This window comes from Netta rufina, assembly GCF_964035555.1.
Source record: "Netta rufina genome assembly, chromosome: 12".
NCBI classification, from domain to species: domain Eukaryota; kingdom Metazoa; phylum Chordata; class Aves; order Anseriformes; family Anatidae; genus Netta; species Netta rufina.
Window position 1 is genome coordinate 3,969,494 of NC_140135.1, and position 144,179 is coordinate 4,113,672.

Sequence of the window (144,179 nt, forward strand, 5' to 3'; positions counted from 1 at the left end):
TGCTTAAAGTATAGCTATATTGCTGAAGCTGGGAGACTCAAAAAGTCAGTTTATTTGCATACCTTTATTTTATACAGTACCTCATTGTAGATCTACCCCTCGGTCTCTGTCCACAATCAGGGTTTTGATATTTCTGTATATTTGATAATATTTTGTAAAGCCTAATGGTATTTTCCTTTCAGAAATGGCTACTTGCAACTGTTCAAGTACTGTATTTTACTCTTAGATCCTAATTCTTGCATCTAAACTACAGGCATGTGTTTCCTATGCATCTATACCTAATGGCAACCATAGATGATGTTGTTTTTCTTGCTGTTGCAAGTCATAGAATGATTTGGGCTGCAAAAGACCTCGAAGATTGTCAAGTCCAACCATCAGCTTGACTTACGGAGTCCTACCACTAAACCATGTCCCTTATTGCCATGTCTACGCGTCTCTTGAATATCTCCAGGGATTGGGACTCCACTACATTCCTGGGCAGCCCAGTCCAATGCTCGATCACCCTCTTCATGAAGAAATTCTTTCTCATGTCCAATCTAAACCTCCTCTGGTGCAACATGAGACCATTTCCTTTTTGCATCCTATCACTTGTCGTGTGATCCACGTGGTGGATTCTTAGGAATTAAAAGCTCTAAAAAGGAAAAAAAAATAAAAATAAAAAAGGTGGGCATATGTCAGCCCTTCTGTTAGTAGCTGGAAGGCTTCTACAGGCAGACAGGTCAATGTTAATGTTTTCATTTCTACAGTGACAAGATACATAACAAATCTGTTCATTCTTGTGACCTCATGCTCAAGATGCTATTGTTGTATATCTGTATTGCAGCTTTTAGTAATTTAGTAAAGCCAAGCTGTTTTTAAAATGATGTTATTTTTCTGCAGGGTCAATTTTGTACTTTTTTTTTTTTTTTTAAATTATTCCTGCATTTACTGAGTCATTATCTCAATGCTGCAGAGGATGCAGCAAGCAGAACGGTAAGCATACCCACACCACTCTTGCCAGCCAAACTGTGCCAGGGAGCTGGAATTGCTCAGGTACTGGACTGATGTACAAAGCAGTCTCTGGAAACTTGCAGTTCCTCTTACCCAACCCTCTAGTTCAAGTGTGCTGTTACCCAGGCACCGAATGGAATGGCAAGGGCAAGGATGGATGTGGAGAGGCTCAACTTCCACGTATGCTGTTAGTTCTGAATAATTTGTAAGAGTGTTATAAATTTTGTAACTTTTTAATGTGCTAAAACTTGGTAATGAGGTAACATTTACAAATAAGGGGTAATTTGTGAACTTGTTTTTGTATTTTGGTCTGATGATTTTTTTTGTTGTTGTACCCTAAGTCCAGCTCACTGGGCAAATAGTTGTTAAACCTTTGAATTAAAACAAATAAATGCATTTTAACAGTACTGTACAGTTTTGTCATCATTGTAATCATGCTAGGCACTGAGTCTGTCTTGCTCATTATTTTCTGAAACGAAGTAAGAAAACTGAAGTTGATGTTCCACTTCTGCTCGTAATATTAGCAGTTAGTCATAGAGAGATGCATCAAATCAGATAAGAATACAGACTCTCCTGTTTTAAGCAATCTGTACTGCTAGAGGTAGCTTACCTTGCAGGTAGCAGTTCCTTTAAGTGAGAACAATGATTACCAGAGTTTATTTTAAACACTGGAGTATGACCTGTGCCTGTTATTCTAGCAATCAACACAAGCCAAGCCTGAGTTTACTGGTAGACCTCACTGCAGGACATAAATCCTTTAGTTGCTATTCATATGTTCTTTGTCCATGTCCCATGGGTTTAAGAAAAAAAAAAAAAAAAAAAAAAAGTAAAAAAGCTCTGGAAACAGTATTATGATGTCTTCTACTCTTCTTTCAAATTTCTTTACCACAGTTGTGGAGAGTTTTTTAATTTCCTGTTCAATTCTAAGTCACTTCAGGAGAGGAATACAGAAAAAGTACAGAAATGTTCAGCTCAAGTTTTTAAGTACATTAATTACAGTAGCATTCTGGCCAGTCTTGCACCATAAGCGATGGCAAAGAAGTTCCATCATTAATGCACTCCTGAACTGTTTCTGGCTGTAATAAAAGGGACTTTTAAGTACACTGCAATAAACACTGTGACCCAGTACAGTCTCAGACAACCAGTTAGATCATTATGTAAATTTCCTGATGAAAGAATACTGGATATGCCCACTTGAGTTTACTATATATGCATTTTAGATGTTTTAAGTTTTCACCTAGTTGGAGAACAGAACCAATTCCCCAGCTTAAATTCTCTTGAAAGACTGGTAAGTCCTTACGCATAAGTCTTTAAAGCAGCTTAAGTAGAAATTTAGTGTAAAGTACATTCTGAAAACCTGAAATGAACTAACTAAGCCATTTCCTTTTCAGGCACTGCTAATTATCCTCTACAGCACTCAACAACTCTAATTGTAAGTCAGCTTTTCATTGTTTAATATCAACATATATGTAAGAACAAGCAAATAACCACTTCTGAAACATCCCCAATACTCAGCATTATTTTGCTAGTTTGTTTTTTGTACTGTGTTAGCTCCATCGCTGGCTGAAGGAAACTTTTGGTAGGGAAGTTAACTAGCTGGACATCTCAATGAACTGTGAGTTTCAGGTTGATTTAATGATACAAAACCTGTAAAATACTAAAACCACAATGGAAGCTATTTACTCAAGCAGGTTTATCCCTTTAATTTTTATCTTCTAAAAATAAAATCTTTAAGCATCAGTCATCAACAGCTAGAGATTACTTTTTTGGGGGTAACCTATTACAACTGAATAAGCCAAAGGCTAATTAAAAGATTTCCAAATTCAGATCTGAATTCCAGGGCAACACTAGAAATTTCTTGCTCTGTTTCAGTTGTTGTCCTGCAGAGGAAAACATACTCCCTTTAAGTCAAACTCAGTAAAACGTGTCTCAGTACACTAGGCACTTGGCTCAGGAAACAGTTTTCCATGTCATTTTTACATGCCTGTCATCTGGTCATCCTGCGTTTTGCCATCAGCTGGATTGTTGGTCTGTTGCTTCACAGGAACACACTCCTTGCCCTTATTAAATAAAACATCCCCTTGATATCATGGGTATCTACACCAATGTTGACGCTTGCCAAGCTTCCCTCAACCACTGAGGCACACCCCAGAAAGCTCTGCTGCCATGTCAGAGGTACTCCAGGGGCACTGAAAACTGGTGCTGACAGTTAAGCTGATCCAGTGAAAGCAGCATGCCTGAACCCTTGGTTCACCAATAGTCTTACGCTAAAAACAACCAACCAAAATAACTAATATTTAAAAAACAGAAAAAAAAAGAAAAGAAAGAAAACCCAACCAAACCAAAACAATCAACCAAACCAAAATTTTAAAAGTAGCCCTACTTTGTGGGGAATGGCACGGGACTTCTTACTTGATCTTTCGTATTTCACAGGACTCCTGCAAAAATCACTGCAAACCCTGCACTCTTTTTTTTTCCGTAAAACATATCAGTTTATACATTAGCTATCTATGTCATGCAAGATAAAGAAACCCCTTATGACAAAGCTAGCCTAGATATTCTTTCAAATCACACCTGTGAGAGTAATGTGAAGAAAATACTGAAATTATTTCAGGTGATAGCAAGATACTCTTTAATACACATTTTGCTGCATTAATCCATTGACTCATGTTCCTTTACTAGTGCAGGCAATGTATTGGTTACACCAGTGTAACTGGTTTTGCAACCAAGTTTTGTTTAAAGAATTTGAAACCAATTCCACCTCTCAGAGAATAAGGGGCCCGATCTTAAACATAATTCTGTATTTACTGGACAAAATTCCATATTTAAAATTTGATGTAACAAGTGCCAAAGTGGACATGAAACAGTTATAATTTGGAGTACTCAGTAACTCACGTCTGAATTACAACTGCAAGCTGCACCTGTCCAACTGGTTCCTACAGCAGGCAAAATGAAAAGACAGAATTAATCACAGGAAAATATTCCTAACACAGCATTAGCCTTTAAAATTAACAGTAACTGCAAATGCGTAAATAAAAAAAGAAAAACAAAGTGACAAAGCCGCACAATTAAGCAGAGAAACATAAAAAGAAATGGTGATTCTTTTTCCTTATTTTATTGGGTAAATGATTTAAAAGGTAATAACAATAGTGTTAAAACTACTACAATATCTTTCCACAGCCATATCTCACAGACCCACAGATAACCTTCTATATATATAATTTTTTTTGCTTTTTCCTCATTTTATCTTTTTAAGCCATACTTATATTAAAATGCCCATTTCAACAGTTTCTTCACACTAATAGCAATTAAATGTGGAAGGAAGGAGGATCTAGTAATAAAGGAAGGGGGTTCAGGTAATCTGATATAATTGTAATCAATCAAGTTACTAAGAAAGGAAGGAAAAGAGAGAGGCTTTGTAAGCTACTCCAGGTAGCCCTAAGCCCATTGTGTGTCACCACTGCATTACAGATAACTCAAGATGCTGGTGAACAATTAAATTTTTTTTTTGTAACATATAAAACACTAAAATAACTTAGAAACTAGATCCAAATATTCTGAAAAGAATCAACTTCGATATACAAAAACAGTCAAAAGTTGTTACAAAAGTTTCAAACAAAAGTTTGTTTTCTCAGTGCGTTTATGTACCAGCGCAATTACTGGGTCCAGAGCAAAGAAAGAGGTTTTTATTTTTTATTTTTTATTTATTTAACAGTAATAAAAAACGAGGAAAACATATCTTTGTATATAAAGAATCATTGCTGGTCTTAAGAATAAATGTAACCAGAAACCCTTTAAATCTGAGAGGCACACTTTGGGTTTCCTTTTTTTCTTTTTTTCTTTTTTTTTTTTTTCTTTTTTTCTTTTTTTTTAAACATAAAAGGAAAGTCACCAGTTTATTTAAATGGAGGAGATACTCAGACTCCCCACATAAACTTAATTCAATTAACATCACTAGCAAAAATCAGTTAGAAACTGTACAAAAATAAAAAAGTTAACACATTTAATCCTGCAGGGATTTTGTAAGGACTGGAAGGCAGGCTTTAGGAGCAGCATTTGGGCATGGCTGGAGGCTTCTTTGGTTCGATCTAACACACACAAGAGATGTAACCTACTCCAGACAACAATTTTAAAAACCCGCACATTTGAAGACAAGTAAAGAGGTCCATATACAAACGCCAGGGTGTGCAAAAATGGATTTGACTGTCTTGATTTCATAGTGTATCTGAGGTCAGGACTCTCATGTGCCCTCCCCCTGCTGTGACCAGCATTTGGGGTTGAGATGGTGAAAAATCAGTGCTACGGCAGTCTAGACAGAAGGAAGGCCACTTGAGGCACGACTAAGCAATAGTTTCATGTCAAGTCCATTATTTTTTTTTTTTAACTTTAGTTTATAGAAGAGGGATTTTAGGAACATTAAGCAAAAGAATTAAAAAATAAAATATTTTTAATGGAATAAGGCAAATGGATTAGTGCTTACCAAAAATTAGCATTCCAACTTAAAAACGGTGAAATTAACTGCTTGGTTGTACCTTAACTTTTTATAAAGTACCCCAAATAAAATAACAATAAAAAAAGATCTGTATCTAAACCCAGTAATATATCTAAAAGGGTAATAAACATAACTATGAGGGAATGACATTTGTGAAAGCAATTGTTGATTAGCTTTAAGCAAACAGACCTATTCTGTCCCAGTGCATGTCACAGTGAACTGCACATTTTGTACAAATAAGCCCACATTTACACAGAAACAATCCATAGCATTTTCAGCACTTGCATGCTGAGGAGGTAGGTGCCCTAGAAACACTGTAGATAAACTGATTATTCCAATCTCTTCTACAAAATACCATACAATCTGATTGACCACAGACTTTGTAACAGTTTTTTTAATTAGTGATACAAAACTCTGGTCCAGAAGGGTCTGGCATTAACTCATTTCAAAAGCACACCTTTACAGTTTGTATAACACCCTTTTAACTATATTTTTAAGCAACAGCTACTAAGAGATAGACAAAAATGCATTGTGCATTATGCTGTATACAAAAAGGAGACAAAACTATCCTTTTCCCCCCCAAGCCATGGTGGGAAGTATTGCTGACCTTGTCCTTAAAAACCTGCAGGATTGTTTATTCATCAGTATATCATTATTACACTGGTAAGAAATTCTGTATAACATCTGCATATATCGAAGATTTTTTAAAAAATCTGATATGATTTTAGATCCGCATGACCAGTCACGTGACCTGCTTGAGGTTGATTAGCACCTTTCAATACATATATATTTTTATATATAATAGATCTTTTTAAAAAACTTCTAACAATGAGCTCATGCAGAAGCATGAGCATGCTGTAACGAGATGACAGATAAAGATGGGGTCGGATGACTTTTTTTTTTTTTTTTTTTGCAGCAGAATGATTCAGTTTGTGCTCAGTTTCCCTATAAGGGCAAGGAAAAAAAAAACAAAACAAAACAAAAAACTTTATCAGGTAGCCACTTGTTCAGTTTCCACTTGAAGACAAATCCATTTAAAACTGCTCCCCAAGTAGAAACAAGACAACAGTATCATCCAAAATAGCTTCTGTATAAACGTCTATTAATTTCTGCAGCGTCTGCCTGGCACCTCTTGGCTCCTGAAATTTCAGGCCTTCTGCTTATAAATTAAGGCATCACAACTGAAAATGTAAATATTTGGACATCAGATGCTGTGGATGAAGGAATACAAAAGACTTTCTATGAGAACCTCCATATAAATTAAGTGGCAGAGTTAACCTCACATAAGGGATGAGCAAAATTTATCCATAACTGTTTTTTGAAACATTTGTACAATTGGTCAGACTTTTTTTTTTAAATTACCTCAATCTTAATTCATCCATTTGAATTATATATATATTTTACAAACATTCATTATTCAAAAGAATTGGAATTTCTGCTTACCATAGTTTACTCACCCATATTAGGAAGGTCTTTTCTATAATAGATGGGATGTGTTGTCCCCTAAAACATGCGCTGACCTACAACAGGTATTAGTGGGAGTTCTGCAGGCACATAAGCAAGGAGGTAGGTCCTAGCATATACTGGGCTTGCAACTATACCACATGTACCTCTTAATAATCCTGTTTTTACAGTTGTTAAAAGTTCTAATCAGTTTTCTTTCTTTACCTCTTGGAGAAGTATCAGAATTATTACACAGTACTTAGAGCTCTCAAGTACTATTCCTGTAATAGATGAAAACATGTAAAAATTATGGCATACTTGTCCTGTGCTCTTTCACAACACTTTTTTTTTTTTTTTTTTTAAACAAGTTAATTTTACCTAACTATTCATGACTTGATAAAACTCAGCAAGTTCAAAAGCACAAGAAAGAACAAAATAGGGATTTTTCTTTTCTAGAATAAGCTAACAAAAAGAGAAAGAAAAATACCTCACTTTAAAAAAAAAATAATCCCAGAAACCCCAACGCCAGAGCAGCAGAGAACTCAATATAGTTTGCTACAATGTCTGGCGCATTTGCTATATTTTTTTCTATGAATTGTATATGCAAGTATATAGTAATGTCATAGTCAAAGGCACTAAAATCTAAATCAATTTTCTTCCTAATATGACATCTGCTACTCACCAATCTGCTTTTAAAAACAAATGTGACTCCTAATTTGAGATCATCAGAAAGGCATCATCTCATTACAAATGCATTACTATGACCAGGCTTGGCAAGGCTGCCTTCCCTCAGCTTCCAGCACAGAACAGGAGATAAACCTATCTGGTATCCTACTGGATTATGTCATGTCCTATCAATTAGACCACTTGATTCTGAAAATGCTGTAATATGAACTTCACTTATTGTACATTTCATTGCTTCTCTACATCCAAAAAAAGCATTTTGGATATCAGCCTTCAAATTCTGGCTGTATGTGCTGGATCTGAAGATCATGTATATAGCTACATGAAATCTTTACTGCAGGGGTGAGATACTGTTCACAGAATATTATTGAGAAGGTTATAAAAATGCAATTCATTGTCTAGTATAACACCTGAATCTGATATGTTTCATTCCCTGTCAGAACTATTAATGAAAAAGCCATGAATGCCTTTTTTCTGAGCAAAGAATCCCTAACTGTAATCCTTAAACTCTTCCTTCCATCCACAGTCACAGAAAGCCTTGATTGATATAATTCAATGTTAATGAAGTAGAAATTTAAAATTTCATAAAAAACACAAGGGCTATATATGCTGCAAAAAAATCTGCAGTGACTCAATAATAAAAAAGTATGGGATCTTTGTAATAACGCAGTTTTTCCTCCCGTTGCCATGATGAGCTTAACGCGCTAAGGAGAAGCCTCAAAATGGCAACGGAAACTATCATCATAAAATGGTACAGTAATAGAGATAGCTAGACCAAGAAGGGGCAGGGTCTCCTGGGAAGAGGTCTGCAGAGAGGTCCAGTGACTGGTCATGCGGCTCAGTGTCAGGAATAATGGTTGTATGGTGGAAGGGGGTGCCCAATGCCATTTTGGAAGTGATGATGCTGACGATGGGCAAGGTACTCTGTGTAGCTCATGGTCATCTTCTCACTACGGTACCTAGAAAAGAGCAAAGAGGCAAATGCAAGAACTTTTACCAGGAAGCTAGGAGTAGCACTAAAAATTTGGCACTAATTGTACGTTTAATGATGAGAACAGCTCTGCAGGCTGATCTTAGGAATAATACTAACTTCAGTTGCACAAGGGCATGGAGAGAACCACTGTGGTTTTCAGGTTTATTCTTGAATTTTATGACAAGTAAGTGCTTATGAAAAATATTTCAAACACACAGAACTATTAAAAAATGTTGCCTACTACTTTATTCATGATAGAGGGAATTTAAACTCGTGAGGATTTACTGGGAGTGTCCCATATTGTCAGCCAACTCTCTACATAAAACCTAGGAGATAAACACTGTAAACAAGCGTTACAGATTTAGGGTCTGTTTCTAAAAAATCGGTATCAATTGTCTACTAAATTCTGCTCTTAAAATAATCCCAGCTACATTAAATGCAGTTATATCCTTTTTAGACTATATATAGCAGAAAGCAGAATCCAGACCCTGGCAAAAAATACTTCAGATACATTTGCATCAGTATTGTTTGACAAGGAACATCTTGCCACATTTATACTTATCTGTAAAACTGTGAAATCTACATAAAAATAACACTATTGCACATTGCCACAAATTTCACTTAGAAAGACCTTGCATAAGAGATCTTACAGATGAGAGTTGGTGAATCCAGCTACAGTGGTCTAAAATATTGCCACCTCCCCTGTTTATGACATTTCTCTTCTGGAGTTGCTCTGGTTGTTCTTTCCCCTTTTAGGTCTGAAAAAGCACAACACATGCCTCAACCACTTGCACTCACAACCCAACACAAAAATTTAAACTACTGTTGAGTTATCAACTGCAGCAACCGAGGCAGCAAACACATTCGTTTCTTTTGCCCCTTTGCCAGAGCAGAACACCTTACGCTTGCAGCTTTTTGCTTCAGTGCACATTTCAGAGCACTAAATAGCCCATATTTACTTGATAAAACAGTGTTGGTTAATGATGTACTGATTTAACAAGTGGTCATTGGTCCTGGCTATGAGATTAGCTGCAGCTCCTCTTGAATTGATGTGAATGGCACACAGCACTCACTGCCCCCAATGAGTAAGCTCATTTGTGAATGAAATCCTCTGCCACTATTAAACTAAACCATAAACTTGGTAATTAATGAAGTTGTTTCTAAGTGGGTTAAAATAAGCCAAAGGCAGCCTATGTAGAATCAGAGTTAAAACAAATTACAAAAAAAAAGAATTTTATTCTGAACGTTAAAATTTGTTTATTCCACTCATTAGGCCAGTGTTTTTGCTACCGTTTTGGATGCTGTGAACCTAAATACACTAAACAGCATACTTTGTTTTGTTCTCATATACCATTGCTTCCAACAAAATCATAGAGCTGGAAGAAAATACAGGCTATATAGAAGTCTGGTGTCTTGGAAGAATATATTCCTCATTTATTGAGGTGTACAGAAAGTCTCATTTCAGAATTCTAGCAATTACTCTTGCCCTCAGTTATCACCACATACTCTTTTTGAAAAGAAGATAACGAGGTATACTGGTAAAATAAATGAAAAGGAAACTGGGGTGCTGCATTTGGAAATTTAGCTGTATTCTGTAAATCCTTCCTCCCTAATTTAACTCTCAGAATAACTTGTTTGCCTTAGTAACAGCAATTCCACAGTAATCAGGTTCCTCCAATAAAGCAGACTTCTGAATAATCAATGGGACACAAAGGCTTTCTTCTTCATACAAAAGACCACTGAATGAAGGAGGGATTCCTCTAATAAAAATAATATATATATATTTTTTTTTTTTTCTAAGAAATGCTTTGCCTTCTATCTGGGCTAAACATCCACTGCAGCTAAGTAATAGCGAGCTTTGTAGATAGAGATGACAAATGTCAGAGCTGAAAAAACCACGAATCTCAGCTCTTTGTCCTCTACAAGCTCATAAATGATCATGAGATTCCAAGTATTTTCAAATGTCTGAAATGAAAGGATTGTGTTTTAATCCTTGTGTTTCCTTGCCCAGGAAGGCAAGTCTAGCTCACGTCTAGTTGCACTAAGAAGGAAAGAAATTTCCAGAGAAATACGTACACAGAAACAAAGATAATATATACAACATTTAAAAAACTAATCCTGTAACCCTATGAATCCCTATGATAAAAGGTAGAAAGGATAACAATTTTGGACAAAGGACTCCAACTAGCAAATTTATTATCTTTATTAATAGTATGTTCATTATCCCCAAAGAAAAAAAAGGAACACAAAGGGTTAACAGTCAATACCTCCTTATAACAAGAAATTTATAAAGATATTTTTTCCCCAAGCATGGAATAAATAGCTAGAGCTCAGCAGTCATTTTATACTGCACAGTTATAAAAATATGATGTTTTAGAGACCTTCTATCAACATTTACTCTTCCACCACGTAACTTCAATTTTACGGGCAGAATATCCACTACTAGTTCTAAAGGATTTTGGTTTGGACCTGCTACCAAGCCCTTCTGAACACATTTTATTAAATGAGCATTACAAACAGTATTCTAATGTGTACGAGTGACAGACTATGAAATAAAGTATCAGATTCATAGCTTTACTCCTGACGATACCCTGACGCAGTCAAAGTAGTACACTGACCGTCATCATCAGCTAGCTAGCTTGGACACCTATAGCCTGTTGAGATCAGGAAGAAGCCTATACTCCATGGGAGCCAGTGCTTGCTTTAGGCATTGAACAGGGCCTCCACACCTTCACAGCAACAGACTCAGTGTTCCAAGTGCTCCAATACAAATTGACAATGGCAAGTAATCCTCGTTAATAAAAGCCCCTTGAGATCCATTACACCTAACGAACAAACTGTAAAAACATAGAGCTAATACACTGCAAAGATTTTTCAGAGTTATGAGCCCTGATAAATATATAATAAACTATTTAATAACTGTCTTTTCTTTCTTGCTTAATGCCAGTAATCCCTGTTACATTTATTGCAAGGCACAAATATCTCTAAATTCCGTACTGCTATTGTGAAAAGAAATTGTTAATAAATAAGGGAAAGCTTACTATTAACATCTGAAACAACCACATCTCAGGAATGAGCATATCACAGCAGTATCAAAACAGGACTTATCTGTAGTATTGGTAGTATTGCATGGTGCATACCTGGTTAGCTTTATGGTTTTCCTGAATTCATTAGTAATTGGAGCTTTGTAGCCTCCTTTCCTCAATAAGGAATCTATGGTTTGAATGTGGTCCCATCCTGTTGAATTTTACAGCAGTAAAAATTAGTGAGAATTACAGCAGTAACAATAGATGATGCAGAAAATACAGTACAGTATGTAGCGTTATTGATAATACAAGTGCTCTTCTGAAGTTGTGTACAAAACATAGAAATTTCTTCCCTGCCTAAGAAAACGGTTGAAGGAAATATGCTGCATAGGATTTCTTTAGGCATAAAGCTTACTTTACAAACACACATTTTTATCTCATAGTTGAAATATTTTAAAAGCAGACCCACTGTGTCCTAGACTTGGGTTAACAGACAAAATTATACTTTTCTGAAACATTCAGGAATGATCATTAATCACAATCAGTTTATACATCATAAATGGCTACGATGGTATGGAAAAACTAAATTTCTCTAAAATTCAAAAGATTTATTAGCTGAACAAGTGGAAAGACATTATTCTTCTCCACAAATGTCACTGTAAAGCTTAGTGATATTGCTAATTTCAGAACTACTATATAGGTGGCTGGTTAATTAAAAACAATGATGGAAAAAAATCCAGATTCATTATTGTTCTCAAAAAGCCTTCATGTTATTCAAAACTCCTACATATTGATTTTAAAAAGCTTAATATTTCCAAGATAGCTGTTAAGACGTGTTATTTCCAAAAGATTAGTCACACTGAATATTTAAAACAACAACAAAAAAGGGTAAAAAACGCGGTCTACTATAAGTATTTAGAAATGTAAACATCCTCTCCTAATTCCTGAATTTAAAATAAAACAAACTTGTGTAGGTGATCACCAAAGGTCTTAAAAAAACCAACAACAACAAAACAAACAACAACAACAACAAAAAAAACACACTTCTTGAACTGGCCAATCTCAGATTACAAAAGGAAAACAATTGCCTTGGAAAGCATCTGAACTTTTAAGTGACCATTTGGAAACAGAATTACCTATTAACAATGATCGTTAATTAAGAATTCATCCTATTCCTTTGCTCACCAAATCAAATATAAAAAGGAAAACCAAAAAAGTGGCAATGCAAAATTTAAACACTGAGACACACTGCCAAGCCTGAAAGAGAATAATGTTAGTGGTAGTCAGAGTTAGTTGCTTAGACCAACAGACTGCTATTCAACGAAATCTGCGGTATATATACATATATATTAATTCACACACTTTAGTCTATCCCTCTATTAAAAGGGACACATTATTTTGGACTTTCAGTATGAAAGTAATTCCCTTCCATCCATCCATCCAAAATACCAGAAGCCGCTGTTTATGCAAACAAATGAAATACTACAAGAAAGTACCTAACTGAAAAAACCTTCGCCACTGGGAATCTGAGAATAAATCAGCTGTTAAGATTATTGACCAGACATCCTGCAACTTAACAGAGTTTGTGCATGTCTAATATTGCAGCATAACAATTATATGAAAATTTATAACTTTTGACAACTGTAAAGTTCATTGACAGCACTGTGGCTCCTCTCCATATTTTGTTTTCCTACAGCTTCACCGTGGTTATGACTTGCTTAAAAAACAGCTACAGTTTACTGAATCCCTATAAGGGGATTGATACAGACATGTAATTGGCATTTTATATAAGAGTCTTCTCTTACAATTAAATATTGCTCCATCATCTGACATCAGTGCAAGGTCAAATATTGCATTTTAGATTTATATGTATGTTTAAATTCTTCACCAGATCATATGAAATAAAGTGCAACAATGACCTTGCTCCTTTGCAACCTCCGGTAAGTAGGTGGCGGTGCGTTTTGATCCTTTTTCATTGATGAATTCTATTCTAATGCCATGTACACCCACCTGCAAGAAATCGGCAGTTTTATTAGTACATTAAAAAAAAAAAAAAAAGATACAAGAGATTTCTAACATGATAAAGGCCAAAATGTGAACCTTTAAATGGTTAATAGCATTTTGCAGAGAATTTCAAAAGGTGGTACTGAAGCAAAATCTAATCTCTGAAAGGTGTGTTCACCTGACAGCCTTGTAAGTCAGTAGCAGCACAGATATGCTCCTCAGCTCCACCATGGAGCTTCATTTCTGGTCTGAAGGTGAGGCAGCTGAGATGCTAAGTAAGGCAGTTCTGTAACTGGATTTACTGTCTCCCTCTGACACTGTTGGCAATGTTGTTGCTCATAAAAACACCTGGCTTAGACACTTGAGACCGCAAGATATAATCTGCAGGCAATCATACAGCTGGTAAGTCTAGCGGTGCTTCAATTAAGAGCCTTAATTTTGTTTGAAGTAACAACTGAACAGTGAAATATTTGTCACTACCAACTTGAACCTGAAGCTCTCAAAGTTTCTGCTTAACTTTGGAGAGGAAAAGGAGGTATTCCAGAGCGTTCAGCTTCAAACTCCCACTTCCGTGCTACTAAGTACTCTAATATGACAAAATACCAGTGTAGGAACCAAAATACCTAATCTCAAGGTGTTAGAAGTATTTTACATATGAGCTGTCAGAAAAAAAAAGGCTAGGTACTTTTTCCAGTGCATGAAGAACCCCAGTTTTCAAGGTACAATAACAAATAAGTTGCTTTGGAGTTCTGCATGTAAACTCAAAACATGAAAATTAAAATACCAGTTTACTCATGCCCACATAACTAAGATGTTTTTTCTAATTAAATCCAAAGTTCCCAACTTTGCATGAGGAAATGGAGAGTTTATGTTTAAAAGAGTATCACATGCTATTTGGAATGGTGTTTGTTTTTCAACACAAAATTAGTAAAAAAAAAAAAAAAAAAAAAAAAAAGTAATAGTTTTTCCAGTGACAACCTACTTTACCGTAAATGCATGACAATGAAAAAAAATAAGGAATATTTACAAAGGTCTTAATAACCACTTGTTCAATTAACATATTTGCTTTTATTGAGACTTAATTTTTTAAACTTCGTAATCTTTATACATTGTATAAACATGGGAAAATGATGGGAAAAGTCTCTCTCCTGGCCAGGCTTCAGTAAGTTTTCTGTGTGAACCCAGTATTCCTCATGTAAGAAAAATTAATTAGAGACTAACACATTTAATTCACTGCAAATTTCAACGTATTTCATTACCTAACATTCATAACGTGCATATATAACCACTAGAAAGATATATACTCTATATGGTCAGATGATGTGATTATAAACCCAAAGAATTTGAAAGTAAAAAGCAACAGTGTTAAAGCTGAAATCTACTTAGTTTATCCCTAGGATAAGAACAGAGTAAGTTTTTGCAGCTCCAAGAATGTTCGAAATTAAGATCAGAACTGAAGACCTAAATATCTAATTCTAACAATATTCCTTTGTACGTTTGCTCATATCAATTTTAAAAGGCTTTTTATTAGAACAGAAAAAAAGTAGATATGAAATTAAAAGAACATTATTTGAGATTGCCCTAAAACATAGCCTGCCTCCAGCTTCCCGGAAAGTATCAGGTCAGTCCTCTAAGGTTCAAGACCTTCTGAAATTTCATCTCTGTTGGTAAACTAGAAAGTGTGATTAGATAAAGATTGGGTTGTTCTATAGTGTAAGGCTGTTACTGTGTGGATTAGTGTAGGTAACTTTCAAAAGCAGGCAACAAGCAGCAGATGGGAAGGATCCAACAGCAGTTACAAAGGTATGACATGTAGTTAAAAGGTTAGCTAATATATGCTTGCTTACTTTTAAACCTTAAGCAAAAGTACTCCCTCCCCACCCCCCTAACAAAAAACAAAACCAGAACACAAGAACAGTGTCTACTTACAACTTCTAGAAGTTACTTCATGTGGCCTTTACATGGCATCATTTTCAGGCTATTAAGCTTATACAAATTTCCCATCTGCTTCTACTAGGCATTTCTTACAAATGTCACTCAGTATTTTTTTAAGGCAACATCCTAGGAGAATGCTAACATTTTGATTCGTGAACTATCAGAACAATACATTAGTGATTTTACTCCCTCCCCTGAGTAAAAGATGTAGAAGAAAGATTCATCAGTAAGTCTATCAAAGTGATAGTGACTCATCAAAACCCCTTCCATCAACACAAACTAATTGTTTTTATTACTATACATGGGGAAAAAGGAGGATCTGATCGTTCTTAAATGGGAACTATCAATTGAAGCACAAATCACCAAGTTTTCTGTATAAACTTAAGTCGATTATGTGGCAGTGAAACAACTACTACTATAGGTAACTGGTGTAAAACTGGATTTACTTGGAAAAATGAATGCTAATCTTATAACAACAACATCACATTAACTACCTATGCATTTGGCTGATTACATAACTGTATACGTTCAATTGAGTAAGCCCTAAACCCAAATGGCCTGTTTTTGCACACCTTCAAACCCTGCGGAGTATTAGATTCCAAATTCCATACATTTTTTGCGTAACAGTGACCCTGTAGTATTCATGAGATATTAACCAGAAACACTGATGATGTATTAAATATGATGCCACATTCAAGCAGTAGGTAATTGCATTATACTAGATGTTTCCCATTAACCATTTTAATAGATTTTTAGGCCCATATCCATGGAGGAAAAAAGATGTAAAGCAAAATGAATAAGGCAACACAACTGTGCCCACAATTTCTCTGGTTGGGAAAATTTCACAGCATTCTGTGAAGCATGAATTCCAACTGCCCAGCTAATTACGCAGTACTTTTAGTCCAGTATAAATGGCTTTCCATTGTTTAGCTCCAGTTAAACAAAAACAGGCATAAGTTAAAAAAACAGAAGCCACACACGAGTATATTAAGAATGATCCAGACTAAGATAGGCATGGGCTCAACTACAGCAATTTATTTTGACTTCCTCAAGAGACCAGCACTGATGAAAACTTCTGTGAAATTTCCCCAAATATTCCCTCCTAAGATGGGAGGTAACGGGTAGTTACACGTTTGGAAGACATTAACTGGACTGTAATTTGCCTACCAGGCTCAGAACAGAACTTAAACAAAACCTGTGGCTTTCTTTGCAAACTAAGATTTCTGCTTTACTAGAGGCAAATTTTCCTGAAATAACATCTGTGCCATCCAGCAAAACAAGTCAAACAGTCCTCTTCAGCAGATGGAGTTTAAGTTCTATCTTAAGTTATATCCCTATGTATGACATATGCAGGTATCCTTCTGAGCTGCAAAAAGACCATACAATTGTAAAAGAATATACATTTTCAGTGAAAAATTAATAGGAATCTATTTAGATTACTTTGCTATTGGGAAACCAAAGTCAGATGAGGAGAGACTTAAAAATCCAGCAACCAGTCTCCTCCAACAGAAATATTTCTATAGAGTTTTATAGCATGAAATACTGTACCATATGTATCCAATACTTTTGGATATAAGCTTTTTGGCCTCGTGTACAAGCAGACAGAGACTACTTAACACTAAGTCCAGAGACTACATTCAAAAACACAGACCTTTCCCTAAATCTAAGGGATTATATGAAACTAGAAGTGACCGCAACAGAACTTCAGACTTAGTTGTGTATTTTATACATATTCATATTCATTTATCCACACTTATATGGTTTCTTTTTTAATGAATCATTTATTTACATACATCTCAGGATGGGGCAAAAGAAATGCACACAATATTTATTGTTTTGCTGAAGGCTTCTGTCACATGCTAGGTTATTGCCCATCATACCTATCTATACCTATATCTGTGTACCTGTCCGTATCTATTTCAATTGGGTTAACAAAAAATTGTTCTAGAATCTACTCCAAAACTGACATTCAGGCAACTCTTATGTTCAACTGCCTGGTTCTGACCGAGTTCCAAACACAGTTTACAAACCCGCTCCTCTCGTTCTGATTCCCCATCCATACTGAGAGGAAGAAGTAACTTTATTCTTATTAGACAGTCAGTGAGGAACTTGGATAAGCATCTAAAACATCAAGCCTTGCAGAAATTTAACTGTCTAGTCCACTGTGAATTATCGAATTACTGCTCTGTTCAGTTTTATCTACTGCACTGAAATCTATAATTTGCATATATTAACACTAGTTTAAGATGAGTTGTAAACATTTTTTTCAGAAATGCATTAAAAGCAGGTAACAAAGAATCTATTATGAAGTATTCACATTGAATACCCCAGCTGGAGTACTGCAACACACCCTTGGTGGTGGAAGTAAGTGTCTTTCTGTTTAAGTTCACTCAATATTCTTCACCTGAGACTAGAAACGTGGCTTGATGTGCAGTCCTTTCTGTCTGCATGCCAGGTAACATGCAACAAACACTGCTTGCCTTGCCTCTTGGTTCTACCAGTACGAGCATTCATGTAACCACATGATGAACCAAACCAGGCTGTTTTGGTGTGTGGCTTTTTACTGACTTGCAGTTTATCAGCTTAATCCTTCAACAGTGGCAAACTAGAAACATTTTCAAACAAATAAATTAGCCTATAGCTTATATATTATAGAGGCTATATGATACTTTATACATTATTATACCATATAATGTAGTATCTTTCCCATTTACTTACTGGAACTTGCTCTAAATGAATGTGCCTGGAAACAGAACATTTCAGATTAAGCAACTATTGCTACTTACTAGAAGTTGACCCTACTTTTTATTAGTGGAATTCTTCAGCTTTTTAGCCTTCTATACATACCAAATATGCTGGTTTATTTCTGACCATCTTTATTAGGGCTTAAATATTACATTCTGATTTAATGGAGGCAAAAGGCTATTAAGGAGATATGCTCTCCAATTCATGACATGTATTCTTTTTTATGTTTATATCATTTACATACATGGAATCACTGAATATTGTCTAAAGAAAATAAAACAGTGAGATCAAGACTCTTCTCTGTTCGAACAAATACAAGCTCCAGAAGTTGCGGTGCTGCTGCACTTCAAGGAAGAGGGAGCACTTACAGGAAGAAGTCCCACAACTCTTAAATATACTAACTTTGTCAACAATGAAAAGCCACCTAAAACTATTTAAACTAATATTTAAACCAGCATATACAGACTAAAGGCCTTTTGTATCAACACAGAAAGCACACATAATTCTGTAGATTTTATGTTACTGAAGAACAGCAACTTCAGGACAAAGATCTCTTTCAAGGTATTTTAAGGAACAACAGCTGATAAATTCTAGTTATTTATTACCCTGCTGGAATTAAAATAACATTTTCCAAAAAGATTCTTATTGTAATGACATACGTCTTAATGTTTTATGACATTTTAGTAGGAAAACTGGAGGAGGGTCTGAATTAGCAAGACAGAGTTTACCTTGTAGCAAGAAAACCCCACAGATTCTTAATGAAATGAACAGAAAATATTCTTAGAAAGGGTTCACTTGCTATAAGATGAAAGAGAGAGAATGAATAGAGGCACTGTGTTTTTCTATATTTCTAGGAAACAAGCATGCATAGAATATATACAATATATACAATAATATTGCAATTTATGTTCTAGCCATGCCCTCAAGTAGGGCTGAGAAAGGCTGTGAAACCACCCCAGCAGCTACCAGACCACAGCAATATTTCACGAGTTCTGTCCAGCAGAAATAAGGAAACACTTCATCCACTCCCAGCATTCATTTCAAAGCCCCACATTTCTTCAACTGCTAACGCACAGCACAGTCCATATACAGTCACATGCAAGTAAGAATCCTGAATTATATTTTAGGAAGTGTCTTCATGAACCACTGCATTGACGCGGTCCTTTAAAAATAACTAGGAGAAGGTACAAACCTTTATAAAAGGTGAAAATGGCAGCAATTTGAAAAGTCATATGGAGCTAATAGCGGTCAACTTACATCTCCTGTTTATTTGGCTGAAGCTTCTGCTGCAAAAGGATCTCTCGTTGCTTCTTACAACTGTAATACTCATTTGTTCAGTTTGGGAATATAATTCATTGATCGGAGAAAAGATCTATTACTCTGCTTCAGGATACAGGAGACACTCCTGGGTCAAACGATCCTGTCTCTAAGCTGCCAAACCAGTGAGTTGTCTGAATCTGCAATTTTGAAATATTGTGACCTCCATCAGCAAATTGCTGAAGTAGCTCCTACAAGATCATCAATCGGTAGCATACCTACAGATTTAAGATCTTCTAACCACGTTGATTCTTAGGATGATCTGGAAATTAGCATTATACTAAACAGAAGATGCAGAAGCCCTCTATAGATCATATTTTAGACATCCTGAAATATCTTTTTGCTATTTAACATTGCATAACTGAAGCTCCCTTAAAAGAAACACAGATGACATAAGCTATCTCACTGACAGGGGCATGTGCAGGGATGAATCATTCTTTTAAGGATTAACAATTAAAAATGTTATCTTTCTCATATTTACACCCCCATCTGTTTTGCATGTAAAGTTTGGGGATCACCCATAACTATGTATGAAACAATCACTTTTTGTACTCAGACATTAGTTTCTGTTTCTCTTTAAAAATGAAAAATTTGGTCATCTTAAAAGATTATTATTGAGGCAATAAAATATCATCTAATATTAATGGTAGACTACCCCACAGAAATAGCTAAATACTATCTTGCACTTCACACTTTTAATGAGATATTTTCTGAGTATATTCACAGTCTTTTTTAATAAGTTATTGGAAATGAAATAAAATCAAAAAAATCACTATGGTTACTACTAGAAGTAAACCTAGTAAAGCAGGAAAGATTTAGTATTAAAAGTCACTACAGTTTTAAATGCTTGAAAACAGTATTTAAAGACTAAAGGTACTTAAAGGGCTCAGAAGCAGGACAAATGAGTTCCCTGAAAAACGTCTCTTATTGTTTACAATGCACAGTTTCAGCTAAGACTTATTTGTCTGACATTTCATAAAAAAATAATAATTCTGCTTATAGGAAAAATGCTGATAAACACCAAAGCAGACTTACACTCAGTTCATGAAGAATTACATATAAGAAGGTAAGAAGCCTTTGTCATTACAAGTTGAACAGATAATGCATTTTTATTATATTTTTAACTACTGTAAAATTAATTCATACTGCTGAGGTTACAGCCAGACACCACCATTCTGATACAGTAGAGCCTCTTACCATTTTAACAAGGAATGAAATTTCCCTTCAATATATATTTGTTATGTGTGTGTGCAATAGAAAGCCTCTTTTTCTATTAAGAATTCCTAAATGTTTAGTAGGGTTAAGTCATTATTACAGTGAAGTACTTGTGAGGTATGTCTGGCATTATGACACATCCACCAGCATATATGACAACTTCAAAAAATTTTCTATCCATTCAAGTATAGACTAGAAATGCAAAGCAACAGTCATCCTTGCCGAGATAAGAAGTTCATCTTAAATTGAGTAACTTACTTTCTCGCATGCATCCAATACCAAATAATTTGGGAAAGAACGTAAGAGTAACAGAATAACACCTCTTCCAGTACACCTTCCCAGAAATAACTCTGAAAGCAGTATTTGCTTCTTAATCTGTGACTTCTATGCTGCTGTTCCAAGAGAACGCATGCAGGTTTCCTAGAATCAAGCAAGTAAAACAGATTCTGCTCCATGCAGAAGTAACAAAGGAAAATATGAGCAATCATTTACTTGGCCTCACTGTTTAAGGGCTCTGTGGGGTCTGTGCAGGCCACTTGCTCTGAAAGTGAAGAATGTTTTGGAAAAGATAAATGGCTTGCTCCTACAATCTACGTAAGGCTGCTTGGTTTGGGATTGCAATTTTTGCAGTGTCCATTTCCAGAGGCATACATCAGAATACCAACTTTCACACTGGAGCATCCTGTTTCCAGAATCAATAGAACAATCTGCCATGTTTTGTTTCTGTAGTTAGCAATGCTGCAAAAGAGGTCTCAGGACCCCATCACTCCAGACAATACCTTGCATGATGGAATCTTAAGAGATAACTACAACCGCACAGGGCACTCTTATTTTTAGTGCTTAAATGGGCAAGAAATCAAATCTCCACTCCACTTTCACAACTCAGACCTTTAAGGTGATGGTAGTTCTAGCAAAATAGTCTCTTAAATTTCTACAGAAAACAATCCATATAGCATGCAAAACAGTGACTAATTAAATATATGCAAATAATTTAAATGGCGTGACTTCTGCTATAGATGCTCATAATATCAAAGTAATTTTCTTAAAGACATCTGAAATCCTTACCTCCCAGTCCATGTAGTCACATACATCCTCAAAGTTAGTGAGTAGAGACACTGAGCAGAAAAGCCGTGGCAGCTCATCCCTCGTCATTGGGGGGAAACGACTATCTTTAAGGGCACTGTTGAAGACAAAACAGAATTTCAAACTTTTTTTTTTTTTAAAGATCAAGGATCTAATGAATCAACTGAAAAGCATAAAGGACAAAAAAGAAACAAAACAAAAAACAACAACAACCAAAACAAAACAAAACAAAAACAAAAAAAGACAACTGATGAAGTGATGACCAGTTTGATAACCCAGTTACCGGTGTAACACACTGACCAATATTCCCAACTTGTTCCTTAGACATTTCTTTTAGATTTCTTGGCTGGTCAGTTAGGTGGTATTCTGGGTGTTATCGCTATATTAGGGGTGATTGCTTCCTGAGCTGATTTTGCTTCTGTGACAATGACTTACTAATGAAGCACCAGAAAGTTTTGGAAAAAGTTAAAAACAAAAACAAAACAAAAACACACAAACAAAGCAACAGCTCTTCTACCTGCAATTTAGTAAATCCCTTTCAAAAAAAGATTAAACCATATAGAATAGAGAGGGAAATTCTGTAGCCTGCAAAAATCAAATGTAGTAAATACAGTAATCAAACTGTAGAATTTAATTCAGTGAAAGAAATCCAAGCAAGCAGAATATTCTCCAAAAAGAATATTGATTATAAATAGGTAAAAACATCCAGGAGTTCTACAGACTTGTAAACCTACAGAACTTGAAGGTGTTCTGCAAAGCAGAGATAATGATTAGTAACATGGAAGCTTGCAAACAGCTAAGCTAATCCTCAGGCTAAGGCACGGTTCTCTAGACGAACATACATCTAGCAGACAGAATTCCATACCAAGAACTATCTGTGTAGATTCCAGTGCCCCTTGAAAAACAAAGCAGTTAACAGACAGAAAGCAGCACCACCAGTAAGAACATTTGTAAGAACCTACTCGTATAAGTTTGGTTAAGAACCAGTTCAATTGGAAAAGGGAAGGTTAAGGTATCCCATCATTTTTTCTTCTCTTACAATTTTAAATGTGACATACGTGAACATCTCCATGATCATCTCCAACAGAAACAGACCTGCTAACTGAGCTTTTTACTAAGTAAGGAGAGCTTAACATTTAGAGAGTTGTTAAAGTACTACCAAGTTCTTCATGTCATACTGTGTCATATAACAATTAGATCATTCTTACTCATTTCGCTTGGCATACAACCTGTAGTTGCCATTAGCTGATACCATTACAGCCATGACGATGGCATTTAGAATATGGCTGAAGTCTCTGCATCAGATACCACCATCTCACGTAAGGAATAGTATAGCTTTATTAAGGCATATGAAATAATAGTGCATAAGCAAAACAAAAACAAAACAACAACAACAAAAAAAGTAAACTTAACCTAGGAGAAATCATCATATGTATAACCAGAAATAGAAATCCCATCACAAGTTAATCCCATACACTGATGAATTAAAACAGAACCTTTCCTTTTCCAGGGGGAAAAAAAAAGTCTTTTTTTTCAGACATGCTACAAGTAAAGAACATACTATTGGAATTACTAGAGGCTCTTCTCCAAGCTTTAGTATTTTTATGTTATAAAATAGATAAGAAATTTAGATTTTCATTATGAAGGTAAATTTGTTACGTAATTAGGAAACAGATGGTGAGTCTATTCTACCAGTACTTAGAGGTACTTCTAGGCAACGCTAGTCAAAGTTGCCATACACAAGGAAAAAAAGATGTTGAGACAATAATTAACTAGCCAAGATAATTTTTTAAACTTATTTATATAGGACAGGGCTACATAGACGTGTGAACAACTGAGAACACTAATGAGATTTAAAGCATAATGCCTGTGATATTTAAGTAATGACTTTCACTGAAGATGTATCAAGATATTCTCCATGATTCTGTTGATGGGATTTGCAAAGCCAGGTTTCTAACTGCTGGAAACCAGACAGTTACCTTTCTCCATTACCTGGTATTTCAGAGCATCATCACAGACCAACTTAAATAGCTACAGCAGGAGAGAAAGGAAAATTTGAGCAGCTAATTCAGCCTTCATATCCCTCCAAATAGGCAAAACATATATAAGAGTAAAGGGAGGATACTCTGAAACACAGGGTCAGCTCAAACCAGAAGTCCATTTTGCCTTGTATTAAGTAGTAACCAGCAGCAGATGGCAAAAGAATAAATACAAGAACACAATAAATATCCAGGTGGTCCTTCCCTAGAAGACTCTCTAGGAATCCAGCTGTTTAAAGCTTAGGGATTTTGAGCCAGAGATGGGATATCTGCACTTCTCCATGGGTTTATTTAATAAGTGCATGCAAGCATGCTCTTGAAATTTTACACCTTTTAATGAAACTAAAAACTATGCTCAGAAACCCAAATCCTCTTTTCATTTGATATTTTGATTAAGAAATATCCTATCCAGAGAATCTGTTGCTACTGGAAGTTTACTTACATGCAAATTTCAAATTTCCCCAGTGTATATTCTACCTCTATCATATAACCAGTCTATTTGAATAACTACTGAAAAGCACACGAAAAGACAAATATTATTGTATTAACAAACTGCAGATTCAGTTATCTTATAAAACAACAGTATGCATGGATATTGCCAATGCTTGTTTAATCCTGTTTTCAAGATTTATGTAACAATCTTACCATACTGTAAGTATTTATAACCTTCAGATTTTTTTTTTTTTCTGTGGGGGGCACAGCCGGATACTAGTTTATCTAACTTTCACTTCCCCTTCCTAAAGCTGCCAGAATGCACTTATGAATTTAAACTTTTGAAGCAAAGGTTGTCTACTGTGGGTGTAAGCCTGATACCCCATATCATCATCAGTAGAAGCCCAGGCAAATTCCCACTTACTGAAGATCTCCTGCACCGTCATTACCAGATGAGAAACCATTCTCAATTTAACATACTTTAAGTCGTACAGAAACAAACATCATACATCACACGTGTCAGTCACATCTCAAATGCGGTGGTAATACTTTAAAACAAGATGAGTGAATCATGACAAACTTGAATATTGATAAAAAGCTGTGATATGAAGCCTTCATGTGAACACAGTGGAAGCAGAAAGGCACACAAAGGCAAAAAAAGCCTCAGGCATACACAGCGAACAAAGTAGTTCAATTTTAGTGAAAGCAGAGCAACAGAGTGCATATCGCATACACTATTAGTAAAATTAACTGGCTAATTCTGTTATTCAGTAATACGAAACTAGCTCAAATACTTGTTTTCATGTAACCACCTGATGGTAACTACAGTACTGTTTATCAAACGATAATGCCATTTCAACCACACCTGAAATTGTTTCTTCAGAACTGCTAGGTGCATTTTTTTTTATCTTTATCTGTACAGCTTGCTGAAAAATTGTTCCGTCATACCTACAGACATCTTTGCACATATCCTATATTAGCACTGCTGCTGCTGAAGATAAGGGAGCAATCTGGCAGAAAAAAATGATCAGAGATTTGAATAAAAGTCTCTGATGCGACTGTAACTAGTCAATACTGAATACTGTGTTCCTTCTTTCCCCATCTCCAGGTCCCACATTTCAATTTGTTTTCATCTTCTTAAACAGCTTTGTCTCCATTGTTAATGTCAGCAAAACAAAAAATTACCTGAAGAAATTAGCGTTGACAAACAACCAATAGAACATCCTAAAAGCCCTTATTTGTACCGTTTAGCTACACAGAAAGGATTCTGTATGCTTATGCAAAACGTATGAAACTAGAACAGTCCAGTAACTCTCCCAGGTGTCAAATCTAGGAAAATTAGCCTAAAACTTAGCAATCCTGACCTAATGAGTTTCATCTAGATGCATCACATACTTCTTTAAAACCAGGAAATATCTATCTATTGAGTGCTGTATGTTACAGACTGTCAGCCTTCCAATCACTCATCTCTCTATTGCCCCCTTGGTTGAAACTCTAAGTTTCAGATACCTTTTGAAAAACCAAGAGCTGGCCAGCTTACTATCATCTATTCAGAGATAAACCTTCATTTCTGCATTTTTTAATTGCTTGATTAACAGGAAACACGTGAAATGCATCCCTTTGGAATTCATCCATAATCCCTGGGCTGCAATTATTCAGTAAGCCTAAACTTTACCTCTGTGGTATTTAATAAGTCACCATCTACTGACTACTCGGATGATTTCAGCAAAACAAGTGGAGGGTGTCCAGTAGACTTCCTCACGAGCAGCTGTCTACATTGAGAGCTTAGCTTTTGTACAATGGTTAACAGACGGTCAGAAACGTCAGCAGGTCTCAACACTTACCGAGCACAAGAAAGCTTGCACGAGCTTTTACTTTTGCTGTTCCTGTTCTGTGGAGAAAGAATTTCAGTTTCTAGAGACAACAGTTTGGCATATATCGTAAACTCTACAAAGATGTACATATGTAAATTCAGACTTTTACCTCACTTTTACTGTTTGCGTGCTTCTTGGTGAGCAATTTAAAAGCAAGCATAAAACACAGACGAGATAACATATGCTCACTTTCCTTAAAAAACTCATTTCTGATCTGACATGTTCAGAAAGAAAAGCCACGATATACTTGCGTGTAGGTATTCTCAATTGAAGAAACTGTGTCGTGTCTCTTTGATGGAAGCATTACTTTTGCACTAGTAGAACATGATTTTACCATCTTATTCAGTGCCATGTTCTGTTAATTCTTCTGTTAGAAAGACAAAAGTATTGTATCGGAGCAAAGACTGGTAAGACTATTAGATAACAGGTTTTGAAAACAAATTCCAATTTTTTTTTCTGTTAAACTTAAAATAAAGGAAGAGTGGGTGGAAATAACCAGTAAAATAATTTGGGAAAATTAAGCAGAGTTCAAAACATCTTTAAAGAAAAAAAAAACTATTTTGAAAAACATTTTCTACGTCATCTGTTCTGTATTTCTTAATGCCCAGAGCAAATTTACATATATTGCTTCTGACTAAATGGCAGTACTTGGTAGTGAAAAGTTGAAAAGAAGCAGTGCCAAGCAAGAGGAATTCTAGCTGGCCAATAAAAGGACATTAGTTTTTCCACATGGGGTTCTGCTTCATGTTAAAAGCAAAGCAGGCAAAGTCAAAATTGAATCCTGTTCAAAGAAAACTATTTTTAGACACAAAATGCATGCACACACATGCACCGCATTTCTAGTCAAATATACTTATTTATGAAGTTTTGTGCATCTTACTAAGACAGATCAAGTAATTGCCAGTCGAGAAAAAACAAAGTATTAATCAACAATGAGGTTTTGTTTTTGTTTTTTTGGGCTGAGCTATGCTATACAAATCCCAGCTCCTGCTCAAATGAACTTCATCTGTCCATAAGCTCTCCAGAAATATGTTCTTCAGTAAGTTCATGTTCCACTCCCCTTTGCATTTGGGTGTACAGGAAAGTAGGTAAGCTTGCAAACTTTGAAGTATTTCAGTGTTTAAAGACAATGAAAAGATTTAAAGAAAAGGAAATTGTTTCAACTATTTTGAGTTATGACTAACAGCATGAAATTCAGTGAAAATTATAATTAAGGCTTATATTCCTTAGGACTACACCTTGTTTTAATAAAATACCGTTTCATGGTTCTGAAATAATAGCATGAGCAGGTGAACCAAAATTCAATACATCACTGTGCTGTCCCCATTTGTATTTTCTGTAGGCCACAGAAATGCTAGAAGAAATAAAAATAGTCACCTTCAGTCTTTAAGAACCTATGGCTCTTAAACGTGACGTGGCAGCTTGGTAATAAACAGAAGGGCAGAAATGGGGGAAATGAGAAATACAAATGATTTTAAAGGATCTTTAAAAAGTTTACTAGCGTGTATGCATCACAAAAATTAGAGAAGGATTTGTGTGGACAAAGGAAGGTAGTGGAAGAATTCTTACTATTTTATTATTATTTAATGAAAGCAATAATTAAATTCCTCACTAAACCTTTTAGTGGACAATCACATCTGCAGACCCAAACTGGATGGAAGTTAGGCAAAACTGGGTCCGGTTGTGTATGTTACTGGGAATTACTTTCAGGGCTTTAACATCACATAGTGGGAGAAGATGCAAACGAAACACTCAAGCACGGGGCATAATATAAGTAATACTCTACTTTTAAGGGAAGTGTAAATGAGGCAGAGACATTAAGTGACTCACGCAATTTAGGAGGCTTACACAGTGAGTCAGTGACAGAATCAAGAATAGCATCCAAGATCCCTGACTCCTACAAATCTTTCTGTGACAGCTTCTTTCACAATCTGCTCAGTCTACAGCAAAGAAATATAGATCCCTGAACATCAATCAAAAGAGAATGGATAAAATTAAGTAAACTAATCTAATTAAAAATAATTTTTCCTTTTTTTTTTTTCAGTTCACTCTACTACAGACCATTTTTTTTCTTAATTAACCAGTTTCCTATACAGAGCACAGGTAAACCAAACCATATCTTTTTGTCATCCAAAGTAAACAACAGTTCTCTAAATACCATCAGGACAGTGACGAAAAATAGGTTAAAGATCTGACTTTACAAACTATTGTCCTCTCCTGATAAATACTAGCACTACTGGTAGTGCTAATGGTAGGCAAAGGAGTGAAACTTGAAAACCCTTTTCATTCAGCTCAGTAAGTATAACCCTGATATTCTCAATGCTTTTATCAAGAGAAATGCGAGGTACCTTAGAAAATACATTTTACAAAGAAATGGGCTCATGTCAATAAACTGAGCCCAAAGGGCCTACATATCATTCTTCAGTTAATTCAAAACATCCTGAAATTAATGAGTGGCAAACTCACTGAATTTTAGGTAACAGCAGTGAGATAACAGCGATAAGAGACAATTAATGACAGGATTTCAAAAAAAAAAAAAAAGTTTGTTCCATTGCAGGCTCATTTAAGTTAGTTGAGATTTTTTACTTTTTCAGCTTTCGTATAACTTAAATAGGAAGAAATTACAGAGCACTTAGGGAGGTCACCGACATTTTCCTGGTGAAAATCAGCTATCATAACTCAGTTTGGCAGAAAGCTAGCAGCTTCCAAGTCACAATCTGCAATTAATTTTTAGGTTAGAAAAACATGGCAGAGTATGCTCCTCTTCAGAAAGAGGAATTGTGGTGAATAAATTCTCTTAGCTCTCCGTGTAAGCGATCAGACAGCCTAACAGACCTTACGTGACAGCCCTCTAGCTTTTCTACATCACCAGCAGAGATTTGCCAACTTAAATGGAGATTTCAAGCCGTGATTTACATGCATTGTCAAATCACTTGAATGCAGGGGAAAATAATTTATTTATATTGTCATTTTTTGTTTTTATTTTTTTTTGTTAAGACTGCAAAATTTCCAGGAAATAAAACAACTGTGAATGACGTGTTTTTTTCCTGAACCCTCCCTTACATTTAAGAGACAGAAAAGGAAAGAACAACATTTATATTTCCTGCACATTATGTTGCTAAGTGGCAGTCATGGGGTAAAAAAGAATAAAAATAAGGAAATACACTTGTTGACATTTTGGACAGAAATAATTCTCTGAAGTTCTAATTTTTTGGCCTAACTAATTAGCACAGTGCAGCAGTGTTTCAGATAGGAGAAATAAAATATAGATCTGGCATTTTGGCTCTTCAGTCAATTTTTCTAAGTCCTGCAAACTAAGGTGTGCCAGGAAATCTCTCCCCCAGTCTCGGTCTCACCTCCCCCCACTGGCTTCATGCTTCCAGCATTTGGATCCAGTCATCTGGTTTCAGGGGATGATAGAATATTCTGATACTCTATTTTAGATGGTTATTTTAATTTTGAAAAGAATAACATTCCTCTAAGAGACAACTCAGAGTATGTACCTAAATTAAGTGTTTAGAAGAGTTCATTAGAAAAGGCAACCTCCATTAATTGACTGGATAACACAATTAAGCCTCTAGATTAGGCAGCCAGACATGCCTCAAATAAGCTGTCTTATTTTATTAATTTTTGTCCCTAGAATTTCTCAACTCTCTGGTATGTGTGGAAATTGTTACCAGTGTTGTTAATAGGCAATTTGTTAGCAAGGCTGCAGCAGTCACCAGACAACACTAAGAGAACACACACATCTGGGTAGGTCGAATTTACCAAGAGGCACTCAGCTTTCCTTGGTTTCTTTTTGTTGTTGTATAGGTTTGGTTTTTTCCTTTAAACTATACAGGATTGAATATTGTCAGATTTCTTGCAGATGGTGTATCAGTGGTATTAGAGACATAAATACAATACACTGAAAAATTTCATAACAACTGTGAAGAGCAGACCCAGATCCAGAAAGAGAAAAACTTCCCGGTGTTCTATTTCAAGCATTTTCCTTCGAGAAAACTTTGGTTTGTTCAGAATATCCTGAAGGACAAACCAATATACAGAGTTTTTATTAGTAGTTTCAAATTGCTGAGTGACAAGGAAGAGAAGAACCCCTGGGCAAAAGAAGAACCATCTACCAAAACGAGAGAAACCATTATTTGCTCACTTCAGTAATTTTGGAAGCTGCTCTCCCAGTCGCGTAACAGTGACAAGGACAAGCACAACTAGGTTTCCAATGTTGTTTTTTTTTTTTTTCTTCATTCAGATGCCAAAGTATTTAAAAACTTGATCTAAAATTTCAAGGCACCTGAACTTCTTGGTTGGCAAGTCATTCATCTACATCTAACCCTGACACATGCTAAAAGAAACAAAGGACAAGGTTCTGCATCAGTACTGCAGCTGCCTGCAGAACAAAGCAGCGGTAATTTATGGCTTCCCACACGGGACGCTGTCATCCCTGGGTTTTATGACAGAGGTGCCCAGCTGTGCTATGTGTTAAAATTAGAGCTGTGCATGTCATGTCAAAATGGCTCATGGTACGGAACAAAAGAGAAGCGACTATTGGTGGCGATGACGGAACCCAGCAAAACCTTAACAATCCCCACCTAATGGGCCTCCTCCAAGAGAACACTGAAAAAAAAGTAAATGTAATAAAGGAAAAGTTAAAAGCTGTGTTAAAAACTATATATATTTTGGCTGCAGATCAGATTTTTGTAAACATTGTAGCATTGCACTTGGAATTCCTAAAAGATCTATTTATACAAATACTAATTCAAAGGTATTTCAAATACACAAGGAATAAAAATAATAATTCAGGGATTTTGTTTGGAGTATTCCTGAAACCTGAACAGAGGCAATTAGGATATACCACAATTAACTGTTTCTGTATCATCATCTATGAAGATAAGTATTTTAGCACCTGCTCCTCATGCTATACAAACTCATCAATAACTTAAATTGCGCCAAATCAGTTCCATCAGTTCACTATGGGGAAATGATTTCACAATCAGTACCAGCACAGTACGGAAATCCTCCCTGATGTTCAGACAGAACTTGCAGTGTTCCAGCTTGTGCCCATCACCTCTTGCCCTGGCACCAAGTGGAGCCTGGCTTCATGCCCTTTGCACCCTCCCTTCAGGTGTTCATAGACATCAGTGAGGTCCTCCCTGAGCCTCCTCCTCTCCAGGCTGGGCAGTGCCACCTCTCTCAGCCTCTCCTCGCAGCAGAGGTGCTCCAGGCCCTTGCGCTGGGCTCTATCCAGTGTGTCCATGTCTCTTTGTACTGGAGGGCCCAGAACTGGACTCAGTTCTGCAAATGTGGCCTCACCAGCACTGAGCAGGGGGAAGAATCCCCTCCCTTAGCCTCCCGGTGATATTTTGCCTAATGCAGCCATGAACACCAAGAGCCTTCTTTGCAGCAAGGACACATTGCTGGCTTTTGTTCAACTTGCTGTCCATCAAGACACCCAGGTCCTTTCCTGCCAGGCTGTTTTCCAGCTGGGAGGCCCCAGCATGTCCTTGTGCTGGGGTTGCTTCTCCCCTGGGGCAGGACTCCATACTTCTTAACCTTCATGAGGCTGCAGTCAGCCCATTTCTCCAGCCTGTTGCGGTCCCTCTGGACGGCAGCACGGCCCTCTGGCGCATTGTGCCAACCACATACAACTGAAAAGCAAACCATACTGAAGCTGCTGAAAATGTTCTGCTACCTTGTTGGTCTTCCCCCAAACAAGTGCTGTAGTTCACTTCCTACCGACATTTAAATCAACAAAAGAGGTACTTCTAAAATATTTCACAGTATTTCTAAAGATTCTAAAGAAGACCCATGATTTGCAGGCAAATCCTTATTTTAGTTATTTTAATCTCATTTCCTGCACTGGCTATCTTGACTCACAGTACATGCACAGGTCAACTCCATAGCACAGACGGAACTAACGTGGTCTGGGATAATTCAAAGTTGCTTCTCAAGAAGTCTGCATTCAATGGGATTATCTGTTAAGACATGTAGCTAGTGTGCATCTGCGTAATGCCCAGTGTCTGAAAATCCTGGAGGTTTAATTACTGCTGGTTCTTCAGCTGAGTCTGACAATCTTACACAAATGCCAGGTGCAAATGATTGAACTCCTTGCTTTTTACCATTACAAAATTTCCCATACGAAAAGAAAGCTCATAACCATAGAAGCTGTAAAAGCTAAGGCTCACATAAATTTAAAAAGAGCTTTTTAGAAGAAAAAATAATAAACATGTTTCTTCTACTGCTGAGAACTACTCAGAGAAATATTCCTTCATGATCTGGATTCTTCCCTGTAAACCCTGTTCATCATTATGTCAAAATAACGTCATACTAATTCAAGTCATTATGTCCATATAATCTTTTACTGCTGTAAGTTTCCAATGAAACAATGAACACTTGTATGAAGAGATCCGTAAAGTTCAGGAGAATTCTGTGTATGCACTGTTATGGCAGTAAAGTGGAAAAATATGATCACAGAATTCGTAACTCCTACGATCTGCTCTCATCAGCAAACATAACGCAGTTGGAAATAGAAAACTGACAAAGCAGTATTGCAGTGTCCTGATTACATTAGTAAGAGTCAAGTTTCTATGGCTCCAACAGCCTTACTGTTTCCTGAAGCCAAAAATCTTACCCTATACTGTTTTCGTGGTTATAAAGGAATTATTTTTCTCCTTGGATGTGAAAAAAGAACAAACAAGTTAAAAGACTCTGCATTTTTCTCATTCTGTTTTAATCCCACTGGAAATGGGGGAATCATTTTGAATTACTGTAAAAATGTCCTATTACACAGAAAAACATTTTTTTTTCTTACTTAAAATTAACCTAACTTAAAGATGTAGGCAGAGCTTCAGTAATAGGGTAACAGATATGCTAAACTCAAGCTCTTCACCTAGCAGGTCAGTAAGACACAGAAGTACGGTTTGTAGCAAATTACAGCACAAAGCATGCAATTACTGTGCATTCACCCAGGCCTAGCAAAAAAAGGCAGAACTGCTATGCTCCGTGCACTCCATGCTTCTGCATCCGGACAGCGTGAGCTAAGAAGTCCACGCTAACACTTGCCTGTCCTCCCAGTGGCTCAGCAAGGACTTTGAACAGCATTTTCTGACTGTAGCTGGACATGAGGTAAAGCAGCTGTATGTGCAGTTTCCTTTTAAGTGGCAGCTTCTTTTCTGCCTCTTCCTACATTTTCCCTCGCCCCTCCCAGCATCTCTCATCATGCTGGGATAAATGAGGACAATAGAATTCAAAGCCATGACAGTTTGTGTGTCAGCTTCATGCAAACATTCACAAAACTGAAAGATGTCAATTGCCATGGAAAAGTCCTGTTTTGATATAGGAAAAGCAAATCCACAGCGCTTAAAATAATCACACAACGTAACACAGAAAGCCTACCACCCTCATTTCAGATGCTTAGTAAGTTGCATAACTACACTGACCAGGGTTTGGTGTGTAGGTTTTTGTTTGGTGAACACATCATAAAAGACCAGTCAAAACTCTGAGCTCCAATTGGACTAAATTTTAATGTCACTAAAGGGCTCTCCAGCAGATGGCAAAGTTTAGGTAATTGACAAAAACGAACTGCTCGATTAGATTTAGGACTGTTAAGCTCGAGTAACATTAACCACTCAAATCCCTAAGTACGTGACAAGTTCCTGGAATTCTTTACAGCTCCATTAGTTCTCTCACTACTGACGTAACCACTTTACCCCAAAACAGATACTGGATTCAAGACAACATATTTAAGGCCACTTTGTTGCTGAGTTCAACCCCCACTTAATCAATCGCAAAATACTACTCACCTCTAGAGAAGCGTTCAAGTCACCATTTTAAAAAGTACAAGTTAATAAAAATATTTTCAGTTCTTTCTGCATTTTAAAAAGTCTCATCCTAAGCAGATATGTAAAAATGTTACAAAACTTCTCAGCAATGCAATGATGCATAAATATATGAATATAATTTGAACATTTACACGTTCAATTTCCTGAGACCTCTAAAAATAGGTTTTGTTTTTGTTATACTGTTGAAAGCCTGGAACAGCAGAGTACCAAGTATTCTCAATTCTGTCACTGGAAATACTATAAACTGTACTTCTACATAAAGATATGAAGTAGCTGCATTTTTTTTAGTTGTCAATATCCTTCAACCAACCAGTTCAGGTAATGCTGCAGATGAAATTTAATTAATCTCCATTTTCATACTGTTTATCACAAATACAGAAACTGTGTTCTGTGGTCAAAATCCGCAGTTATGGACAAATTACATATGATCACCTTAAGAACAAGGAAAGCAAAAGGCATGTTGGAATACACAGTAGCTGAATTAAAAAGGAAAAAAAATCACATTCACTTGAGCTGTTGCACTACAACAGAAAAAGAGATGAAGACAGTGAAATAACATGAAGATACTGATGAATGTAGTCTGATAGCTCACGGTGCACGCTGTCTTAGAGACAGGAATATGACTCCTCACAATACAGGGAACAGAGTAATATCCAGGCTTGTTTCCTAAGATGTGCATTTCCTTAATCTCTCTACTTAACTTCGATCATGTTTAAACTTCTTTTTTTGTGTGGTGGTGGTGGTTTGTTGCTTTTTGTGTGTTGTAACCTAAGCGAAGTCTCTTAGACATACTGTGAATATATACGGCAGCTACAAAGAGATGCAAATTTGAGTGCTGTCAGCATAAAGGTTGGTGTCTGAGCTCATGGCATCTTACTAATTCTCAGTGTTTTTGTAAATATAGTATAAAAAAGGCACAAGATGGATCCCTTGTGGCATATGATATGTAGTAAATCCTCTGGGAAAGAAATAGCCACTCCTTATTTCATGGGAACCTCGTAGGCACAGAAGAAAGCATTTTGGTTTCTAGACACTTCCTCCTGCTATCTTGAAGCCACTTTAGAAGTGCAGGCATGAGAATTGTTGTATTAGGACAAATCTTAATTTGTTATTAAAAACAATAACCAAGGACTCTCAAAATTTGTTTCTTTGTGCACTTGTAGGCTTTTATTTTATACAAAAAATTCATTAACAGATTAAGTTATGATTGCTGTATGCCTCCATAAATCACCAATCCAAAACCATGCATCAGATATATAAACCCATTCTATACATTTGGAGGCTTTGCTGTCTGCATGCTTCTGTCCCTTCCTCCTCTTCCACACACAGGTAAACTTCTTTTTTCTCTTTTTAGCAACTCTGTGACTTCTGTCTCTCAAGACAGAAGTTCACTGTTTCATTCCTGTATTCCTTCTAGCTTTCTGCCATAGGTCTGTCTACTTCGGGTGGTAAACTCAGTGCCACCTCCAACATTCTCAGCTTACAGAGGTGACTGGATAGGGCATTCACAAATCACTATCTCCAAGGTCAAGACACCCAAAGCAACAAAACCTTTGCAAGCTCAGCTAAACATTACATTCAGTTCCAAGTCTGCCAGCTGTCGCTCTGTATGTGTCTTCTACTCTAAATCAGACTTTGAGTAGCAAATAAAAAAAGCTGGAACAAAATGAAAAGAAGTTCTGAAATGAAGAACAGGCAGAGTTCAGGTTATGGTAGACTACATCTGTCTGCAGCCTCAAAAACTGCAACATAAGTAGTCAAGGAATCCATTTAACATTACATATATTTGAAAATTCTTCTCAACTACAGAACAAAGGATCATTACAAACATCTAAGTATAAACGTAAATATGTTTGACTATAAGATTAAATGAAATGTGGAATTTATGCTTACTAATTAAATATTTCATATAATATCCTCTAAGAAGAAACTACAAGCCAAATTCTTCTTCCTTTGAAGGTAATGGGAGTTCTGCCATTCACTGCATTAGAAGCCTGAAACAGCAAATAATTTTATCTGTTCAGTTCTTGTGCTAACTTAGCTTTAAAATACTGTAATGTCTTAAATCACTTATATTATACATATATAGTTACAGAAGTTTAACTGTGCAAATTACGCCAACAGCAACTGACATTTGATTATTCAATGTTGAATAAGGATACAATAAACACAAAAATGGTTCATATTTAGTTATATTCATTACAGCTACAATTCAACGTACCTAAAATGTTTAATATTTGAATGAAAATAGGTTTCATCCTCTTTTAGAAAAAGCAGCTCACAAATGGCTCACCTCCCGCACATCAGCAACACTTTACTCAGTTTTGTGAAACTCTACATAGCAGTTCTTGTAAACCTACATTTGTGAAAATACTTATGTATTGCAGACTTCCACAAACTTGAAGACAATTTGTTGAGTGAGAAAAGAGAAAGTCACCCTTTCAGTATCTGAAAAAGCAGAACACAAAGAAGGGGTTGCTCTAACAAACGAGGCCGCATGCAGTGCAGAGACCTCCGCAGACAAAGCACAGCTGCTGCTCTTTGCAATGAGGGATTAGCAGTCTAGGTCAAAGGAAAAAAAGCCTCTCTGTAGCTAAGTGAGCAAACTGCAGAATGCATCCTCAGCATGGATGAGAAAGGGCCATCTCACCAGCTTGCAAATTGTGTAGAAGCTTCTGGGAACAGAAACAAAACCAGCAACAGTTCTTTGACAGAACATGTAAAAATGATTCTGGTGAAAAGGAGCGATACCCCCACTGGAGGACTGAGGTTGCAGTGACCTTTCAGTTATTTTAAAATTATATTTCCCCTTTTCCCTCCTGTGTGTTCATAAATATAAGCATTTTTTCTTCACAGCAGAACCCACATGCTATCTGTGGGGCATTAGCAATAACATCTGGAAATAACTAGTTGAGAGATAACAGAAAAAGCTTTTAATTGTCTTTCATAAGAACAGCCCCCTCCCTCTCTTTTATTTTATTTATAATTTTAAAACACAGACACTCGAGTCTCTTCCAACCTTCATACAACTGAGTCAATACATTTCGGCTTTAAATATTTTTGGCTTCCATTTTTTTGGCACTTCAGTTGAATGAAATATAAGCCAATATTTGAGGAAAAAGCATTACTGATGCTCTGATCAAGCGCTAGATATACTTCTTATTCTAAATCATTCCCACTTCAGCCACTTTTCACACAGGGAAAAAAAACACATCTTCTAAACTGAGACACATCACTTGAACGTACCAGTGTGAATGTATTTTTAACCTGGCTTTTGTTTAAGAATGAAACACCAAAATTGTTCCTAGCTGTTAGGCTGGTGTCCAAACTGGCAAGTGAATCGTATGCTACAGGTAGCGTGGGATCTATTGCAGTTTGTGGTATTGCAGAAATAAAAGTCAGTAGAATTACTTAAGCTAGAAGTACCAAAGAGTTGTAGTGTTCAGAAACCAAGAGCTTTTCTTCCTTTCCCTGTCAAAGGAAACCAAATAAAATTTAATCAACTGAGAACTCGATAAAAAGTAAGAAGGTGTAACATTATTAACTTTAACAAAGTCACACTTCCTTGCTGGTACAAGTTTGATAACCCTTACTTGAGACGCTGATTTACACAACACCTAAGTAATTGCCATCATCACAAAGGCCTTTTTCAGTAACACTGGGCCTGCAGCTTATGACAGCTGGGGAATTTCCCAAGAGCTGTGCTCAGGCTCATCAGAGCACTCCTTAACATCTGTACAAGTTCCCTAAGTTCTTGTGGGAGTCATTTATACGTGTACTTGTCCAGCCTGACAGACTGCGGGCATGACTGCTGGCCCTTTGTTACAAGTAATATGCAGTGAGAAAAAACATTATACCATTGCATCAGAACAACAAACCTTAATGTAAGCATGCAAGCTAACAGATTTTGTAGCCTGCAAATTGGCACTGATGGTCAAAAAAACTGCTATCCACTATAGTCAAAAAGTGATTCTCAGTGTGCTTATTAAAACACACAGAATTAGATTTAGAACAGTTTTAATTAAAAGTTTTGAAAATTAACATAAAAGTAGAAATTTGTGATGTTAAAAATATATGGAGATGTATATTCCAGCAATGTTTCCAAGGAACTATTTCCATATTCTCACAGCATTAGATGAATTAGAAACTGTGTCAATCCATCGTTACGCAGCCAAGAAGTCAACGTTTAATTTCTATTTCTAAAAGAAAGGATAGCACTAACACACACTTTAACGGACCGTTCATGCATTGCTCCATGTACTTTTATGGAGTACATTTGAAAATGGCATGATTTGAAAACTACATCAACAGTTCAGAAAAAAAAAAAAAAAAAACTAACCTGGGCTCCTTTTGTCCCCAATACCACATTTTAAAGTTACATTAGGAAAAAAATTGGTTCCATCCTATTTTAAAGCATCAAATGAATAGTAGCACTTCAGCCATTTTTAAATTCAAGGTTATCATCCCCAGAAATATGTAGATGATAAAAGCAGAAATAATGAAGAGTGCTGAGGCCTATGAGACTTCTGGAGAACCTCGGAATCAGAGGTGTGTTTAGACTTAGGTGTCTTCAGACATTCTTCAGCATTTTATGTGGCTGCTGAAGTCCACCCAGAAGCAGATACGCCATTTCTTCTTCAAAGAGCTTTTCTATCACCTCAACTGTACAGCTCTGTAAAGGACATGAGGCACAGCTTCTCTGTTCGGTGGCACTGGAATGATTTTTAGAAACAAGCATCTGTTGGCACTATTTAAAAATACCATAAAATCCCACTGTAGTTTACAAGAGCATTTTAATGCTCATTTCCTCTGGATTATGAAAATATCGATTAGATTTTAAAAGCTTCAAGACTTTTGTGTTGAAGTACACAGAAATAATGAAGGCTTTTGGAGCCCATTCCCCACACCCAGTTCGTGCTGCTGCTTCTTTAATGCAGGCTCAAAAGGAAGCATCAGAAAACACCTAAATGGAGGAGGTGCTGACAGACTGAAAACTTTAATTGAGACTCCTTTCCCACAGTCCCTCCCACACAAAGCTACAGAGTTTAAAGATTTTCACAGCTTCTAAGTGTAAGAAACATTTCTTTTTCCTTTGACCTCGTTTAATCCCTGATAGTGTCTATTAAAACAGAAAATTTCACATGAAGTAGCTTCTGAGCCAAACACAGCCTTTATTCCTGCTGTGCCAGGTAGCTAATACACCACAGCTGCACCTCAGTTGCCAATGCCTTTGGAAGTGAGAGCCAAACTATGTTAAGATACTACTTGTATTTAGCACATATTAGCACTGGCCAGTGTGTGCAGTGGGAAGCTTCTTTTTTTCTTCTTTAGTAATGAAGTGGTGGGAAACGTCCCTTACTCAGTATTAAAAATGAGCATCTCCCGCGGAGCTGAGAACAGCCAGAGAGAGGAGCTTGCCCAGAAGCAGGTGACTTCGGTGCCAACTTCTACTCTGTCCTAGCTACGAGTTTCCAAATCTCTCTTTAGAACACAACTGCTGGGAGATGCATTCTGTATCTATGCCTCTCTTCTGTGTCAACACACAATTGTGTCTGGTACTCCCCAGCACTGGCCCTTAACCTGGTATGGCTTTGTAGTGTTTAAGAAGTGATTAAAACTCTCAACTAAAAGCAATTTCCATTCTAAAAGATTTTTTTTTAGGAATGATTTGAACAACCTTCTAAGAATATCATACAACAAAATGAAGGAGTTGTCCAAAAACCATGGAGTAACAACAACAATCCATACAAGTAATGGAAAAAAAAAAAAGAATTCTGGCAATGAAGTTTTAAGCTTTACTAGTAAAACCAGGGTGGCCAGTTTCCCCGACTCCACCCTCCTTCCCAATTACTTATGTCAAGTAATATTCAAAGTCAAATACAAATCTGACATTCAACCCAACTAGCGTTTCAACTCACCTGGACCTCTGTCTTTGAACTCACAGGGTGTGTACCATTTTCTTTACATAAAAGAAGGAGACTGTGTGGGAAGTACATGACAAGAGCATCGTGGGAAAGCCCAGAGTCACAAATGACATGGCTCCTCCTGGAAACCCATCTGGAAAGTCTGAGTAATTGCTGGATGTCCCCAGTTACTCATTCACATTCAGTCAAATTTCAGGAATATCTGATTTATCCCCAGCACTACAAATTACCTCAACTAATGCAAGTCAACTTCCTTATTCGTGGCTTTTTCAAAGCATGCATTTTATAAGAAGCACATTTTTGAAATTCCTGGGTTTTAACGCATGTTCTCTTTAAGTGCATTTTTTTTTTTTTTAATATGACAATGAAATAAGTATTTTACTTCAGAGAGTTTCCTTAGTTACACTCCATCCTAAGGCTGAGACCTAGCACTTACGACAACCTCAGCAGAAAACCTCCAAGCTTCCCTGACCCACTTTAGCCAGATCCAGCTATTCTGTGATCACACTGAATTCTAGAATTCCATTTCTCCAAAATCCTTCCTTACCTCTCATCAACAGTCAGTTCTCAGAATGAGTTTATCCCACTAAATGGAGTAACGCATTCTCCCCCCCACATACATACCTAACAATTCATATTCTTTAATTTAGTTTTCCCAGCAAAATCATTACCAGCATTTTGATAACCCTCCACATATTTAAAAAGCTTTGGTAGGGCATCTTTATGCACTCCTTTCTTAAAAATAATAACAATCTAAGGACCGTCCTCCTTTTTGTAGTGCTTTCCTTTGCTTTCTTTCAGGAAGTGTTGCTAAGGAAACAGACCATCATCTACCATTAGGTCCACAGGTCTAGCAAGGTTTTCTCAGAAATAATAAGCTAACAATTACAAAACCAATACATTTTTAATAAAGGAAAAAAAAAAAATATGCAAAATTACTATTCCCCCACACACATAATGTACAAGAAGCATATTTACTACGGCATGCTCCTTCTCCCTCCACAACAATATTATTTCATTTTCATTTCTTAATGAAATAAGGAGAAACATTTAACCCATCGTTAAAGCAAAAGGTTTTTTCCCCCAATTTCTAGAGCCAGTATGGTATTTAGCTTTGCCCTTTTGAAAAAAAAGGCAGGAGACAGTTCTGGTAAGCAACAGTTCCCTGAAATAATGACCAGGGACTGTAGGCACAAAATCATTTACAGACCTACTTACTGAATTGACTCACATAGAATAATTAAGCATGGCTCAATAAATTCAAATCTGTGTACTTCACTTGGCGTTTCTGCTATTGTGAGTTTACATCATAATCTATTTTACTATTAAACAATTATATTCCACTATGATAGATCTGAGGATTTACCCCAAATTAAAGTGGTGTTATTTGCAAAATTCATGTCTACAATAGTTCAGCAACAACTTTTTATGGTCTAAGATGAGATTTAAAAATATGAACAGCTCCACATTTCAGTAAAATCTCTATACAGATAATGCGGCAGGCAAAACATGAGTCTGAATAGCATTGTTACAATAATATTGCCTGAATTTCATTAAGGTAGTCAGACATTGTTTAAAAATTAAGGTGCCAATACATCATGTTTTCATTTCATATCTCACTAGATGCAGCAGATCATACTTAAACTATGCATTTAACTAAGCATTTTGGATAATAATAATAAGGAGGGTTAAGGCTGTTAATAAATACCTCTGGAGGTCAACCCCACCATATACATATATAACCCCACCATTTATTTATTTATACACACACACATATATATATATAAGTAATAGTTTGTAAAGAAAAGTTCACTGCTGAACTTTCTTAATATACTTTGGCCCAGTTCTGACTTAGGAGTTTAAGACAATTCTATTAAGTCAGATGCAATTTCCATAAAGATTATAAAAAAGAAAAAAGAGTGTTAACACCATGCACCTTACCTTTACTAACTCTTTACTAACACTACAAATGTTCAGACCACCTCTGGACCACCTGTGCTCTTATATTAACACCTCAAATGCTAAGTTTTAACTTCAGAAGATAATCAGAAGGGAACACAAAGGTAAATTTAAGGGCAAGCCAAAAGAAAACTTAAAATAATGATCAAAACCTGATGAAGTTTCTACAGAATAAAAGATTAACTTGCCTCCCTAAAAAGAAAAATAAAATAGAAAAGGTTTAGTTACTAAAAAGGATCTCTTAACAGCTTGCTTATGGAAAGGCATGTAAGCTAAAAGCTTATCTAGTTTTGTGCAACTGTATCAGTCCAATAAGAGATTGTATCTCTGTATACATCCTACCTCACACATGTGCTATAACAACCTGATTAAACTGCTGTTAAGACTCCAGTTTTGGAAGCGTAAGGGATCCATTTTCTTACAAAAATGATGTCTAACTATACTTGACAAAGATCACCTTAAGTACTTCCCCCCCCCAGTTACTGATTTTAATTGGAATGTACTCATTTGTGATAGAATTTCTCTTCCATTTCCTGCACTTTGTTTTGTGTATGTGAGGGGAAAGATGGAGGAAACAACATGTGGCCCAAGTGTGACAACCACTGAGGAATTAAAAATAGAACTCATTTAAGCCTGTAAGGAAAGGGGAAAATCACAGCTACCTTTGCAAATCATTTACCCACAAAGGTAAGAAAGGCACAATACAGGCTGGCAGACCTCAAATTTAGTGATGAGTAAAAGCACCTAGTAAAACACAACCATCTCAACTCTTTTGTATTTTGGCAATTGACTCAGCTGACAAATCCTGTGGCCACATAAAGTATCTTAAGGTGTCCTATCTTTAGCTTTTGCACTTATCTCTGAGTTATGATGGAAGAAGTTTTCAGAATTAATCTAGTAAAAATTAGTTTAAATTCATGTATTTCCTTGATATGGCCTCTTGTTTCCTCAGGTACAGCCTTACCTCCTCTGAACCAGCTAGTCCTTCCTTCAGGGAAATCATACTACGTGGTCATAGTGCCTACAAACCTCTAAATCTCTTTCAGACATGGCTTTTGCCCATATCATGGCAACATCCTCAATTACCAAACTTTCAGTGGGGTCCACAGTACAGATTAGCAGAGGAGCAGTCCTACAACTCCTTTAGTATCCTTGAGCTTCCATTAGGGCCAGACACCTGAGGTTTAAGTATCAGCTCGGTACCTCACTACATCACCTCCCCAGCAACATCAGATGCTCAGTGCATCAGATGCATCAGTCCTCAGTGCAGACTTGCTAAGACTGCCACTCAGGGAAGGAGATGACGGCACGAGTGAAAGACATGTGCTGCAACTACCCGAGAAGCCTCAGGTGCCTGTATTCTCGTTGGTTCAAATGGATCTGATAGCGTGTATACCAGCTTTATTAAAGCTGAGTGGATTTCATAGGTTGCACCCCCACTAAAAATGTAACTAAGCGGGGTCATGCGGGCTAAGTGGGATTTAGGAGTTACAAATTCCAGATGTATATTGCCACTGGCCCCTCACATGCTTAATGGGAGGCACTGGCTGTCCATCCACTCAACTAGACACAGAGCTATGCTACCACACCTCTCCCTAAGAATATTTTCTCACCTTGAGATTCTCCATCTGTTGCTGGTCACCCTATAGCAGCAGCACAGCCTGTGCCCTCTGCCTCATTAAGATGACCTTGAAGACTCAGAGGCAACCAACAGACACTAGAAATTCCATCTGCCATCCAGCTTCCCTGTTGCACACCTGCTTTTCATAGAAACAAACGAAAAGGAAGCAACAGAAGCAACATTGTGCTTCCTGGCTTTAATGTTGAACGTACAAGAATAGCACATTACTGGGGAGTTCAGACGGAGAAGACTTGACATCGCTCTGCAGAGTTTAACTCTGAAGTGACAGTGTAAGCTTCGCCTTGCAATTATCAGGCATTTTGCATTGGCTGACACCAGACACAGAGTAGTAACAGAATAAAAAAAGTTGACTTTCAGAAGCTATCAGCTATAAATCAATACCACAGTCTACGAAGTATTATCAATGGGCAACACAGAACAACAATGTGCTCTGAAACATTACGTGAAATGCTATTGGCAAGAATTACTTCAGACTGACTTCTGTGAACAGGGAAGGTCACAACAGAAATGTCAAACATATATAATGCCCCCGCACACCGCCCACTCCCCACGTTCAAAAGTTACAGTCAGCAACACGAGTATGCTTTGCCCTGGGCCAGCAGCAATGTCTATCCTCACCCATAGCAGCACTGCCCAGTAGTCAGGGCTTTGTGAAGTTAGTGCTGGGTCGAGTGAGGAAGGTCAGACGAGGCTATGCTTAGTAAAAACAAAAAGGAATTAAACAGAAATTAAGCTAGGCTCAACAGAGAGGGGAGATGCCTTGTCTATACAAGTACTTGCCTCTAGTCTTAACTAAGTAAGGCCAACATCTATTTTAACATGATCGGTCGTTCAATTTTGGTTTTTATTTTACCCCTTAAATACGGTTGCCATACTGTAGTTTTGCAGTTGGATATTTAGCTTTCCTGTGTGGGACAGGCAGAAGGGATCGCTGTTTTCCATGTAGAGAAGGCAGGCGATATAGCAGCAGCAAGGACTGACTCCTGAAATTGCTGATAAACACCAGGCAATAGAAGTCTAGTCACTGGTAGTGAACTGGTCACTAGTAGTCATGTAGACTCTACACCCAAATTCAATTATGAGAAAGTTGGGCTGCAGGTTTCATTGCCTTTGATCTTAAATTTCTCATCCCAAGCTTCCCTCTTTGTTTGCATTTCTTGACCAACCACATCTATGGAAGCGAGGCTGAATGTCTGAAGGTAGTCGTAATTCTCAGGTGGAACACACAACAAAAAGACTGATTACATCATACAGCCAGTAGAGACAGGTCTATGCTAGTTAAGAATGGTGACTTATATATTACTTGAAAATTTAAATCCAGTTTTCAGCCACCATGCTAATCCACTTAAGTCTTGCAGCCCTGTAGTTTCATTTCACTGCTTTCTTCTACGACATAAGATTTGTGTGTCTCATAATCCATACAATCAGTCTCTCTTTATTTGTATCTTCTCTACTATTTTCTTCACCATATATATACTAGGGAGGGAAGTATATATATATATATTTATATGGGGAAGGAAGAAATACATATTCTAACCTTGACAGGATAAAAATCGTTAAAACTTAATTGACACAACTACATCTACTAAGTGTGAAGTATGACTTCCAATTATATGACATGTCTGGAAAAAAAATAACTAAAATGCATAAAATAAATGAAACCATTTCATTCAGTATCTCAGGTGTAAAAGAGCAGGAGTTTAAAACTTCAGTGCCAAAATTTAAGTCTTACTGCTGAACAGAACACACAAGAAAGTAGTTTATCAACCTGTTAGGAAAATCTGTGGTAACCTGCTTCCAAGTTCAGTGTATTTTCTTGAAGGAGCTGGAAAACACAAAGTATTTTTCATAATCTGGATTGGTTTACTTTTATGCATTCAGAAGGGATATTCACACATTCAGTCTAAAGAACTATTTCACCCATTATAAACTTCTTACATCCTAATTTAAATATTCAACACAATGACACATTTTGAAAACGGATAGATTTTATTCAACTAACCTCTTAGTAAAATTATGTTGAAGCCACTAACTCTGAATCTATGTTTTCATAACATTTTGCAAAGGATTTTAATAATATACTTCCTTCCCGTATCACTGATATAACTGCAGAGAAAATTGAATTCTAAGATTTTATTAGGAATACAGCACTAGCATTTTTAACTATGGTATTCTCATCCCTCCTCACGACTTAGGCAGATGCATCCAATTAATGATGAATCATTCTACATAAATTTCCTGTTTAGAATGTACTAGCATACCAGCATAACAACCTACAGAGCTCAAAATGGGGAAAAGAAACATACTAGGTCACAATTCTTCACCGTTTTTGTATACAGACCAAAAAAAGGTTTTCTAAACGTGTTTGTCCTTGTCCCAAGAAGGAAACTGTTCACCTCAGACATCGTTATTTGAAACGATGAAACGTTTGAAACGTTAATCATCGTTATTTGAAAGAAGTTATTCTTTCTTTCTGTACACAGGTAGAGGTGTATACACCACACACTATGCAATATACAATTAGAGATTGCTACTAGGGTTAAGGAAATTCTGATTTATTGAGATTCTAGGCACTATGCAGTATATTGGTAATAAAATCTTGCCTGATGTGAACTGGCCACAATTCCATGGAGGGTGCTGAAAAATGTAAGAATAAACTAGACAGACAACTTGGTTCTTTTCAGCAATGCTGTATCTTCAGAGTAACTGAAGAAAAGTACCTTTCAGTGTTAAAGGAAAATAAAGTCAGAAGAATATCTGCCTGTATCCTCAACTGAAAATTGTGGTCAAGTTCCACTTTCTGAAATGGAGAGCCCATTCATACTACCTACTTTACTGATTAATTTTGCTACCCCTGAAGAAGTTTTTGTTTACTTTCAGAAATTGCTGTATCTTCTGCAAGAGCCTACTGCCCACATCAAGTTACAGTGTCCTGGTTTCTGATACCTTCAGGCAAGGCTTGTGGAACTCCAAACTCCAGAAGTTCACAGGCATTTCAAAGCTGCTTCTGTTATTCCTCAAACACTCTCTGCTGGAAGCCCTGTAGCTGGAATTACTAATGCCATGAAGAAAACTGCTCCAGGTATCCCCCTTTTTTTTTTTTTTTTTTTTTTTAAATAATGACAGAGATAAAAGAACAGTTTTTTAGTAAATTCACATAGGAACTTTACACTTCAGTAGTCACTTCTGAGTTCTTTCGTTTTTACTTTTGTTATTGTCTTCTTTTTGTTTGTTTATTTTTGGTGCAATCCATGTGAAAAAGGCTCCACATAAAAGATAATAAAATCCTATATGCCACAAAATAACATGACATTTTACTTGCAACAACTTTTGAAAAATAGGTTGGTATGTAGTTCCATTTCTCTTCTCTTGAATATTACTGAATTATCCTCTGGATAGCCTGGTATAACCTTCCAAAGAATGCGGCCATTACTTAAATGCTACATTGAAAATATTTGAGTCCCCTTTACTTTTGCATCACTTCTCCTATACTATGACTTCGGATTTTAGAATTAAAATGATGCAATGGGAACCTTTTAATCATTTATTAAAATTATTCAAGAGTACAGCACTATTTGATTTGTGACAATGGATAATCTATTAGCAATACTGCTGTTTGCATACATCATACAATTGCGAGGATTTCAAACAGCTACTCCTCAGCTTCAAGTGTGAGAATTCCATTCTGGTAAGAGATATCTGATACATTTCCATTTCCTCATTCTTATATTTTATCAGTTTGTAAGACTATTTTTTGGCTATCACCTTCTTCCTAGTCTTTGAGGGAAATTTTCTGTACAAGCTCACTGTTCTGGATTGGGCACTGTGAGGAATGAAAAGCATTCTATTGCAGAGGGCTGGAGGAGCCCCCCTCCCATCTGGCTCATGAATGTTTACACCTGTAAGACATTTAACCTTCAACAGAGGAGTTGCTTTGAATTTAAGCTTCTTCTCACTGACCATTTTGATTGCTGAGGTTTTAAAGGACACAAGCAAATATTCCACAGCACATAATAAAGCCAAGAGGATAAAGGTAACTAGGTCTTAGAGAAGTTTGTAAGGAACTCCAGCAGTTGATTCCTTCAAGCTGAGTAGACAGAAGCAAAAAATGAACAGCTTGTAACAAACTAGTGAGACATGTAAGAAAGAACATTCCCCATATTAATCTTACTTAATACTGGGATTGACATGAAGCTTTAACAGCAAAAGAGGAAGATCCCATAATGGAGGAAAGCCTCCAATCTAAAGTGATCTGGAGGCACTAATTATTTTAAGTGATGATAATTTTAGAGGTCTTTACATGCCTGATTATAGTTTCTATTTTAAAGCACCATAAACAGTCTATTACAACTGAGAGGACAAAATTCTGTTGATTCTTTAGAAAATAAACTTAAGAAAGTAGAAAGCTTACTACTAGCTCTAGTGATAAACTGATTAGTTTTCACTCTATGCAAAGAAAATGGAACAATATTAAGGTGAATGAATTTAGGTGTAGATCAAAAAAATGAAGGATTATGCTGCCGGGGAGTGAAGGATTATCATCACTTACCTCCCTCATCCAGAAGCTTCCCGCTCGGGGGCTGGGATGTATCTGAAGAGTAACATGTAATGGAAATTTGTAGCATTAAATTAACTGCAGCTGATTGGAAGCACCTGATGGAGAAGAGGTGAGAATACCTGCTGTTTTAGAAGCGTGAATAGGATAATCCCAAAATCTGACTTTCTGGTCTTCTGCCCTCACATTAACTATTAAGCTTAAAATTTGTCTGAGCACTGGGAAAAAAAATACTAAACCAGCCAGTTACAATAAGCTACTGGAGAGTAGTTTTCTAAACCAGTAAAAATAATACAAAGGATCAAGTTATAGTTTAAATGAAACCATTATCCCATGGCATCAGTAGTCAAATAACCAGGCAATGATGTTTAGCATCAAAAGGAGATAGAAGTTTTCATTGATCAGTACAGTGACACAGCCAAAAAAAAACAAACCAACAAACAAAACAAAACACACCTATCAACTCCCCAGTAGAGTATTTAAATACTTAAGTCAAGGCTGCAGGAAACAAAATCTTACCTAGTAAGCGTGTACTCCCTGAGTCCTGAATGCAGGTTCATGGCGGAAAAAGTACCTATGCATCCACGCAATCGTTTATCTCGACCAATCTTCCACGTTACAAACAGTGGGCTGTTTTAGGGAAGAGAAGGAAAAAAAAAAAAAAAAAAAAGACATGATCACAGAAGCAATATTGACAGTCAGCGTGGAATTTCAGCAACTGTGCTCTTTCTTTTTGAGCAAGGGGAAACCAAATGTCTAAAGTAACTGTATCTGAGGGGGGCACAGTATTTAGAAATGTACTTTGCCATTCTTTTGACTGCTATAGAAATCTTGCTCACATAAAGTATCAGGAAGTAGGACTAGTAGAATACTTAATAGCCATAACAAAATTCTGCTTCGTAGCAGACATCATACACTCGATGTCTTGCACCATTACCAGTTAGCTTTCTCTTGAGAATGGGAAAAGCTTCTCCTTAGACCTCTAGAAATAAAGAACCTTTAACAGAAGAGAAGAATACCTGTGACACATTAACCAGCCCTCCACCTGAATGCACTTTTGTCTTTAACACTGCAGACAAGAAACTAACAGAAATCCTTGGAAGACACGCAAGTTTAAGAACACTCTCCAAACTTAAAGGACTACCTGAACAAAGGATATTCTTTCCATGAATCCCAAGTCACCTACAGTCAGCATTTAAGAATCTCATGAACAAACAGGAGTGGAACAAAACCTCTAGTAAGCTGTATATATCACCATAATATAAGTGTGACCATTACAAAGAAATATTTCTGTTAACAAACAGCTTTGTATTAATCCAGAAATTAAGTGAAAAAGGAATCAGTCAACTTTCATGGGGGACTTCAATTTTCCAGACATCTGCTGGGTAAGCAATTCGGACAGGCACGTGCAGTCCAAACGGTTCCTACAATGCGTTGAGGACAATTTTCTGATGCAGGTGGTGGAGGAGCCAACGAGGCAGGGGGTGCTCCTGGACCTCGTTCTTACCAACAGGAATGGGCTTGTTAGGGATGTGAAGGTCGGGGGCAGCTTGGGATGCAGTGACCATGAGATGGTGGAGTTCCAGATGGAACCAGGCAAAGGAAGTAAGGCTAAAAGCAGGATTGCAACCCTGGACTTTACGGAGAGCCAACTTCAACCTCTTACAGGACCTGCTTGGGAGTATCTCATGGGATAGGTTGCTAGAAGGCAAGAGTGCATGTGGCAGCTGGGCTACATTTAAGCAGCACTTCTTCCATGCTCAGGATCGGTGCATCCCTAGGAGTAGGAAATGGGGAAGAGGAGCAGGAAACCTGCGTGGATGAGCAAGGAGCTCATCAATAAGATCAAAAGGAAGAGGAAGGTCGAAGAAATGTGGAAAAAAGGCCTGTCCTCTTGGGAGGAGTATAGAAGTGTTGTCAGGGCCTGCAGGGACGCGACAAGGAAGGCTAAAGTCCACGTAGAGATGAGGCTTGCAAAAGAGATAGAAGATAAAAAAAAAAAAAAAAAATAAAAAAAAAATTAAGTACGTAAACAGTAAAAGGAAGACTAGGGAAAATGTGGGTCCCTTGCTGAATGAGGGGGGTGTCCTGGTAATGGGAGATGCTGAGAAGGCAGAGATACTGAATGCTTTCTGTGCTTCAGTTGTCGCTTCAAGGACTCCCCTCTGGGACTCCTTGACCCTGGAGGGAGGAGAAAGAGTCTGGGAAGCAGAGATCTCCCACCCTGTTAACAAGGGAGTGGTTCGGGAGCATCTGAGTGGGCTCCACGCACACAAATCCATGGGTCCCGATAGGATGCATCCGCATGTGCTAAGGGAGTTGGCAGAGGTGATCACTGAACCGCTCTCTATCATCTTTGAAAGGTCCTGGAGAACAGGAGAGGTGCCTGAAGACTGGAGGATAGCCAATGTCATTCCGGTCTTCAAGAAGGGCAGGCAGGAGGATCTGGGAAACTACAGGCCAGTCAGTCTCACCTCTGTCCCTGGAAAGGTGTTGGAGCAGCTTGTTCTGGATGCCATCTCCCAGCAATTGGAAGAGAAGAAGGTTATGAGGAGTAGTCAGCATGGATTCACCAAGGGCAAGTTGTGCTCAACCAACCTCATTGCCTTCTGTGATGGCATCACCAGCTGGGTAGATGGGGGGAGAGCAGTGGATGTTATCTACCTTGACTGTAGCAAGGCTTTCCATACTGTCTCCCATGACATCCTACTAGCAAAGCTGAGGAAGTGTGGGATAGAGGAGTGGACAGTAAGGTGGGTTGAGAACTGGCCGAGCTCAGAGGGTGGTGATCGGCGGCACAGAGTCCGGCTGGAGACCTGTGACTAGCGGTGTTCCCCAGGGGTTGGTGCTGGGTCCGGTCTTGTTCAACATCTTCATCAACGACCTTGATGAGGGAATAGTGTCTGCCCTCAGCAAGTACGCCAATGACACTAAGCTGGGAGGAGTGGCTGACACGCCAGAAGGCTGTGCTGCCATTCAGCAAGACCTGGACCGGCTGGAGAGATGGGCAGGAAGAAACCAAATGAGATTTAATAAGAGCAAGTGTAGAGTCCTGCACCTGGGAAGGAACAACCCGAAGTATCAGTACAGGCTGGGGGATGACCTGCTGGAGAGGGGCTCTGAGGAGAAGGAGCTGGGGGTCCTGGTGGACGACAGGCTGACCATGAGCCAGCACTGTGCCCTCGTGGCCAAGAGGGCCAATGGGATCCTGGCGTGCATTAAAAGGAGCGTGGCCAGCAGGTCAAGGGAGGTGATCCTCCCCCTCTACTCCCTCACCTGGAGTACTGTGTCCAGTTCTGGGCTCCCTGGTACAAAAAAAAAGACAGGGATCTCCTGGAAAGAGTCCAGCGGAGGGCCACAAAGATGATACGGGGCCTGGAGCATCTTCTCTATGAGGAAAGGCTGAGACCTGGGTCTGTTCAGCCTGGAGAAGAGAAGACTGAGGGGATCTCTCCTCAGTGTATGTATCTGAGGGGTGGGGGGCAGAAGGATGTAGCCAACCTCTTCTCAGTGGTTTGTGGGGATAGGACAAGGGGCAATGGCTGCAAGTTAGAGCACAGGCAGTTCCACACTGACATGCGGAAGAACTTCTTCACGGTGAGGGTGACGGAGCACTGGAACAGGCTGCCTAGGGAGGCTGTGGAGTCTCCTTCTCTGGAGATATTCAAGGCCTGTCTGGACGCCTACCTGGGCAGCCTGCTCTGATGAACCTGCTTTGGCAGGGGGCTTGGACCCGATGATCTTTCGAGGTCCCTTCCAACCCCCCCTACAGTTCTGTGATTCTGTGAACTTTCTGGGACCGAAGTTTTCATTGTATTTCTGTAGCACTGTATCAATACACAAACATAAGAAAGCTACACAAACATGAATTTCTCAAGGAATTGCACACAGCTCCTGGATAAGCAGTCCTCTCAGCTCTAAGAAGATGATTTGTAATCCTGAGATAAACAGGGGTGCAGAGAGAAGGAAAGCACATGAACATACACGTACACAAAATCTCTCTATATGTTTTCCAGAAAGTACACAAATCAAAGTGAATTACACAAACACACCTGCACTTTCTCTTACTATTAGGCTTAAGAATACTGAAATGACTTCTTATTTTTTGACACAGTACTCTTGATCACAAGTAGGGTCATGTTTCTGCAGAACAAACATCTGCCTTCAGCCCCTTCCCCTTAAATCTGGCTTTAGTGTTTGTGAGAAGGCTATTCAGGCATAAACACACAGCACTCATGGTATGAAGGCCAGAGCCACGCTGCACAAAGGCTGACAGAAGCAAGGCGCGTCAGTGACATTTAGAACACCTGCAACCATCTCACGACACTTAAGGATGCTTGACTCTCTTAAGGATGCTTGACTCTCTCCAAACCTACCTGATTAGTCACTGCTCACCAGCATTATGTGCATGTACAAGCCACTGTGCTGAATATGCCTTGTTTCTCTTTATAGCCTTTTTCTCTCCATAGTGTCCTTACTATCCAGCCCACAGTCATTGCTATGAAGATCAAGACGTCTAACATGAGGTAATCTATCTCAGGCTAGCATCTGAGAAGAGGAGATTACAAAGCAAATGTAATTACCATGTGTGCCTTTAAGGAGAGGAGCAGATCCAGAAGCATGGATAGATTAAAAAAACAAAAGTTGACTACATCCAAAAAAAAAGAAAAATAATCTTTATCTATTACTACTATCAGTGGCAAATAACGAGCAAGATTAACAACACAACTGTAAATCAGCCTTCGGTAATTATGTCTTGTCCGACTCCTTTTCAATGACCAGTAAAATCAAAAAAGTTTCTTTCTTGGTAGCTTGTGAAACAGAGAACCTCCTTTTCCAGCCCTGCTAAGTTTCTTACGTTATACAAAGGCTAAGAGCGTTAATATCTGAGCAGCTCAGTCACTGCACGACTGCGTCAATCACTGGACAGAGAGACCCAGACAGATGTAACTGCACTGGAGACATACACATATGGATGTGTTGTTGGACTCCCACTTCATTTCATAGCGCGTACTCCCTTTTCTCCTCCTATCCCATTTGCTTTCTCTGGTGTGGCACAAGGTCTTCATCACATGGCAGGGAGAACACACACACACACACACACACACACACACCTCTCAATCTCTACAGCACCGATGCAGCAGCATCCGGCCCTTTCACAACTTTCCCGAACACATTATGGCCTGCTGGTAGAGCAACTTCCTCCTTTATTTGATTAAACTGGGCAAGTTCCCTTCTTTCCAGGACAATGAAGGGAAGAGGAAGCTTAAGGCGTATCTTTCTTTTGGATTTACTTTTATTTCTTGTGGCTTTTTTTTTTTTTTTTTTTTTTGAGAACAAAATAAAAAACACAGGACTTGATGACCCTTGTGGGCCCCTTCCAACTTGGAGTGCTCTATGATTCTCTGATTTTAAAAAAAACAACAACAAACAAAGAGCATAAGGCCTGGAGGGACACTACCTCCCATTTAGTGTAACACAGAACGTAACACTGTGACTTCTGCACTCAGATCATCAAGCAGCACTTGACTAACATTTTCAAGACCTGTATCCAGATCACCTAAATGGTACCAACATAATTAGCAGTACATGCCTTTTCCCCACTTCAGAGAAGCAAGCCTGAGCAGGACTCAAATCGGACCGCAGGATTATTCTCTTGACCTTTATCTTTGGATTATGAGATTTATTACTTGTAATATACTTAGCAGAATGCTATAATTCAGAGAAACATACGTGCATTTACTTTCTTGTCAAAATGGAATTCCTTCTAGGATGGCCTCATTACTGCTACTTTAAAAGGACACAATATCAGAAAGTGTGCTGAGACAACCAAATGAATGTCAAATAGATTGCTGAAACATTTGCATGTGCTTTGAAGGTTCTTGTCAACAAATACAAAAAGAAAAAGTAAAGGTTATATAGCTGTATAATTGTACCACTAGTAACATGACCATACAAACTATACTAAATTTAAACCTCTATCCACTGTCTAAACGAACCATCACTGGTAGCTCGCTACACATGCTAAACAACACAAAAATCTGCCTTCAGATATTTTTCCAGTATTTCAGTTGCTGCTTCCCCCAGTCATGCCTCCCTGTTCCCCAGGAGCTACTAAAGGTGTCAGCATGTCTGCATGTAAGATTTAAGCCTGCTGAACAGAACTACTTTTCCTAATTACCTTCACAGACATCTTCAAAGCATAATATGGACCAAAGGTTCAGAGAAGTCAGTGACCCAAGAGGATTCTAACTCTTAAAATTCACAAAATAAGGCCAAAAGAGACCTTCAGGGCTCCTGCTATCATAAGGAATAATTACATTATATAATTTTGTTCATAAAGGATCTATATTCTTTATCTTAAAAAGCTCTAGAAATAATGGGACAAAAAAAAAAAAAAAAAAGAAAAATTAGAAATTTGCCTTGAAACCTCATTGAAGTTCAAGACCTCTGAAAATACTCCAATTTCCTGCCAAAACGTATTCCCTGTCAGCTCATGCCTAGCTATTCTTGTACTGGCCTTGTCCTTTAGCTTAAGGAGTTCAATTCCCTTCCTGGTTATTATTCCCCAAAGTATTTACAGAAAGAATATATCAGCCTTCACTGTGCTGAGCTAAACAGGTCATGTTCATTCAGCTTCCCCTTAAGCGGGTTCTTCCCATTCTGACCATCACAGCTCTCTGCACTTTTTTCCAGTTTCTATTCACCATCGTGAAGATCACTGTCCAGAACTGTATTACAGAGGAGGGAGGGTCTTTTACCCACATTAGCACTTCCATCTCTGAACTAGAAACACTGACCGCTACATTTTAGGATCTAGTCTCACAGCCTAATACACGTCCAAGTCTGTCATTCACAACCTTACAAAGCATTTCTGTTCTTACACTAATCAAAGGCAACAGAAAACCTGCTCATAGAAACAGACCAACTATGCAAAGAATGTCTTTCTTTTTAGTAGCGTTCTTCTGCTTTTTATAGGCATCCTTGGTTTCAGCTGTTTGCCTTTTTCCTTCTTTCCTTCAAGCCTCCAGTGCTCTTATGTTTTAAAGCCAGTAAAAATCCACAAATAAACTTGCCATTTAACAGCCTCAGATCTCAGGTTTGCAGTACAGTGCCAAACTCCAGATATCGACATCAAGAACAGCTGAGTAAATATGTAACTTTTCAACTTATAAAAAAAAAAAGTTTATTTTCCTCTTATCTTTTTTTTTTTTTTTTTTTTTTTTTTTTTTTTAATGAGCAACATCTTGTTAGACCTGAAATGAAAATCTGCACCTCCAGGCACTTGAAAGGAAAACAACAGAAGTGAAAAACTTCAATAAAAGCAGAAGAGGAGGCAGACGTGATACTCAGGAGTCCCTTTCATCCAGCCACGTAGGATATGCATCACATGCTGGAGATCTGGGTCGTCTTTTTGCCTAAAGAAGTTGGAGCCCACATATCCCACATGAATGCTAGAGTACATCAGGGTGGAACGCTCTTGCCTTTCTGGCTCAGGATCCCTCCCTCATATGAATTTTTTGGTTGTGTTTTTTTGAAACATTCATTAAAACAGATGCCGCACTTGCCTGCGAGGGCTCTAACAATCAGCTTCATGTCATCCTCTTACTCAATTCAGGGTGAAGCATCTTATTAAAAAGCAAAACAGCTCCGGGCTTGGGAGTGAGCCATCTTGAACCGAGAGACTTGGAAACGTCCTTGATGGGTTACCCAGCTTCTCACCGCAGTGCCAGCTACCTCTGACATACCCTCCTGCCAGAGCTAACAGAAGTCAGGCAAAGCACCCTGAACACCCAGTAGCTGAAAACTAGCGGAAGAGGCTTCAGAGTGCACAGAGGCAGAAGAGATCAAACCTAGGCTCTAAGAAAACTCTGTAAACGTCCTAATTGTTCCTCTTTCATAAGGCTCTTTATTTCGTGTTTGGGGGTGTAGACACTGAAAAAATATTTCCATCTGAAGCTGCTTACTGGTGTCAGCAAATTCACAAGTGACCTGGAGATGATAAAACTTTCCATCCAGCCATTGCCTAATTTACTATTTATTGAAAAGTCTTGCCCAGCTCTAATCTAAATAGATCTTGCAAAGCAGACAACTGTTTCAATTATTTGCTGTGGGCTGCTCTACCAGCTGATGGTATATTGTTTTCTCCCTACTTTCAGTTGGGAAACTGAATTAAAGAGACAGTTGCAACACCATAAAAGCCTAAAGTAATACTGCTTTTTTTTTTTTTTTTAAATATAAAATTGCAGTTATCAGAAGGGCCATACGCAATTGTAGTAAGAAAGAGATGTCATCTCCTTGATGGACTAAAACATATGCATGTATCCAATATCCTACTTATCCTAAACACTGACCTGAGAGGCTAGCCAGAAAATGTGTGGCTGAAGCACAAGAGCATGGGTCACCCAGAGTCCTACCCCATGTGTCACTTCAGCTACTTTTACGCCTTTTTCATTAGTGAAGAAACTGAGACAGCCCCGTACTTCAGTTGAGCATTGATCTGTTACAACTTATAGAGAGATGATGCACCATACATGAAGGTTACAAGGTTTAAACCTATACAAATATCAAAATAAAGCATCAAAGTATTGTCTTGTATACCATGCTTACCCAGTGCCCTAAGCCTATTTCTCGTTAATGTTTCACAATAAAAATCCCCTAAAAAAAATTAGTGACCTACTTGCTATGATATGTTACTGAAAATACTTCAACTGAAAGTAAAAGTGTGCAAGCTATTTTAGTAATCAGCTATCACAGTCAGAGTCAGCATGCTGGCACTGTGTAGTTAGTACTGTTAAAAATACATTATTTTAATATAAAGCAGTACTGGATGCAAGCTGACTTTTATTTACTGGTAGTTTTAATAGAAAAGGAAAGGGATTCTTTAATTCAGAAGGTGGAAGAGGCAAAAAGCATGAATACACGGGTCTTTTCTTGTACCGTTAGAAGCAGTATGAAAAGTTTCTCCTCTTTGTTATGGATAGGCAGAAAAAGAAGGGGGGGAAATAAGGAAAAATGGGGGAAAGGAGAGGTAACAGATCAAAAATATTTCTCTACCTTTACGAAAGTTGAGTGAGGACTTATCTTTCTGATTTCACTTCAAGATTCTCAAGTAATAGAAAACTCATAGGACTTGGAAGTGAAAAGAATTTAACTTCATGATCTGAAAGCTCATGGTATTTAGACAGACATTTTAATAATAGCAATTTAACCTATCAACTGTTGTAACAAGGAAGGGAATAAAGTCTTTACAGGTCTAGTATTACTTGCCATCCAAGGCTATAGGATCAAACACTTAAAAATTCAGAATGGTGATCCCTTTGTGGGACCACAGTGCTTCTAATCAACTCCAAGCACCTCCAAGCACAGCTCTCCCAGGAAGTATTCTAACCAAGCAAAGTTGCAAAGGCTTTTTGCCTTTCTGTTCCTTTCTGTTTCACAACAGTGAAAAAGTGAACAAGTCCTAAATTCTAGACATTTGATTTTTTTTTTTAAGTTAAAACTTTTTCTATCTTATTCAGAATCACACTGAAACTGACAAGAATGCTGAACAATCATGTAATAGTGTTTCAAACTAGAACAAAAAGACCAAGTCTATCATCAGAACAGTCAGCTGAGACCCCTTACACGACCGATGCCTTATTCAGAATCACACAAAGCAGTCTCCCTACTCACCGACGCAATCTAAGCTTTGTTATTCTCTAGGCTGTGGCATTTCCATTCAGTTCACATTCAGTGAACTAATTCATGTTACTCAATATAAGAGAATATAGCTTAATAATGAAGGAGGTGGGTGCACGCACACTGATAGCTTTATCAAGGGCATCTGCACGTATGCTTCAAGGCATGGGGAGGGTAGATATGTTGAAAGTATCTTGTTTGTGATGAAAGGGAAAACTTGATGGATGATGTTATGGAGCTAGACAACGACAACAAAAACCCGGTGGGCGCCTTTCTGGAAGAGAATCATAAAAAGTACACAACGTGCTCCAAAGACATTTTGGCTTATCAGATCTATGCTGGAAGAAATCTGGTAAGAAACAAGAAAGTGAAGGAAGCTCTTACAGCATGCTTGTGGCTCCTGTCCCTCCTGTTCTTTTGTTGTTTGTTTTTAAACTCAGAGGGTGTGGAAAACAGATTGAGAAGATCTAGATTTCATTTTAATAGTTTCCTTACTATCACTTTTCCACTCAGAAAAGAAATCTGAAGCGAGAGTGACCATGAAAAGACAAGAGTTCAGGAGTCTTCAAAAGGGGAAGAAGGGAGAATGGCAAAGAACAAACAAACAAAACCACCACAACCCACATCACATGTAGTTGTTGGACCAATACAGTTAATACCTGACAGGAAAAAAAAAAAAAAAAAAAAGGTTGGCTAGAATAGGAAAAGACACTGTTCAACCAAATTAGATTGTTTTTAAATACCTTGGACTAGCTAAATAAAGCTAAGCTTTAACTTTAAAGTAACTGAAGCAATCCCAGAACTAAAATAGTTGTCTTCAAGAACGTGTTGAGATGCCAGGACATAGCAAAGAGAAAAAAAATTAAAACCTAGAGAAGAAAAAAAAAAGTGATACTTCTTTTTTGGCTGTGTGAATTTTAGGATTTTTTTTTTTTCCAGCATAATGAGCTCTGATTCCTAGAAAAATACTGAAAGAAAAATTCCTACAAAACAAGAAAATACACTTGTCAAGTTTGGCTGTTATCCATTTCATGCCAAAACAAACTTGCCTTCTCTAACAGGCCTTGCCTTAAGGAGAGAATTAAAACTTATTTTGATTTTAGTAAGGCTTTTTGACACTGTCTTTTAAGTAAGATAGCAAAACATGGTCCAGATGACTCATCTACAAAACAGGGTCAAAACCGTGCACCAGTGGAGTTCACCAACAGAGCTCTTCACCAAGATGTGCTCTACAGAAACATGTCCTGCATTTGGTATTGCTCATGTCTTGTCTTAGTCCATGTTTTCATCAAGCATCTGAGTGATGGGAAAGAATTCACTTAATAAACTTGCACCACAAGGAAACACACTGCAAAAATTAAGATCTTATCAGACTGAAGACCTGTATGGCAAGAGAAAGAAGGGAACGCTACAGAACATAATTTAACAAGTGAAGTTTTACACTCAGATGGGAATAATTCAACAACAGGAATAGACAACATAGTAACAAGTGAACTTAGAGCACTTCTAACATTGAACATTGGGCCTGTATGAAATAGGAGGTCAAATGGGAAATCACAGAATATCCTGGGTTGGAAGGGACCCACAAGGACCATTGAGTTCAACCCATGGCTCCACACAGAAATCAGACCCTGTGTCTGACAGCATTGTCCAAACGCTCCTTGAGCTCTGGCAGCGGTTTAGTGGGGACTGCTAGCGTTAGGTCAGAGGTTGGACTCGATGATCTTGAGGTCTCTTCCAACCTATAAATTCTGTGATTCTGTGATTTTGTGGTGCTGTGACTATACCCCTGGGCAGCCTGTCCCAGTGCCCGACCACCTCTGGGTGCAGAGCCTTTCCCTAACCCCCATCCTGACCCTCCCCTGTCCCAGCTCCATGCCATCCCCTCGGGTCCTGTCGCTGTCCCCAGAGAGCAGAGCTCAGCGCCTGCCCCTCCGCTCCCTGTGAGGGAGCTGCAGGCCGCCATGAGGCCTCCCCTCGGCCTGCTCGGGGCTGAACAAACCAAGGGCCCTCAGGTGCTCCTCACACACCTTCCCTCCAGACCATTCACAATCTTTGTAGCCCTCCTTTGGAGGCTCTCCCAGACTTTTAAGGTGAGGCTGCACCAACACAAACAAAAGCAGCAAGGCACTGCTAAGGCCCAAGCATCAGAAAGGACAAGGTTTTGGAGTAACACTCCAAGGAAGGCGTTGACTAAGAGAAGCATCTACAAGAGCCACCAGAGATCTGCTAGCTGTGAGCTAGGAAAAGAGATGGAAAAGACTAGGGTTTAGGCTATGGAAGAAGAGTCTAAGTAGACATCTAAGAGCTATCAAATACGAAAAAAGCTTTTTGCAAAGGCAATGAAAACAATCTGTTCCCTATATCCTCATTGAATAGTTCCAGAAGTGAAAGGATTCAATTATGGCAGGAAAAATTCGAGGTCAGTATTAACTTTAAAAATCTTAATGCTAAGAAACACGATTTCTGGGATTGGCTGCCTAGAAAGATGTACAAGTGCCACCATCAGTATATCTTAAAGGCCTTCACAAACAGACCACTGTCAGGAATCCTGTAAATATATTTGATTCTGCCCTGTAACAAGAGACTAGACCAAATGTCCTCCTGATGTTTACTTCAGGCTTGTTTTTTGATTCTGTATGATGCAACCTGAAATAACAAAGGGACAATTCACACATGAAACTCTAAATTGTTGGACAGATGACTGTCCTTACGAACTGCCAGGATCAAAACCAAAACATACAAGAAAAAGCACTTTCATCTTGAAAGCTTCTGTCCATTTATTTCTGTGTAGTGGTATTACAGAAATGAATAGAGATATGAGTAACATTATCCATATTCTAAAGATCAGAAACCATTTTACTGCTTAAAACAACAGAACTGAGTAGCTTCAGCGAGGTTCAAGGTACTATTCAAGGTTTCCTTTAGAGCTAAGTTCTTTCTGAATCAAGAATAGAAGCCAGTTTCCTCAGCACTTTTAACTAGAAACTCAAAGTAGGCTCGTAAGTGAAAAATTGAGGAAGTCCATGGATATCTTTCCTATTCTGAACACCAATATAAAAGCCCCTCAAAGGGTATTTTTTCCCCTGGAATTAACTCGCCTTAAAGACTTCTATAGTTTCTCCTTCGGCCCAGTTAGCCTAGATGCAAACGGAAAGCTATTTTTTCCACTACAGTGCTACTTAACACATACATTGACATGAGAAAAACAAAAAAACAAACAAAAAAACAAACAAAAAAAAAAAACAAACAAAAAAACAAAACAAAACAAAACACTACTTGCTTGACTACTTTTACACAATAGGAAAAAGAATTAGCTGCTGAGTAAAGTGTCTGAAATCTATTATTCTGCCTGTGCCCAGTTATAGACACACACACACACACTTTACCAGAAAAATCATTTCCTCTAGCAAAATTCCAAAAGACTGGGACACGTCTGAAAAAACATTTCCCCTAACAGGAGGTAATTTAGTCTGTGCTAACATGCTTCTTCCTCCTGGGGAAATACACTGAGATTCTTAAAAACAGACTATGCTGCATTAGTCCCTCACCACAGTCAGTCAATGAAGAAGGTTCATTATTGCCAAAACACAATGATCCAAAGACAAACATCACGACATACCAGCTTCAGATGATAGATGCAAATTCCTACTTTGAAAACCTACAGAATTACTGAAAAAGTTAAAGTACTTCTGAGAGCACAGCATATTCTCTCAGTCATTATCAACACTCAATGATCAAATGAGCAACTCTTTACACTACTGTGCTTCAGAAAATCATTTTGAAACTTCTTTACCCATATAATGGATTTCCCATATTTGGTGGCTTTCCTGACATCATTACATGCCCCAGAGAGATCAGCCTTGCAATCAAAACTTAAACTGCGAGGTGTGAATTTGTTAGCAAGTTCTGCTTATCTAAGCAGCTAATCTTCAGGCGGGTCAGCAAGCAGCTACTATTTTAAGAAAATCTAGTTTAAACAGCAGCATAATCAGGGTTAAAAATAAAGAGGAGTGCTTAATAGCACGTCATTTTCTAAAGTGAACCTACAAAACCATAATTAAAGTTGCATTCAGCTTATTAAAATTGAAATGATTTCACCAACTTAAATTAAAAATAGAAAAAGATTGATAGAAATTCACATACACGATCAGGTGATACATTTGTTCATTCAGCTGAACGAACTGTGCTGTTGTTTTTGTATGCTACCATCATACAAATTGAAGCAATATGGGCAGCACTCCAGAAAAGAAAATGTACAAGTAACAACTTACGGGGTAGGGAGGCATGGAGAACATTGAGGTATGCCCAAATGGACAACTCTCCATCAGACAACTACTACACAATGACAGAGTAAGTCTTCTACACCTTTTCCCTCCAGCTCCCATAAGACAATCCACCAACTTCATAAAATGAATCGAGTTTCTATGACATGTTTTTAAGTTCTCTGTTCACTTTACTAAAATAAATATTTATATGTAACAAAATCCAGAACTGCTAAGAAATCACACAAGTTGATTATGCAGGCTTATTTAGTACTGCTAAAAAAAGATTTGAAGATTTGCAGTTCCAGAGAAACAAAAACAGCAGCAAATGTTAGGTTCTATGCAGGCAGAGAAGAACGGCTCAGAACAAAGCCAGGTTTATGCACCTCTGTCCTAGAGCCTGAAAGTGTATTTGAAACTAAACATAATTATTTGCAGCACCATATAATTGCATTTTCAGCAAACAAATTTAAAAATCATTGTATTCAAGACAGAGATGTTTTTCAGCACTGTAAGGGTGCCAAAAACTGCTCACTTATGCTGCAGCAGCTCCAGGCCACGGAGCTCCTGGAAATTCCTGGGGATGGCACCTTCCATGCAGGTCACCCATCTGATTGCTCGCTGCGTTGCCTAGGGTTACTGATGCATCTTCAAGTCTATACATCTGTTTTTAGGGTAAGACCTGTGAATTTTCCTCTAAATGGAATGTTTCTTCCCCAAATTTCCATAATGACAAACCAGACTGCGCATAAATCGAGTCTGTATGAGGGACTGATTTGTCATGGTGTTTGCACTAACATACAGCCAAGCACGCACAGGCTAACCAGAAGGATATACCGGTTTATCAGCTCATACTGCTTCAAATTACACTGCTTCAACAATGTTCCAGCTGCAGCTTTCTACCACCATCAACTCCCAGATCCATCAAGCAGTTTTACAACTCCATTAGCAAACCTAAAGTTTATACATCTGGATAGTTGCTAAATCATCAAGTTAAATTAAGTCACCTAGCACTGGGTATCTCCAGAACACCAATCCCTCAAGGCTGTCCTTCAGCCACTAAAGCCATCTGTATTTCCAAAACATTAGGATGAAATGTAACTTACAACACCTTATGCAGTTAGGACAAGAGAAGAGAAACTTCCTTGCCCTTAGAAAGCACACGGTTCGGGGCCTGTGCTCCCAATACAGCACAGTGGGTTCTTCTGCTCTGTTTTTAAACATCAAACCTTCGAAACAGCTCTAGCCCATACAGCTGTGTAGACAGCTTTCCAAATATGACCCAAGTATTAGCCAATGCAACATCACAAGGTTATTCCAGCACCCTGGCTGCTGATCTTAGCAACAGTGTTAACACAGCCCTCGTGTTTACTATTTCTTGTCAGAATCACGCGTGCAACAGGGAAACCATTAGTCATTTCCAATTTCAAATAGTCTTTGCAATGATGAAGAACAGTGGCACAAAGCTGTCACCCACACAAAAAAAAAAAAAAGGGGAGGAGAACATGACTTCAGAGTAGACATCAGGAGAAAAAAATCAGGGAAAAATAAAACCAAAAATTCCTCCTTCCTCTGGAAGACTGTGGAAGAGAAGGAATAGCAGTGAAGGAATCTTCCTCTGAATACTGAGCAGAACAAGTCAGTGAGCCCTAAATAACAGAAGTTATGGAAATAAAAAGGAACTACCAGAATGGGACAAGGGTTTACATCCTCTCTAAAACACAGCGACTGCGATGCCAAGGCTCCTCAGCAGGGTGTTATCACAGTACTTTGTGATCACCCACACCACAATCCCTGCTCCTCCACATTTACCTCTGCCTCGTAGCGTTTGCCTTCTGTCTTGTGAACTTCTGCTAATCCTATGCAAGCTCAGACCAGCAGGCTGAACACATTGAACCTCAGAAACAAGCAGAAAAGTTATCTCCATTTTAACAACATAAGTCACTAGACAATGAATTTTGCCCCCTTCTTCCCCCAAAGGCACACTGCTTTACACACCCTTTCTATGCAAGGTGCCTACAAGCCTCCCCGAACAGATCCAGAGGGAGCAATGCGGCTTCAGGGGACGCATCCCTGAGCTGCTTCCAGACAAGCGTGCTTATCTGAGCGGCACAGCACCACGCATGAGAGCGGATAGGATAGCTTAGCATTCGGCCTAGTTGATTCCAGCTCTTACGAAGCACTACCACAGGAATTGCTCACTGTACCATGTTTCTTAACAGGGCCATAACCACATAGCAGCCCTCAGACCAGCACCGGCCTCATACAGTTCGAGATGGCAGAAGGTACAGGAATAACAGAACTAAGCGACCCAAGCCAGAATTTATTCAACGAACACTAGAGAAATCCAGCAGCAATGTCCACTGTTGGCACCGCTCAAGGAAAAGGTGATGAGAAGAGCAGCACTGACACAGAAGCCACAGCAGCTCATTTTTACGTAGCTCCTTACAGGAAGCAGTTGCACTCACATATCCTCAATGCCAAGTAACATTGGTGTATGCAAGTTTAAAAACCAATGGCTTATTTGGGAACTGATAGTTCAAGTGTTTACTTCTCTCTCCATCAGACTCTGAACTCATTAGGCTTTAAAAGTCATTCTGCCCATTGGGCTGGTTTCTACATTTCCATATTCAGAGCATCTTTTGTGCTTTTGTTACTTCCCCCCCCAACTTTTATCTCCTTTGGCTTTTTGGTCCTTCCTGCCTCCCACCATCTTTTCATACTTAAGCCTGTCTCCTAGCTGGTGACCAGCTTTTGATGAGGAGGAAGAGGAAATGAAGTAACACTGGAGGTACTGCATGCCACGTGCCCGTTACAAGTCTGTTGGGGATGGGGCCCTTCTCTCTAAATGGCTCCCTGTTTGCTCTCAGAGATCCTGGAACACGCATTTTGATTAAAACATTTGGAGCACTCAGAGCGGTCCCAAAACCTCAGTATAAGTTACTGACATTACGAAATGGTGGGTTTTGAGTTTTAGAACACCAACATGAAAACGTAGCTCCTCTTATCAAAGTGCTGCTTAGCCTTTCAGGAGCGTGCACATGCTTATTCAACACACCCCCAGCAAGGGGTGCACCTCCAGATAAACTCTTGCTCTGGAGTCTACAGAGACCAATAAGTGTCAACGTATTATAGGCTATTAAGACACTGTAATTTGTAACATTTAATACAATTATATAACAATATGTATGTTTACTTTATAAAACTGTTCACATTTATGCTCTGACCTACTTAAGCAAGTTTTTTCCCCCAATTGCACAATTATGAACCAGAGCAGAAAAATCAGACTTTGTAACTATGAAGTTAATAAATCAATTCAGTGTCATTACAAATTATTAAAAAGTTATTACTTCAGAGTCTGCACTCACCTGATTATGGCTTTCTATGGGGCACATTTAAATATTCCCAAGAAGTATAATTCTGCTTCCTTTGCTTTGTATTATTAGTCATACATTATACTTCCTTTAATGAACTCAAACTAACTTTGTATTATACACTGAAACTACAGGTTTCTTACACTTCAATTCACAAAAACTATTATAGCAAAGCCAGTATTTTCTCCTTGGCTATTCCTACCTTTCTCATACCCAGAAAACAATTTGTAGATGCAGAGAGGCAAACCAGGAAAATGCTGCATTTAATTCAATACACAGTTTGCATCGAAACAACTTTGGCTATATTTCAGGTGTTTCCATGTGGATAGGTCTCAGTCACTTCCCCACCCAGTTTTCAAAGAAACTGAGCAACTTAAAATGATATGCTGCTCCCATATCTAAAAATGACTTTGCACCTCAAAACTCTCAGGCTGACAGATAAGTTAACAAATTAACAAGTGTTCAAATTAACCTCCTCCCAGCGATACTATGCGTTTTACTATCGAGGCGGAGCAAGAATCCTGAAGTAGAGATATTAATGTTAGCGTGAAACTCTTTAAAGAATGCAGCAGCCATCCTAAAACACATAATTGGCAGTTCTGCAAGTCAAAATCGAAACAATTACAGTACCACAAGAGATCTTACATAGAGTTTATGATCATTCTACTTACAAACTGGAATTGAGATCATTCCACTGAAGCACTTTCCTTCAAATTGTCAGTTATTTTTCCCCAATGAAACCTTTCAAAAGGTTCAGCAAAATCTTTTCCTAAAATTCCACTAAGTCAAATATATGCCAAACCCAATGCCTTAAGAACACCATATTCAAAACGTCTTGGAAAGTTGCGTAAGTCCCCCAGGACTACTTCCCTGTAAAGAACTGTGAAGACAATGCTAAATGCATTGGATAAGAATACCTTCAGCTCCTAGATTCTTTCTTTCCACGTCACTAGAAATGACACAACAAACATTAGCTGTGAGGTGCTAGCATACGTTTCGCCTTCTGTTATTAGCAGTATGATTCAAACTTCAGATCTGTTTTGAAAGTTAGAGAAGCAGCATCCTCTGGGCATTAGAAGTCTGGAAGTTTAGCTCCACTTCATCATTTCCAGTCTTACAAGAGAGCAGGTGGATCCAGAGACCATTCCCAGCATGCTCACAGGTAGTCACCGCATGTGAATTACAGATCAAGTGCCCAAGAGTATTGTTTTGTGCAGATTTCAGACAGCAGCTTAAAACAGAGCTCCCACCTTTAGAGTCCGTATGTACTACCTTAAAATAAAGTCTGTTCTGATTGCCCACAAAGCTACTGATTTTTCCTTCTGATTACTTGACAGTTTCATCCAAACTGCCAGTGACCATTAGCGACTGGGATGCTGTTTTTTCTATTTTTATTTCTGCTGTAATATTCCCGAAGCAGTTAGTCATGTCATCAGATGAAAACCAGGAATGGTAATTACTAAACCCTTACACAAAATTGTATTAGAGATAGAACTGGGATTCTCCTACAAGAGATGATTCATAACTTGTGTTTTAGTGCACTTCAGCTAACCGTGAGACACGCTGTTCTTTCAAAATATTGCATGAATGAGCAGAAGCAGGCAGAAACATATGCAACTTGTTACAGAAAAGAACTTCGTTAATAATTCACACACTTCACACGCACAAAAGCACTAGATATACATTCATAATGGTATCCATTTGGACCTTTCAAATGCTTTCCATTATTTGCCAGATGCACGATGCTCATTGACACATACGAACACCTACAGACACAAGCAGAAAGAGCTGAACAAAAAAATTATGCCAATAGCTGATCATATGCCAAGCCTCTGAAAAGAGAAGCTTATGCACAGAACTCTTCTGCTTAAGCAGAACTTGGTTCAAAGGAACGAGAAATATTTAAAGAAACCTAAGAAAAAACTGGAACCCCACAGGATTTTTTATAGCACTAGTATGTTACAAAACAGATACTCTAAGGTGTCAGATGAAAGGACAAATTGCGATTCTGCCAAACATTCAAAACTATTCATTTAAAGGTCATTGATCCTTGTTCATGTTAAAATAAATGAGAAAATTTATTTGTACCTAGAGGTCCACCGTGCAATAGTAGCTTGCAGGAGACTTCAAACACTAGGAACCACACAATAAGAAGCTAAAACAGAGCACACTTGAACATTTTTAAAATATGTGATTTTGAAGATATAGTAAACATTAGGTTATTTTGGTACCAGTTTTAGGAAGCTCATAAGGCAAGCTAAAAACAAGCCTCAGCAGATTTTGAATTTGCCCTCTAATTCAGACTTCACTAACTCTACAGCTGGAACAAATTAATCATGGTCACAAGAATTACCATCAAATCAATGCACTGGTTGCATTGAGCTTCACCAGGGAATTTAACCAACGAGAGAGTGGTTCAAAAGCAGACTACATACACTGCTAGAGTCTGATGGCATTCATATTTTCCTCACAGAAAAGACTTGCTAACAACAAAGATAATTCAAAACCAGAGTTCTCCCTGGGTTGAAAGTAATGGCTGCTCAGGAGATTGGGTGGTTTTAATGCCAGCAAGACAGACATCTGTTACTCAGCACAGGTGTACGGTACAGAGATAGTCCTGAGATGAACTAGATGATCTCGCAATGTCTTTCCACCCCTAAAATCAGAAATGACTGCATAGATGGTTGAGTAACAGTGAAGTTCAGAGCTACTGCCTAAGAAAGAGCAGCTTCACCCAATGTTTCTATCCCGACACATAGCCTCCTTTCTTGTTCTGGAACAAATATTTGTGACTGGGGAACTGATCTGGTTAAAAACGTATCTATCTATCTTCTTTTTGGCATATTAACTTAGACCAAGTTCATTTCTCTGCTCTGTTTCATTGTGCAGAAGCACGCACAGGGACACCAGCACAAGAAAGAAGAGGCTAAAGCAGTGAAAACGAGTGAGGATGATGACTGCTGACATCTGCACCCCACAAGAAGAAACATATGCAGTACAACCTAAAAAAAAAAAAAGGAACAGAAATAAGTTTTTTTTTTTAAATATACTTTTATTAAACTAGATGATATTGCTAGAAAAAGCAGAGGAACTTTCAGACACATTGCTGGTTTAGCAGATTAGGCAAAGCAGCAAGGTGCAAGACATAACAAAGCTGCTCATAATGTAATATAACCACTCCAACCAGTTAAACCCCTCAAGAGAAAAAGCACTTAGTGTTTAGGCAGCTGAGAAGTGTGATAGTGACAGGCCAAATGACCAGGTCCCTGTGGAAGAGGGATAAACTAAAGTTAGTGACACAAAGATGCAGCAATCCACAGAGCCAACATACCTAACAGATCTCACTTCTTAGCACACAGCCTTAGTTACTCTAAGAGGTAACAGGCACACCATTTTCTGAGCAAGTATCACACTGCGTTACTATGTGGTATCACTGGCAATACAATTAGACTACAAACAAACATGAAGACACTAGCTCTGGTTAGGTAACCCTTGAGCTGGATACAGCAGCATTTGTACAGGTTTCCCCTGGTCTTGTACCTTCCAGAAGTACCTGTCACCAGCCAACCCTGGGAGACAGGGATGAACAGATCCTCACTGGGGCCATCTGTTCTTTTACAAGTTCACACAGATACGGAGACGCTGTCCATAATACAGCAAATTTCACTCAAAAAATGCACTTTTTGTATCTCAAGACTGACTAGGGTTATGCTTTTATGACAAAAGAACAAATCTAAACAGTAAAAAAGACACTACTTTATATGAACCTCACTGCACTTTTACAGTCTGTAACTAGCAATGCCACTGAAAAGAGTGCTTTCAACATCGCCTACTTGTTTTCTGCTTCATGCCTTATCATGGATTTTGCCATCTCATGTGGTCAGAGGTTGGCTCAGAGCTAATCTCTTAGAAGCAGTCTACCCTCCAGCTGATATTGCTGTGTCCTGTTGAACCAGGGATCGTCCTTGCAGCAGACAGGCTTAAAGGCTAAGAAGAAGTAGGCTAGGGTATTGGATGACTCGACTAGACACACAGCTAGCTGTGCCTGTGGCATCTGACCATCAGCTGGCATGCTGCCTGTCAGATGCAAAGGTAGAAACTTCACAGGGCATCTGCACTGACTACTTAGTGATTCAGCAAAGGAAACAGTAGTGCACGGGGTCCACTGTGTAAGGAAGCACATTATGGATGCTTTGGAGAGAAAGCTCAGGTCAGGCAGAAGACCAATAAACAGGATTTTCATTGTGGTATTTTCTGAAATGCTGTCAGACCACATGCAAGGCCTGAGAAAGAAGCCAAAATAGGAAGTCAGTGATACAAAGAGAAAGGATTTAGGCATGATGGGAACAGGAAGAACTTGTTAAGCACGTACATTACTCATACAGAGTCACCCTGACTGACATGCTAATAAGAGTTTGGGAACTCATGAGCACTTCCACTCCACTGCCAGGTACTTCCCAAGTAACACACAGGAAGACCAAATGCTTGGCCTCGCCTGACACCCTCAATGTAACAGGCACCTCCAAGGCTGGGTGGAGGGAGGACAAATCGAGACGGTACAACACTGAGAAGCTACCAGGCACTCAGCAACTCCAACAGGAAGGAAGGACAACGTGCAGGTGAGGAATGTGAAACACATACGTGTTTAATGGCATAAAGCATTACAGGAGAAGAGAAAAACAATGTCATTCTTGTACTACAAGTCCATAATCAAATAATGAAGATGTCCCATCAACTGCGCAACAGTTCACAGAGATTAGATAGTTGCAAATTTAGGACCGGTAATAATGATGGGCAATTGACATTTCCTAGTATAAAGAGGGCTCTGTGCCTCATCTGAATGAAAACTAGGGGTTGTATTTTATTAGTATTAAGTAATGGTTCAGTTTTGAGTGGTACACAGGACCTAAGTAAAGAACATGGATAGAAAAGCTGCTCTGTAACTGTACCTGCAGTACAATCGTATTTCAATACTGAAGTTGAATACAGTAGGCAAAACAAACAAAAAATAGGAACATGGATATTCATTTTCAAGAAAAGGAACAGTGTAAAAAAAAAAAAAAAAAAAGCAATTAGTAATCCTCCCAACCCACTCCCCCTCAAAACAAAGAAAAACCTGAAAAGGAGCAATCCAGAAAGCAAAAAGATTGCAACAGCTTGGAGGCTGTCAAAGACAAAAAAGCACCTCCCAAGAAAATCCAAAGCACACAACATACTGTATTAAAAGTTCAAGTAAAACATTCACCACTGGATTAAAAGAGCAGGTAAAACATTCACCACAGTTAGAAGAGAAAACAAAGCAGTCAAAATACTTCAACCCCAGCAAGAAAATCCCACACCTGTGTGGCTCCATAGGGAAGTTAAGGAGAGCATCTCAGACAGAATGCTTTTAAAAACAGAAAGCTTGCCTAATGAGAACAGAAGAGATCATAAAACACGTAGTAGGTCAAAAGTAAACAGGAAAAAGAATGAAAAATGTTTGGTTAGCACCTTGCAACTTAAGTTCACTATCTCGAAAGCAGGAAAGCAGCTAGAAAAAACAGTGGGCTCTTGTGGAGAGAAAAGGTGCAAAACGGATACAGGGATGATGCAGAGGAGCTCACTGAACACCCGGTACTGGTCTTTACTGGTGAAGCAACTGGGGAGACTTCTACACGCATTTTTGTAGCATATAGATCAGTCTGAACTAAATACAGAGGAGGCATTATGCTGACCAGACCACTTAGACATCACCCACCTGGGCCAGATGTTTACAGAGAAGTTCCAGACCTGAAACTGCAGAACTGCTGGGCCACGGGTTGCCATCGCAATGCCACTGCCCACAAGAGACAAGCACTGGAGAAAAGCAAACGTGATTTCTATCCCTGGTAAGTGATAAAGGATCAGATCACTATGCAGAGACATACACAGTCCATTGGGAAAGAGCATGCACAGCTTCTGTAAATGAGAATCCTAGCAAGACCACAGCTCTCCCTCCCAGCTGATACCAGCTTCTGTATCACTCCGAATTCCTGCATTCCTCTAGGGGATCCACTGGATACTGAGTTGAACACTCAAGTTTTATGGAAGGGGTCCAATCTGGACTACCTGCTAAGAACTTGTAAAACGTAGTCTCCAGCCACCCAAAAGGGGCCCAAGGCTCTCTGCGACAGGCGACACATTCCCCTGCTACACAATGCAGGCTCCTGGCAAACGTCACCATTTTAAAATGACAACACGCAGGTTTGCTATATATTCCACTGTTTGCAACCACGTGCTTAAGAGCACCGTGATGGACTCAGATGAACCCAGGAAACAAAAAATAAAAAAACATAACCTCATTTAGCCTTATATCTGAGCTTGCAAGCTTTGTTCTGATGACTAGGGAGTCAGATGTAAAGCAAAAAACCAGCAACGCCACCAACTGCAGATACACAAAAGAAAGTTTGTCATATGTGATTGCTTCTTCCTCCATAGCTTCTGGATGTACTCACAGGCACCAATCTACCTGCTGATGTTGCCCAAAGCTGGAAAAATCAGAGGAGTCCAAAAAAAACAATGTAAACAAAAAATGAGAATCACAAATATTCCTCTCCACTGATACCTTAATGCTGCCATAGACAATAGCAAGCTGCTCATCTCAAGCAAGAGAACAGTAGTTGTGTTCTCAGAGCAGAAAACAAATCCAGGTTAAAGCAACTTAAGCTGCAGTTCTTGGCAGCCTAAAATCAATATAATGACTGGCTGCAAGGGTCCTATCCCCTCCATGGGAAGACCCAATCCCTTAAGCCCGCTCTGGCATTTACCATGCTAAAAGGCTCAGCAAAAAGTCTTACAACTCAGCAAAAAAAAAAAAAACACAGCCTAACAAAAGGCAGCAGTATCTACTGCTGACTTATCAAGCAGAAACAGCACTGCAAGCACGCAGTGATCAATGAAAGTAGAAGAAGTGAGGGCGTGGGGCACACGAACATCTTTTGTTTGCCATGGACGTGCAGTTTTATCCAAAAGTTGAGTTTAACTCCTGTTAGTTACCTGATCCAGCAAACCAGGCGCACCATTAATTGTGCTTGCAATACATTTGGTACATAAGGGAAGTCTGATCCCTTCTTTCAGCAGCAACTCCATCATATACTGGCTTTAAAAGATTATGAAACTACAGTCCGATTATATCGTGTTACTCAGGTGACTTGCCAGATACAGTACACTGCATAAGAAAGCTATTCAACAATACTAAAGCAAACAATAATTCTGGAAGACCTCAAAGAGAGAGACCCCAGTATCTTCACAGCAAAGCTTAAGTACTTCTATAATGAAATATCCCCTCAAGTACATGAGATACAATCACTATTTCATAACTACATACAGAACATCTTCAGTAAGATCCCTTCAAATGTCAAAACTGAATTTCAAAAAGCATCCCATCAGCCTGGAAACATTGAAAAATAACCAGGATGCATTTTCATTTAGCTGCATTAAAACCTGCAGGTTCACATTATGTTTTTCTCCACTAGATCCCACTTCACGAAAACAAAGAACTAACTACATTTCCACATTAACTTTGCAAATCACACTATGTTTCTGAAGCAATCACAAAACCATTACTACATTGTGCACCAGCAAAATACATACAGCCTTTCAAAAGTAGTACTGGAGTTCTCTGAAAATACTGTATGTTACAATACTGTCAGAAAAATATATAGCATAAAATCACTGGTTTTGTTAAAGATAGCTATTTGGCATACTACCAAAGGGACCCCTACAGCTCCCTTTCCGTGAGAGGATCCCACACAACCGTAACTCAATCATTATGCTGGGAATCAACTGGAAAAAAAAACAGCTGTGAATTAAGCCACTGACCTAAAGGGCAACATTATTTTGTTGTCATTAAATCTGTGCACTGGTTAGTCAATGAATTTTCTAAAGGCCAAAGCATTGATGATGAACCTTTATACCAGAAGGTGAGAGATTCAACCACCTCTACTGCCTATTTATTTTCAAAAAATCAAAACACTTATAACAGTAGATGGCTTTTAAAGGATTATGAAAGAACAGCTATAAATTCCTTGAAAAGAGAGGTCTAAGTGGGTCTTTCTTGGATTTCTCAGCACATTGACCCAAGGTTCCAGGCCTTCTATTTTCGCCTCTTCTCAAGTGGAAGAATTCTACTGCTGTCCCACTCTGAGACCAGACTCCAGAATGCAATTATTACTCACCAAACCTGGCAGCAAGTAGTTTTTTTTTTTTTTTATGCAATCAGGAAGTCCTACTGGAAACCAAAACAGGGGCTTACATACTCCAGTGGCTCAGCTACTGGTACTGGTACAACATCCACTCCATCAAGCACTGAGCTCTGCCCACATCCTATGCCACAGAGAGGTGGCACATTCCACCTCTCTCACAGCAGGTATGTTTCAGGAACAAAAATCACTACTCTGTCAGCAGTTAGTTTACTGCATGGTGCAAGACCCAACTCCTCCCTCCCTTGACCATCATTTCCAGTTTTAGCTCCTGACAGGTTACCAGTCCCTCAACTGCATCCAAGCCCAAAACACAAGCAACAGGGGCCGTATTTCAGCTGATGGAAGAAACCTGGGATGCTGGCATGAAGGAAAACCGAACAATCATTTAAAAACATGGGTAAACAGTAAAACATTATCAGCTATGGAAGCGACCATCATTTACCAGCTTTCATTAAAAAGCAAGATAAAACAACAACAACAAAAAAAAAAAAAAAAAAAAAAAAAAAAAAAAAAAAAAAACAGCTTTGGAGAGGTTCACATACCACAAGTTTAAAACCTATCAATTTGAAGTCTTCCAACATCTCCAAGTAAACTTGGAAGCCCCAGCTTTCCCAGACAAGTCAGGGTGAGCCTGTAGCTTCATCTCCTCATTAATCCCTGAGAACCTCTCCTAAATGGCTTTTTTTTTTTTTTTTGTCATGAACTGCTGTGCAAATCAAGCCCCATTTTGTTAGTTGGCTCAGGTCAACTAGTAAAGTCTCCAGTACTACTATTTAAAAAAAGGAGTCTGCTTACATACTGTTTGCTATTTGAATTGTCATTCTTTTTTGTTTTCTTTTGGGGATCCTTCTTATTAAGAGCAGAGACACTCTGTTCAGAAAAGCAATATCCGCATTCAACATAACCCATTACTGAATTACGGTTCAGTTCCAATTCAGTGAAAAATTATTTACACACGTAACATTCTCCAAATTCATTACCTCCACAGAGCTGTTATTGACCACCATTTGTCTGCATTTGTCTCTACCTCTACAAAGATATAAATCTCACTCAAGCCAAAAGCACAGTGGAAAGGACAGTAAATGTTGCTGTGCCAAAGCTAAACAGCTTGCTAGAAAACAAGATTTACTTGCTACGTTAGTAATCCTGCTAGACCTAAACAGGTCAGAGAGCCAACTCCAACCATCTACAAACTCACACTGAAACAATTGATGTTCTCAAAAATAACAATTTTTTCACCTTCTATTGGAAGCCACTCATAACAAGGTCACCTAAGAGTCCTCAAAGATAAGATATTGAACTTGATCTATCATTATTATTCTCTTATAACACTCTTTACTTAAACAGAACAAAACTGACTTAGAAGCTAAGTCAGAAATGTCGGTGATCATAACTAACTATGGTCAGCAACCTTCTTGAGTATGTCTGTACAAGAGTGAGCGATTTATTAACTTCTGCTATGTCAATATAAAAATAATAAAAGGAAATTTTGACACAGAAATAAAGTGACACTAATATGATATGGAGGAGATGCTTGTTGCCACAATAGACCTTCAGTGGCAAAACCAATGTTTTCAAGAAAGGAAAAAACATTGCCAGAAGACTTCTCAATTTAGAACATATTACAAAAGCAGAAGCTGCTAGGGAACCAGGATTATTGCCCTTGTCAGTGCCCTTGCACAGGGGGATCACAAGGAAAACCCACACGGATACCTAAAAAACAAATCCGACTCAACAGAGAGGATGAAGGATCTTTTAAACTATTGATCTCACCACCAAAGGCAACTCATCAGATGTTTATCATAAAGTGATCAAGATATCTCTAAAACTACTTGAATTTCTTGCCTCTACTAATCCTATTAAAAGGTTACTACAAAGCCATACTGTTTCAGCAAGTAGAAACCTTACACCCTAAATGTAAATGTATTCAGTCATTTTATATCCTTTTGTTCTTCTGTCAGTACTGGCATCTAATCCAAACAGGTAATTTGTGTCCCTTTGTCTTTCTCTTACTATATAGACACAAATATATATGCACACACAATAGCACAGATACACACCCCCAATCAATCAAGTTTTGTGCCTCTCAGCCATTGCTCTGATCCTCTAAAGCCACCTAGCTCTTTTCCTCTTCCTTTGCAAGCTGATCTCACATTTCTTCCTGGCACCCAGGCTGCCCTGCTCTGCAACCAGTAAACGTCTCTCTCTCTCTCTCTCTCTCAAGGGCAGCAGAACCATAAAGGTTTTCAATTAAGATCTCAACCCCTCTCTAGTACAAACGTACTTAATACCCTTCTGGTTTTACTGATAATTTCTCTTCAAAATAGCCACTTGTCCTTTACATATGTGTAACACAATAATGACTAAGAGACAACTGGCAGTCAACTGGTAACACCTGAAAATCAGTAAGGAGAGACACAAACTTGTAGCTTACACAGTCTGTTTGTTTGTTTAATTACACCTGAAGTACCTGAAGCTGCCCTATACAATACTGATTTCATCTCATTTCTAGGAGTCTCAAGTCTTTCAAGCATTCCTGCGTAGAACTCGGATCTGCCTTACGACTTTGCTTCGTTAAAACTTCATTATACCCATTGCTTAGCAGGGGAAACAGACATTACTTGTGGCTCAAGACATGCCAAGTTGCAAATTACTGAAGGTTAGAAAAACATTTGGAGAAGTAGCATAATATGGACACTACTCATAGCTTCCTCAACCACCTTACCTCCTCTTTCTGCTCATCTCCATTCTTCAATATTAGTAAACCAATGGATCTTGTTTCACTACAGAACTGCAGTTTACTGGCTCTAACAGGGCCGTGAATGGGTAAACCTGTCCCTCTCTCAGTGCTAAAATGTCCTAGTCCCATGAAAACCGTGTTTTTGTGGACAAATAGGATGTCTAGAGCAAAAGCAATTATGTAATACAATTTTTGGAAGGTCTTGTCTTCAAATTTGCTGGCAGACTTTAAACCGTCTAAGATGTTCTCAGAGAACGGATTTGCTGAACAGTAGTCTAAAAATACAAAGGAGAATACTGTGACTAAGAATACCCAAACGGAGGGAACTATCCTGGAAAAAAAATTCATTGAAAATTCTGTCATTTAGCTGAGAAGCAACAATGGCCTTTGAGGGATTCAAGCTAACAAATACAACTATGATTCACTTCAGATATAATGGATAACAGTACAAAAAAAAAAAAAAAAAAAAAAAAAAAAAAAAAAAGCATATGCTTCCAAGTTCTTCAAGTTGCCAATTTAGGCAAAAATACCATGAGCTGAGTCTGGAGAGTTTTCTGGCATGCCTTTCTGGGAAAGAACAATTCCAACAATAATAATTAATTTCTGTGGTCCTTGCTACTAACTTAACAAAGAAAAGCAGATTGAGGTGCCTTACTTTTATTGGTAAGATCATATGGTAGAGAGACTGAGGGTCTCATGCGGGTTTGTCCACCATAATGACCTCGTCAGGAACAAAAACTTCTTCCAAACCTCACTGCAGTGCTTTATGCTTCAAGTCACTCTTGCCTCCTCTAATAACTTGCACACAGAAGCTGGGCAGAACCTGCAAAACACTGTCACGCTGAAGGGTCAAATGGCCAATCCATGCTGTTATGTAATACTACCTCTTTCTTTTTAGACTAACCCAGTTCCTTAAAATCAAATAGAGGCTTTATCTCTGGAACCATCTGAAGATTCCTGATCTCTCTGCAACGGCTTCTTCCAAGAAAATTTAGGCATCTCCAAAGACCTAAACTTCAGCGCCAAGATTTCAGAGACCACTATGGACTGCTCTGGTTTTCTCCTCCAGAGCAATTTCCATTAAACGTTCCACATAAAGGACAACTAAGGAAGTACATGATGTTTATGTTGCCTAAACTTTGGATTTCTGTAATCATTACATTTAGATGACTGCCACTCTGAGGATGAGCAAATATCAGGCATCTCCACTTTTAGTGTATGGACTTCTAAATGGATGATAAACATTTAAGAATATAATAAAACCTTGGCTATGCATTTTTGAATGGCTTAGCAACTTTCCTTGGGGGAAAAAAAACAAAAACACCACCACTTTTTCTTCTTCCCAACTGAGACAAAATTTCACGAAGTTTCAATGAAAGCTTCAGAAATAACCAAGTCTATAGCCTCCATAATTTAAGTTCTGCGTTACAGCAGTCTCAGGCTACAAAATTTAAAGAAATCATACTAAGGAAGCATTTTGGAATAGCCCATTTATTCAGCAGGGACAAATTTCTAATTTCCAACCATAAAACACGTAGCAGCAGACTGTTCAGCACCTTATATGTTCATCAATTCTGTCTAGTGTAACTACACTACTACTTTCAGCTTATGACAAATAGGAGTCAGCTGCTGCTGAGCATCTCTGACACATTCAAAAAAGAAAACCCACTTAAATTAGCAGAATGGTATATGGTAGTAGGCAGTCTTCAAGTAGGTTATTCCAAGCTATTTATATTACGTATGTGAAAAACTTAACGCCTTGAAATCGTCCAAAATTAAAAAAAAAAAGCCACTGGCAGCAGATAACAGATTTCATATTCTCCCCAAAAGAAGCACTACTGGGAACAACTTTTTGTATGGGCTCTGATTTCTATATTAAAATATAGTCCAAACATGGCAAGCTGCAATAATTTATCCCTAAGGTTAAAAAGAACCACAATGGTAAGCATACATGGGAATATTTGTCTCACTTGAATCTTTTTTTCTGTGAAATAAGAGAAAGGTAATTTACATTCTGTTTCTTCTTCACAACCCTTTATTTTTAATACTTGTTTTTATCCAGGGTTTCTTCCAAATGAACAGCGCTAATCCTTACTTTCTTTCAATTTCTCTCCCAATACTTTACAAGAACTCAGACATTATGGTGGTGAACATCCCAAATGAAATTTTTGCCACCTGTCTTTTCTGGGTCTGCTTACTTTTCAGTTCCAGTTGAACTGAACCAGAGCCAGAATCAGACTCCTACTTCTTAACGAAGAGGAGAGCTAATCGCTACAACTCCACATTTGCTCAGCATTTAATAGTGATTAGTTTTAATACTACATTTCCATTTTGTTCTCCAGAGTTTGGATAATTGCTTGTACAACGCTGTACTGAAAAAATTTCCCTTTATCGCTCAGCTTCCAGTTTTTCATCTGAGCCAGTGGCTGCCCATGCCTAGGGGATGCATCATGTACAACTACACACCTTCTTCTGGCACCATAGCTGCCTATGGAGAGGGCTTCTTCCCTCACTACAACCACACCCTTCCTATGTTTTTTTCAACCACCTCCCCAGCCTGCAACCTTCTCACCGCAGAAAGTCTGCTTGCAGGCAGCTGGTGCAAGGTTTTGCTGACTGGCATTCATTGGCTGCTTAATGCTGCAGTCAAAATTAAGTTCTGAGGACTAGAAAACATTTTTTTCCCTTCTAAAGCTTACAAGGAACTTCTGCCTAACGTAATCTTCCCCAAAAGTCAGTGTTTTAACACCTTTATCTATACAGAAGAGCTGCCTTGCAACTTGTCACTTACTGGCAGCTGAACTTCTTCTGCTCACGAACTGGGTATGGGAACGGTGGGGCACCCGATCCTTCCATTCTTGTAGCCACCTGGCAAAGGGGCTGGAAGCAGCCAGATTTACTTTGCTGGCCTGAAGAGCTGCCCAGCAGTGGAGCAACAAATGCTTTTCTCACCTTTCCTAACACACCTAAAGCTCACAAACTCTAGAGCTTCATCCGCACAACTCTTATCTCGGTGCAGAATGCCAAGCGGGAAGCAAGGCAAGTGATGCAATTCTACGGCAAGGTTGAAGCAGAAGTAATTCTGATGCTGATTAGAAGGGGGTTATGACAATGATCCTCTTTCCTCTTCTGTTTCAAACATGCTCACCAAGTACTATCAAGCAAAGCAGGTGGCGTTTCAGATCTAGAACCCATCATGTGCCAGAGAAGCCTGCAGAGGAGATATCTTTGCTGGCAGAGAGGCAAGGGATAAACAGCAGGAGTATGGTTATGACTCCTATGACTACAAACACCATGGCCCTAAGCAGGACCTTGCTAACAATGCCCCAGAATTCAAGCTAACAGGAAGAAGGGCATACAGCAATTTTTTTTAAAAGCACCAAGAAACGTGAGAACTAGCTCCCTACAGCACAGAAAGGTACAAGTGTCTTGGGAAGACATACACCCTTCTACACTGCTGCTGCCCTGGCGGCCTCGCCACGAGTCAGCAGAGCTGTCCCACATTCTGTGAGATGCCATTCTCAAGAAATCAGCACTTTAATTACTTTGGCTGCAAGTACTCAGCATGGCAAATGAGCATCCACATCCCGCAAGCCATGTCTTCCAGGAAGCTACCGAAGGCCAGTCAGATCACAAGAACGAAGCCAAATCCCGTAAGGCAGAGAAGTGTACATGCAGCCTGGAATACAAGAAGGGGGAGAGCAGGCACAAAGACATGACAACTGCAGCAAACACCCTACAGGATAAACGCCTACAGCCGAAGGAGGAGGAGGGTGTCCTACTGAACAAGCGAAGCTCTTCACACTAATCCCATTTGCCAAGGTCCCAGTTATGAAAATGAATGGCTTTTTAGAAGGTCACACAAGTAGCTCTGCAAAGATACCTACTTTTGCCCACAGAGCTGGGCTGAACGACACCATAGCTTTTGGGCAGTCACTCTAAAGCACAGCACTAGCAGTAAGGATATCTGCATCGTTTATCGATCCAAGTTCAAATGATTAGCTGTATGCTCTCTGAAGACAGCACTACGGCTAACTTCAACAGCTGCACTCCATTTTATGGACACTGCACTCCCCAACACGCTTTGTTTTTAAGGACTTGCTTGTGAGAACTCATGAATTGACTGCAGCAGAGCTGCCCCAGCTCGTTATTTAGATGCAAACTTTGCAATGCTAAACCGAGTACTAATATAATACCCTGCTCCCTAGGAGCACAAACATCATAAAAAAAGGTCAAGCATTCTCATAATGCTTTGCTAATGAGGGTCAGGGCCTGACTGGACTTGTTTTGGCCTCCAGCCTAGCAACAGTTTCTGTGTTGGCCAAACTCTGGGAAGTCTACTATTAGTTTTAAATAATTTGCACCTTTCAAAGAAGCTCTTACCACAGCAACCACCAGTATACGGCTCGAACAACTTCTGTGTTAGCATACAAGCACTTTACTTCTGAAGACAATAATTTGATGCTACAGAAAACCAGCAGTTACCTGTAAACAAGTGCTTAATGTAAAATAGCTATTGAGCTTGCTCCTTTAATCGTGGCATGAGTTTCAAGAGATCCAAGAACTACGGGCTAGGTAAAGCAAACATACTTCATTCATTGCCTGGTCACAGCCTAGGTCTGTACCCTAAGTGAACTGACAAAGGCAAAGCTCTACGGTCTTTCAGTAACTCAAAAATAATTATTTTCATTCTTAAGTTATTAAATACTCAGTAATTTATCGCAAAGGATGCTAGAGATGTACACGTGAAGTCAGTCAAATTGGAACCCAATGCATTTCTCACAGGCAGACAGGTTAAATAGGAATAGACATGTAGAACGTCAAAAATAATGTCAAGAACTGGATTTGCAAAATGCCCAGAAATCTTTATATCTTCAATAGAAGGTAGAGTAAAAGGAAAGGTGACTAAAGATTTGATTGCAACTAAAACAAAAGAGGCAATAAAAATGAACGACCAGATTGATGGCACAGGGAGAAGTGGCTGCTGACTTCTTACCCTACAAGGTGTAGGGATCAAACAATTTCTACCAAACTAGCATTGCAGTGAATCGGAGCCTTTATGGTAACTCTGTGGTGGTTGTGTGTATCTGAAGAAGGAAAACCAGGGCCCTTTCTTCAGGCCATCTGTGAAGTGATCTCTTGTACTAATAGAAACATACGAACAGTTCACTAAAATGAGTTTATGAAGCAAAAGGCCCTCAAAGTCCATTTAACTTCATTTGGAGTTTATCAGAACAGTATTTGCTCTGTTCACCAATCAGACCAGAAGAGGAGCTTACTGGTTAAGGCAAGTTTTCTGAAGCTGTACAGCTCTGTTTTCCTCCTCTGCTGTACCAAACTGCGGTCACCAGTCCTGCTTTAAAATACGCTGGGAATTCCCTGCTGAGCACTGCTCATGCCAGCCAAAATACATTTTCTGCTGCACAGTACTTAAAAAACTTCCACCACAGGATGCCACTTTGAATGAACCACTCAATCCTTCATACTCCAGCGTTTAACACTCAACAGCAAAGACAGTGTTAAGTCAGAAGATGCTGAAGCTTGTACGAAACCGTGACACATACATAAAAACAGAATGAAGTCAGACAGACACACAGACACCAAACAGCACTTCCCTGTCCGCGTTCCTCAACGCTATGGGTTTTGTTTTATGTCTGGTGTTGATCTTTAGCTGTGACCAAGCAATCATTATAGCTGTTGTGTAATGTTACCGAGTGTGACAACAAATACAAATTACTGCACTGAGACTGCCACACAAGTAAGTTTCCACTGCCACTCAAGTACTGTAGAGTAACAACAAAATTTCTGACTTCGGACATCAACAATACTAATGTCAGGAGGTACAGCTGAACTCCGAGTAGGGACTGCAGAGAAAGGTTTTATTTATTTATTTATTTAAAGACCATACTCTGAAACCTGTAACTGAAATTTGCTAAGTTTCCAGGGAGTTTTACAAAAACGGTTGTAAAGAAACATACTGACACGAGCAAGGAGTCCAGCACATTGTTAAATTTAAAGTTGGAGCCTGAAGTTGTAAAGACTAAAACTCACTAAAAGTGAGACTCCATTGAAGAAACCAGAAATCAAGAAAAGCCAGTAATCCTATGAACTTTCAAGACATTTTTATTTACACGTGTAAGCATATGCACACATCTGCAGAGAAGCCTTGTGTTTCCTCAGCACCTTAGCGGAAAGCATCAGACAGTAGTTTAGCATTTCAGAAAATTCAGCTTTGGAACTGCACAGGAAGATTTTAAACTATTCCAATGTTTTAAATTATTCCAATGTAAATTGCTAACAAATCACCAACACTGGTGTTAACACAATATTAAGACACCCACAAAGGCAAAACATCGGATAGCCGGTAACAAACCCTGGAACCATTTCTTTCTTACAGGGTCAATTTACACTTACTCTGAGCAGAATCACAACTTTCTTGGGAAGCGTGAAAACTGGTGGGCACGAGACAAGCTAGCTCCACGTCTTTAAACTGCACTGAATTTAACCATCTCCACACTTCACTAACACAGAATCAAGGTGACGTAGTAGCACTACCCCATACCCTTCTAGAAGATGTAAACTGACAGATCCTAGACCTGAAAACACACGGAAATAAGAAGGCCAAGCACACTGACACCATGGTGTATCTGTACCCCAGCCCTGCAGCCAAGGTTGCTGCAGAGTACTGCACGGCACCAAGGAAGAAAAGAACTGGTCCGTTTCCCAGCCACCTCTTTGGACCAAGACTGGATATTGCCCAAGATTTGTTTTAAAGCAGAGGCCTTTGATCCCAGATGAAGCCAGGCAGATTACTCAGGTGGCAAAGAACGTGGTTGCCAGCAATGCTTCTGCTGGCGGCTGGAGCCTTGGCACGTGCACGGGGCTGGCAGCCTCACACCGTTCACTGCCTGTGTCACAGTCCCCCCTGCAAGATGAAGAGGATGTGAGCAAGCCATCACCGAGGCACGTGTGGTAAACATCCTTCTCAAGAGCTCCTCAGCAGCACAGGAAGGCAGGGCACGGGCAGCACCAGCCATTCTGGGTGCAAAACCTTGCTTTTGGTTATCATGTACCAGCCAACACGGGCAGAACAAATTGTGCCAAGTAAGGGTGCTCAGCACCAAAATAATCCCATTAACTAGCAGGCTGTTCCCAGGAGACTTTCGGGAAGGGACTGCAAGACACAAACATCTGGCACAACAGTTAACCTGGTGGACTGACACACATTTTCCCTAGAAAGAAGCTGGCATTAACGGGAAATAGGCAAGCTGAAGAGCTGCGAAGATGAGGCAAACAGTGTGCTGAACCAGGATCTCAGCAGGGTGATTTCTGTGCGTTAAAGGAAATCTATGCAGCAAGCAGAGATTTCAGAATCTTTAAGGGAAAAAAGAACCTCATGCCCCACCGCACAGCTTCAGCTAAACTCCTCTTTGTGCACCTACCCTTCCCACCCTGTCACACCAACCTGGCACACACTTCGGTTTAGGTTTCCACTCGAGCACCTTCCTACTAGAAGAACTGTAGCGAGCAGCACAAATCCTGAGTCCTTCCCCACTGGTGTGCTGCCCTTTTCCACAAGGGAAGGCAGGACGTGGTACTGTTTGCACTGATCACGGAGGAATAGGGTGCGTTGCACAAAACCAAACCAGAAAGGAAATAAAGACACGAGAGTTATTTGTTAGAAAGATATGAAACGTGGAAAAAAAAGGACTATTCAGTTTTCCTTCTCCCTAAATGCACAGGGTAAAGTGTTTTGACAGTTTCTGCATCCCCTCACAATGTATTTTGATTGACACTTCTAAACCCCTATAGCGAAAAACCACCTTTAAATAATTGCAGTGTTCCATAACTCTACACATCAAGCTGAGTTTCAAGAACAAACAATGGCTGATTGACATTTTGTATAAGTGAAAAGTTTTGTCTGGGGCAATGGTTTTCAAACTCTGTATCATCTTCCATACCTCCAGGACCATTTTTACCTTCCATCCACTCCTGTAGGCTGAGAGCCGCTGCACTGCAAGAGGAAAGGACATGCCTTGCAGAGCATGTCCTGAGAAGGAGGGAGGGACTGTTTTAGAGGGCAACTCAATGTGAGGTGACATTACAGGTCAAAGAAAGCTGTTCAATTATGACAGAGATAGAGGAAAATGGTGAAAGATCAGTGGAAGACTGCAAGAGAAGAAGGAAGATTTGCCAAGTCTGTTTTCACCAAGGCACCACTGGACAGATTCAGCGTCTTCCCACTCTCTTCTTTTGACCCCATGACTTACTGCCTCCAGCCCAACAGCTCCCTAGCAATACCTTCCACCAGCACCCCATATCCTGTGCTTTAGGAATTACACTCAGAGATAGGAAAATGACAGTTATTTAATCCGTGTCTGGGCTGTGCTGAAGTCCAAAATCTGTGCCCTTTCAAAAACTGGCATTTTGTCTCATTCCTACTAACTGCTCCAAAATCCCTGCCTTTCAGGCTGTGCTGTGGTCCTCAGCTCAGCAGCCAAAAGTTACAAAAATCCAGAGGCACCGCACACAGTTTTTGTTCAGAAGACAATACATCAGAACCCCCAGCCCAAGTGATTCAGTCACCTGCTTTTCTTTGATCTTGCCCAGTTTCATTGTTCAAAGACCTGCAAGAAATGAGTCACACTTGTGTGAGGATACCTGCTCACACGTCGTTCATCCTCCCTGTAATTAACAGAGCTCAAAACAGCATTTCTGTTCAATTGCTGACTTTTATTGTAGGCTACTACTCTTAGACCAGTTATTGTGGTCTACAGACAAAACTTCCAGAAGGATTCCTGACAGAAAGCTGCGACATACATTCACTGAGAAATGCCGGTTCCCATTCAGCTTTTTTGCCACGCGGGAAGAAGCTCAGCTTCAAAGACAACATCACACCTTTGTGAGCTACCTGGCTATTGATAAGACCGCACGCAAATCTTTTGACTGCTACAAGTCACGCTGCCTCTGAACATTTGGCAGGAGCAAATTATTCACTGACCTAGAATTTTACATGTAATACTGAGCAACTTTTTCAAAGTTGCTTCCCCAACTGCACAAACATAATCAGCTCACAAGGCTGCTGAAAGCAGCAGTTCTGCCATCTGTCTGCTTATTCCCACCTCACACTTGTGCAGGCACAAGTGTTTGTGAAGCCACACAACGATCCAGAGGGAACCAATCTCTGAAAACCAACCGGGGAAAAAAATAAAATGATAATTAGATCATTCTTCCAGTCTGATACACAGTACAACTGTGCGTGCTGGCGTGAGCATGGGAACATGCACAAACGGTATCAGTGATGCTAACGGCAGTGCCATTTTTGTAAGTCCATTGACACAGCAACTTTTTAAACCAGGTCAGCAAACGAAATCTCAAGAATGCATATGCACACACATGAATTTCAGAAAAATACAAATTTTACTTAATTTGTTATTATGTCCTTTTTAAAGTAAGAAGTGGGAGAAGAAAGGTGAAGTGATCTGTTAGCTACCAAGAGGAATCCAAGTGCTTGCAGGAAAACATTTCTGTGATTAACTCTTCACCTCTGCCTCAGTTTCCTCCATTAATAAAACAGGGACAGTAACAGGAGAATCTTCAGCAAAACACCATGGTTAAAAAAAAAAAAAACACACCACAGCAGCAAGGTAACGTTGTCACAGAGAAACATGGGCAGAATTCAGCTCACTCTCTTGCACTAGCAAGGAGTGAACTGGCACAAAGGTGATGCGGTAACCAACAGTGGTCTGGGGTGGAGAACAGATACAGGACAGCGCAGCAGTACCTAAAAAATTGGTTTCTTCAAGACGGACGTGGATTTACAAAAGACCTGGGTAAAGAAACTCACGGTGGAGTCTCTCTGCCCTCCTCTCATTACTGGTGCTCTGGTGTAATCGCATGGGAGGTACGAAGAGAATATGGGGAGGACTTGCTGGGGTGGCAGGTTAAGTAGGAATCCTCTGAGCCGGGTTGTCATGACAGCAGCTGACAGTATGCAAGAGACGTATAGATCCTGGATGGTAGAACAGCAAGGACTCCAAACAAGATCATTAACACATGACAGAATTTTAACACCGGGAAGTATGCGCTACATCTCATTAATGAAACATGGACCACACGATAACCCTTTACACCAGCGAGGGTGTGTGTGGGCAGAGGACACACAGAAAACGTTTCCACTAAGTACCCACAAAGAACGGGTGCTACTGAGACCCCGAGAGCCACGCCGTACCGCAGACGAAGCACTGGCATGCACTGGTGTGGATCAACTCTGCCGAGCCTCAGCTGGAGCTCGCCCCACGAGCTCCATCCCGTGTTAAAGCACAGCGAAGGGGTGGAAGCGGCTTCAAAGCACCCCTAAGGCTGGCTTTGTGCTCACACAGCCTCGGAGCGGGGTAACTCATCCCAGCCGCGAGGAAGCAACTTCCTGCCGGGCAGAAGTTTCTCCCTGAAGTGTCTGAGCTGCACCTGCGGCAGCACGTCTGTCTGTCTGTCTGTCTGTCCGTCTGTCCCCCGGCACCGGCAGGTGCTCCTGGGGGCCCTACAGAGGCAGGAGGCTGTGAGGCTCTGCACCAACCCCAAACGGGAGCAGCCGGGGACCGGCACACAGCAGGCCCTCGGCGGCAGCTCGCACACGCTCGGGAGGCAAAGGAGGGCGGCAGTAACAGGTGCTCGGCGCGATCGCTGCAAAACTTTGGAGCTTCGGTGCGGGAGACGGCCCCGGGGCTTCAGCGCATCGCCCACGGGCCCCTCCGCAGGGCACAGCGCAAGGCAGGGGCTCGGCGCGGGCTGACCCCGAGCAGCCCCACAGCCGCCGGCGGACCCCGCGCGGAGCCGGGAGCCTCCCCGTGAAGCGGAGCCCGGCGGGGAGCCGGGCAGGGCACGGAGCCGGAGCAGCCCTCGGGGCAGCGGCGGGGGCAAGGACGAAGCCCGGCGGGGGCGCCCGCGGGCCGAGCGGGGCCAAGCGAGGCCAGGCGGGGGCCGGGAGCGGCGCGGGGCCGGGCGATACTCACTAGGGGTCGTTGGTGAAGCGGGGGCTCCGCGGGGGCTGGTAGCCGTAGAGGTGACAGTAGAGCACGTCGAAGCAGAAGCAGCACATCTCGGCCGACACCACCATCTTCCTGCAGCCGGGCCCGCCGGAGCCGGCGCCGGGGGAGGAGGAGAGCAGCGAGGCGGCGGCGGCCGGCGGGGAGAGGCCGGCGGCGCCCCCGCCGCAGCTGGGCGGCAGCGGCGGGGCCAGGGCGCAGCCGGCGGCGCCCCCCGCCAGCCCCCCGAGGCCGTTGAGGCGGGGACCCCCCGGCGGGGGCAGCGCCCCCGGCTCGCCGCCCGCCGCCGCCCCGCCGCAGTGGGAGCCGCCGCCGCCGCTCCCCGGGCCGGCGGCGCCCGACGGAGGGGAGCTGGAGAGTTTCTGCTTCTTCACCCCGCAGCAGCCCGCCGCCATCTTGGAGCCGTCTCCCCCCACGCAGCGCTTCCGACCCATGGCGGGGGGGCCGGCCGAGCGGCCGGGGGACGTGCGGCGGCCCGCTCCGCCTCCTGCCGGGCCCGCTCCGCCTGCAGCGGGGAGGAGGAGGAGGAGGAGGAGGGAGAGACAGAGAGACAGAGAGAGCGGCGTTAGAGCGAGCCAGCCGGCCGGCCGCCTTCCCCCCTCCCCTCCTCGGGCCGAGCCGCCTTCCCCCCCCCCCTCCTTCTGTCAGGGCAGCGGAGCGGCTCCGCCCCGGTGCTGGCAGAATGAGGTGGAAATGCCCCCGCGCAGCCCCCGAGCCGGCTCCGAGCCCTGCTCAATAATTGAAGTGACCTGAGCTGCCTTCGGCTGGGGAGCAGAAGGGAGGGGGCGGGCAGGCGGGGAGCCCTGCGGAGAGTGCCGGGATGCACCTATCGGATGCACAGCCCTCTGAGGGCTGAGATGTTAGATTTTATATAGACACACAGCGTGTTTTTGCATCGCAGCTTGGGCGATTGCTTCGCACCCCCCTAAGCGGCGGCTCCACTGCCCCGGAGCCTGCAGCTCGGGCTGCCTCGTGGCGAGCCTCGAGGGAGGGGAAGGCCCGAGGGAAAGGCCGGAGCTCCGCAGGGCTCGAGGCATCCCCAGTTAAGCTGGGCAGGCTGCTGGGGGGGGACTTTATATTAGCCTCACATGTCTGAATTTATTGAGAGACTTCACGGTGGCCATAAAGTACTTAACAACCTACATATACGTTTTTGAAAAGAACACCACTGGTGTCATGGGGCTAGCTCTGGCATGGGATATAGCAGCTGGTACCACAGAACAGCAGCACGGCCATATCAAGGTAGGCAAGGGAGCGAGGGCTGCCTCGTACAGCTAAAACTCTCTGAATATTGCAAGTTTAGAGAGACACAAAGTCATTATCTAGTTGCAAACGCGGTCTACAGAAAGGTTTTGCAAGCGCAAACTACAGAGATTCGGGTCGTAAAGGGTTTCTTCAGCATCCTCATGGTCTTAATACTGTCTGGATATTTAGTTATTATGGATTTGAGGAGGAAATCAATGGTTACTGGAGCTCTAATACTACTTGGTTAAAAAGCCCTTCAAGGGCTTCTGTCCAAATACTGGCCGAAACTTCTCTGTTTGAATCATAGCCTGAGGTGAAACAGCTGCAGGGAATAATAGCAAACAGAAAAGAGAAGAATTCGATGGTGTAAGGCAGTCTTTCGTATTTTAAATTTTAATGTTTGTGTTTGGAGCAGGTAAATACTTGAGAGTGGAACCCAGTTTCCCTCTCTGAAACAACTTTCACTAAAAACAAAGGCAGCGTCTTCCACTTGAGGGATTCATTTGTTTAAAATCAGTTAGCAGTGACACCTTCTGTTGCTTTTGAGAAAAGAGTTTCTTCAGGTATTGAATTCCGGCTTTTTCTAAGTTTTTCACTGCTCTGTGGTCTTTAGCACTAACATGCACAAAAAAAAATATAAGAAAAATTAAAAGCTGATGATATGGATAGAAATACAAATCAGTCACTCCACTGGGACAGGCAATTGTGAGGTTCCGGGTAAGTCTCAGAGCTAGGACTGATATCCTCATGCAGTATCAGCAGTACCAATAGTGCACAGTGATCTTGATTAAATATCGTATTGCAGTGCTCCCTGAATGAAGGACTAAATTAAATACGGTACTCGTTCATTAAGAACACCTTCCTTCCTCCACTTCTGCAGATGCTCTTCTCTGTATTTGCCTGCAAACTTACCAGCAGTTGTGCTATTTTTTCCTCAGCATAGTGTAATACGTACCAAATTTCTCTTTTGTTGAGACAATAGCAAATATATGAACACAACTGCGGTAACTACTGCTTAGTGGAATCAGGAAGACACAACTGTATCATATGATATTTTGGTCATTATCTTGAAGTGGAAAGAACTGTAGATTAACAAAACAATTTTTGTAACTCAGTGGAAAATTTCCATTTATATTTGAATAAGAGTTTATTCTTTGAATGAGATGGCTTTGGTTAACTGCAACATCTGTTTCATTGGCCCCTTGGCTTCAGGTAAAGCTTGAGTTCCTTTACATTTCCTATTATAAGGAACCCTAAATGTGTTCAGTTTCTTCATTTATAGAGCGTTTCTATATTTTGCCAACTTTAGCAGATTTTCTCCTGTTGGTTGATGACTGTGCTGTGCCTCGTATGCAGTCAAATTCACTAAATGAATTCAGCATAAAAAAATCCTAACAGTCTGAGTGGAGTCTAGGATGGTAGTGCAATTAAATCAGTTTAATTTCTGTGTGATGTAGCTCTTCTTTCAGACTCCAGCTGTGTAGCACTCTTGCTCACTTTATGTTCTAAAGTCCCAGTGATTTTAAAATTGTCTCTTGTTACAAGTGAGAGATTTAAATTAGTTTTCAATTAAAATTCTTGTCAAGTGCTGTTATGGACACGGTGATAAGAAATATAATACTACTTGTAGAAAGGTATTTCACAGTGATCCAAACCTGCTCTGAAGGATTGCCCTTCTTAAACAAACAAACAAAAATCCAAACAGATTGGCTGGTATCTGGGGGAAACAGTGTCTTACTGGGTGTGATCCTTCTGAATCCAAGGTAAAATTTGCACTGACTGTAGTGGGAGTCAGGTAGCTCTCAAGCAGGCCAAAAGAGTATCTTTTGATACTCTTTTGGTACAAAAGAGTATCTGTGTTGTGAGTATCTTACAACCTAATTACTAGTCAAGAACAACGAGAACAAGGAAACAATGAGCCAAAACTGGGCTGCACTGTAAGCAGGACTGATATAATCCTTGCCTTATTAGTATCCATTCTTTTAATAGGCACTGTGACAGGTGAGAGATTTAAAAGGGTACTTAAAATAGCACGTTTAGGCTGTGGTTCTTTGTGCATTTCTGCAGTAGTAGTAATGTTGGTTTAAGCAGCTCTACCTCAGCTGATTGTTCTTTTTCCTGTCCCACCCATTCTGCTGTGTCCGTGCAGCTGTTTGGGCAGATGTGAGGCAGAAGATGAAACTGAAAAACAATTATTCTTTTCCCTTGATTATATTTCAGCCAAATCAGTTCTCCAGTCCGCTATATCAGAGGGCTGCCCGAAAATCTGTGTGGGTCTATTCTGGGGGGGGGACTGTACAAAACTGAGAAAAAAAACCTTGAGCAGCTTAAACAGTGCTGTGGAAAAATGAGAAAATGCAGCCCAATGTGACATTGCACATATTTATGGGGAAACTGTCGGAAATTAGAGGCTTTTGAGTTTTAAATAATAGGTGATGAAGGCCAGTGGAGGAAAGATATGAATGAGAGAAGGTAGATGGACAGCCTTGAAAGTGAAGAAAAGTAGTTTATACTTAAGATTGTAGAAAAGTCAGAACTAGGGAATGAAAGAAAGGGAAATGGAAAGAAAGTCCTCTTTTCCAAATATATCATTTTCCACTTTCTTAGAACTAAGGGAAACATTATACCACAGTTTGTTCTGTAAAAATGAACTCCCAAAAAGTGCGCGACGTACATGGTCAGAATCTCTGTGAAGTTGTTAGTTTTATTGTGGAGGATATTATTCTAGAGAAGAGTCTGTACTTACATTCCCCAAAATTCAGAGGTTAAATTCTATCTTTGTAGCTTCCCATCATAATGATCTTTTTTTGGATGGGTCTGCCATAAAACTGGAAGATTTACATTCTGAGAATTCCTTTGGTCTGGGGAGTTCCCACCCATTGTGGAGACAGTCTAGACAACTCTCCCCTTGCACTGCAGCCTCCGAGGCATTATGAGTGTAGCTAGGAAGAAAGTGGTTTTGCCTGGTTGGCTTTCTCACATTATTCCCAAACTGGTCTATCACACTCTGGAGGCTCATATGAGTTTTCCTTGGTATATTCTGCGCAGACAGAATAGTCACTGCTCTTCAGTAGGCTCACTGCCTCAGCTGTGCCCATGAGAAATTAGACGCAGCTCTGAATCTAGGCCAGAAAGTGTGCACAAAATCCAATAAAGTTAACTTGCAGTAATTGTTCTTACCAGTTAGAGGCCATATCCTGCTATTGTTCCATATATTAAGCCCCTATTGAAGTCTCTCCTAAAAAATCTTGTACAAAAATTCATTTCAGGATGTGATACCAGCCAGCAGACAAAAGGTCCTCTCATGTTGTGTTACTGGAATCCTGGCCCTGTTTCATATTTTGAGCTATGTTACAATATCACCACTCTGTGAATCTAGTCTGTGTTATTTTAAACTTAACATTGTTTTACAGGCATTTTGCACTCTTACGCAAATTTAGGGTTTGGTCCCGTTAAACCATCTGTGCATGGAGCTTGCACTACAAAACTGGGCATAGACTTGCAAAAAAAAGATTTCCAAGTGTAATTTCTCTATATATCTAGGATTGGGCAGTCCTCTAACTAGAGACAGAAATGTTAAATGTTAAAAGTGTCGAGGGAGTCAAGAAAGTAATTTAATTAAAAACCTAAATATCAAAGCACTTGCAATAAGGTGAGACTAGGAGCAGCTTTTCCATGGAATTCGTTTCACTTAATTTTGTGAAGCTGCGTTCTTCCTCCAATACTACGTCAATGCAATGTCCTATCCTCTTCAAATGTATTTTTCCATTGTACAGTGATAAAAGACTATGTAGCTTACATAGCAGTATTCTCACTGGAAATTCACCATGGTTCCGTTGAGGTCAGTGGAGCTTCAGTGATTTATGCTAGCTGATACATTAATAATAAGCCTTAGGACATATTTTTTGACATGGCTGTTTGTAGTTAGTCTCCTTCACAAAATGTTTTCCACTGCTGTAGAGCAAGCATATGGATTAACAGCATTTCTCTTTTATGAAGAGTGCAAAGTGCTTGTTGTAAAAGTTTAAAATCAGTAAATTTAGAACAATCCGTGGGTATCTGTTTACCCAATGCAGTCATACAGCCACCGCTATTGAAACCTCACCACAGTCGAATCAGACACGGCAGCTGAGGTGTATAAGGATAGAAAGTTATCATTCATTTCTAATTGAATAATTTAGGAGGATAGAATGTAATTGCTGAGAATTATATCTGATCAGAACATCACAGTTACATTTCTGTTCATTTCTAGGAGTTGTACTAGACCTCTAACCGGGTGGTCAGTAGTTGATTTCGCATCTCATCTAAAAACACTGAAATGAAACGTACATAAAAGCTCAGTTAATGCAAGGAGCAGAAATTTCAGAAAAGAGGGGAATGTTAGCAACATTAATTATTTGTTAACAGTGTCAGTTGATTCGGATGACAGAAAATGCTCCTGTGTAAGGAAGCTAACAAGCATTAATTTTGGTCTCCCTTTTGATTTAAGACTACTTGAGCTTCCTTTTCAGATGTTATTTAATTTTCTTGTGAAGTGTTTTAATTTACTCTGACAGCTGCTTTTGCTATCTTTTTGCATGTATTATCTAGCTTTTGGTGTGAAGGAATTTCACCTACATTCCTCTAATGGCAAGTTCTTTGCTTAGGTTCATGCTCCCTTGCTCTGGTATTCTACACTGCTGAGATAGCATTGAAGCTGCCAGCTCTCTGTGCCTTTCGGAGAAGTGAGATATGCTGTTCTCCAAAGACTAAAGAACTTTTTTCTTTAATCTTTGTGAATACCAAAAATCAGTGAATCTTTCTGCTTGCCCTTTACTATTCTCACTTCTATAAAGGAACTCGTTGATCTTAAGATGATCAAGAGCTGCTTCCACTGTTCCAGATGGGGCTTCACTAGTCACTTTATATCAGACAATTCTAGTCATGCCTCACAAAATCTTTTAGCTATTGTTTTAAGAGAATGTTCATTAGCTGCACTAGACTACTGCATTTAAAAAAAATATGCATGTCAGTCATAAGTGTTTCCTTCTACAGTATTATTGTAACATACTGATTATTGAATGTCATTTTTTCCTGTTTCTCTAGATGTATTACCAGCCTTTATATACAATGCCTAAATTTCTTAACCTCCTGTCTTCCAGTGCTTCTGATCTGTACATGTCAAGCTGAATATCATGTCAATCCTCCTTTCTGTGACTGTTTTTATAAAATCACCATTTTTGTCATGCTGGTGCATTTATTTTTTTCTGTGCAAAGAAAAAAACGTTCCCAGTATGCTGGGTTCAAACTGACAAATGCCAGTGTTTGTCATAAAGGCAATGGTACTTTGGTGCTATAAAGCTCTAACTGCTAGAAAGCGCTAAATTCATTGTCTTAAGAGAGCCTAGATATCCATACAGAACACTAATTAGTAGCAGATGTTAACTCTTGTGGCAAAAAGCCAGCGAGGCTCCGGCAAAACCTTTCTCATTGCAGTCATCACTTTCATCATTGGCAATTGGTCAGTGCAGCCCCATGAGGCTGGTTCTTATGGTGCCTTGGGAGTCACCTCTCACCCTCACCCTGTCTGCTTTCCAGTATTCAGTCCTGCAGATTGTTCTTTTTTTCAGTGCAGTAGCAAAAGCCAAACAACTCACGTGCACTGCATCCAGCTATTAATTCTTTATTACATCCTTATGGCTTTGGAGGAGACTAGTAAGCCTCAAGCTGCTGAATAAAGTTTAATCTGAGAATTGGTAGCACCCAGTCTCTCACAGAACTGCAGCCTTATTCATAATTTTGTTGCTTCCTTTCCGCAGCATTCACGTTCTCCAACGTAACATTTTCTGATGTACTTTCTATTGCAAATGTCAGTTCTCCTTTCAGATATGTACAAATCAAATTACTCCAATGAAGTCAATAGAATTTTATTGTTACAGAACAATGAGTTCTACACCAGGCCTTTTAAACCTGTAGGTTCTCACTGTAAATTGATGAACGACTTGTCTGTTCCTAGGTCTCTTGAGCTATCCTCTGGTCTCAAGGAAAACGGTATCTATATGGATACCCACATATGAACACACCAAACTTGGTTTGCGTGCCTGTTCTCAACAGTTTCTTCATGCTTCATATTCTAATCACCTACTGACTGCCAGAGATTGCACAGAGGTAACTTATTTTTGTATAAGCACTGAGCATTTGATTTGAGGAAATGACCATTTCCGTGCAGAAGTGATTGAGACAGTCATTAACACTACAAACCTATCCTTATGTTAATTCAGCTTAAAAAAAGCACTCATCTGCCTGTGAGTTTTAATGTCAACGTTGAAATATACTTGTCTAGTGTTTCAGTTAAAACTGGGCTTCTACAGCTGTTACTATTCCATTTGAAATACATCTTTCTAATAGTTTACTCATTTTGGTTAACATTTCTCTATAGCATTTTTATGTATTGGAAGAGTCATTGTGACATACTGCAATAAAATGAGGGGAAGTCTAGTGTAGGAAGTGATCTAAGGGACGGTTGCTGAAACATTTCAGGGGTATTACTTCATGGGCTAGGTCTGTACAACTAACATTCACTTTAAAATAGGGGCTTAGAAAAAAAAATCTTTAAAAAAACACCTATTTAACTCTGAAAAATAATCAAAGTCTGATTTCTCCCTGTTTTTCTATTGCTAAGTTTGTATTTGTTTTCACAGGTCAAAGTCCCACTGCCCAGTGTCATCACATTCAAATCCCACAGTCACCTGTAAGTATTCTACCTCTGCATTTTTAACCACAATAGAACAGATGCATGAAAATTGTTGTGATCATCTCATGAATACTGAAAGTGTGCCTTTCATTGAGCTATCATTAGGCGTTATATATTGGGGTAGAGTGTGATTTATTATGTAGCTTGTCTTTTTATGTTAAATGCCTATAGTTCAAGAGTGTATGGTTATAGTACAATACATCTACATTTTTAAATACTAGCTCGTGATCTCACGCGCTGCGTCTAAAATGACAGATTCACAGTGTACCAAATCTACTTTTAACTGCTTCTGAAGGTACATTTACTTTAAACCCATTTTTTTTACCTGGTTAAATCAGAACTGAAAGTTATCAAAGAAAAATATTGCATTTGCCCTTTGATGAACAATTACCAAGTGTTAGATATTCAGAGTGGAAAATGGATAGCGTTTTATTTTATGAGTCCACTAACTAATAGTGAATTAGAATAAAACTCCTGTGGGAACTCATTTGACATTCACATGAATAACAGATGAGTTCATTATGATCTCCTGCTTATAAAAAGAATGGCAAATGAATTCATAATTATTAGGCATTTAAAAATAACACATTCCCCCAAAAGATATAATTCTGCATTAAATACCCGGCTGTAGTTCAGCTGCAGGGCTTTGAAGAACCTGAAATGAAATGGTAGCACAGCATATAGCTGAAACTGAATGGCAGGCTGATGATTTGGTCATTTGCCATGTTCTTTAACTGCTCGTTAACCAAAGTAATGAAGACCTATATTCTGTTTAATGTTTGAATTAATTCTGAAATTTATAGCGGGTCCTTCTGAAGCAGAGACTATGGATTAGATATATGGTGCATGAAACCATTATACTGGGTACGCGTATGAAGAGGATTTCAGTGCATATGGCTACTGACATGTACTCATGTCCTAAGTTCCTATGGGCATCTTGTTTGAAAATTTATTAGACTTGAATTTTGCAGGGCTCTTTTTTTTTTTTTTCTGTGGGATAGGCAGCTGTGTATATGACAAATACTACTCAGGACAGTTATTTTGCTAGAAGTGATGTTCTCAAATACTTGCCAGGCCGCCACATTAGCATTTTGCTGACAGCCTGGCAGGAGACAGCCCTTGTACGAATTGTAACCCTTGCCCTGTGGTGACTCTAAGAGCAAAAGGGTCCCTAAAGGTTACCTTGTCTGCCAGGCAGAGAGGGAAGTGAGAGATGCTGAGAACAAGAATTCGGAGGATAACACAGAGAACTTGCAGAAAAGAAGGGCATAAGGAAAGTGCTTTCTTTGAACTACCTCTACCAAGGGCATAAACAGAAAAGGGATCAGAAATAGTTTAAATGAAGGGTGTTTTAAGAGCCATGGACACTAAAGAGTTGCAGGATTCTTGCCTGCCAAATCATACATGTCATCTTGATAGTCTTTTTGAAGGTGGAGTAAAGAAGATTTGGGTTTTCTGTATGAATTTTGACCCCAAAGGTCAAAAAACTTTTTTTTTTCTTTGTTTTTTTCCAAGGAATAGGGAAGTAATGCTGTGTACATGACTGATGTCATCCAGAGGTAAGGAAATGTGTGAAAGACCTTGTGCACATATAGATACTGAAGTCACATTGCCCATGTTACCATGTTTTCTCACGTTCCTGTCTCCCTAGCAGCAGCCCAAGCCCTAACACAGCTATGTCACCATGAACTGTGTGGTCATACCTACATCACAAAGTGAAGCAGCCATATCAAATGGGATCGTATTTGTACTTCACTCAGAGGTCTGCAGTGGCCTGAAGCTGCAGTCCATCATGAGGTGAGTGGACTCTGTGACCAACCTAGGCTGTGTGCTTAAGAAAAGGGGCTGTAAACACAAAAATTGCGGAGTAGGAAGGATGCACAGAGGCAAGGGTCAGAGGATTGTGGTGTTAGGGCCCTGCAGTGGAGTCATGAAAGGGCGCACAAGGACTACAAATATATTAGCCAAAACTGAATTCTCTAACATAGTAGTACTTTTTTTTTTTTTTTTTTTTTTTTCCAGTACTGTTTATGTAGCTTTTACTAATAGGGAAAATGATCAGAAAAGCTGTTTGGGCTACACAAAGTTTGTAGAATTATTTGAGAAACCATTAAATGAAGATTGAATGATTTATTTCTGTACTGGAACAAGAATTGCCAGCTGTGCTTTAACAGTTGCAAAGCTGCCAGTGGAGGAATATGATTTATACATTGCTGAATTACATTGCTTTTAATTTTAAAGGTCTATTGTCAGTATTCGTTTGAACTTCTGACTTTATCTGGTACAGACAGCTAGGGCCGAGCAGATGCTTCAGATGAAAAAGAAAAATGCCCATAATTAAACCCAACAGATAAAAAGAAATCATGCATCAGGGAAACTATTTCCTGAGTCCTGTGAATTACTGACTGAAGCATGTGGTTTGATTACAGTTATTGCCTTAATGCAGAGTTTCAAGTCTTAAAGGCCTCATGAGGACAATGCAGGAAACCTGTTCTATCTGCTATGTATGAAGGAAGGGGTATGTGAACTGTTGTATTCATACATTCACAGTTTCCAAGACCAAGGAGATAACAATAGCTATTCATGCTAACTATCCTACATACACATTTCTTTTCCTTAAAAGATAAGTAAGAAGTCTGGTGGTTTGCTGGGTTTTGGTTTTGTTCAAAACCAGTGCATTATGAATTCATTTGTGATGAAACTTTCAATGTTTCCATTCTAAAATATCTATCATCTTTCAGAAAGGTAGTTACTTGCTTATACATCATTTAATATTTCAGTGTATTTATGATTGTCAATATTTGGGTAAATCAGGGTGGCCTATTGCATCTCCCTTCTGTGAAAAAGGGAATCCCTTCCATGAAGCTTGTAGACAGCTCTTAATTAGTTACTTCTAATAAAATCTGACAACTGTGTTCACAAAGACACCTTTTGGAAAATTAGGAAAGGAGTAGTGTTAGAAAGAAATTATTACTTAGAATATTCATAGAAGATTCACTTTATTTTTTGCAGGAAACAGGTACAATTGTGGTGGTATTTGGATTATATATATTAGATTTAGAGACTTGGCTTCAGAATGTGCTTACAATATGACAAGTCTCAATCTGAATCACCTTAATTTGTGCTATGTTGTCCTGCAGCATATAGCAAAACATGTTTGTTCTAAATCTAATGAAACAGTAATTAGAGTAAGTAAAGGCAATTGGCAGTGATTGAAATAGTAATAATACACTGCATTTCAAACGTTTGTTTAGTGACCTCAGCCTGTTATTTTACTGCTAGAGAACAAACCTCTCTCAAATTGCATTTGTCTACCACTGAAATGTTCCTATAGCATACACTACCCACATTAGGGCTAATTGATAATAATTCATTCTCCAGAAGGTTTGCTATTATCAGCTTTGTTTATGTAAAGTGGAGATTAAAAAATAGTTCTGTTTCTTGCAAACTGCTGTGCAAATTTCATCTACTCTTATTAGATCTCATTATCTCCTAGGAATGATATGTGATTCCTCTCATAATGGGGAAAAAGATAAGCAAATATAGCATAGGACTCAAAGAAATCTTTGAATTTTAGTAGGCAGAACATTATTTGTATTTGTTAAACCTAAAAAATATGTTATGATCTTTCTGTTCTACTTACAAGTAATGTTGCCATAAAAATCCATGCCAAGAAAGGAATAAATCTTGTGAATGTAATATGTATATAGCATGTATCTAAAAGGAAGCGTGAATAGAAATGTTACCTTTTTCATTTTTTATTTTTGCTTTACCCCATCTTGTGTCCTAGTGCTCTTTGCTGCTCTGATTCAAGACGCCAAGAACTCAGAGATAGGTTCATTAGGAAAATACATATATCTGTTGCATTTCTACAGTTGATTAAATGTAAAATCACATCTTAGCTCTTGTGATGATGTGCTCTCTGAAATCTCCAAGACATTCAAGTGTATAGTTAATGTAAGAGCTGCTCCTTTTAGCTACTCTTTTGATAATTAACTTTTTTTGTAACATACCTCACTGATTCAGAATGGTGTTTGTTCAAAAGGATGGAGGTCTTGTAAAATAAGTGGTATTTTTACTTGCAAAATTTGAAAAGAGAAAGCATACAAAGCTCCTCACCATGAAGTTCAAACTACTGCATCTGGATAGAAATCCTTCCTTTTCCAGCTGTATTATTTTTCTCAGTTCTAGGGAACCTTCGATATGTGGCTCATAGGCAACAGACAAGATGAGGAGAATCCAATTAGTTCCTTACTCTCTGTAATTTATGAACTGTATTCACCAGATGATTAATTTTCATATATCTCATTACATTTATTAACATACAAATGCATTTAAATTTCTTATTTATGAGCTTGCACGTCACTGCCTGTATGCTTGGTGGTACAGGAAAATGTAGCTCTGTGTTATTTTATTAGGAACTTGTTCTGGCTTTCAAGCACTGAAAACGTGTTGCGATGTTTCTATTTCAAATACTGCAAGAGAATTTTAAAATCCACATAATTTATTTATTTCAGTATACTGCTTGGGAATATCCTCTATTTTTTTATTCTAGCAATTTTTTTACTGATTTTTCTCCTCTACCCCTGACAATTAAATGCAAAATATTAAGTCATGTCCTTTCAGGCAATGTAGTTCACGCCTTTATATATTAAGCACTTTGTAAGTACGATGTCTTTTTTCAATGAAAAAAATCTTGAGGAAATTTTTTTTTTTCCTCTTCCAGAGGTAGTTTCACTGTTTTGTTTATTTGATTTTTGTTTGTTTCTTTGATTGCTTGTTTTGTTTTTATTTCCCCCTTTTGTTATTCTGCAGAGGTACTCTGTTAGGATTTGATGCAGACTCTTTAAATCAATGGGAAGGTTCCTGCTGACGGTGGTGGGCTTCAGATGAACGCATCCTTTCCTGTGTCTGAACCAACCTCAAAAGCAGGGGAAAGATCCCAGGCGTTCACAGTTGAGCTATTCTGATCTCAGATGTGTTTAGCATTAGTATGAGAATGAAGAACATGGCACGTCCACCCCATTTTTCTGTTGAGCCAGGCCAGGTGTGGTGTGGTAAATCCAGGAGCCTGATGTGACACTCTTCTTCCTCCATGGAACTTCTCCGCTGGCAACTTGCAAGCAGCGTGTGGCTGCCTGGGCGGTGCAAGCTGGGCAGACCTGGTCCTACCTGAGCTCCGAGCCACCTCCTGGGGCTGGCCTGGGAAACTTCCCTGCGGAGAGCTGCGTGAAGGTCTGCGGCAGGGCAGAGGTCCTCCTGCAGCCCAGTTTGCTTTATTTTCAAACGCCATCAGAGTCTGTCTGGTATGAAACCGTGCTGCGTGTCTGCACCCATGCAGACCTCGCTGCATAGCTTCTACTTGACTGGAGAGATAAAAATAATCCCTGACATAAATCAACTTTGTTCTGCCTCAGAACATAATTTAAATACCTTCTCCTGGCTGCTCTCCCCTCTTTGTAAAAGCAGTAAGTTCCCTTTCTGGCCTTCACACTCCAGTCCTAGAAAATGGTTAATGAGGGGCCCCGCCATAGCAAGGCAGAGATGCCACTGGGAAGGGACGCAAGCAACATCACCTAGAAAATGGTGGCAGGAGGCAGGAAGGTTGGAAAGCCTCTTGAATATTTCCTTTCCCATGATTATAAACATGGCTTGAATTTAGGAAAATAACTGGACAAAAATTTGCAATGGTTTTTAAATTCCTAGCAAAACAGAGTTTTGAAAGCACTGGGACCATTTTTGAGATTGGGTTGAACTAGAAAAATAAATTCAAGTGAAATAATAGAAAAAAAAAAATTTAAAGTTTTTAGAGGAAAATTTTTAACACATATAAAAAGAAACTTTTAATCTTTGAATTCCCATTTTCCACTTCAAAATTAGTATAAATTTAAAAAATACTTATTGTTCCAAGGAGACACTATCCTGATAATATTCAGGTGACTTGTGAAAAGTCGTTTGTTTACACCTCTGTTAGGGTGTAAGGACACGGCTCCTCTCTTCTGCTCACCAGGAGAAAGTGTGACCATGTGTGAGAGCATGAGCCTTGTGGCTTACCCTGCCTGGGCTCGACTCCTGTTCTTTGGGATGAAGCTGTGGTGTGCAAGGGCTTGTGAACTCATCAGGCTGCACAGCTCAGCACACACGGGGTAAATGTCACCTTATCAGTCACAGAGCTTTCCCTTATGCTTTGTGTTCTTGTTCTTCTCTTTCACCTTCCTTCTTCCCTAGTCAGCCCCAGCTCGTTTCCAATAAATGCAGCATGTAACACCATTTTCAGGTAGTCACTGGATGAGAACTCCACATGCCCAGTCAGACTCCCCCTTTTTCTCAGGCTGATCTGGGCAATTCAAAGTCTAAATCTTCAGATCAGGGGTTCATCTACTTTTTTGTTTTGTTTTGTTTTTAAATATTGACCCTGCATGGCTGACTTGGAAGGATCCTTTCAGATTTTAGGAAGACTTTTGCTCAGTCATCATTGTCACCACAATGCTGTGGGCCTTTGGAAGCTCAGAAAGCAGATAGTTTCCAGGAAAGGAAAGGCTCAGGAGGCTCAGGAGACCTTTCCTAAGGGAAGTAGATAGGGAATGAAACTGCTGCTGCATGTCTCCAGTCAGAAAACCACTTGAAGACGCATGTGACTCTAAATCTGCGTCTTGTCCCATAGATTCCTGTCTACTCATACAATGGGGTTTTGCTGTTACTGTTTGATGTATTTTAAAGAATACTTCATAGGGCTGATCTAGTAGCTAAAATCTTCACCGAGAGGAAGGCACTATGGATATTGAGAAACTGTTACTGAGATGTAGCCTGTGTGATCAACACAGCTAATAAAAGTTTGCAATCTGAAGAGAAAAAAATGAGCAAAAAGAGAGAAGGGAGTGCTGTTGGTGCAGTTTTGCAGATGGAGAAGGGGCCAAGCCTTCATTCTGCAAAGTATGGAGGCAGAACCTGATTTTTAGCATTTCCAAATGTGTATATTTCGACATATTCTGTTTGATCCTGGCAATGCTTTATGCCTACGCATTTCTAATTTTAACTGTTCTGATTTTTTTTCTACTATAAAAGAGGGGGGCTTTTATAGATTCTCTTCAAACTGCTTTACTTAGATACAGAAGAACATCTACATTCTCAGCAAAACATCAGATTTTCAGTTTGTGCATAGGTATGTGTTTTTTGTTGTTGTTGTTTTTGTTGTTTTCTTTTTGTCTGTTGCAAATTTTCCATGCAGCTGTTCAACTGTACATGTCTAGCATCAAGAGAAACAGAGTACCAGATTTAGTTATATTGGCTGGTTGGGCTAACTTTTCAATACAAAATAACAGGGTTATTTATTATATGGCTCCAAAGTAAGAGCCTTATTCTGGAAGGGATATTTCATTGACATTGAACTGAAAACATAGGCATAATGCAATGAATCTTAAAATTGGCTGGGCTGGTTCTGGACGCCTGTGTTATTCAGTATTCATATCAAAATCCCTGTGTCCAGCACAAGCAGAGTAATGGGATGAGACCTTTTCCCAACAGTATAACCTTTAAGACAAGTTCTAGCAGTCAAGCAGGAAACGATAAAAATAGTACATTCATACTGCTTAACTTTGTCCTGTGTATGGTAGCAGTTTGAATTCAATGATGCTGAGTATGAAGAGGTTTAGTCTTCACATATGCCTTGACACACTCTAGTGGCAGAAACTTGCAGTGCCATTTAGGCAATGGAGCCTAGTCAAGTCGTTTTCTTTTCCATGTGAAGCAATAGTTACAGCAGATGAAAATGTTGTTGATCATTATTAAAATTAAACTAGCAGTTCACAAAGTACTCTTCCAGTCCTATGCTTTTATATAACTTGTATTTTTTTTATATATATTTTAATATATAAAACACTGATTCAGGGATTTCGCTTGTCTGACATTCGTACAGAGTTTTGAACTATACACCCTGACCTAATCGAGTCAGTGAATTATGTCCACAATACGTATGCAATATGTCAAAGTCAATAAACAGCAATTATCCCCAAGTCCTAAGCGCTTGTCCCTTAATGGTAATGGATGCAGATCTTGGGCAACCTCATCTTTTAACCAACCATCATTAAATGGTAAATCAATAACCACATCAAAAAATGTATTTATAGCTAAGCTCCTAAACTAGTGGTTTTGCTTATCACGCTAATCATAAATGATTCACTGCTTTGTCTGCTGAGAAGACATAATGGACCACTTGGCTGCTTCAGTTCTGTCTTCATTTTTTCCCTCACAGAGCTGCCCTGTGGCAAAAGCCCTCAGATAATGCAGTAAAGTATCTAAATATGTGCTTTCTCATCACAGCAGGTAGATAGCCCTACCTATGGCAAAGTGGTTCCTCCAGGATCAAGAACTTGCTGTTGCAATACTTTTGGTTTAGCTGTGGGCTACTACTGATCCTCCAGCCTTGTTGCTGTTGCAGTTTGTCTCACAGTAGGGTGGAGTATCTTTTTGGTTTTTATTGCAATTCACACTAACAAGGCTATTTAGCAGAGCACAACTCAAAATTTCCCTTCCTCAGGAAATTTCGCAGTTTTGAAACTTGCTTTTGATTGCATCACAATGGAAACAAAATCTCATTTTCTGCAAAACAGAAAGAAGAAACATTTCATTCAAATTTCGTGTTTGCATTCGTTATTGTTGCTATACAAAGCAAGTAGATTACATGTCTCTAAGGCTCTGCCTGTTCCTTCCTCAGTACTCTCTATTTGAGGAACTCCTTTCCTCTGTATACGTGCAGCACTCTACGGTGCCCCTGTCGGCAGGGGGGGCTCTATGTACCTGTATTTCCCGTTGTCTTTCAGTCTCTTTTTTCTAAGGATTTGTGCCCATTTCCATCTCACATTTGGAGCCATTGCCATCAAATTTTATGTTAGACTTTATTTTTCTCAGCCATTAAGTAACTTTCAAGTTGTTTTCCAGTTATCTGGATATCAAATAGTCATGTAGATGAACTGCTCTTGCTGCTCTGCCTCTGAGGCTTTTATATTTTGATTTTTTTTAAGAATGTTTTCTCTTTATATTGGTAAGTTGCTTCAATAACAGTATATCTAAAAGTTCTGTCCAAATACAAATACTTATATGAAAATATGCCTTTCCCTCAGCTTCTGAGAGAAGCTTGCTTTAGATTTAAGAGTAAGTAGTTTTTAGGCTGGTGTAACTCATGGTGTATTGGTGTAATAATTAGAAAGATGCTAACCCAAAATTAGAACTGGTGTGAACAAGTAAATATCCCACTGAAGTCAACAGGAATAGTGCCAGTATATACTGGGAATATATAGATCTTGGTTTTTTGCATCCTCATTTGAACTTTTGTCCTCTGATAGCATGGTCAGACTATATATATCATAACATTTGTAGTTATGTCATAATATTTTTTTTTAATTATTAGTGAATAGTTCAGTTTTAGAGTTTTTTTTTTTTTTTCCCCTTGTTCTGCTGCCAAGTTCCATGAGAACACAAGCTGTGAGCTAGATCAGAGCTCTAAATTCTTTTTTTCTTTGGAATGGACAAGGCACTTCCAATTCCAGGCATCTGTTATGTTTTCATACATACCTACATGCAACCCTATTTGGGTGATGCGTTATTGTTCCTCACTGCTTTGTAGTGACACAGTTAGAAACGGAACAGCATTGGCTATTCCCTCTGCTGTCTCGAGAGCCATGCTGCAGGTTGGCATAGTTGAGAGGACGTAAATTTGGGCCACAATTCACAGCTCAGTTATTACAGGTACCACTGTTCAACATACGTCTCAGGTACACCATGCTTACAAATATCCTTTTACTTTGCCATCCGTTCCTTTTGGATCTAGACTCTAATGCAATTAAAGAGGAAACCAAGTCATAAGAAAAAAATAAGAAAATGGTGGATGAGTGAGCATCCAAAGAATACCACCTTGACAAGGTTCAGTCCCCAGTTCCCATGGAGGCAGCAGGGGTTAGCCCAATGCCTGGGCTTTGTAAAGCTGCAGCGTGGAGATTATCTCCTGGCGTCACTGTTGAACTACTCAACTTTTGGCAATTTTTGTGCTTGCTTTGTCCATCTTTCCATTTTAAATTGGTATCAGATGACTCTATAATTTATTTTTGCATCTCCTTCAGGCTCACATTAGAAATTAATGAACATTTGAGTACTGCACGTCAATGTCTTAAAAGTCCTCTGAGGGCATTCCTTGTGGGGAAGGGGTCTTTTTCTAAGACAGAGAGGACCAAACTCAGAGCAGAAAGTCACAATGTACAGAAGGCTAAAAAAAATTGAATAGTTTTAGTGGAAAATTGGAAAATATGTAACTAAGATTATAGCTAACTCAATTACGTTTAGGCAAATCATCTCAGCTACACTGAGGATTTACGTCCTCTGGTGCAGTCAAATGAATCTGATTGTCCTGCACTCAGAGCCAGTTCAGATTCCAAAATAATATAGCTCTTGTCACCGCCAGTTTCCGAACTGAGAGTGTTTGACAGATTCTTCCATCTGGTATGCCCAGGAACAGTGCAGATTATACTGTCCACATTATCTGTTATTTCATCTCAAGGTGGGAAGCGAAGATTCCTTCTGTCTTCCCTTTCCCCTGGACAGTGAAGATCTTTATAAGCATCATCGAATAAAGATATTTGGGACTGTGAGACTCCAAGCTTTGTGCAGCCCTGGTTCCATTTTCATACTACAAGTTACTAATCTTAGGATACTTAATTTGGAAGTTTAAAATAGTTCCTCCTTCTGTTTAAACAGTTTGGTTGCCTTGATGAAAAAGCCAGGTTTATGTTAAAATTCAGGGAAAGCTTTATAAAAATGCATGGAGATTATACAGGAAGCCAGTGTTCTGCCATCTAAAAATTCTGTGAAGTGGCTCATTTGTTTTCCCCGTGATTCTGTAAAGTCACTAAATAGACAAACACATTATGTAGATAGAGAACTGGAGACAGAGGTTATGTGACGCCCAAGGCCATTCAATGAGTCAAAGCTGAGCCAGGATGAAGTTCCCATTTTAGTGTGCCTATTAATAATACCAGCACAGACAAACTACGTGAAAGAACTAAATTTGAAGCTTGTGTGCTATCAGCATGCTCTGCAGGGCTGAAATACTGCTTGCTTCCATCTAACACTGAAGTGGTCAAATTACTAGATATATATATATCTATATGACTAGGTCACTGTCATATCTGAAGGCCTTCTCATACTTAATGGTAATAATCTCTTTCCTCTTTTCCAGCTGAGGCCTGTTTTTCCTTTGCAAACAGAAAAATGTTTCATTTGAGCCTTTTTATGCCTTTGGCTTTTGAGGACTGAAAGGTGAATACTGTGTCTGGCATCAACATACGGTCACATCATAACCTATTCAGGGTAAATGTGAAACGGTGTTTGTGAGAACAGAATTTTTCCTTCATTTTTTATCCTTGTTAAAAGTAGTATTTACATTTAGTAGATGGTTGGTGCATTCAAATACTGTATTCTCTGAGTTTGTATATTGTATCTCGCTTTAGGTAAAGTTAGTGGCTGTGGTCTCTAACAGGTGGTGGTAGAGGAAATGGTGTTGCCTAACCAGGAGAGGTTGGAGTTGGGATCTGCAGTGTGTCATTTGTATCTGCTGGTGGCTCGCCTTACTGGTTTAGGCTTTTCAAGAATGAGCACATTTTTAGATGCATTTGCTAATAGTTTTCCTTAGGATTGCTGGCCTGATCATCATATGTACTGAAACCAAAGTCAATCAAGAATCAGCAAAGTTAAAGAAATGTCCACCAGAGCTGACTAAAGAAAGGTTGGCAGATGTGATGGGGAAGTTAAGGAGTCTTTCACAGCTGTGTTTAACTGGAGCCAGTGTTTAGAAATGCAAAAGGCTGTATCAGAGAGGGTTACTATCCTGCAGTCTGCAAAGCATTATCACTGAATTCATGAAGCTGTAATGACAACTGTTTGTTTTCTTTCCTAAGTAGTTTTAAGCAATATTAATTTTAAGTTTTACGATTCAACTAAGTCTTTATACAGGTTACATTTAAAAGTATTCAGCTTACCTATTTCAACAATGTCTTTTTATTACGTGGCAACAATTTAAGTATTTTTAATGCCAGAGATCTAGTCTTCTCATCCAGTGGATTTATTTATTTTCTGTGCAAAATTCTGTGTAAAATTGCCCAGTGACTGCAGATGAACTGTTTCTTGTAGCTTTGTTTTATGTAGCCTTGGACATTTTTAAATGGATCTCTTTGATATATTGTATTGCTGCTGTGGGAGCTCACTGCCGTGCAATCTCAAGATAATATAAGTACTTGAATATTGTGGAATTTGCAGTGACTAATTCCAGTTTTAGGGATGGAATTTCAGTTATAAATTCTGCAAGGATACCTTTCAAAAGTTAGTTTGTAAAGAACAGACATCCATTTCTGAAGGTTAACTTGAAGGTTAACTGCAAGAGAAATGCTGACTTGCATTGAAGGCTGCTTAGAGCCTTCTCTTTATTGGTACTGCAGTCTGCATAAAGACTTCTGAAGTGCCTGAGTCTAACTACTGCAGTCTGTATGGCAGCTGTAGTATTTACACAGCAACTGAGCTATGATGCTCTGACCTGGTTTGGACAAAAATTTAAGCCTGGTTGCTTAAGGTCTGTTGCTTTGGCATCAACCAGTGTATCAGTCCAGATCTACACTACAGTTTCTCTCTCTCATCCATGTGGCATGCAATTTAATTTTGGTTTGGGGAAGTACGAGTCTCATGCTCTCAGTATTCCCCTCCCTCCGCAGTGTACAGTGGAGGGAGTGGAATCAGTACTGGCTGGTGGGCTAAATGCTCAACTTGGCTTTTGAGCGAAAGAGGAAAAATCTCAATGTGAAATTAATTTTCAGTATTCGTTTACACATAAAATGCATTCAATATACCCTAATCTGTGCAGTCTCTTAACAGATTTCTTGCATTCTTCAGAATATCAACATGAACTAAGTTTGCTCCATTCATCCCTCTCTAGCTCAAAGTGGTAATTTTGTTTGTGTCTTAAAGAGGGTGATGTTATCACACCAGTGTTACCTTAGTCTTTGTATGGAAATACATGTGATATCAAAAGGAGCAATGTCTATTAAAGTAAATTGTAGCACCTGCCCGTTTGTCCAGGCATTGCATCCAGGCATTGATTCTTAATCTCCTTTATATTGACATGAATCAAGGGTAGCGCAGTAACCATAGAAAACAGCTTGCAAAAACATACAGTGCTTTTGGTAATTGATCATGCTCCATCTTAAAAAAGATAGATTGGATTCTTGCTCTCAACTCACTGCTGCAGTGTATTGTCCTAATTCTAGTTGTAATGGTTGATTTATGTCTGTTTGTTCTTGGGCCAACATTGTTATACATCTTAAATAATTCATTTCCCTGCTGGTGTCTTTACCAAAAGCACTAATAGCCCCAGCTCATTGTTATGAGAGGTTTTCATCTCTCTGGGACATGGGTGACAAGAACTTTGTAGTATCCCAAATAGGGACTCAGTCATACTTACAGGGTGGCATCAGTGCTATCTTGCCTCTGGCATCTTTATCTTTAGTGGTACACTGTAAATATATTCTTGTGCTTTTCACTTCTTGCTCTTTGAACTCAGTCCCTCCACCAGATTTAGTAGAATCAGTCAGGTGCAAAGTAACAGCCAGGAAGTATAAGACTGTTCTTTCAATTTTCCTGAAGGGCTCAGCCATCTCAGCAGGTTGTTGCAGTGTAGAAAGTTACTGCATGGAACTGGAGCCACTGAGAGTTAAAGGTACTTGTAGTCTATTTATGAGTAGTCCAGGATTATTTTTTTTCTCCTGAATTTTCAGCTAAAATTGGAAACAATGAAGTTAAAAAAGTCAGGTGAAGAGAATATAACTCACTAATTACCATGACTGTTCTCATGCACGATAACTGATTTATAGTAACTGTAGTGTATGTCTGAGGATGCCATTAAAATTGGAGGGACAAATTTTGTGATTGTTCAAGTGAAGAAATAATTATACTTTTGACTCATGTTCAGCCTCTAGAACAAGTTCTGCTGTAAATCAGCATGTGTTCCACTTTAGCCACTGCCCTTATTGATATCCGTTAGCCCTTTGCATATACTTGTCTCTAGGCAAAGACCATCAAATCTGAGTTATGGAGTGCCTGGCATCGCTGCTGCTGCTGAATTATAAATTAGTACATTTACAGAGTCAGTTAATCTTTAGTATCTTGTGTGTGGCTGATTTAATGTATATGCACCAAAAAAAAAAAAAAAAAAACCAGCACAGAGAACTGCTGTCTTCTCCTAGCTTTTCCACTTTTCACAAGCCCCAGGAGGGAGTGCAAGCGATCCAGTGCTCTTTTTTCTAAGGTCGTGAGGCAGGGCCTCAACCAGGAGAATGTGAGCACAGAGAGGTACGTGCTGTTACCTGGGCTAGGAGCCGTGCGGGCAATGGGTGCTACCTGCAGAGTTTCAACAGCACCTCCAGCTGATCAGGAGGTGATTTCTATCTGTTCTTCCACAGTCAGCCTCTCTTCTGCTCCACTGCTCCCTCTACAAGAGGAGCCGTGTCTGTATTTTCAGGGACAAGGCCTGCCTACCAAAGGTGGGACCCCTCTCACACACCAGCAACAGCAGTGGCCTCTGCCTACCTGAGAGGGCTGCTATTCCTGGTCCTAGTCTGAAGATTTTGTGTGAAAGGGCTGTGCAGGAGTCTGTGGGGAGCCAAAATGAACGTAGCAGCACAACATGAGTGTGGGCTTGGTTTTGGACATCTGGAGAGTTGCTGATCCCATTAACCTCTATTCCTTATCTAACGAAGCTGGGGTTTTCAGTTTCCAGAGAGCTCCTGTGTGCAACAGTTTGTTTCAAAAATATGAAGTTAATATATCCTAGATGGCATCTTCTTTTTCATTATTTATATTACTTCTTTTCCAACATTCACTGTGTTTCTAATAATATTTTTTCCAATGGCATAATTTAGTATGACATTTCCTAAAGTGATCCCAAACAAGCAGCACTTGAATTGTTATCTGTGGAGGTGCATCACTATAATGAGTTTTATGTTGCTGAAAAACATTAAATTCTGCACAGACTTGTCGTGTCAGTAGACTCCTATTTGTGCTTAGAGTAACTTTTTTTGGAAGAGAAATACAGGATCTAGATTTACATGCATGCCCTGCATCCCGTCTGATGACATAGCAGTTCCTCTCTTAACAGTAAACAATCAAATGCTTTGCTAACCTTTAGCAAAAGCACATCCAGCTATAATCACTGCTTTCTGCCTGTGCTCTCTGTGAAATGCATCGAGTCTCAGTTTTTCCAGCAAGCTGAGTGCTAAAGTTTGAGATCAAGTACAAAATGGAACTGAGGACTAAGGGATTGATTTGTCTGTCTCATCAGACTGATTTAGTATCAGTGACTTCAGTGGCACTGAGACTGAGATCCGCCAGTGGGAGGAGAGAGTCAGGCTCACAGATCAGTCTGATGCTCAGAGGGAACACAGTGTCAGAGAAAACTGTCTATCAAAACTGACGAGAGGTTTTTGGAAGCGAAAATATCACTTCCAGAGCCTGATCCGAAACATACCGATACCAGCTGGAGGTTTTGCTTTTGGGTTCTAGTGCTCTGCGTCCTAAGTCATTATATTCTGCATGGCTATGCTATTTTTTGTTTGTTTGTTTGTTTAATTCTTTGCATATTGACATGGTAACTTTTCTGATGCTGAAAATTAAGCCTTAAATAAGAATCCAGTGTCTGAAGGTCTTTGTTGCTGAACACAGTGCCTTCAGTCCACTTGTGCATGTTTCCCCCATCCCTCCAATCAGTTTTCTAAATCAGTCAAAAAACATTTGCAGGCTGGAAAATGAACAAAAAAAATCTCCCTTAGAGAAAGGTGAAGATTGAATTAACTCCTAAAATACCGTTTGGAAGGATGTGCTGACTTTTGCTTCTTCTGCAGACTGTAATACCTAAGCATTTTCATAGGCAAGACGATGGGGCTACATTTGTCCATTATGTTCTTGTCTGTCCTGGCAGCAGATACAGATAGCTTCTGATTGCTTCCTATATCTGAAGGCCTCCCTACCTCAAGTGCAAACTCAGGCTTTCTAAAACCTCTCAGCAGGACAGCAGACATCAAGTTGCAGTCAAAGATTTGGATGCTGTACATTAAACCCTCAGGAGGTTTCTCTTTTTGCAATCATCATACCAGTAATCTGGAAAGGATAAAACAATTCAGTTTCTCAGAGAAGCCTCAAGTACAGGAAGGGACCAGAAGAATCCCTTCTCCAGTTTCGGTTACCACAAATTCTCAGAATTTGGTTTGTACATTCATTAGGAAAAGAACTGTGTTAATCTTCCTGCAGTAGTATGTATAAGTAAAATATTCTTACAAGTACTTCTATAAAACAGTATGTCCTGTAAAACAGGAATCTCATCATTCTTGCAGAGCTTACTTCATGCATTTCTGTGAGCCTGTGTAGGAAGAACTGCACGATAAAACCGATTCATTTTTAGTACAACTCAGTCTGCTGCATTGGTTTTACAGCGTATTTGTCTTTGTAATGTTAGCACTCTGCTGTGTGGCAGCTTTAAGGTATTATAGCAGAGCCTGTGCACAAGAGAAGATATGTATATAATTGTAAACCAACAATAGCAGGTCTTTTTATAATGTTTCCATCTACAGTATATAAAACAAGTCCCTGATTTGAATTATTTGCTGAGTTAAATAACGAGACTAACAATATACCTAAAATAGAGAAGATCAGGCAATAGAAATACCCACAGTTTCAGTAAGGATTAAAAATTACAGATCTCTAAAAGATGCTAAAATGTAAGTAAAACAAACAACCCCTGGCACTGATCAAAATTAGTGTCAGTCACTGATTTCTAGAACACACAAAGAGACGGTGAGTATAAATGTGTTACTTACAAGTGCTGAGGATTTTAGGGAATGAAAATGGAGACCAGGAGCTGGAGACTGCCTGCCATGCCAGCAGTGTTGATTTGGAAGCGATGGACACAAATAAACGTTCAGCAAAGCTTAAAAAACTGCAATGCAAGGCTAGCCAAAAGTGTCCATGTCCTTACCGTGCTGTGGCTGGCAGGCAACCCGTGTCTGGGAGCCTTCAGTCCCTCTAATCAGGCTCCGGGGATTTTGTTTGCAAGAGAGATTGTCCTTTAAGTGATCAGTGCAGGAAAACAGAGAAATAAAGAGAAATGAGCAAATTGTACAAGGCAAATAGCTGCAGGTCTTTAGCATGCTCCCTGCGTTTTCCTAAGCTGCATCTGCAGTAGAGAAAATATCCCAAAAATAGCTCAGGCTGCCAATGACTTGCTGAAACCTGAGAAAGAATTGCTGAATTTAAAGATCTGGGTTGCTGTGGGTGTATGATTAAAGTGAGAAATTGCTGGCAGGAAGAACCTACGATGAAACCACATGTTTAAGGAGTAACTTGTGAGTTCACTGGTATCAGAACATGAGCTGACCTCTGATTTCCCCCTCCTCCGAGCAATGCCAGTTAACCCTTCGGAGTTCAGCATGGAAGAAAGTTCTGCAACAGGAGACTGGAGAGGAAAAAATGACCAAAAAAGTTCTTTTCAACTGCAACATCTGTGATGCAGTGAGACTATTTTGTAGCAGTGCCGTACTTAATAAATTTCAAAGCAGTCAGGCAAGCTGATGTTTTGCAGAGGTCTTGGAAATTGCACAGTTCTAATTTCTGAAAACCTCTGCCTTGTGTGGGGTGTATGTTAAATTCCTCCTTTAAGCCATTTGTAGTCCCACTGAGTGGAAACATTTCAGGTAACATTTTGCAGGAGAAAGGGTGCTGTAACACTTGGAGAATTTTTTCTGCAAGCAGTGACTTATTTCAGGTAACATTTTGCAGGAGAAAGGGTGCTGTAACACTTGGAGAATTTTTTCTGCAAGCAGTGACTTATGAACAAAATTTCAAGAATCGCTAGAGTGTCACAGCCTCAGAGGAGACACTGGTGTCTCTGTGCTGTGCCCAGAACAAATGACAGGAGCCTAAGGACTGCTCCAGGTTGTTCTGGTCCGTAGAGGTGGCCCCTATGGATTCCCTGTGCTTACACAGATCGCTAGAGTGTAGCATCCTTCAGCCCCAGCCCTCAGCTTGCTCCCTGGCACTTTTTTATGTTACTTCCCTGATTTAGAAGAGAACAAGAAGCAGTTGGCACAAAGCTGGGTACAGTGGCTTGAAGCCAGTTAAGTTTCCCAAATAGCGCCAAAAGTAATCCTCAGTAACCTATTTAGGACAGTGTTAAAGCTGCCAGAGCATGGGCTAGGAGCTAGTCCCTGGTTTTCTTTGTACTGACACTGAAAAGGGAAAGAGCTTTCAGTGCTATATCTGGGTTAGGTTCAGCCACATGGGACTGGGTTATGAGAAGCTGCTGCTTTTGGAAAACAATTATGCATCTGAGAAAAAAGGCTGGATATTGCCCTTACTTCAGTCTGCCGTTGTTTTGCCATCAGATTGTCAAGTCATGCCAAACAATAATGGCATCATAAGGAGAACAACATGGGTAATGTGCTTCAGCCACAGAGATGTGTGATCATTACGTAGGACTGTCCACTTTAAAGGACAAGCCATGAAGCTATACTTCTTTAAGAATATCAGAGCATTTTGTCTTGCAAATGCTGTGTGTATGGGAATATATTTAATATATACTAGTTGCTGTCATTTCATGCTACAGTGAAGTTCTCTGGGGATATGGAGTTAGGCGTTTGTCCTATGAAAATAAAGAAGTAGTTAAGTTGCACATTTACAAAGGCAGAGAATGCCTGGCTGTGACCTTCCCTTTTGCAGGTGCTTTGGAGGAAAACATGCATTTATCAGCTCATTTGCTGTATCTGCAGTTCTAACTGTTCTGATCTGAAGTGTTCCAGAAGCTAGAGGAGCAGACACTGCCCGAAGTAGGCTGCTCATTGTTGTATTTATATGCCAACAGCCGGTCTCTGAAGTGCTTCTGCTGACCAAAACTAAATGTAGAGTATTAGAAATTATGGCCTAAATAATTATGACTCTCACGGTGTAGCATCCACTCCCAGACAAATAGCAGTAATTACTCACACATACTTCATATTGGTATATATTATCTCAAATTTAATGGTAAGCTCAAGAAGTCTGATTATGAATCTCCTAAAAAGCCCTAACAAACCTGTTCCTGTCTTTGAAGCAGCAAGTGATAATACAAAAGACTGCATAGTCACCTTTTTAGTAAGTTAATAAAACCTAAAGCCAAGAATAATGGCAGCTAGTGGGTAATTCGTCACATGTGGTACACTGCTAGTGATACTTCAGCATAAGGCTACCATTAGAGGCTAGTATCTGTGTGGTAGTAGATGAGCTATGCATTAAAAAAGGAGATTTTATTTTCTACCAATGAGGTCATTAATTCAAACACTCTTTTTGTCTTTCCTTTTTATAAAGAGGTTGCTAATGCAACACAATAAAGCTGTGCTTTGTCTCGAACAATGGGAAACTTAGTATGCTGAGCCATTCTCTTTCTGTTGAATTTCATTAGTGCTGAGAGCTTAGAATATAAATTATACATATGAGATAATGCTTGTTTTTGTATTTTTTAACTTAAATATAACGTAGGGCAAAAGTGAAAAGAAAAAAGTATGACAGATTTCTGAGCAGAGAACAGATGGGTGGTTTGGCATGGAAACAAAGACGGTAGCATACATCCATCGTTCTTAGAGTGAAACACGGGTGCTTATGGTGCCTATCAAATAGATGTATGGATCAAGTAGATCTCTTTCTGCTAAATGGGATGCTTTATATCATTATACCTCTAAAATATCTAACACACTCTTGAGAGCTAAATGGTTGGATGCTCTTCTCTGTTTCTCCAGTTCAGTCGTTTCCTTAATATCACACGACTTGAGCACTCTGTAACCTAAGAGCTGGCTTTCATCTTTTCTTTCCCTGGAAAGAAGTAACTGGAACCAGTGCTGTCCCACCAAGGCTATGCTGTGAGCCTGTCGTATAAGCAAGTGTGAGCAGTAAACCAGCTGTGTGTCTGTGAGCACATCAGGATTTGGATTTGAGCATCCAGTGACGTTTGAATGGTCTTGCCTGAAAGTGTTGGTTGATCTGGAGAAACACAGTCCCTTTCCTACCACTGTAATCTGCTGACCAGACCAGCGTGGCTGTAAATGAGAACTCCACTAGAGAAACTAGTCGAGCAAAAACAAGCTGTGAAATGCAAGCAAATGTTTTACACACTTCAGTGGGGCAGGATGTCACCAACTGGTTTTCCTATCAGCCAGTCCGGTGTTCAGGGAACTCTTTGGAGTATGAACTTCAAAGTGGTGTCTGGCACGTGTAACTCACTGAAGTAGGAAAATTCCCAGTGGATTGACAGATTATTATCTTTTAATGACAGTGCTAGAGTTGGTACAAAAAAAAAAAACATTTTGTATTACCCAAAACTGTAACCATGACTTGAAATAAAAAGGCCTCACATGGCAGTCCTCATAAAATCAGTGGGAAGGGTACAGCATGAGAACTGTAAGGATGAACTTAGTTGGAGTTGAAAAAGAACAAAGCTCACACAAGGGCTTTTAAAAGTCAAAACAAGCTAATCACTAAGTTAATAAAATATCTTAGCTACGAGGGAGGAGAAAATCATTGGTTTAATTACATGAGGGAACATTGACCAAATCATGCTTCCATTGAAATCAATAGGAAAAAAATTGATTCAGGGTGCTGGATGTGGTCCTTATTAAAGTAACAAACTTGGAGAAATCTGCTGAAAGTGTCTGTTAATGGTGAAATAATTAATGGCCTTGAGAATAAAATAATACATTATGCTGTCATGAAATGCTGGAAATGAAACGCTCAGTGTAGTACCCACAAGGGTAAGCTATCTTCTGTTCACTATAACCTTTTGAAATCTGAGTGGTTATGCTGAATATGTGTAGTTTACATCAATCCTTTGTTAAATCAGATAAAGTAGTGTTCAGAGCATAACCATAAGTTATTGTTTGAAACAGTTAAGGGCATAATCCCACTTCTTCAATGACAAGGTAGATTTAACTGCCCAACATGTGATGTGTTTCTTTTTCTTACAAAATAACAAGGAAAGTTCCATGATATAAAAAAGAGAGAAAGTGAATAAGCCTTAAGATTTTTTTTTCCTGAAATTCTTTTTTTTTTTTCTAATTTTGAATTGAAAAAATTATCAGCATTCCCACCAATTTTCATGGCTTTTACCATGTTATCACCAAGTCAACATAAAATATTTTTAACAAAGTTTATCAGTGCAGGGTTAAACCAGATGTATTGAATCAAAGCAACTGATAACTCCTTGGGGTATTTAAAAGATTTTTCTCATTTCATTTAAGATATTGAATCAACCTCTTCTTCTGTAATGCCTTTCACGGTGTTTTGTTTGATATGAAGTGGCAATTCAGACACAGGAGTTTAGAAAATGGCAATCTAAAAACCTAAACCTAAGATCCATTGAATCTTGAGATGATCTATTGCTTAGTATTACGTGCTAAATGAACTTCAGGTTGGAATTCCAGTGACTCCAGTGCGCATTATTATTCATACAGATATTTTTTTCCTTCTGGTAAGTCCTCGATGGCAGCAGTAGTGTCCCAGGGCATATCATAAGAATACATATCAGTGCGTTGACGGATATTTCTAGCTGAATCATTTCAACTGTAAGGGCCTGGGTTTGATAGCGTAGGGCAACCTGAGGTTGATGGATATGATTGCTGCAATTGTCTTTTTCTTTGTTTCAGTACAGCTAGCACTGTTTATCTGAGCAGTGTGCAGAAAGGTGCCAAATACCTCCATTATGGCAGAAACCTGAAAAAAAGGACCCTTCCTGTACATTACAACTGAACCACAAGGGCTTGCTACGTCGTATTTCTGCCATTCTAGCTAAAGCTAATTGGATGCAGACACTTTCTGTTACCTACCAGAAGCTCTTCACGTTTCCTCTTATTTCTTCTCTCCACTTTCTACCTTTCTACCCTACTGTCTGGGACATTTCCTCTGTGTTTAAAACTCACTTTTAATCACAATCTCCTTTGCCAAGTGCATTCTTGTTGCATCTCATCCCACCCTGGTGTGTTCCAGGCCTATTCTCTTGTCCTGTGTCTTGGTTACCTTGATTAGTTGGAAACCTACTTTTGGGGTGGGTAAGTCTAATCCTGTATAACTACAGGAAAGGTCCCGACATTATTTAAGCTCTCTGTAAAATTTATTTTCTTCTTTTCAGAGGGCCAACTGACAGATTTTGCGAGATCCCTATAAGGATTCTGTCATAATCAGTGAAAAAGAAAATTAAAAAACCCAAACCACAGGAAAGCCAAAACCTTTCCCTCCCTCCAGGCACTTAGTTGCTCATCAGTCATCACTGCAAATCTCCACAACTGCTTTTGGCATCAGTTCAAAAATTCTGACTCCGTGCTATGCTTTGAGTGATTAATGACTAGCTCCAGAGATTTTCTCTGGTGATCCTCACATGAGACATAAAGGAATCAATTGCCTCAGCAATGTCTGGGAGCAGAGTATGTCAAGGATATAGTTTGCTTCCCTGAGTTTATAATGAAACATCTTACTGCATTCATTGCCCTAAGGTACTAATTTGATACATTCTGCATCTGCTTGGCCTGAGCATTGCAGATTTGCCTCAGCAAAGTGAGAATATAGTAAGAAATTGATACTAACAACCACCAAAATCACACTTATTGCCATGCTGTGAAGCATTCAATGTTTGTTCAGTTTTTTATATACAATACTTTTTATCAGAACACTCCAGAGCAGCTAATTTTGGGATACTAACAACTCCATTCCCAAAAGTTTTATTGTGAATGTTAGGGAAAATAGTAAGCAAAATGATCCTAATTCTGCTGCATCGTAGAACTGTGATTCAGAATAGCTCTAGCACTTTTACTTATCCTTTCTAAACTTACTCCTATCAGATCAGTAGAGTTAGATAATTAGCATATCCTTTTCTAAACTGGGATTTACAGTGGTAAAAATGAGAAACGTCATCTCATAGTTGGGATTAGCTCAGTTTCTAAATGTATGGATTACGTGAAAAGAGTTTGGGCTTTCTGTTGGACTTGATTTGACTTGAAAGTTTCTATTAGAAATCAGATGCAGCTGGAAGCCCAGAAGTGTCATCCTGTCTGATACGGTAACTGGGGGGAAATGTTGCTATTGCAGTTGCTGTATTGCCGTTCCCTTCTCTCACCATCATTTTCCATCTCCAGTGTGGTGATTCTGTCCTAGGATGGCTTAAACATACTTGTTATATCTCTACTGCCTGCAGTCAGACTATCTAAATACAATATGTTATATCTATCTATTATATGTACATATAATGTACACATATATATACATATATGTACATTATCTGTCTATTATATGTATAATCTATCTATTATATCTAAATACACCGGGAAAGTATGCATAACAAAGTAGTACTGCGGCAGCCCTTTGAGTTAGGGTAGCAATTTTATAATGAGGAAGAAATGGAGTAGAGAAGTTAAATGTCTTGTGAAGAGCTGTACAGGAAGAATAGATCAGGCCTTAGACTGGAGTCCGAGCCTGTGCTTTCCTTCAGTGGATGGCTTGCTTCTGGTACGTGTTGAAACTGGGAGAATTTGAAAGTGTCCAAAAACAGTTAAAAAACCATGAAAAAGAACAAAACATTAAATGCCAGTTAGGTTTCATGTTGTGTACCATCACTGCAAAATTTTCTTTCACCTCGGAGACTCGTTGCTACCTTTTCTGTCTCAGAGTTCGTTGCTCTGCGTCTGAGCTCTCCACAGCAGTGGCATTTTGGTCAGCTCGTGGTGTTCTTCCTGTAAGTGAAGAAGTCAGGCATATTCTGTGGCTACACCTAGCCTTGAAATTTTGTATTTCTTGGTCTAGGTAGGAACAGCTGTAGGAAAGCCTGTGTTCTTTAATACCTCGACTCAGGAAAGCACAGAAACGTGTACCTGGAGATAAGGTTGCACTGCAGAAGGGCTATATTTAGTGCTGTATTAGGACTATATTTAACCATTCTTTTGATAAAGTTAAATTCTGATAGTGTAATTTCTGTATCAGAGGGCCTATGGCCTTGCTCCAGTCCTAGGGCTCTGTTTCTCACTGTGCGTGCAAAGTTTTGATTTCCAGAGACAAGATTTTGTAGTGGTTGAATCAATCTGGCTGAGCACACGAGGTCTTACATTCCTCTCCCAATAGCCTGCTGCTTCCAACACCAGTTTATCTGATGTGTAAACTGGCCAGCAGGTTTTCATAAAATCTTTTTTTTTTCTTCAACAGTTTAATCCCTTGGTCTTTTCTCAAGAAATATTCTTATGACTACAGTAAGTATTCTGCCTGAGGCCTGTAGAATGATACCCAAGGTTTAACTCTGCTGTTTGACAGTTCTTGCTTATAACACACTGAGAAATTATTCAGTATGAATCCCTGGTGGATCTAATTACAACCTGTCAACAAACTGGGTGTGGACAAGAAGCTGAACATATTTTAAAGTGTTGTTATTAGTTTTAAGCAAGGAAAATAATTTGACGGTATTTTAAGAATGTCCCACCGGTTCAAAAAGGCCCCAAAGTAGTATTTAAAAGCAGTTCCTCATAATCATCCTCAAAGACAGTGGTGCAGGATTCCTGTGTTATGGTTAATGGAAAATAATATTTTCATGGACAAACAGAGGTGGAGGATCTGTTCCATGTAACACATTTTTCCACTACAGCACCATGGTTTTCAGTAGTGTTGCTTTTAAACCCCTCCCAAGGTTTAAAATTATGGGGAAAAGGTTAGTGGAAATGCTCTGAGTTTAATACAAAGTTCTCAGCAGATGTAATGTTGCAGTTCACTGTAAAATGAAATTAGCATGCCTTCTCCGCTGCTATGTTTTTTTCATACTTGGTATTTAATCATCAACTGTGCTGTCTGTTTGGGCAGTACAAAAGCTTCATCAAATCTGCAGTTGAGATTTTCTAGTGCAAACATGCTTTTCTTTTTTCCCTTTAACCTCTGCCCGTGTGCCCTGTTGAAAAGAAAGGGGGAGAAGGATGTAGGGGTCAGCAGGGCCGTCTTGAATTGCCTGGGCTCTGGATGCTATGGCCAGTGGCAGTCTGATTCAGCGTGGGGTAAGGGGAGGGAGGGGAGCAGAGCGTCAGACGTCTTCCTGATGTCTCCCTCTCAATGCTTTTTCAATTTTTTCAGTTGGACGACAGCAGTGATCTTTTGCTAGGTCTTCAGGGGGTATAATCTGTAAAATATAAATTTCCTTGCCTTTTGGAGTATGTTTCTACAGATGCCTGACCTCTACTTTGCTCTGGCTTTCCAATTCTGCATTATTTCAAAGAATAATTTGGTCTTACGGGGAGCTGAAGAGCCTGCCTTAGCCAAGTGGCTACCAACCCACCTTCATTCTTTTAGCAGCATTTCCAGTGCTTTCCCTGAGATGGCTTTTTTTTTTAAAACAAACAAACAAACAACAGAAACTTGTATTTGTTTATTTTTTTTTGTAATCATGGAGGCCGTTTAATCAAAATATTTAATTATGTCTCTCTCCAATTTAGGTCTGGAGCCAGTTTGGCTTTGTTATAATTAGAACAAGATTTTCTAAATGACAACCTTTTTCAGTGGCTTTCAACTCAATTAGAGATCAGAATCTTAACTTCTGTTTAGGGCAGGCATTCAGAAAAGTCTCAGTATATCTGTAACTCATGCTGACTTCAGTGGTATTGTTCACAGCACTGCACGGTGCAGATAAGCTTATGCTTAAATGCTTTGCTGGCCAAGGCCTGAATATTAACACAGAGCTGGGGAATTTGAATGTGTTTTACCAGGTCAAAGAAAAAAATAAATTATAAATATCTGTTTTAGAACAGCCCTTAAACTTACTGATTTAGTTTTTAATTTCAATGAATATTTATTTTATTGGCATCTGAATTCCCAAGTGGATTGAGTTAGCAGCAGAGTGACCCCAAGTCATAGAGGGAATATGTGGGACTGGCAGAATGTGTTTGGATGTGTCAGACCCCATGCCTGTCGGCTGTTGTGGTTGGGTTTTGTAGTGCCAGCCTTGAACTGCAGTGTGCCCTGTACATGGAGTGCTAGAAAAAATGTCCAGGCACTACCGTGGTCTTGGGAAGCATGGAGAGCCAAGTAAGCAGAGGGCTGGAGCCAGATTCGGTGATGTATTCAGATGTTGTGATGGGGCAAGGATTAGTCAGGGGTATGTATCTCTATACAGCAGTGGCTCTCCCCAAACACGATGCAGTTTACTTTGTACTGATGCAAGTGAGTAGCCAGCTCTGCACTTTCTCTGTACCCAGGAGAAACACCACGCGTGTAGAAGCTTAACCAAGTAAGATCTTTAAAATGTGGTTTCAAGCACAGATGTGAAAAACAACCACCACTTTTTGAAAGGAAAAAAAGATCTGTGTTCTGAGGGAACCTTCATGGATCCTGTGTGCTGGTTTTCAGTTACTAGAGGGCAGCATTGTATAAACAACGAGAGCGTGACATCCTTGGGAGCATCCAGTGACTGAGTTTAAATGGGTTACTTCTCGAGGATATCAGCAGTTTCCCAGTTTTGTGATGAGGATGTAATTAACAAAGCTATTCCTACTTTGTTTGCTGTCTCAGTGGTCTTAACATTCACACATCTGCATTTCCCCTATATCTATTTGGCTAATCACAAGTGATTAAGAGATGGTTACCTTGTTTGCTTCTCTTCATGCAAGAGCTAACATAATAAATAAAGAAATTACAAGTTCTTAGGAATAGTTTCCCGATTTATTTTATTTAGCATGTGAGTATAGTATGCAATTACTTAGTTTTCCCACTTCCCCAGTAGATGGCATCTATGAAATCTTTAGGTATTGGCCCCTGTAGCAGAGAATGGTTGGATATAAAATTTGTGACAAACTGTTTAGTTTTTACTGACGGGTGTTGCTTTGCATTCTGCCTCAGAAGGGTGTGCCTCTGCTTTATGTTGCTCCTCTCTGGCGATTCCTTATTTTGTTAGTGCAACGTGTGCTTTACGTGTATTAAAAATGAGTATCGAATCAGTTTTGTTCACAGTGTTCATAAACAACCAAGCTCTAGAACAATACTTAATTTTACATTTCAAATACTTTTACAGCCCAATTTCCACTTATAAGGAATTATAAAATATAAGGATCTGGAATTCCTGCAGCTTCAGTAAAATTATGAAGCAGAAGAAAATCAGTATTTTAAATGTGGCAACTGATTTGGGGATTCTGGGTAGGACATCTTTATCAGGCATCAGAAAACTCAAACCATCTCCAAACTGAGAGCTACTTCTGAGTATTTAACTATACTTGCTTTGTGTACCGCTGCTTTCTGCCTCCTGTGGAGATTTATTTTGGTTGTTGTTCACTTAACACATTTCACAGAAACAGGCAAAACATCTACAGGGCTGCCCTAAGCTTCCCCAGCTCTCAGCATGCTCCCTGTGTCTGGGGAGGGCTGGACTTCACATTCCAGCCCCGACCCTGTCCATGCACTTTGCATGGAAAAGCTGTTGGTATTCTTGACATGGAACTGGATGTGAGTGATCAGTTATGCAGAGTTTATCTTGCTAGACAAACTCTGTGCTATTGGGGAATCCTCAATGTCTTTTTAGAAGACGTTTATGTGCCTTTAAGCTGGCGTGAATCTAAGGGAAGATACCGAAATTAACGTTTGTCACAAAGTTTCTCTCATTTTGTCCCAGATCCTGTCCCTGCTACCTTTAAGCTCTACCGATGCCCTTCATGATCTCTGAGGTCAAGGTCATTTCTCTAATCCATCTGTTGCATGGTGGACTGCAGGATTCCCCTCTTCTCTTCAAAGCCTGATGCTCAGGTAGCAATTCCTTCCTGCAGCGTCAGAGACTGCCCCTCAGCCCCCGTCGCTCCCATTCACCCCAGTGCCCGCTCCTTGCTTCTGGATGCAGGAAGGAGAAAGCTGTTTATTTAGCATGTGAGTATAGGAGGATCCTGAACCATAGGATCCTCCATATTTTTTGTCATTGGTTGGTACCTCCCAGTTCTTGCAGGCTAGAATAACCCTTCCCAGGGAAGGTCACTGTTTGTTACGTGGTTTCTTCCTTCTCCCCTGTACCTGCCATAAACTCACTTAGGCTGTCAAAACAGTTCTGGAGGGGGTACAGCACTGTTATAATCTCCAGCATGATTCTGCAGGGTAAGCAGCAAACTTCAGTCTCTCCAGGCTGGCAATCTGCTTCCTTTCACCAATGCTACAATCAGTTCATTTTTCAACTCTCTGCTTTTATTTGCAGGCTCTCAGTATGAAATTTCTTCTGGTTGTTTGTCTAGTTTTTAGTTTCACAACTAAAGAACAAAAAACACTTTTAGACCTTCTTTTGAAAACCTTTTTTTTTTTTTTTTTTTTTTTTTAATTCTGGGGAGCAAAAAGCAGCCAAAGACACAGTACTGAATAAGTCCAATTATGCTGCATTCTTGTGGTTGAGTAAGACACAGAGCGACTAAAACAAGCTAACATAAACAGGGAAAGCCAAATTAAATGCTTACATTCATATAGTGCAAGAGGATCCTGGGCTGAGGAATGTAATTCAATCTTTATTTATTTTTTAAGTAGACAGTGCATAAAATAGTTGGAGATCTTTGCAATGCAGCTCCAAGGTAGTAGAATACTTTTTGTCTAGAGAATCAGCTAATACAGTGTTGTGAGTGAACTAAGTGTTTGCTCAGCGTGCAAGAGAGCTTTGCCAAATCTAAAGAGAGGATCACCGAGTCAGTCAGGGCTCTTCATAGTGCAAAAGCAAATTATCAGATGGATACCTGACACCAAACAGGGAGAGCGAATGGGGATGTCTAGTTGACACATCCACAGTCTGCTCGGCATTGGAAGTGTGAAGACCTACTTGAAGCAAAAATGATTGTGGTATGTAAGGAATGCAGATGTTTATCTATATATCATTGCCACTGGGCCTTCTCACAGTCCAACTAATAACTGTGCTGCAGAAAAGCTTTTGGACTTTTCCAAAACAAATCTGACCTTCCTATCACTCCCCACTTTGGTGTGCTTTATGCAAAAGAAGATGCATGAAAAAGCAGCTGCAGCATAGTATGGATGTTAAGGAATGGCCACAACACATTATTTTATAGCTGAAGATTGGGTTGGAAGGATTTCTTTTGGAGGCATTGCAGTTAGCTGACAAATTAATTACTCTGTGCCAGTGATTCCTGTGCTACTTCGAAGGTCTACCGGTAGATGTGTCAGAGGCTGCCAACTGGTCCCCGAAGCACTGATGCACAAAGTGGCTATTTCCTGCTGTCAGGTTGAATTGAAGAAGCTACAGTTTATTAAATACTTTGCTAGTTGGTTTTCTGTGCACACAAATGCCAGGAGCCATTACTGGGTTGTTTGGGGAAGGAAGGAAATTTGGTACTTACTCACAAATCAACCAGAAGCTGAATCATAACCTTCATGAAGCAGTGGTCCAGCTAAGGGCTGTGTAGGTGATCGGTGTTTCCAGATTTATCCATCTTTGACAAAGGAAGGTCTGAAGGCTGACTTCTGCTCGATGTTAACCTCAGTAACAATAAACGTCAGAAATTCCAAATCCACAAAATCCCCATAACCCTCGGATTTATAATTGTGTATAGAATTTGGCTTGAAGACTGTGATAACACGATAGATCCACAACTTAAACATTTTGTGGGGGTATCTCTCACTGTCCTCCTTTGCCAAAGTATCACTTCAGTCGTTGTAAAGAATCTTTTTTTTTTTTTTTTTGAAACAGTTCCAAGAGGAGGATGTGAGAGTATGGAACCATTTGTTGTCCTATCCTGGGACAACACCTTACAGCCTTTTGGGGTTAAACCCCATAGCTCTGGCGGTTTGCCTGGAGTCAGTTATGAAGGCATGGGACAAAATACTCAATCTAGTATCCCCAAGTGTTTGTCATGAATTTCGAAGTGTTGTCATCCCGAATTATTTCAGCCTATCAGTCTGTCAATAGTATGCTTTATTTCCTGTTTTCCATCTGCCCCTTTTTCTTTCTTTGAACACCTATGTTCTTCTGCTTCCTCCTCTACAACTGTTTTCATCAAAGAAAATCCCTCATTTTTTTCTACAGTTATTTATATATTTCAATTTTCCTTTAATATTCAGTCTGCACAGTCTCCACAAGAAAGATTACCAACCTTGTCTTTGGCTTATACCATTACTATTGACTTTATGTTGCAAACCCTCTTCAGGTCACTGCACAGCCTTGCACCATCCCCAGCTGTCATATGTAAACCAAAATATCAAGAAGTAATTAGTTGTTGAGAATGGTGGCCTAGCTTTAGCTATGCAAATGCATATTTGTTAGCAACTATTTTTATATAACAATCTCCACAGAAGTCACTACAGGAAACTCAATGGTTTTGGAAATTTCTGATTAAAAAAAAAAAAAAAAAGACACGAGGATGTGAGGCCTTGTAATCTGCAGAGCCACCACATGGTTCTCTGTTAATGCTGGAGCAATGTGCCATTAGAGAAGCTCCTGGGGCTGCTGCAGTCCTTGATAGGATTGTCCTTCTCTCTGTCCCTCTCTTTCGTGTTGAGGGCTGGATGTTTCTCATCCCAGTGATCTACGTTGGTGGGATGTGGATTGTTAATGGATAGTGGCATCCTAAGTGTAAGACTACATGTGGGCAATCATCACAACAGAGATATCTGAGATATGTTGCCAATATACATGCATTCCCAGCTCACCCACCCTCTTCTCTACCTTCACGTCCCATTGAAGATTAAAGCTGAGAGGAGCTGACAGCACAAAGCTCACTGCACCCCTTGACACTGTGTATGCAGGCCATGTGATGGTGTAGGGCATGAACACTCCTGTCTGGATAGAGAAAAGTGCCAAAATATGGTTCTATCAGTAGTATTCAGGCACATACATAGGATGAGCGAGTGTGTGGGGCTCAGAATTAATGGACTTTCTGGGCCTGTGTAAGTAACCTCCATTTTATGGTGCTGTCAGGGAGCAGCTGCAGGGTTTTGCTGCAGACATGCAGGGAGTACGTCGTGCTTGCTGTGTCTGGCAGCACTGCTTCCTCTGCACTTGTTTGCTTCCTGGCAAGGGAACCTCCAAATTCTACCCAATGGACCATGATAAAAATTAGCTGAGTGAGCTTGATGTTTGGGATTTCCTCCTCGGTGGTATTTCTAGCAAATTGGGTACCTGAGTTCCTACAGGGCTGGGATATTCTAGAAATAAATGCCAATTTTGTGGGGGTTCACAGGATGTTGAGCATAATCAACACCCAAGGGACAGCCGAAAGAACAGCTGGAGCCTTGCTCTCAGAGTGGGAGAGCTCAGTTCTGTGAAAGGTAATGGAAAACTTTGCTGTTCTGTTTTGGTGCTGAGTAACTTGATCTTTGTGTGGTTATTTTTATTCTTTTCTGTTTACATTCTTGGTACCCTTCTCTAATTTTTAGACATATATATACTTTTCCTTCCCTTCTCCTGTGCACTCCTGGATAAAATTTTGCTGAAGCTCTTTCTCCCTAAAAACACAGACAAATGCAGATTAGAGGTATCTGCTTTTGCAAGAGCTCTGTATTCGCACCGTCACTCTCTGGATTAAGATTGCTGTGGTTTATGTACGCGCAGCTGCTTTCTAATTAAAGCCCACATCTGCCCTGGCTTTACCACCAGTCAACGGTAGTGAAGTTAACCCTCTCCGTTACTTCTGCCCTTTGTCCTGTAGACACATGAAAGGCCGTGTGTGCAAGTAGCTTGAGAAATGAAAAAACAAGAGCACAGTTCTCAGGCTTGTTGGGTTTATGCTTAGTCCAACCAAGGAGGGAAGAACAAGGAAGACAGGTTCTGTTCTGTTCCCTCAGTCTTAACAGGACTTGGGCTTTTAGTCTAGCGTAGCACACATTGAAGACTGGGCTGCAGTCCTTTCTGCTGATCAAAGACTTTTTACATTATCATGTCTGCTCTCAGTCCATGTAGGTGATTACAACCTCTGACAAGTCTCTCCTGGGGGGAGGACAGGCATTTGTTGTGTAAAAGGGCTTATTACTCTGTCAACCATCCACTCAAGGGATCCACTGCGTCCTTTCTCACTTGCTCTGTGTTGCTTCAGCTGTACAAAACAAGTGGGAGAGCCCTGCGAGGCTGGCGATGGAGCCTGTCCTCTTGCTTATGTGAGGCAGAGCCTCATGTCCAGCTTACAGAATTGAGGAGACCATGTCTCCAGAAGGCATTCTTGTGTGGTTCCTCTAAATGACAGATGAGATAAATGAGTGCAGATACATGTTTTGTCTCATTTCCTTGGGACTGAGCAATAAAATAGGGAATCTGTACTATACATTAAAAGCAAAACAAACAAAAAACACCAAAACCCAACAACCAACAAGGAAAATTTGGCCTCTCTTTGGCTCTTTGAGCACTGTTTAGACTTTCAAAACTGCATCAGGCCAAGTTTATGGCTTATTATGCGGGCTGCTCTTGATAACTTCTGAAACTTCATCCAAATGAACGATTCAGATCCTGGGTGGAGTAATGCTAGTTATGATGTAACAGACCTGAGGTCAATGCATCTCCTCCCAGTGTGTGGTCTGTGAATAATACGTGGGCCTGTGGGTCCCAAAAGCAGTGATCTCTTTGTGAAAGAATTTGGAAAAAAAAAAAAAAAAAGGTAGCTGTATCACAGTTAATACTCCCATTTCCTCAAAGAATCCATTCACTTCAAAGGAGGAAGGACCATGCCTCTTCTACATTCATTTTTTAAAGAGCACTCTGAAGTGAAGGCTCTCTGATGATAGCAGCTGGTACCGAAGCCCATATGGAGACATCTTTTGGAAGCTTCTGTTTGAAACGAGTACCTGCAAAACAAACTGAAGTCAGTGTATGGTGCAGGTGGCTGGCAGTTTCTGAATTCAGCACATTTTTGGTTTTGTGCCTACAAGTGGGTCTGACTGTAATCTGTGAGCAGTGATAACCACAGAATGTAAGAGAGGATATGAAACATCTTCGTCTCTCTAAACGTGAATTTAAGAACATTGTGTTAGGTGTTGACATTAGCCCTGGTGGCTTCTCACCTCACTTCATAAGCATACTGTGTAGAAATGAATGGCTACACGGCAGCTTTAAGGGGAACCTAGTGGGATTCTTTTTAATAAAATTAAAAAGTCTTATCTCAGAATCGCAGACTGGCTGAGGTTGGAAGGGGCCTCTGGAGATCCTCTAATCCAACGCCCTGCTCAGGCAGGGTCCCCTACAGCATGTTACCCAGGATGGCATCTAGACAGGTTTTGAATATCTCCAGGGAAGGAGAACATGCAACCTCTCTGGGCAGCCTGTTCCAGTGCTCTGTCATCCTCACAGTAAAGAAATTTTTCCTCGTGTTCTGGAACTACCTCAGTTGCAGTTTGTGCCCACTGTTTCTTGTCCTGTTGCTGGGCACCACTGAGAAGAGTCTGGCCCCATCCTCTTGACACCCTCCCTTCAGAAACCTACCACATTGGTCCCGGATTCAAAATAGGTCCTGGTGGATGTAGACATGCTTTGTGGGTTTTCAGATGGCGATTTTGCAAATGTGTTAAATGGAAAAGCTTTTGATTTGTGTCATTGTTATCCCTGTTGCTTATGCCATGGCATAAGAAGCTGAGAAGGGAACCTGGGCACTCTCTTGTCAAGACTTGATGGAAGAAATAAGTCGTGAAGCTGGTCTGCAGTAGCATGCTTCAGAGCTTTAGAGCTGATGCTTCCCATATACTTTCAGATTGCAAGTGCAGGGTGTGTTGCAGATCTTGCAGCATGTAAGATAAGTACTGTCCTATAAATTATTCTTTGGCCATAGGTCCCTGAGAGCCATTGGCCAATGTTTGCAGCCATGTACCAACGTCTTGAGGTGTAGCAAAGTCAAAGGACTACAGGCACTGGCAGGCAGGTTAGTCGTTTTGGACAGGCATTATATTCCTGTTTTGTTAGCAGAAAGACACCTTTAGTAGAGGATATTTTGTACTTGCTTTCACCTCAGGTATATGTCTTACGTGTACCTTTGTGTGCCTGTGTGTCTAAGTGTATGTTTGCTTGTGCCTAGAATCCACTAGATTTCTTCAAGAGCAGTGCCCAATTCTTCAAATGCATATAAGAGTAGAGTTACTGTCTAGGAGATGACATATGTCTGTTTCCTGGGTTAGAATTTGTAAAAAAGAGGAATTAACTCACTAAAAGTTTCCTTAGGGACAGGTTTTCTAGGCTATTCTCTCTAAGAAGAGATTGATAGAAGTAATATAGTCAAGAGAGAAAAGCAGGCTCTTCTGGACAGTGATTCAGAAGAGGATCCTCATGTGCTTTTTAACTGTTACTTCCTTTTTTGTCCTGTAAAATCCTGCTTTTTCACCAATTGTAATATTAAATGCCACAAGCAGGGTGGATTTCAGTTAGAAATTTCAGTTAGAAATCAATGGAAGAGAGAAGATAACCAGCCTTTCAACTCAGGAGAGTGGAGGCAAAAAAGGAAGCACTGAGAAACTCCTCTTGTGGATAAAAACAGGTGGCTGATCAGTTCTCATAAATAGTCTGCTTTCCTCACATTAGCCAATATTTTTTATTAATTTCTTCAATCGATGTTTTCTGTTATCTGTTTTTAGCTGGAATTGAATTATATAAGCATGCTTTCTGAAATGAAGAGCACACGTTTTCTTACTTACTCCCTGGGTCTGGTGGTAAATACGATGCACATTAGAGTATAATAATGAAAAAACTAATAATCAAATGTAGTTTTTTCTATTAGCTTTAATAACTCATAATGTTGCCTCTAACTTAGGAAAAAAACCTGTATTTATACATTTCAGATATCCTGGCAAGCTAGGTTCTGAGGAGATAATGTCTGAATAAGCATGGTTTATATATAATAAAAACGTAAGTGGTTGTTCTAGGTATTGATGCTTGGCAGGGAATGAACTGAAAGCATGAATGCACATAATATATTAGAGGTATGGATAGATTGGTCTGCATTATTTTTTATTAAAATTACAGAGTGATGCTTAGTCACACCTTAGACGCAGTCACTGGAGTAAAGGGAGATTATCCCCCAGAGGTAGGAATCACCTTTATTCCATTGGTGGCTATGCAATTAAAACCACACTTGAGGGATCACATTGCTTTAATTCCTTTGGTACAATCTTTGGATAAGGCCTTTCTCTACTTTAAATGAACAAGCAGGCCCTTTCTCCTAATGGCCAAGTTATGTCCCATTTTACTGTGGTAACTAGAACATACCTCTTGTAATTTTATTTGTGAGTCTTAGTCTGTTCAGTAAGTACACTTCCAGCTGTTGTTCCTTGTGAAACTGAAAAAGGGAAAACAATCTTCCTTTCCTCTAAGTAGAATGCAACTCCAATCCAGAATTTTTAAGAGATGCGTATTTCAGTTACAGAGCAAAAACAGATTTTGAGGAAGATCCCCAAACACACATCTGCCACCTCAGTGAAGGATCCCAGACTGGAAAGGGCTTGCTCGTGGAGAAATCCACAGGCCTTAGAGCAATAATTTCTGTCTAATGGACAGGGAATCCTGCATGACCAGCAGGTTTTGGGAAATTTCCACTGGATTGCAGCCATTGAGAGTTTGCAAATATCAGGCTGAAAACACAGAGCTGCCTCTCCCCCGGGTCCAAATGTTACCTTGGAGGAATAAGTGAGTAAGTGAATGAATAAGAAGATTACTAAAAAATATAGCAGCAAGCAGTTCCATTTTTTTCTATTTTACTTAACAACCAGCTCAGCACTCACACAGTATAGACACTCTGGATATGCATATTCTCATATTGTGATAACTAAAAATGAGTTGAAACTAGGAGCAAGTATAACTAGTGGCTTTGGAGACTTGCGACCTGCTGCAGCAATAAAAGTCTGTGTAAAAGGTGGAATCTGTCCCTGAACTCTTCCTTTTGAAATTCTTAATATTGAATAAATAGTTGCTCTTGACACTGCATTATCTTTTGGGGTTGGTATTTGTTTTTGAAGAAAAGTTCGTAGAAATTTCTGATGCTTAATGAACTAAATTCAATCTAAGAGTTGCTGGTGTTGATTTTTTTGACTATTGAAAGTCATTTTGATGACTTTCTCCAAATTGTGTTATCCATTTTCAAAAGCTTATTGTTGTTTTTGCTTCAAATCTTGCCTCTTGGTTGCAGATTATCAAATTGTATAGGAAATCTCTTGTCCAGTATTTAGTCACAGACTGGGTTTTGTCCCAAAACCACACTTTCATTTGATCATGGCACACCTTACTTATGCAAGAAAAGTTATTTTTTTCCTAGTGAACAGCTGCATTTTCATTGCATGTTCTGGGAATAACTGTCAACTTATGAAATATAGTGTGCTCAGCCTTCACTGTATGAATGCAGTCACCACTCTTTTGTCATAGAAAACCAAGTTTTCTTGTATCTCTTCTATCTGGAGTGGTTTTAGCAGCATTCCTCAAAAGAACATTCCTGGGGGGAGCTAGGTCTCTAAGGCAGCTAAACCAACAGCAATCACCTTCCCATGCCTATTTATCAGGAAAATCATTCAGGCAAAGCAGGATTAATGTGTGTGGCCTTGTAGTCAGGGCTTTGTGAGTACAAAATGAAACCTTCAGATGTATCAAATGCACACAACTGTGCGATAAATGTTACAAAAAGATCTTCCATTTTCAGAAAACAGATTTTCTTTCTTACCTTTTATGTCCCTTCCTTTGCCCTTCAACTGGCATGGAAGGTAACTCTAAATCTGTAGAATCTAGAACATATGGAATTGTAATGGTTAATGATAATAATTTTATTATTATATTATATATATTAATATATATTATTATATATTATATATTATATATATATATTATATTTATTTATTTATTTATTTGTATTTTTTCTTAAAGCTTCAGTTGCTAGAGTAGTTTGATTCTGTAAGCATCTGAATTTTCAAAATCTGTTCTTGAGCCTCTTGTTTTAAGAAAACCTCAGAATCACAAACCTCATAGACTTAAAACCTGATAAAAAAAAAAGGTCAAGGTTGATTAGAAAGGGTTGTATTTTGATTTGGCTCATTCTTTACGAAGGAGAAGTTGATTTATTTTTTAAGTGCTTGAGACTGACAGTCCTTAGTATCTCTCACACTTTACAACTGCTTAATTACATCCCTTCTGAAATGGCAGGAGAGACTCAAACTCTAACAGAATGTAACCAGTTCATACCAAAATGTATTTTTGTTGGCTCCACAAAAAACCTCTTCATCTATTGCCACCAGTAGTTGCTTTACTGAAACAGGGCTGACTCAGAGAGCTGGGACACCTATTGCAGCTGCTGAATACAAAGGGATATATCCGCATAACACAGTGCTGCTTCTTACTGGGATTCCTCCAGTGCGCTTACTGCCAAGAGCAATAGAAGAGCTCTTTCCATGTAGGCTTCAACTGAGCAAAGCTCTCTTTGATTTGAAAGTAAGTTTGGCCTCAGCAATGAGTACAGAACTAGGCCATACAAATAGTTTTAGTATAGATCAAAAGATTATTGTATGTAGATATTAACAGCTAGCTTTATTGATATTAATGAGGAGACACACGGTGCTTACCATCTGCAGATGTTGGAGTGGGTGGATAAGATTTGGGTTTTAGGGAATTGGAAACAACCTGATTTTTTTTTTCCATTTGGTTAATTATGAAATGATTCTTAAAACAGATAAGAGTAACTAATTTGACCAATGAATTTAATGGGATGAAAGGCAAGTATAAAAACAAAGCAAACAATAAAGGAGAAGAAAAACAACATGGGGGCTTTAGCTTACATTTAATAATGTGGAATTGCTGAAAGTACCAGAGTGAAACTTTTCCCCATAACTAATAAGGTCATTTTTCAGATTTAGAAGTTCAAAATTCAGTCAAAATTTGAATATGATAAATACCAGTAGCAGAGATTGTTGCTTCTGACTTGTATAAGGTTTAGGATGCTTATGTATCTTGTGTAAGCCAAAACTCCGTGGTTTGGAGGTGAAAGAATATGTATGGGTGTTGTTACCTATCTCATCACATAACTAAATAATTCATATTGTCTGTTCATTGTCTGTTACATTTACAGTATTTAAATGTTACATGTTACAGTATTTAAAACAAAAAGCAAATCTTCATATTGTATTTAGTTCGGGGACTTGCATAGTTTTTGCTAGTGGTTCCTTCTGCCTGCTGCTGTGAGAAAAACCTTCAATGTACTATTTACGTGCAAACTGTGGCAGTATTACTTCTCTGACATTTTGCTTGTTTTAACGAATGCAACAGGCTTCAACTGAAGGAGCATGCCCATCAGCCTTTACTGCTGCTATAGCAAGAGTCTTCACTTTTAAAGGGAAAGCTGACAGTGATGTTTTTGGTATTGTAAACCGTGTAACCTCAAACTTAGGTGATAGCAGATTTGTTTAAACATAAATTAAAGAAGAGTCATAGCTAATTTGTGCTTATTTCTGGTACACAGGATGAATTTGTCATCCTTTAAGAGGAACTTTCGGTGTATGCAATCCACTTGTCTTCTATGATTCCTCTTCCATCATCGGTCCCTCATCTTTTATGGGCAACTTCTTTCTAGCTCCTTTGTCTTTCCTTTTCAGCCGTGGGTCTCCTGAGCCACATCGGTGCCTATGCTCCGAAGCACAGTGCTGCTCCGTAGGCCTCCTATCAGCACGTTACATAATGTTAGTCTTATTAACAATGACTGTTTTTATCTAAGCGGAGCCAATGAACCTTAGACTGCTTCAGGGAGGAGGGATGCATTACACGATAATTACAGGATGCTAGAGCTGTCCAAGAACATTTTAAGTTGAATGTACTTGATATTATGCAGATATAAAAAGGCTGCAGGTGGCTGCTCTCTCAGCTTCACCTCTTGACTTTTGGACTGTGCCTCTGCAGAGGATTTTGAAACACTTCTATGCCGGGACAACAGACAATGGAAGGCTGCCCAGATACAACTCGTATCCTACTGGGAGGAGAAGAAATGGCCATCCTCATGTTCAGCTCTCCGTGCATGAGTATTTCATTCTGGCCAACAGACATAGAAAAGAAATAAACAAAAGAAGTGAGTGCACTTTGAGTAAAAACTCCTACTTAAATAGCTTGTTAGAAGAAAGTGCTTCAATGAATCTCAGGAATAAGCAATAAGCTACCGATTGTACCAATAAATAAATAAATAAATATATAAAATGGAAGAATCTTACAGTATATAGAAAGATATTTTTTTTATTTGACCTAAAGGCCTAAAAGGAATATATTCTCCGTTAGGTTTCTTATTATCTTTTAGGTGGGCCTGAGAAAAACTGTTCTGCATTGCCTTTTTTAAAGAAATGAATCTTGTCATTTGTGTGTGCTTTTATCATACTTATAGGGATAATATTAAGTTTTCTACCAAAACATCACATATTAGACTAATCAAGTCTAGACATTGATTTCAGTGGGTATTGGAACTTTCTTCAATGTTTTCTAGAAAGGTTTCTTTCATTGCTACTAAACTTGGACAGCAGACAAATGAAACAGATGAAAAAAATGCATTTGGATCATGGCATGTAAGAAAGTGATCTCAGTTCAGTAACCTATCCCAAGATACATGCTTTTGATGTATTTTTCAGAAAATATGTAACTTGCTATAAAATATATTATTAGTGAAGAGCTTCAAAGAAAAGCATTCTTCCCTCCCACTTGTGATTATTTGATAAAGAAAGACTCTTAACATAATCATATGGTTAAACAGATTATGTAAAATAGCTTTTAGCAATTAATATTTGAGTGAAAGCCTGCTCCAAAGTGAAACCATAATGGATCTTTGTTACATTATCAGATTTCATAAAGAGGATGTTTAGCTAAGCTTATTCTGTACAAACAAAGCAATAAAAAACAGGCGTGAAAAACTCATCAGTTTAGGATATTTCTGCTGTGGAATATCACTCTCTTTGCTGATGCTACAGCAGCTTTCTCTGTAATTCCAAATCTTTTATCTTGGAATATTTTAACATAATCAGTGCTTTTTCACTGTGATCATAAGGTTTCATTATTTTTTTTAAAGCTGTTAAAAGAGAGAGTGGTACTTTGGCATGGATTCACAACAAGCTTTGATGAGTTCCAGAAAAGTGACTGTTATACAAATACAAGGAATGAAAAGAACTTGTTATCTTTAACAAGAGCTTGATTGGATGTAATAAAAGTTCCTTGTTAATTTACTGAAGTTAGCAGCTATGCTGGTAATGAATTTATAATCAACAACATTTGATCTTCTGCGGAAGCTTTTGCCCCTTTCTCCCCCCAAAAAAAATGTTTCTGGAGAGAGTCCAGATAATTTTCTTTAATTGGGATTAAAACTTTAAAGGAGTGTTCTTTATGGTGACCCTTTTTGGCAGTTTATCAGAATGCTTATGCAGCTGGTAAATGTAACAACCAAATTCTGTGGAGGGATGACTATTTTTCCTTAAACAATCTCTTGTCTCCCCGCCCTGCCATGGGCAGCACATTGTTTACAGCAACACTGACAAAATAAAGAATCACAAAAATGAGTTACGTGAACAGGAAAGCTTTGATTGTACGGGAATAGCTCCAAAAATGTCTTTTGTTTAATGCATGTTAAGTGAAGTCATTATCCTAGAACTTTGAAATAATCCTACCCAAATAGACATAACTTGTTTTTTTAACTAATTATGTTCCATTTAGAGTTCTGAGAAATTGCCTGGCTTTTTAACATAAATTAGGACTGACATTCACATGAGTACCGACACAAAGGCTGTTCAAGTTTTGTGCTGCATTTGTGGACAAGTTTTCCTATTGACTCACTTTGACTTTACAGGCCCTTTTACAAAGCAGTGGTGCTGGAATTCGGTGTTTTGGTGAGGAGGAGGTCATATGCATGGGGTTGTTCTGTTAATTTTTTAAAAGTCTCAGAATCAGCTCTGTACTCCCCAAGCTCCAGCCTCTGCCACGGACTGTCCCGGCCCACTGGCGTGAGCACCAGCGGCACGGCGACAGATGGGCAGGGCAGACAGGCAGCCCATATAATCCATCCTATGCCGGGTTTATAAGTCAATAAAAATGCAATAAAGAAAAGGGTCTCATTAGGCAGAGGCAGGGGGCTGATTGATTTGCAGGCCACACTCAGTTTATAGCTGCCTTCTGTGTGAAAGTCCACCTTACAGTGTGAGTTTACCCTGTTTGCATGGCTTGTTTAGTTGGACTTAATTTACTTCTGGTAATGTCGAGCATTTTTCATGTTTTTGTGGTGACTTCTCCCCCAATTTGGCACCTAAGTACGGACTCACTCTCAGTTTGCTTTGTACAAATAAAACCCTGAAGCCAGAGGTCAGGAGAAAGGCTGAGGGAAATGCTTCTACGTGTGGGCTGCCTGAGCAGGCAGGGGCTGTGTAAATGAAAGGGAAACTTAAAACCGACAGAGCTCTCACTTCAACTTGCCCGCGTTGTTCTGCGCTGCAACAAGCAACACCTCCAAATGCTGAAAGAGGGTAAAGGGAAAATTCCTGGTGCCTAACCAATCTCACTGATTCCCAAAACAGTCCCGTTTGCCTTTCATTGTACGAGCCTTTTCTAGGGAAGAGGCTTTTCCCTGTAAAAGGCAGAAGAGCACGTGGTTTTAGAAGGGTAAGGCAAGGCAGCGGGGCTGAGGGAGTGCCCGCACTACTGAAGCACCTTTCTGCGGATGGCTGTGCCTGGGCAGCAGGGCACAGGGCAGTGGTTCGGATGCACATGTGCCTTCTGGGGGCTGTGGAGCAGGCCCCATAGCTCCCAGAGCCTCTGTTCCCCTGCCTGCACAGTGGGACCGAGGGCCATCATCATCAGGAAGCTGAAAGCATCTCTGTTACAGGCAGATACGGGAAAAGTGGCTTCTCTTAGGTAGGACTGAGGAAGTGGAAGTCTTGCCCATACTGGATGTATTCCTGGGAATCCCACCTAAAGAGACGATGACAAATTCCAACAGATGTACTGTTGAACCAGTCTTTAGGAATCATGGGTATTTTTAATTGTAAATCCTTTAATATTTCAGAGGAGCCAGTTAAGCTCTTCCTCAACTATCTCCTGTGTCTGTGAGTTCTAGTGATTCTTGTTTGGCATTAAATAATTTCCTTTTATTGATTTTTATCGATTTGCTGCCTCTAAGTTTTATTGGATAATACCAATACTTAATAAGGATAGCAGTTCATGAACATTTGTAATAATTTAAGGAAAGGGCAAGCCTTTGAGTAAAAATGCTTGTTAAGTCTAGCAAGTGGAATTTGTTTCAACATATTCAGCATTATTAATGTTCCCCAGAAATTTCAGCCTTAAGAGGCCTGTTATTTGGCAAGTTGAAAGTTCTCACAACTCACATCGATGACATTTTAATTCATTTACTCTTTCTTACTGAATATCTAAAACCCTCTCTTTAACCTTAAGAAAACAAAATGAGAAAATTGGCACACTTAGAAATAAATAACTTTGATCCAGCCAATAATGACTTGCTAAATTGTATCATCATGTCAGAAAGATCTGAGTGTTGAGTTCTATCAGGGAATTCCAGTTACCATTGTAAAACCTTCCTCAGAGTCCCCTGGAAAAAATCTGTCTGGGTATTTAGTTCAATCTTTAGTATTATTAGTGTCATAATTCTCTGTTACTGTTGCTGTTGCCGTCTCCCCACCCCCACCTCCCCCTTTATTCCTTTTTATTCAAAGAAACAAGCAAAGAAACAAGCAAGTCCCATGTGATACAGCTAACCACACAACTCATCCCTACCCTTTGATACTACATATTACCCCCACAGAGTTGATTCTTCAAAGCCATTGACTGGGTTTGAGGAGCCAATTTCTGTTAATTTTAATGGGGATTAGACATCCATCCCCTGAGGCAGCTTTGCAAAATCTCCACCAGATTCTTTATGGCTCTTCTTGGAGGCAACAAAATGTTTACCCACTTATGGAGTTGCATTTCCCTAAACACTGCTAGCGTAAAGTTAGAGATCATCTTACTTCCTCAAGTGTAAAGAGCACCATTTCTCCATTCAGCTAAATTTGTAATTCATTACGATTGTGTCCTCTTTATAAGCCAGTTTCAAAAAGGAAAGACAGTTTTGGAAAGGAGCTAGTAGATCATCATTTTGGCATGCAAGAAAAATCATACCTTGGTGTTTGACATATACCCTGTAACAATTCATTTATATCCTGTTCCGGGTGTTACAGTGACAGCTTTCTTCAGAAAACTGATTTCCTTCCATCCTGCTCTGAATGACTTATTTAAAACGTATTTCATTTTACAAATGCTGGCTTTCAAAACAAAATTACTGAACCAGGGGGTGTGGAAGGAAGGGAAGAGTTGCCTATTCCAGCGGAACAACAAAGCAGCAAACTCAAGTACATTTTCTATTCCCTGACACGCATACCCTGGCAATAGTCTGGATTCACTTTCATCCTTCCATCTGAATAGACTCTGGGAAATAATATGATCAAACCTCAACTCTTTATGTTAGGTCAGCTTCCTTAGGTATCTGTTCTGCAAACATTTCCTTTGAAAAAAGCAAGAAGTTTGCCGTGTATATAAACAGAAGTATCCTTAGTTACAGCAACACGGACGGCTGCTAAATTATGGTTAAATTGTCATTGTTTAATTTATGTTCTGTGCTGTCTTCCATGTATATATCCCTTAGTTATGTTTTTGTCAGTTGTGTTTTTTAAAATGTATTATAAATCTGTATTTCCCTCATAAACGAGTCTGGAAAAGGGCATCTGCACTGGAAACTGGTTTTAGTGACTTGACACTTTGGCTCTTTTATGTTGTGAAACGAGTTTTAATTTTCTTAACATAGGCCAGGCATGGTACATAAACCTCTTCCCCCCAGGGAGGCTTTTATGTTTGATTCCTTTAGTGGCAAAGCTTTTGAATTTCTCCCCTTGATTGACTTGATTATGATCTTCCCAGTATATATCCTTCATGTTGATGAATTCCTGGTAGGGATCCTCAAAGGAGTTTACAAGCCTCAATGCTAGATGAAACAGAAGAATTAAATTATCCCTGCAAAAGCTGCTACTAGTGAAAATAGGAAGTTGAATATTAGTGCTGAAGATTTATTTATTCCCTGGGTGTCTAATTGAGATACCAGGGAAAGATTCATTTTTAGAGAATCGGTGCTCTGAGGTTTCTGCCAGGTGACTGAATCTGCACAAGCTCAGCCCCCGGTTTGGAAATGTGTGCCCCAAACCCTGTCAATGTGTCCTGGTTTGCTCTTCTCTTGTGCTTTGTTAACGTTGGAGTCTAACCACCTTTGATGAACGTCTTCTACCCATTAGGAGAGCAGAGTTGGTAGAATGTCACTGCTATGGGGAGCACCTACTCCAACAGCCCGTGAAGAACTAGGCAGTGTGTAGCTGCCCCAGGGACATCGTACAGCCCTGGGTACCCGCTCTGCTAGAGAGGATGCTGCTTGGAGTACCTACATGGCAGGCAATGCCTGGCTTCTGTTTCACAACATATTGCCTCAGAAAAAGGTAGATTTTGCACTAGGAAATGTGCCCGAATCAGCTGAATGTGGTTGGCTTCCTTACCAATGAGCTCCTGCAGGTCAGTGGTGCCCAGCTTCCCACCAGCAGCTCGCACCGTATGAAGGAGTGGCTCAAGTCACCCTGAGCTCACCTTGTCCGATGGCACAGAGCCAGCCACGAGCACTGCCCCGACCAACCCACTCCGACTCTTTGCTGGGAACACAAAGTGCTGCTGAGAATGCCTGTGATAAACAGCATACAGTGCCTGCGTACCATATCTACCCATTACGTACACGTTTGTGCAGGATAGATGTGCCAGGGTACTCGGAGATGGCATCCCTAGGGCTGAGGCAACTGCAGCAGACTTGACAATTTTGGAATACACATGACAAGAACCAAAACCAGGGCAAGATATTTTGACCTTAATATAATTTTCTTTGTTGGGTTTCCAGTCTAAAAAAAGACTCACATTTTTTTAGGAAGAAAGCCTTTATTGACTCTGTCTAACACTTAGTAAACCACCCTGATCAAAGGATGAGTAATTTTTGGCTCTCAGCTTTACAGTCTTTTGTCTTGATAATATAAAACTTCTTGAAAATTCACACTTTTCTAAGGTGGATGATGCCAAAAAAAAAAAAATAATCTAGCAGAGACTTAAGAAAATCTGGCAAATAAGTGATGGTAATTCTGTGAGCTGCACCTTTAATCGTAAGATGCTTGTTTGAGCAGGAAAGGGCTGAGAAGCATTTCCAGTAGGAGACTGGAGACAGCCTGACCTGCTTCTTCCCCTTTTGTGCTTTCACACCCATTCTTTGGTTTTTCTTCATGTAAAATAAATAGAGATGATTGGAAAAGGAAACCAAGTGGGGAAAAGCAAGATGAATGTTGTATTTTTCACATACAAATACATTTTTTTGCCCTCATCAGAGACTATAGCTGGAGCTTTTTCACAAACTAACTCAGACTGGAATTAATAATAAAGAAGTGGAAGGGCAGACAGGAGAGACAGAGGCATAAGCTGCCTGAAAACAAGCATAACTTCAGGCCTGGACATCCGTGTGTGTAAATTCTTTTCTAAACTCGTAAAATAGAAATAATACAGAAATGAAATACAGGAAAGCAAGAATGCCTCCGAGTGCAGAGCTCCCTCTCCCTCATGCACTGGCTGCAAGTCTCTCAGCTGCCATTTGTCATTGGTGTTAGAGCTGGCTGGAAAGTTTCCAAATTTTCTGAAAACTGTCATGACCTCTTTTCCTGACTTGACAAATACAGAGATATTTTTTCAGGGTGGGGAGAAGTGTTATTATCATTAGTGAAAGCGAGTCTCTTTTTTTAAAAACTGTTTTAGTGGTCGTTTCTATTTTGGTAGATCTGTGTGTATGGAAAACGATGCCAGAATGCTAACAGTGAGTGCTGCCAGGAATCACTGCTGATTTCTCTCTTTCTTGCTCTCCCATTATAAAAGTGAGATGATTAGGGGTTTAATTATTGATTCTCTCATTCACATCAGTTTCTAATCTATATTTAACATTCTGGACATCAGTGGTCTTTTGCGGTAGTATTTTCAAAGACTCCGTGCTGGCAGAAGAGATTTTTAAATCAGTTTTGAATTTGCTGCTATTCAGTAGATCAAAGAAAGAGAACAGCAAGGATTAGTTAAGATCTTGGGATGTAGCTGGTTCCTGGTGGTAACTTTTTGATCCTGACCAAGTAGCAGGGTTACATCACATCCAGACCTGTTCTCCCCAGGAACCTCTTGCTGACTTCTGTGTACTGAGGCAAACCCGTGCTACAGAGAACTGGAATCGTTTCTCCCACGAATCAAAGGTTACTAACTCTGTAAATGGTTCCAAACGGAGATTGGAAAGGATCTAAGACAGAGCTATATTTTTGGATGGTAAGATTAATAAATGAATGTGAATCGCATAAAAATAATTTCAGTCAGAAAGCTTCAAAGTTAGCCACGGATTTTGGAATTTGCAGTATGAAACAACATTTCTTCAGTTGGTTTCTGGTGAGGTTCTGATGTTTTCAGAGCTTTGTAGATATTTTCAGACCAAAAATAAAAGCAATCAGATGATTCAGATAAATTCTGGGATTTGCATTCTTTGGAGTGAGGCCACAGCGAAGGTTGAGATGTCCTGTGCATTGGTTTCAACGTGTACTGGGGATCGTCTGCTTGACGGCAGGGAAACTTGAGCTGTGAGAGCTGAAAGCTCGGACTGGTGGATGTCTGCCCCCTGCCCCCTTCCCCAGGGGTCGTGCCACTGCTGTGCCATGCAGGCTGTTTGTGAGCGAATTCTGGCAGTCATTCTAATGCTGTGCCCAGGCGTGCGGCTGTGAATGTTTCATAGTCCACTCTACTGGCTGTGCTGGAGGAGGGATGTCTGGAAATAAGGTTCACCCTGCCGAAGAAGTATGCCACAAATGGGAGCCAAGACCACAGCAGCAAGGCTGGCACGCACACCAACGGTAAAGCACTGCACAGGAGGCTGCTTAAGAATTTGCAAAGCCAGTTGGCCAGAGCTGTTCAGCAAGGGACAAGACAAGAGCTGCTTGTGTAGGGGTTTCTTCACCCTTTCTTTTCCATTCTATATCCTTCCCACATTTGCCATCTGCTCAAGTGTAAAAGTTCTCTTTTTCCTCCCCCTTTGCTTCCTTCCTTCTTACCACCTCCTGTCATGAGCGAAGCTCTCCATGTCTCTGTCCTTGCACTGAGGAAAGCAGAACAACCCCTGACAAACATCCAGCTCTCTGAAACTACGAGTGCTTTGTGGGAGCTTCAGTCATTGGTTTGCTTTGTCATGTTCTTCAGGCTTACTTTGTAGCAGCCCTTGCCAATAAGATGGCAGAAGACCCGCTCTGTTCTTCAGTAGCCTTTAGTGCTTTTGAGTTGTTCGCCAAAGCTAGTTGAATTTGTAGCAAAAGAAAATAATGAGGAAATATGCAGATGAGGTAAGGGAGAAGCTTCAGGGACTGGACTAGAATGTAGATGAGGGATATGAGATCCTGGGAATAGTCAACTCTAGCATGGCTTTGACTCCGTTAATGAGTGTGAATGGAAAAATACATATTTATTATCGTTTTATGGTGTAGCATGTTAACAATTTAGCTGTCACCTAGAGGCAGTTTCCCAAGTAGCAGAACGGGCTAATGGGACTAGTGCTTCAATGTGGTCCTGCTGCACCTTCAGCTATGCTCTCTTTTTGGCACAAGCTTATTCAAAATGATCATCTATCACCACTTTCTTTCACTGATATGATCAACTGCATGAATAAGATGTTTGAAAAGCAACGTGCTTTGCTGTCTGAGTGGCAGAGGAACTAGAAGGTGAGGTGGGTTGCCAAACATAAGGGAAATGCTAAGGCTGGTGAGCAGGGAAGAGGATTGGGGTGAATGGACCAGGGCTGAGCTATCTGGGCAGAGCGAGGAGCAGAAGGCTGAGTTCAAAACAAGGGGGCAGTTCCAGGAGTAAATATTGTACGGGGCTAGGGGAACAGCACAGAACATTGGCATAGCTCTCTTTCCCCACCCCATTCTCCTCGGTGGGCAGGTGAGCTGTCTCTTGAGCCATGGACAGGTCCCTGTGCAGTGCTTCGTCGCAGTGAGAGCATATCGTGCCTGCGGGGCCGTGGGAGCCGGTGAGGACAGCGAAAGTGGGAGCACAGAGTGCTCAGGCTTCAGCTCTCGCAGGATGTCACGGAGATACTCCCCAGCTGTGGTACGTTGGCTGTCCGTTTTCTTCACTAGCTTCCAAATTTTACATGGAAAGTTTTTACAGGGACAGAAAGCTTAGCTTTTTAGTAAAGAAACTCAGTCTGCACAACTCTCTGACATTCCTGAAAGCTCTTCTACCGTGTACTTGGGTATGTTTGGAGCGTGTACATCGCCTCCACTGATCTGATTCCCAGGGCCCAGTAAAATGGAGTGTATTTCAAAACACTTGGCTTCTGTTGGGTAGAGGAGAAATTAATGATAAATGCCTCCAAAAACTGAAAGCTTTAAAACCTTCAGTCCTTTAAACCCCAATTCCCATTGGTGCTAGCTTCCCTTTCATTGCAAGATAATGAACCTTCACTTCTGTTGTGTGTCCTCGCCTTCAGTGTGCTTCTCTGCATAGCTCCCGTCGTGGTCAATTAGCTGGCAGGAGAGGCCCACAACAGCAGAGACCATTGCTTAAT

General features: G+C 39.6%; 1 protein-coding gene across 1 annotated transcript; it reads right to left on the reverse strand.

The window, feature by feature from the left end:
* Window positions 1–4,091: 4,091 nt before the first annotated feature.
* On the reverse strand, window positions 4,092–112,709 carry AMMECR1 (AMMECR nuclear protein 1; the record flags this gene model as incomplete). The annotated part of the gene is made up of 7 exons (XM_084294329.1): window positions 4,092–8,568; window positions 11,723–11,819; window positions 13,528–13,618; window positions 21,890–22,004; window positions 48,690–48,800; window positions 87,465–88,002; window positions 112,538–112,709. 7 exons carry the CDS (start codon window positions 112,707–112,709, stop codon window positions 8,454–8,456), a joined length of 1,239 nt encoding a protein of 412 aa, XP_084150455.1. The 3' UTR covers window positions 4,092–8,453.
* Window positions 112,710–144,179: the final 31,470 nt, after the last annotated feature.